Here is a 144,179-nt window from a genome sequence, read left to right on the forward strand (position 1 = left end):
TGTCCCCTGGACGCAGCCGGTGGCGGATGGGTGCCCAGGTCGCCTCCTCCCTCCCGGTCCACCGAGCCCTGGAGAGCATTTGGGGGATGCAGAGTGCCGGAGGGGGGGGGAGCTCGGCCAGGAACCCCGCGCTGCAAAACGGGGGGGGGGGGGGACGCCGCCGGCAGAGGAGAGCAGAGGGCCGGGAGGCATAAGATGGAGAAGAGGGTGGCGAACGAGGCGGGGAGCGGGGCCGGAGCCCGCCGGAGCCCGCCGGAGCAGCGGGCGGGGCGGTCGCGATCGCGATCGCGTGGCGGTAGCACGTTTCCCCGACACGGGGGTGAGCAAGACTCAGGAAACGTGCTCGGGAAGGAAGGTGGGGAAAAGCGGCACAAAAGATATTCCCGGGCAGCAATAAAACAGAGCCGCAGGCAGACGGAGTCACGGCGCTGCCCGGGAGCCGGGACCCCTGGTTTAATTCCGGGGGGGGTGCGCTGCTACCCCCGGTTCGGGGTGCGGGGCGGAGGAGAGGCCAGCCGGATTTGAACATACCCAGGCTGCCGGGTTTGGATCGCATCTGCTCCCGCCGCGTGCGAGCGGATTAAATTACCGCAAATTCAAACTGAATGAGCCCTTTCCCCCTCCCTCCGCCCGGCCCTCCCTCCCCCGGTCCCCTCCTCCCCGCTCGGCGCGGCAGCCTCACGCCTGCAGCCGCTGCCGGCGCGGGGCAGAGCAGCGGCGGGCGGGAGGCGGGGAGGCGCCGGATCCAATGAGGGGCGGCAGCCCGGGGCACCGCGCCGCCGGCTCGCCCCAGCCCCGGCCCCCCGCCGGCCCCGCTCCGCCCCCCCGCCCCTCCGCCCCAGCCTGGCCGGCGGCGCGCTCCCCCGAGCAACTTTCCTGCCCGCCCGGTGACCGCCCCGCGGGCCGGGGGCAGGCGGCGCGGCAGGGGCAGCGGCGGCGGCGGCGGCGGCAGGGCCGGGCATGCCGGCGGCGGCGGGCGACGGGCTCCTGAGCGAGCCGCCGGCGGTGGCGGGCGGCGGCGGCGGCGGCGGGGAGGCGCGGAAGGCGGCGGCGGGCGCGGAGGGCAGTTTCCTGGCCGCCTGGCTGAGCGCGGCGGCGGCGGCGCCGCGGGAGCGTCTCCGCGACTTCCAGCACACCAAGCGGGTCGGCAACTACCTGATCGGCAGGAAGCTGGGAGAGGGGTCCTTCGCCAAGGTCCGGGAGGGGCTGCATGTGCTCACCGGAGAGAAGGTACCGCGCCCCGACCGGGGCCGCCAGCACCCCTCGGGTGGCTGCCGGCACCCCGGGGAGTGTGTGTGCGTGTGGGTGGGGGGGTGGCGGTGTGAGATGGGTGCGCTGGGTCTCGGCCGGCCGGGAGGATGAGCCCCCGAAGGAGAGACCGAGCCGGGGGGCGCCGAGCCGGGGGCGGCGCGGGGCTCCCCCGGGCACCCGTCTCCCAACTTCCCCGCCGTGCTGCCGCACGCTGCGGGCGTGGAAACGGCGCTTCCCTCCCTTCGCATACTGAGATTTCCGTGGCTGTAGTTTTGCTTTCCTCTTGAAATACTTTAGTCGCCTTGACCTGTTTTGTTTTGGTTTTTTTTTTTTTTGGTCCCCTGTTTGCTTGCTTGGTTTTTTGGTCAGAAGTGTGTTTTTAATGGTGAGACCTGTATTGCTGAGGAGCAGTCGCTGTGTGCAGTCTAGTCGCGACATTTAGCGTCTAGGTAGGTACACGCAGGTACTTCTTGCTCATCAAAGCGATGGGAGATGCTGCGTGTGTCTGCAGGAGGGGGTACAGCTCGGCGGTTAGAAGTTGTTGGTATCGCTGCACGGCAAAAGATGCGACATGCACCCTGCAGGTTTTTTTTCCCCAGGGTGCTGGTAACAAAAGTCCGTGGAGGGTCTCTGCTTTTTGTTATTATCCAGAACCCTTCAGTGGAGGCTTCTACCCATCAATCGGGATATGTCACAACATTCTAAAGAGTAGCAGGGGCTTGGCTGGGCGGTAAACAGCAAGGACGAGCCCGCCTAGGGCCCCCCCGATGAAGAGTTGTTGGAGCTATCTGACTTCTGCCTCTGTTTTAGCAGATCCTTGACGGAGGGCTGCCCAAAGCGGGACGCCTTATTGTTACTGAAAGCTCCTTGGACCAGTTGGGGCTAAGTACAGTGTAATTTCCTCCAGCTCTAGCAGCGCTGTGAATGTGCTGCTGGTACGATTGCATCTCGGTAGCTTGCATTCCTGCACTCTTGGATTTTTTTCCTTTTCTTTTTTCATTCCAGTAAATTTGTCGCGGAGTGAGATTTAATGTAGGGCTCCGAATTTAATCATGAGAAAAATGATAAGGTTAGTGATGATTATCATATAGGAATGCAAAAGAAAAAAATTTTTGCTCTCTTCTGTTACCAAGCGTGTGCTTCTCCTTGGTAACAGATACATCCAATGATCCTCCAGTTGATAAAAGGCACATGCACACACACGTCCTTCCCACCTCCACGTTTTTGGATTGCTACATTTATCTCAGTCTGTTAAGAGGGGAAAAAAATAAAAAGACCCACCACGCGCCGCTCTGTCTCAGCTCCCAGGCCTGCTGCTTTTTTTTTTTTTTTTGGTCCCCTCAGTGTCTTGAATAACACACACTGTGACAAAGTGACAAGCAGAAACTCTAGGAGAATCACGCTTCCTTCCTGCTGAGCCACCGCGTCCGTATTTGTGGACAGGCGTGATGATCCCTGAGCTCCATCTGACCTGGTCTTGTACCATGGGATCAAAGGAAGCTCTTGCTGTCGACTTCAGTGGGTGAAAGATCAGTCGCATAGTTTCAAATTGACTAATCAAAAGGTCCATCTTCCCAGAAAATCCACCTATTTAATTCCAGGTATTTATGGATAAGCAATTTGAGTTAATGGGTAGGAGATAAGAGTAATTAATGATTTGATTCAAGTGAGGTCCTATCTCAGTGAGGTTCCTCCCTCTAACTGGAGGGGTGAATGCTTTCCGTCCCACGCATGACCCCAAGTGAGAATTTCACCCCGCGTAGAGAGCTGATGGACACTCAGCTCTTCTGGGCATATTCCTCTGCCAAGCTTTTGTGTGGCCTCCAGCCAAAGGCAGCTGAAACGTGCCCAAACTGGCTCTGCCTCACAGCTGCCGGCAGCTCTGCCTACATGGAGCCCACCACGGGCGACTGAGCTCTGCCTGTGATATGAGGAAGAGAAGAAAAACATCTGCTTACCCGGACTCCTTTCTTTCGGAGTGCAAGGCTGTGTCAGAGAGGAGGCTGAGGCTGGCAAGGGTGGAAGGGGATGGGGAGCGAAAGTGCAAGGCAGCGTGAGAGTGGGGACCGGTGGCAGCAGGTCATGGGAGGAGGTTCTGTGGGAAGAGGATATTTTACATAAAAAATGTTTTATCTCCATGGCAAAGTGCTTCCACAAGAGCATCTTGATACATGAAGGGCCAGATCCATTGATTAAGCTATATTTGTGCCTTCCGAGAAATCTCGGTGAACAGCGGACCAGGCGCTGGGGGCTTAGGTATGACAGTGCCAGCATCTGAGCCCAGGTGCCACCGACGCTCAGCACAGACCTCCTCCGCCAGACATCAGGTGGCCAAAGTCAGGCTGGAGTTAACGGAGCTGTCTGAGACATGGCATCAGTAGCTGCATGTGACGGTTACCTTCTGTCATCTCTTCCTACCCACCTCCATCCACTCTTGGGAGAATCCCCCAAGAGTGACACCATGCTTCTCCAGAGGCTGGAAGAGAAGATTGCTCCATAAGGGCCTGATGCTGTCCCTCCTTCCATGGGGTGAGCCAGAAATTGGCCGTGTATAGTCTTCCAGTCCGCTCACTTGCAGAGGAAAAGTTAATCTGCAGGAGTGTATACTTAATACGCTCGCAAGTGGAGTTCAGCGAAGCAAAATGTGGAAACAAAGCCGTCTCCCGTGGACAGCTCGCTGGATCAGTGTAATTGCTGCATTTTTCTAAGCTGATGTTTTATGAGCCTATTATTCCAGGATTAGTGCCTGCATGTATTTTGAAAGCAAAACAAAAAAAACCCGACATCTGATTTTTGTCTTGTAAAGCCATTGTTGAGCAAGGGCATTGCCTAAATTTCAATAAAAATGCCATAATAGTGTAAGGTAGAGGTCTTACTACTTATGTCTGGTAGCTGTTTTGGCAGAGCCCGGGCCCTTATGGTCACTGAAACAGCTAACTTCAGTCAGGGGGGCCCAAACAGGTTTTGATTTGCAGCAGACTTTAGCAACTCCGGAGGAGTTAATGCGCATTATTGTTTCAGAAAATTGTGTGTTTAGAAATGAAATCTGTGGATTAATGAGTCCCCAGCTAGGCTCGGATCCATCGCACTGACACAATGCATTGTACAGAATCAAGGCAATGCGGAGTGGATGCCAAAAATCTGCCATTACCTCACCCTGAAATTGCTAGAAGCTAAAGAGGTCTTCAAGAGAGCATGAGATGTTATATACTGTGGGCCGAAAGCTAGTTACTTTACCAGCTGCTTCGAGGGCAGTTTGATGGAGGTGGGTTTTGAGTGACCTGTGTGGGACGGGAACCAGCAGCACGAGAGGGCGAGCTAAGGTGAGATTTTTAAACCTTCTCTATGAACGTCTTCAGCATTGGACGTGAAGTCAAATCTTTGACAGTACTTCTTGCGGTTTGTGTTGCCATAATGTCAGGCATGTTATTATTTTCTGGGCTTGAAAAATGTTTGGTAGTGCCTGATGCAATTAAGTGTATTTTAGCTGAGTGCAGGAGAATGTTGAACAGATTATTCTTTCCATTGCTTTTGAATAAAAATATCGCAGCCTATAATCTGACATTTTTGGGTAAAAGGCTGATTTGTCAGATCAGCTCAGGCAGTCTTTATTGCTAATCCTAAGGAAACATAGTTCCTCTATGAAGAGCAAGCCAATTTAGCTTCAAATTGTGGTTCTGAAACCCCGCTGAGTTAGCTGTATTGTTATTCAGCTAACTTTGGGAGCCTGTGCACAATATACTCTCAGATTGCTTCAAGCCTTCTGCTTGGGGCTCAGAAGGGTCAATCACCGGGCGATGGGAATTGGGCAAAGGCAGATATCACAAGGCAATATTTTTTGCATTTTTAGACAGCCGAGATTATGTTGCCATCACTGCGGTGGGGGTGGTATGAGGCTCTATTAGTAGACTGAATAGATTGTCTTATCTGCTGTGGACACTGATGATATGTCCGAATAACTCCATATAGCATTGCGGAGTGACAATGTATTGACAATATATTGAGCCAAAGTTCTTATAAACAAACTTGAACCGAGATTACATTTAATTACTTTTAGGTGTAATCTTTAGCACTACAAAAAAAGAGTCATTGAGGCAAATTGAATAATTCGATTTCTCATCCACCAAAAAATTTGTTTATCGTTTTCTTTAGCGTTATTGTTAGGCTTGAAAAAGGTACATTTTTAGTTACAGTTAGTCAAGTGGCTTTCTGCAACAGTGGGAAGCAGCAGCTAAAAATACAGTTTACCAGTTTCTTCTATGAAGGCAAAGCAATTAATATTAAAAGTGGCCTTGTCACAGAAGAGTTTGTGTTCAGAATGCATTTCTGTATTAAAGAGGTAAAAAAACCTAAGAAGAAGAGGTGTGTTTGGGCACCCTGGAGGTGCTGGGTGGGTAGGTGGGCAGAGCAGCCTCCCTGCAGAGAGCTGGAAACGCCTTTTGCCCCGGCGGGCCCTCCTGGAAGGAGGGAAGTGTTTCCAAAGGGCTCCTGCGTGGCTGTCGACCGCTCGCGGCACGCTGCGCTGCGTGCATTGTGCAAAATTATACACTGGCGTAGCAGGCGCGTTTCTGTGCGAACTTCGTGCCCTGCTTTCGCCTTCCGAAGCGCTTTTCGATGAGCACAGGGGGAGCGGTGTGGCTCCCCGCCTTTTCGGTAGGTGTGGAGCGACTGGGGCTGGAGCCACGGCCAGGGAGTCCATGTGAGGTGGAGCGGCAGTCAGGCAGGTTACGTGACTGCTCTACATCAGCCAAGCCTCCTAAAATGCTTCCCGTGACTAGGCACAGGCTGTCAGTTTAAGCAGAATTTACCTAAGTGAGAGTATAGAGAAGTCCGTACGCTGCAGTATCGGTCCCTGGCCCTGCACCCCACCTTTCCCATTGCAAGCCCCCTCCCACTGCAGACCCTTCTGTCCCCTTCTCGGGTAGGATGGAGGAGGCAGCTCCCATCTCAGTCCTGGTAACAGGACCTGTTACCCAAAGCAAAGGCTGGGCCGACTCGTTTTGCACAATTTCTATCTTCAAGCAACTGTTTAAGAGAATATAGGCAAGTGTACACAGCGAAATATGGACAAAAGTGGTGCCAGTAGACAACAGCAGATGTTACGATGCCATATACGCTTTCACATGTCACGGTGTTAATTTTGTCTTGAGTAAATTCACTGTTTTCCTGTGTCTTCCACCATCGACTTCAGGGAATGGAGACTTGACTTGGTGGCCAAAGGCCTTTGGGTGTGTTGGCAAGTGAGGTCTTGCCCCATTAATGCCCTTGGTAACCGTGCCTCCCCCTGCGGCATCGCTGCTCTGCATCTGGGGAACCAACACTGCTGGGGGCTTCCCATTGAGGGCTTCTGCGCTGGGACTTGCCGTTGTCAACCTTCTCCATATCTCAAGATCCAGGGTTACCCAAGTAGTAATGCTGGCTTAAAACCTGGGAAATTTAGTGTATACTCATATATAGTTCTAGGATCTGTACCTTTGTCTCATTTCTGAGTTTTGGGGGCCGTGAGTGTGTGTGTGGGGTCACTTTCAAACCATCTTGCCAACCAAATAGGCCAGGAAGTTACTTCACTGCAAACAAAAGTTGAGTTTCTAAGGTGGTCACTGGTCCTTTCCGTTCAACCCTTTCCTTTTTTTGTCCCCCAAATATCGTGAGGTTTTAGGTAAAACTGTAAAACTTGGAATGCCTTCATTGCTTTCAGTGGCTCAGAGGGTAAAGCCACAGGATCTTAATTTGAAATTTGATTTGTTATTTCATGTTCTTCCTCCAATGATACTTGCATATCAGTTTCCTAGATGCGTTTGTCCTCTCACTGTAAGTATTTCATTAGTAGTTCTCTTCTTACCTGTTTCTCTACAGATTTTTAAATTTTATCTGTATCAAAAAAGAGCTTGTTTTGAAAAGTGCTTACTGCAAATCTGCATGGTGGCTTTCTCCCAGGCTGCTGTTCACTTTTATTAACAGCTGCCAACTGTTGCACCTGGATGATACGCCACTCTTAATTATATGCACTGAGGGAATAAAATGAGGGTGTTTCTGCAGCCTGAATTTTGACATTTCCTTGCTTCTAAGTGTTTGCTTTCACAGCTTTGACACTATTCTTCTCACAGAGGTGTGTGTGTGTGTGTGCAGCTGCATAATTTGTATTGAAGCTACTAAACATATGCTTTTGTTAACATACGATACTTCAGAAAATGATTTGAAGGACACTGTCATGGTTGCAGTGGCATCAGTGAGGCCTTGGCTGGAAGCAGGACCAGAAGGTTGGTTGCTGTGTCAGCACAGGGTTCCCTGATACGTCTTAATGGAGTGTGCAAGAATTCGAGCGTAAGCAGAATAAATGCCAAACTGCTGATGTGCACCTACCTGCTCAGTTTGCTATATGATCACCTGCTAACTGTTCATCTGGAGAATAACCAGTTGCATCAGGCACTTGATATAAAGCCACGCTCTTCCCTCCAACCCTTTTCTATGTTGCATACTTGGCGTAAGTGGGAATAGGCTTTAATAGGCAAGAGAGCCTGTTCATTAGTGCAGTCTGTCTTCCAGGAAGATTGCTTTAATATTTTTCAGCTGTAGCTTGCAACTTGTTCTGCAGTGAGCTGAATTGATGCACATGTGGCAGTTGCTTATCCTCTTGAGATAATCTGCTTTCAAGTTTACATTCAGCAGTTTTAAGGATGTTACTAACAGTGCATGTCAGCAATGTGCTGCTTTTCGTATAGACTGTTATAATTTTAGTGGCATATGCAGGATTGAGGGAAGCAGAGTGTTTAGGTTGAATTAACACCAGGTGTAGTTCTTATGTGACGCTCACATCTGGATCCTTGTATTTGTTCTTGCAAGTTTTGTATTTTTAACATATTTAATGATATGTAAAGCTGTATGCCTGTTTTTGTAGGCACACGTTACCTATAAATGTCTTGGTAATTAAAGTATGTCTTGCTTTCTACGTCCTGCAGTTTGCCATATCTCCTTTTACACCAATGAGGTGGAGAATGCTACCGTAGCTTCACGCTTTTCAGCGGACATAACACATTAGGCATCTTTGCTTCTCTGCCCTCGTGAGTTACTTGTTAGCCTGTACTTGGGAAAATGGAGGTTACTAATGAGCAGCACTTACTCTTCACAAGGATATAACCCCAGAAGGAAAGCAGTCGTGAGATGGTGTGACAAACCTTCTGGCAACTGAATTGTAATAGTATGTCTAAAACCTGAGCTGTTGCGTTGTATGAACGACAACATAAAAATGAGCTGAGAGTTTACGTGCTGACTACGGTACTCTTCAAGGTTATGGAGAAGCATCTAAAACTGTCCAAAGCCAATGATTAGGTAGATACCAGCCAGAAGAGGAATTCGGTGGATTGCGGTGTTGGTGCTCACATAGCAGCATAGGATACAACCAAACCAAAGCAAACCAGCGCTGGCTAGATTCAGACCATCTCGAGTACTCTGCTGCTTGCCACGTAGCCACACTTTGCATTACTTCAACTCCAGATTGGCTTAGCTGTTATTTTCAGACAAGCTGAAGAGCAAAAACCCCGAACTTCTTGATTCTGTGGCTCTGTAAGACTTCTGCTGTGCTTCCCCGATGGGTTATCTGTTGGCTGATCTCCTCGAGGGTACCAACTTAGTGGTGCCAGTGTTTTAGGTGGGCTGATGGAGGTTGTGCTGGTGAAGAGAACCGGGTAGGTTTTTCCAGTAAGCTTTACTGGACTAAGAGAGAAGCCACCATCACAAGCATGGCTCTGGGGCCCATGCTAGGATGGAGGTACCCGTTTCTAAGCTGATGAGGTGAATGGCTGCAAAACCTGTGTGTTGATCTGCATTTAGGATCCGTGCTTGCAGGGAGCAGGACCAAACCTCGTCCTCACAGAAAGTCTGGGAGGAGTTACCATGGCCCCCCAAGGAGACCACCTGCAAAAAATGAACAGAAAGCTGGTGCTGCCCTGACCAAAGTTTCCTTTTCTGTCAATGCTTTGCTCCGCTATTGCACTGCTGAGCTCTAGGTGCAACACCTTTAACACTAGGCCCAGCAGGGCTCTTCTCATGTGCAGTGCGAGATCAGTGCTACCAGTGCTATGAGAAAAATCATTGCAACAAAGAGAACTAAAAAAAGTAAGTTATATATAATAAAGTTCCTTTGCTCTCTGCCTGTTGTGGAAGATTGTCATGGAAACATTTTTTTCGGAGAATAAATTTATTTTCTGTGAATAATGTCCACAGAGCTAAGGGAGAGAACATTATTTATATATATAAACTTTACTGGAGGCACCCTTCTTTTGGCTCCCAACAATTGTAAATATTTTATTGACTGTGTTTTAAATCACTACAAAGGAGGGTATTACCTGGGCCTCAAAAGCAGTGGCTCTTGGGTTTTTTTGGTTGGTTTTTTTTTTTTTTTCCTCCTTAAAGCCATAAAGCTATATTGGTATTAAAGCGCTTTAAATCAGGGACACTTAGTCTTCCATAAGGCCAGTTATGCATTTGATGACTAAAATGTGAAACAGGGACTATTTAATATGAAACACATTATAAGTCCGCGATGAGGAAAATGGGAAGCGGCATGAGCCGCCAGATTTCTCCTGTAGGGATCGGTGTTGGAGGAATGTCATTTGGTATTGCTCCTCTGCTTTTGCTTCCCCACACGTAACCTGAGATCTTCATCCATCTCACGGTGACAGAAGAAGTTTTCAGCATTAGGAAGGCAAGTTATGGTTTATCAGAAACAGCTGGATGGGATACGGTTCGCTTGCAGCTGAGGCATCAGCTCAGCTCTGGCAGCTGCTTCTTGTCCCGACAGCCTATGAGGGCCACGTCTGGGTGGAGAGGACCTCTGCTTTCCAGCCGTTGCCACGCTGGCCTCCTCCGTGAGGGGTTGTGAGTAGCCATCGACTTCCATCGATGTGAAATAAGGACCTTGCTGGTCTGAACGGGTTTTCCATCTGCCGCAGTGACTGCGCGTCAGGCTCCCCGTGTGCTCGTGTGACAGGCCCTGGAAGATGTCTTTCTCGTTAGCTGGTCATGCCCTGAGCTCAGAGTTTTCACATTAAGTGCTGGGCGGTGTTTCGGCGTGTCACTCTTACCTTATGAACGGCGGTCAAAAAGCCCTTTTCCGAAAAACAGCTAGTATTTGGAAAGTGATACTTGATGAATATTTTACATGTCAATGGCAAGGCAAACCCAGCTGTCCCAGGCATTGAGAGGCACGCTTTCTCCTTGCAGGGGACGTCTCCGGCCCGGAGACTGGCTTTGACAAGCTCATAAGGATTTATTTTGGAACCTCTTTAGTGCGTCCTCATGTATCTCTGCGTCTGGCTTTCTGCCGCCACTACTTCCATCAGTCTCTGCGTAATCTCTCTTGACTTGTGTAGATATCTTTAGAGGCCAGCGAGGTAAAAATGTACTCCTCTCCCTCGGGGGATGCAGTTATGGCTACCCCATTAATTAGTTGACCAGGAGAGATCAGTGGAAGGTCACTGGAATTTGTTTCTTTCTGCCAGAGGCGAGAGACATCCCCTCCATGACCCGCTCAAGGCAAGCCGTGCATTCCTTCCCGTGGATGGGGCTGTGCTGTGGCCATGCAGGTTCCTGCTTCCCAGGCTCCCGGGCTGTGCTGCGACCCTGTGGCATCCATGCGCTGTACAAATTCTGCTGTTTTGGACATACAGCACCAAGGAAAAATTGGAATTCGTCGGGGTTTCTGTTCAGAGCGGCTGGGTAGGGGCAGAATTGTGGCATCCTCCTTGCCTCAGAACCATCTCCTGCTGGTCCCAGTGCTCTGAAGGTCTGGCCATTTCAGGTGGCAGACATGCTAGCAGATAAGAATATGTCTGTCTGTCAGTTGTTTGAAAAGGGAGTGAAGCAGAAGATGAGAGGGAAGGGGGCAGCTGGCTTTACGGAAACAGCGGTGCAGAAGCATGTCCAGGAGAGGGTAACAATAGTTGCCCGTGAAGTACGGCATGAAGTTACTCATAAATATGACATGAAGTAAAAAGCATGTTGAAGAGAAATATGGCATAGCATGGCTCTCCTTCAGTGAAGCTCAGCTGCTCTGTGGAAACAGACCACATCAGACAAGGCATTAGTCATGTGTGAAATCAGCAGTCACCTCCACTGTTTCCTTCCTTCCTGGCTGAAGTAGGAGGAAAAGGGAGGAAGAGCTGCAGAAATACGGGGGATGCCGTACCGTGTGGAAGGGCACTAAGGCAGGGCGTGAGGAAGCCCTGAGGAGTCTGTGCACACAGCCTTGCAATATTGACAGTCTTAAAACCTTCACGTAGTCTGCCCTTGCTCTTAGCATAGCGGGAGCAACCCTGTAGTATGTCCTTACAAACACCAGTGCCTCGACACATCAAAACTCTGTCTCCCCGTGGAAACACTAATTTGACTGTGCCAATACCGTCAGCAGCAGAGCCGTGGGTGAGTTGGGCTGTCTGCAGCAGCAGCAATATTTGCATGGCTCCTCATGACACTTCATGTCTTCTGTGCTGGGGAGCTCCAGCAAAGATGTCAGAGAGCAGAATTTACATCCCTTGATGTGACGACTGACGGCTCCCAGAGCATCTTGCCTAGGTCAACCCCCATCCTTCTGTGTCGTGCCTTCTCCCCCGCCGCTCTCTGCAGGGACCAGAGAGTCTTCGCATACGTACAGGTGCTGAAGCCCAAAGGGATCACAGCAATCATATAGCCTGACGTCCTATAGAAGACGAGCCCCAATATTCTCTTCAGGAGTATCTGAATCAAAGTTTTGTTGAGCTATTGCATACTTTTAAGAAGGGACGGGGAATTCAAGATCTACATTCATCTCTGTAAGATAAGATGTTTCTATCATTACTTCACTGCCCCTAAAAAAATATGGATTGTGTTTATAGCCTGAGTTTGCCCAATTTACCTTTTGGAAAGTTAATTTTTATTTTATTAGATTAAAGAGCTTTCTGTTATCAGAAATCTTTTCCTCGTGTAGGCACTTGCAGAAAATCATCAAGTCAGTGCTTAACGTTCTCCTAATTAAATATTTTGAGCTTCAGTCAGTTACTACGACAAACAGTTCTTGGACCTCAGACTGTTCCTGAAGCTCTTTTCAGAACTCTTTCCAAATTTTTAACATCATTTTTTAATTACTGGCACCAGAACTGGATACAGTAATCTAGTAATAGTCCCCAGTGCCTTGGACAGGTGTGATTAATACCTTTTCTTACTTTAACAAATACATCCTGCTTATGCTTTTAGGGATTATGTTTAAGTTGGCTGTGGCATCAAGAGGGCTTACATTCATTTGCTTATCTAAAATACTCCTGAATCCTTTTCTGCATTGCTGGATACCGTCGTCTTTGGGTTGTAGGTAATGGTAAGATTTTCTTTTTATCCCCTGGCGATTTGATTCTTTCCGTTCAAGCTACCCTGAATCTGAAGTATACGAGTGAGCATACTTGGAACTACTTTCTTGTTTAGAAGAGTTTATATTTCTTCGGGGGCTGATTTCAAGCTTTCCCGACTGTGTCTAGTCTGCCAACAGAGAGAGTGGCCTCCTGCCTACTGAGACATTTATCCTGTACTCGTCTCTACAGCAGCTGGTTTTATGTATTGCTAAGCTCAAAACTCTTGGCTTATGCTGTCAGAGACGCAGAAGAAAAGAGAATACTTTAACAGAAGTGACTCCTCTCTACCTTTTTTGATGCTGATTTTACTAATGTCAGAGCAAATACAAAAGAAAAAGTATACATTCAGCTGGCCTACAAAGAGCAGATACAAAAACTATCAAAGACCGAACATCGCCACTCAAGTGTGAAGCAAAGAGATGATACTGCTTGTTTACCGTAAAACCTCAATGCATCCCTAATTGTATAGCTACAGAGCAGCCTTTTCACAGTGCATATACGTGCACATGCATGCACATGTTTAACTCAACCTCTGTCCCCCCTATTCCGTTCGTAGCAAGCATACAAGGCAAATATAAAAGGTATCAGGTGGCTGTCACTGGATGGTTGTCCTTTTCTATCCTTAATAAATAGGACAGGCCTTATTCTTGTGGAAGAGTCTGCCTTCACACATTGCTGTGGGTTTGGACGATTGCTGACTTCCTTGAAGTGAATGGCTAAGCTGTAAGCAGAATGGTTAGCAAGTGGTTACCTTCTTGTGATACTTTCAGAAATGCTCTGCAGCTTTCTTTGAAAGCGGTTCTTGAAAGGTGAATAGGATGCTAACATTTGTTAGGGAACTGGGAAGCCAAGCAGGATAGCCGAAGGGAGTCCCACCAAAAATGCCACCCCGGGAGCCTCTTCAGACAGTTTCTCTGAATTGGGTGGTATGGGCTGCAAGGTAATTTGGCAAATGCCTAACGTCAAGCATGTTACCTTTCTTACAGTTTTGTTGTGTTTAGTCCCATGGTGAAAGTTAAGTTTTTGTTTCTGCGATGGTGTCTAGACTCATGCGTCTGACAGTCCTAACAGAAGAGCTGTGATTCCTCTCTATCCCGAGTGGGACATGTGTGGTCCTTTCTGAAGGTGTACAGTTTATTGATTTCTGGGATGCATTTGCTTGGATGGTCGTTTTCTTCAGTGCTTTATTTCTTGAGATATTGGAACTTGCTATGTAGAAAAATTGTTCCTTTGCTGTACTGTAAAATTTGCTAAGCTGTAACAGCTAAAGGAAACAATAAACACTACCCAATGGATGAAGTTGGCACTTTCTAATCCTTGGATTCAGTTGTGAAAAGCTAGTTGGTTGCCCAAACTGAGATACCCTTGAAGGGATTGCTTTCAGGATTGTGCTGACAACTGTGCAGGCTTCAAAGTTAGGTCTGTTTAATATGATTTGAATTGGCCACCCAAAATCACCAGCCGGTTTTGAAGACTAAGCTCAGATTTTTGTGGTGAGAACAGTGGTAAATACAAAGCAAGCTACAAGTGATGCCAGACAGCTATCACTGAAAGGAAGGAAGAAAAGAAAATTAATTCATTGCATAAGCCTTCTTGGGCACTTCAAAAAAGAGCTGGAGAGGGGCTTGCACTAACGATGGCTGTAAAATATCTACGTGGCTTAGCTCTTTGTCTAAGCTTAAACCAGACAGTAAAGGTCTGTGGGTTTAGGTGCAGAAGTCCAAGTCTCAGGCCTTCCCGTTGACTGTCCCCCAGCTGCACCCTGTAGCCTGCGGCTCTGAACTTCATCTGAATGGTCAGGGTGCACCAGGCCTCCCATGGCCTGTGGCCCTGGATGGTCCTGAGAGTCAGCACTGGTGCCTGGCTTGGCATCATCTCCAGCAGGTCTGCCAGAAGTAGACTCTGGCAAAAAAAAGCGGGCGCGGGGGGAGGAAGAAAAAGAAAAAGGCAGGGGGGTTGTTCCTCCAATAGTTGAATAGTCCCTCCGATAGTTGAAGTTGCTTCTCTTGTGCCGTGTTGGTCTCCTGGCCAAATCCCACAGTGCTTGCTGGATTCTTATTCAAACCAATTTCCTCTCAATTCAGCTGGAGCTCCCTTTGGCAGAGGTCTGCAGGAACTGCCTTCCTCTTATTTAAAGGTAGGAGAGAATTTGCAGAAGGAAACAATTCAAGTGGTTGGGTAAGTAGGGAAAACTCTTAAAAGGTCCTCAAAATGTCATACCCTGATTTTGCAAGGTCACGTGCATTCTTCTGTTCTCTGTAAAGCTAAACATGTTATAACTTTATTTGCCAGGCTGGGGCCATTACTATGAAACTGTTCTAGATGTTATTGCAAGTGTCTGACGTGAGTATTGTTCAAGACCCCTTGACTTTGACTCAGCAAACAGGCCATTGAGAAAACCCGTTTTCTGGCAAACAGGAAGGCTTGCTGCCATTGAGAGGCATCCTTCTGCCAAGAGCGAGCCTGTGCAAAGACATCCGATCTGGCAAGCTTGAAACCCGAGGCTGAACTCAGACCTGGATTTCCCGAGTGCTAACGTATCGTGTGACTGAAGTCACTGCTGGTCATATGGTTGTTACTTGGTTTTTATTCAGGTGGAATCATGATGTGCCTTAACTGGTTGAAGCTTGAGATTCACCAGGGAAAGCTAGGTAGCGGGACAGATGTTTTTACTGTAAAACCATGGCTTGAATAAAGCTCTTTGCAGCTTGGGGAGGTGGGGAACAATCAACCAAAAACCAGAAGCCTGATTGCCTTCCATCAATTTTGTATGTAGTCGAAAACAGGTTCTACAGCAGGCTTGGATCTGCCCTCTCTCCCAATATTCCTAGTTTTTTGTGTTCAGCTTCATCCTGGTATCCAACATTTGGTTTCCCATCAGCAGTACACCACAGGCATACCATGCCTTGAATTTCTTATTGAAGTACAACAGAAGTTGAAAAATACAAGTTTTCAAAGCAGGTTTTCAGCACCAAGAAGTATTTATGGAGGGTTGGTCCAAAGGAAAAAAAAAAGTCTCAGTAAGACTGAGCCGCACTCTGACAAAACGACACTGCTACAGAGCAGTCTGGCAGTGATCTGAATAGACCTTTCCACGTCCGCTGGGTAAGCAAAGATCTTTCTCTCACTAACAAAAGTACTGCTTCTTGACCTGTGATTTTTCCAAGTGTTACTGTTGGGGTCACAAATAGCTGGCAGAAGGGGAGGGGGAGAAGTTGCCTTTGACTTCTGCCCACTGAGCACCTGGAGGTTCCTCTTGCCTGGCACAGCAGACCCGTCACCAGCTCCTTGGGCTCGGCGTGCTGTCGGGACGCAGGTCTGGGGAGCTGCCCGACGTGAAATGTGCCTCTTGCAGGGACGTATGGACGCTACGCTGGGGCATGCTTAGGATGTGTGTGAGCCACTTTCCATGCTTTGTTGCGATTTCATGTCAAGGCATGACTGTTTACAAAGAGGATGCAAAATGTGTTTTCTCTGGATGCAGCAGTGATCTAGCAACTGAAGCCGTGGCTCCCAGATTTCTCCAGGCAACGTTTGGTCCTTTACATTTTCTCTTTTTGCTTCTTCTCAGGGCCTTGCTGTGACTGTTTTTGTGCAGTTTGGTGCCAGTCAGCTCCATCCCCCCCGCCTCCCTCTTGCAGAATCTCAAACCCACCTAAAACACTAGCTGGCAAAAATCCTCCGCCCGTGTGTGTCAAACGTGTGCCTTTGTTTGGGTGATGACACGTGCCTGTATTTGCTGATGGTATTTTAGCTGCTTGGTTCTGTAAGCAATGTCACCATCTCCTCCAACGATCTGTGGAGAAGAGTGGTGCTTGCACTTCCCCCTCACCTCCGCTCCAGTACGCTTTAGCCCAACCTGAACTATTTTAGTGCGACGATCGAGAGAAGCAGCAATTGCTCATATGATGTGTCACACCATAAACTTCAGGAAAGTAATTCATTCCAACAGTGTAATTCTAGGACTCAGGAACCAAAAATATGGCCTATTACTCATCTTTGTACCTCATAACACAGAATAACCGAAACCGTTTGTTTATTTACACAGCAAAGGTTTAGCCAAATCAGTGTTGAATGTCAAGAGCCACTGTTACTACATATTCAGAGTAATTACTTGCTTCATCATTGATTTTTTTATTTCTGTGCCAATATTGGCCAAGAATTTGAGTCAGGAGATAGGCATGATGCAGATGATGCAGAGACAAAGAGCCCCTCCTTGAAACTTGGGAGAGCAAAAGTGAATAATTGACATGTCTTGAGTAGGTTATGAAAGCTCAGATGTGTTTATTTTATGGTTATCTAACATCTACAGTATTTTCTCTACTGAATGCTTTTTCCTTCTGCATGAATGAAATTTTCAGGTGTATGCACGCACGTATACACCATACAGGAGGCTGTGTGTGTTAAATGCATTGGGGCACATTCGGTCTTCACCTGCCTTGGTCTAGCTTTGAACTCAGAATCGGGAATATTTACCTAAGTCAGCTCTGGAGTAACTGAGTGCAGAGTTTGATCCCTAGATTTCCTCGATATACTTCAGAATAAATCGTAAATCAGGGGAAAATCCAAGAAACCCGAACAAGCGAAAAAATCCCACCAGAGCTCTGCCTGACAGTGCTGGACCCTTTGCACAACCCTTGTACCATGGGGTGCATTTCACTTAGGAAAGCAAAGTGATCCTACAAGAAAGCAAAAGCAAAAAGAGCAGTGCAAGGGAAAGGGCATTGACTAGGAGGACAGAAGAATAAGTGAAAGGAGTAGTAAGGAAGGAGACCTGGGAGGAGCAGAGAGGAACAGGAACAAAAGCTCAAAGCTGTTATGGAGAGTATCTGTATGAAAGTTGGTGGGCTGCTTGTGTGTTTGGGTCAGCTACAGTTTTTTTCTTTAGATATATAGAGGTTTCTTTAAAGACTCTGGCTTTTGAATAGAGATGGAGAAGGGGGCATCTGTCTGTGATGTTTCCAGGGTGCCCTGCGCTGCAGCACGGACCTATGCGAGGAGGGAAGGTCCATGCACGTCTGTCCCAGGAGCAAGCAGCATTGCACTGAAGCTAGTTTCCTGCCTGGTGTGCGAGATGCAAGTCTCCCATAGTCTTAACTGGTGTTTTACTCTTCTTTTTCCCCTATGCAAAGCTGTTGCCGAAACAAAACTGTTGTTTCCGCCTTTGTCAGCTCTGCTGCCGGATCTCTTGGACCCGATGCAAGGGGCGTAGAAGGGGGAAAGGTAGCTCAGAGTCAAGGGTGAGTCTGACAGCGGCTTTGCTTGTCGGCTGGGATAGGTAGGGTGCCTGACCAAGTATCTGTCAAAACCGAGGAGAAAATTTGTCCTAAGGCACAGAAAGCTAATTCTTTGTGATAGTGAAAAAGTCATCAAGTAGTCACATAGTTGGCTCTGTCTCCTGGGTTCAGGTGGTTGCCCCTGCTCCCCACAGCCGTGCTCAGCCTGGGCAGCAGACGTGCCTGCATTTAGTGGTGTGCTTTTTTTGGTCAATGAATTGGAGATGACTTACCAATATGGATAACAGATTACTGTTCCATACCGTTAATACTCCATGTTTTGTATCCTGCAGCTGTGGAAGAGATCAGCTTTTTTTTTTTTTTTTTTTTTAACTTCTGCATGTGTTGCATTGGCAGCAAACAAACTGGCATCTCATGTTTCTGCAACCCCTGAATTTGTTTGTCCTCACCAGAATAACTTCTGTGGTTTGCTGTCTAAATAATCCATGCAAGCCTCTGTGTTCTCAGTCCTATCTCATTAGATGGAAGAACATACTAATTTAAGACTGTTTCCTTGGTGAATCACCTGAGGCTTTCAAAAATTGTGAAGTTAAGCTGCGATTTGCCTGTTGTTTTATCTTACAACTAGATGATCTTTCTTTAATGTGCCTAGTCAGGAATGTAGTTTCCAGGAGTTTATGGTCCTGATGGTGCTCTGGGCTTCACCCAGGCAGCTGTCTCGTGCGTGGTGTTCAGCCTTCTCTCTTTATCAAGGGTATTTCATCAGAAGGATCTTTTAGCAGCAGAAATGTATCCAGCTAATAACGTGCTCAGCGATCCTGACTGCTGGCTCTTAAGACAGGCCATGAAGCCACAACTTCTGTAGTTCTATTCTTCAATTCCTCTGCTGATAAAACTTGACTTTGATTCAACGCGTTTGTGTCAAAGGGTCTGGATCTATTTTTGTTGTCTTATTTCCAGACCATATTTTTTGTGGCTTTTGTTCTCTAAAGGAAAACAAAAATGTTCACTAATTTAACTTTTCCTTTGCTCACAGAAAAAAATAAAGGTAAGGCTAGTCAGACTGGGAGCTGTCATGTGCTTGATGTGTGCTCGGCACTTTCTCAAGCTAGGAAGGTGGCCAGGTATGCTTTGAGTAAGTTTGTCTCCCTGTTGCCGAAGCCCACCAGCCCGCAGCGCTGTGGGTTGTAACGATGTCATTGGCCGTAGTTGAAAGTGAGTTTTCTGCGAGTAGTTAGTTTGTTGGCCATGAGGAAGGATGTTGTACGAGCTGAAGATGGAGGGAAGCCTCCTGGGCTTGTGCTGTTGTCTGGGTGTTAAGGCTAGGGTAAATAAAACTCTGAGGTTTTCCCCGCGTTTGTTATTCCTTCTTGTTGTAGCGGTAAGGTAACGCGGGAGATCCTCCAAGGCCAAATCAAGGCAGACAGCAAAGATGCGGGTGCAGCATCTTTGTGCCTCCATCTTGGGGGCAGAGGAATCGCGGCATTCTCTGTGCGTTTTGTTGGACCTGTACCCATGCAAACCAGACTTTTTCACATCACGTAAAATTCAGCAGGGATACCAAGCACCATGTTGCCCCCCCCTCATCCTGACAAACGCTTGGGTAATGATGGGCGAGCTGCGGGGTCCGGGTGCGTGCGGTGAAGGACTTCCTTTGTGGCAGAGCTCTGAGGAAAGGAGGAGCCGGGAGGAGGATTTCGTGGTGCCTTTTGTTGCTCAGCTGGCACAAGCTGTTAAATCTTTGCCTGGCACAGATGACCTGGAAGTCTGCAGCACCCAGTCTAAATAAGAAACCTCAATAAATAAATAAGTGTCCATAAATTTGAAGCAGAAAAAAGGCAGATACTTTTATTGCAACTAGGTAGTGAATCCATTAAAACAATAAAAGGAACCAGATTCTTTAAGCATAGAAAAGAGCGATATCCTAGCCGCTCCCATCCTTTTGTTCTCATGTGGCATTCTGCCCCAGCAGTGAGAAGGAAAGCACTGGGATAGGCGCTGGCACGTGCCGTGCCGTAGACTGTGGTACAGAGGCTCCTTAGTTTTATTATGTACTTTCATGATGGGCTCCAGTTGACTTGGACAGCTCTGAGCAGGTGTGCCACTGAGAAGTTGCATTTAAAAAAGAAAAGTTTTGCCTTCTTGGATTTTGCACAGTTGCTCGGTTCTAGAAGTAACAAGGGGATCGTCTTTCATGTACGTTTTAGAAGAGGGGAAAGAATGTGCCAGGAGAGTGACACCAAAACCATTTTGGTTTTCTTATTTATTTTTTCTTTTTAATAATGCAAAACTAACATTTGGCTATAGTTTGAGAAAATTATCCTATCAACTCAAGTCGTATGTCGAAAGCCAGGAACAGCCAAAAATGACACTTACAACTTGTAAATGCCAGTCTGAAGACTTTCAGAGAAAATAAATAATTGTCCACCATTAAGTGTGCTAAGTATTTGGGTATGGTTAATGAGATTGTCTCCTCCCCTTTGTTATCTGTTTCCTTGCAATAACTTTTATCTGTCATCGTACAAGGGGATAAAGAAAGAAATTGTCAGCGGAGGGGGTGGAGTTGGAAAAGCAGCTGTTTCTCTGACCTGGGCAGTTGTGCCTGAAACCATGGTGTATCAGTTGAGACTGACATCCTTTGATTTTATTTTTTTTTTTTTTTTTAAATTTTGAGGTTGTTTATACAAGGTTAAAGCAATAAATCATCGGTGTGACTGCTAACAACCCCCCCTCCTCTGTTTTTTCATTAGGTGGCGGTGAAAGTAATTGACAAGAAAAGAGCCAAAAAGGACACCTATGTCACCAAGAATCTGCGACGAGAAGGGCAGATCCAGCAAATGATCCGCCACCCGAACATTGCTCAGCTGCTGGATATACTGGAAACTGAAAACAGCTACTACCTTGTCATGGAGCTGTGCCCTGGTGGCAACTTGATGCACAAGATCTATGAGAAAAAAAGACTTGAGGAGCATGAAGCACGCAAGTATATCCGGCAGCTTATCCTGGCAGTTGAACATCTTCACCGGGCAGGAGTAGTTCACAGGTAATCTTAAAAACCCTCAAATTTATCTCAGAGCCTCTAAGTGGTATTTTGGCATTTATTTGTATAGTAAGGAGTGTTCCTTATAAAAATATATTCCTGACAGCTTTTTTGGCTAATCTTCATGATATTGTTTAGATGTTCCTGCTGTAGAGGAAGTATTAGGAAGTATCTGCAGAAAGCAGTTAAGTAAGTGTGTAACTTCAGGTGAGCACACGGGAGCTGTGCTGACTGCATGTCCTTAAAGATAAGCCTGTGCTTTGCAAAAATAGGGCTCTTTTCCTGCAAGGAGCACTATTTTGCCTCTTCAAAGCGCAGTACCAACATTAACTAATGAATCATTTCACTGTTTCTTTGAGGAGGTGGTTGTGTCTGTTGTTTTACTGGTGGAAATACAGCAGTATGGGGAGATGAACTGATTTGCCCAAAGCCTCACAGTGACACAGCTGGGATGAAGCCTGAACGGGACCACAGAAGTCCCTTGCTTCTGCTTTGCTGCTCTTTCCGCTGGTTATATTGCCCCAACAGGACCTCACAAGTTTGAACACTGTGAAGTACAATGCAGAGTATGCAACTCTTCAGTTCATCTCACAGTGTCTTCTCGGGAGAGATCCAGAGCTGTTGTGATACATCACTTTCTTTCTTTAGGACCTGCGTTCAATCGGTGTATAAGCAGGACGTGGATCTCCTTGCAGGAGGAGGATGCTGTGGAGTTAGAAGTTTAGCTGGGCTCAAGGGGAGACAAGACAAGTTCATCGGAGAGAAGTCTGCAGAGGGTTGCTGAATAAGGAGTAGCTACCTCTGCCTGAAGTCCCTGAGCAGCAAGTGGTAGAGGCTAGGAGAGGTGGAGGTATCACATGGGATTGCTTGTCCCTGTTCCTTTCTCCTCTTATGTGTTCTTGGCTGCTATGGAGACAGGAGGACGGTGGGCTGGGTGGACCTTTGGTCTGAGCCAGTATGTCTCCTTTTCTTTTCTTAGGTATATTTATAGGGTATTATCTAAGAAGGAGGCTCCGCTTTCTAAATTTGAGCCAAGGGGTGTTAAGTCTGGACTCCCACATACTTCCCATGTGATGCTGAGCAAGTTGTGTAGGCCCCATCCTCTTAGGTTATGGAGGCACATAGTAGGAGCTAGACACCTGAATGCTTTTGAGGGTCTGGGTCTTAATTTCCTTGGCTGCACGGACTCTGTATGACTCTCTGATGGAGAGCTGTTGTACACACCCGACCACAGGACTGCTGTGCGGGCAGCTGGCAAACTGCCTGAAGGCAGCCCACAGCCAGCTCCTCCAGCTGTGCCCAGCTGTGTGCTGAGCTGCCTACCGCTGTGCAACGCTGTTGGGTGCATCTGGCTTGGTGGAACTCCATGCGCTCTGAAAACTGCTTTTTTTTGGTCTTGAATCCCTCTGCACGTTCCCTGTGATCCATTAGGGATAGGCGCTACACGCGCTTACAGCCTCGGGTGTACTGAGGTCTTATCTTGAGCTAAATTTCTGGTACCGCTGTAATATAAATATTTGAGCAGCCACCAGGTCTATTCTGCAGGTTCTCTATCAGCAGTTAAATTGCTGATCTCTTTAAATTATTAACCCCACAGTTTGGGGCATAGAAAAGGAAGAAGTCTACTTATTGCTTTGAGAGATCAATTGATACCCAGTATGTACAGAGAGAGACGAAGGAAAAAGGTCAAAGTTGCTGAGATGGGCAGAGAAAAACCTGGCAGGAACAAGATGAATGCATTTAGCTTTTAACAGCAGTATGGAGTTCAGCAGCAGTTCCTCTCCCTGAAAAATTTACCCTATGCATAGTGGCTGAAGGGCTTATGAGGGGTTGGTAGGTTTGGCTTTGATTCCCTTCTTTTTCAGGGAGGATTCAAACCCACATTTTGTACCAAAATAGCTCATTCACTAGGTACAAGCTACAATCGACAGGTTACTGTGGTGGAAAGAAGGCAAGTCTTTGGGGTCCAGAGAGAACATGAGCACAAGTTCCCATACAGATGCTGCATGCTCGCAGCAGTTTTGGCCCTCACCCCCTCTTTCTCTCTGCTGTCTCTGTGAACATAAGCGCAGCTCACAGAGACTGAAGCATGAGGGACCTTTGTGAGCAGAGGGAGGAAGCGGCCCTGGAAATACTGTTATGCTCTGCTGCATCTGCCCTGTGGTGTTGGATTAATCCTTACCCCAATGGCAGCGTACTCCATCCACTCCATTTCTCAAATCACAGCGCAGCACAGAGCTCATCCTTGGGAGTCTTCCATCCAGATAATGAGCAGGTCCAATTTTTAAATCTAGCTGATAAAATTAAACTGATAAAATTTGACAGAATCACAGGCAGTATATCTGTAACTATTTTCTCTAGCTGAACCATTCTATGTCTTGACTTACTCTGCAAACAAAGTATGTAGAGCAGCATAGAGATGCAGCAAAAACACTGATGGCGTGATCCAGATTTATTCTTCTGGCTCTCTGTGAGCAAGAGAGGGAGAAAGAATAGTAGTTACCCCAGGAGTTGTCCTTCAGTGTCTCAGGCTTTTGACCATGGCAACTCTAAAAGCAGACTACTCAACTGGCAACTGAAGAGGGGGAAGAATAGTGCAGAAGTCTGATTCAGTCTTACCCTGGATGAAATGGCAATGTTCTGTTGTTGTTATTGTTGTTATTTTTAAAACAGGTAAAAATAACAGCGCTTTAATCTACGTGGTGATCTGTGGGTGTTCACATTCACTGCGTGTGAAACAAAACACGGCATCCTAGGCCAGAAAGTGGTCTGCTGTTTGTCTCTCTCCAGATGCTTTCATCATTCACATTGAATGGGACAAGACATTGAAAAGCGTTCACTGACGATTTTATTACAAAAGTCACCAGCGTTTTTGTCTGCATTATTCGGGGAATGATATAGATGAGTTGCCCTGTTCTGTAATTCAGGATGAAAAAAAGCCAGATGAAATAAGTTGCATGAAATTTGATTACATTATTTGATGAATATTAATCAGTAAGCTTCATGACTTGCAATCAAGACTTGGCATGGCAGAAGAGCACTCTGGACAAGAGCTGAGACCCAGAACTGAACGTAAATGCCTCTTTTAAGAAGCACCGATGTGCAAACAGCCTAAAATTAAAAAACTTCAAGAAAGCTGATTTTCTTTAGAGAAGTTAAAAAAGCCCTTATGTTTGACTGTAGAGAGGTATTTCAAATTATAAACATTTCATCTGCTATGATGGATGAACACTGCAAGTTCCTTAGCGCAGGAGCTACATCTTTGGTGAGGGGTGTCCAGGGTTCAGAACTGCTTGGCCGCTCGCTGAAAAAAGAAATGCCGCTATTCTAAATATAATTTAATGTAATCATTTGCGTTTCATTCCTTCTATCAGAAGAGCTGGTTGGTTGCTAAAAATATACTTGCAACAAGCTCAGCTGTGAATCAGGTAGGAATATTTATCTTTCCCTCTGACAGAGGAAAACAAATCCAAATGGCAGTATCTGGTGAAGCTTTCTCTTTTCAGAGGGTGTTTACATAGGCCTTCATGCTGTCAAAAAGCAGGATGAACAATAAGCCCCTTGGGACTGTAAGGACAACAGAGAAGATGAAGTGAAAGCCTTGGTGCTTGCCACTGCATCCCACAGGAAATTCTCAACAACCCTTTTAAAGTAATTTTAACAAAATTCAATCCCATTCAGTGCAATTACTGTCAGGATGTCAGAGAAAAGAATTTAATAATGTATTGGTAGCAAAGATAGCTTTCTGTATTCCCCCTTTTTCTGTCTTCGTGGCAGCATATTCGTACCTTCCGCTGCCATTTTGTAATTAAAAGCAGATCAGGAGTTTGAAAGACACAAAAAACCCCTGAGGTTTTGAGCAGAGTTTATATATTTTTCCATGATCTCTTTCCCTAGCAGAGTAAGGTGGTGCCATGTGATCCAGTTGCTCAGGGTGCTACGGGATTCCTGCCTTGGTACCCGCTACTTTGACATGTTGGCTTTGATAACTTCCATCCTGTTAATTTTAAGTGCCAGTAGTCTGGCTGCTGATGCAATATTTATGACAGATCCTGCACTACAGAACAAAGTCTCCTTTTGAAGTGCAAAGCTGGTTTGTCTTTCTATTTTATGTCAGATTTCAAAATTACCTTTGGGCATTCTCTCTTGGAGTACTCTGCTGTAAACAAACTAAACGTTGTTTTAGTGAAAACAATGGGCTAAATTCCTCTTTTACAGAGGCAACTGCATTGAATTCAGTGACATTGTGACTGGTAAAAGAATCAGGCTCAGTAAATAATATTTTGATAACAAAGCCTTTGAAATGTATACTGACGTGATGATGAACCCAAATCTCTGCAACCTTTCCAGCTCACCGCTGGCTCTCGCATGGGGTTGGAAAGTGGGCTTGCAGGTTGGTAGTTAAGGAGTGATTTTTCATGATGCTGTTATGATTAAAAATAAGATGCAGGAGACAGCAGCCAACCACTGCTGCTTTGCAGCTGCTTGCTGGTAAAACCTTCCTTCTCATCCCTCCTCCCCCAGACAAGAAATAAATGTGAAATGCAAAAACTTCAGTTTTGCTGTCTGATGCCTGCAATGGCACTGAATAAGCTTCTTTCAAAAGCACGCTGAGCTAACAGCTGAAGCCTGGGGTAGCTCGCTCAGTGAAGCAGGCTCATGTTGCTTGGTGGAGTCACTGGCTGGAGTTGGGGTCTCCAAAGTGGTCTGTGAAGCTCCAAGCAAAGCCAGAGAAAAATCAGCCCCATCAACAGAAGAACAAACTCCCAAACAAACCATCCCATGAAGCACGCATGTTTTCAAATGCAGGAACGATGGCTGTATGCTGCTAGCATCATGCGCTGACAAGGCATAAATATATGCTGATTCTCCACATTGTGATAACGCAGCTTGATCTTTCTTGAGTGTCTTCATTAGTCATAGATTTGACTAACATGTACCATAGTTAGACGCTCTCAACGTCACGGAGCTAAGCCCTCAGAAAAAGGTAAAAGTTTCTGTCCTCTGGTATTTAATCACTGAGGGTGCACTCTGGTATTTTGAAGTTTTTCAGCAATGAATGCCAAAAATTTGCTTAAGGGGAAAAAAAATCGTAATCCTTTAGTCCCATTTTTTGAAGCGCCAAGACAGTAAGGAACAAGATCAGATTTACCTCAAGGAGGGAAACTGAAGGTCTCCAGCATCTACGTTTCTTCCCCCACCTCAACCCCACGCAGCATGGCACATGCTGCTGGCTGCATGAGGGAGCGCTTGCCCAGCCTTTCCAGTTGCAAAGCAGCTGTGTCCAGCTCCAGCACCCTACTGTCGTGGTTTAACCCCAGCCGGCAACTGAGCCCCACCCAGCCACTCGCTCACTCCCCCCCGGTGGGATGGGGGAGAGAATCGGAAGGGTAAAAGTGAGAAAACTCGTGGGTTGAGATAAAGACAGTTTAATAGGGAAAGCAAAAGCTGCGCACACAAGCAAAGCAAAACAAGGGATTCAGTCACTGCTTCCCATGGGCAGGCAGGTGTTCAGCCATCTCCAGGAAAGCAGGGCTCCATCACGTGTAATGGCCCCTTGGGAAGACAAACACCATCACTCTGAATGTCCCCCCTTCCTTCTTCTTCCCCAGCTTTATATGCTGAGCATGACATTGTATGATATGGAATAGCCCTTTGGCCAGTTTGGATCAACTATCTTGGCTGTGTCCCCCCCCAACTTCTTGTGTGCCTGGCAGAGCATGGGAAGCTGAAGAGTCCTTGGCTAGTGTAAACATTACTTAGCAACAACTAAAACATCCCTGTGTTATCAACACTGTTTTCAGCACAAATCCAAAACATAGCCCCATACTAGCTACTATAAAGAAAATTAACTCTACCCCAGCCAAGACCAGCACACCTACCAAGAAGTGCAAGCCACATGCATAATTGTGAGGACCCTTGAGTCTGCAGGGACCGGCATGTGTACATGATGTTCAGTGCTTTAGGTCTTCCCATTGACTTCAACAAGGGTTTCAAGTGCTGTGTGTAGCTGGACTATTAGCTTGTAATTCACATCCTCTCTTGCAGTTTGCAGCTATTAAAAACATGCAAAAATTTCCACTAACTAGGATAAATAAGGTGGTATGTTTGCTTGTATTGTTAAACCATTTATAATATAGTGCATGAAATTCAGGGCTCCCTAACACTTTTGGGTGCGATAGTGCTACTTTTTCTATTACAATGAATTAATGTAAACATTCAAACAAAGCAGCTCAGATGAGCCTTTCTTTGTAAAGAATAATTTAAGTTTGAATCGGGCAGAACTGACATAATAAAGCAGTTAGGAGCTTTGGGGAAATCGGTCCTGTCTCTGTGTAGGATGAGCAGATACATAACTGGATTGTACCACTGCACTTTTTGTTAAAAAGAGGGTAATTTGGTGCATTGTTAAAGGCTCTTAAAGTATTCGCTGAATAACCCTTCTGTCCTGACATATGTGGATCTTGTCCAGACACGCAGGCTCTCTTTGCACTTCTGCTGTCCTTGCTGCCCGTACCTGCCAGCTCCGTGCCCCGCTGCCAGCCTGCTGCAGGGCATCGAGCTGCCTGGGGGTCCTGCCCGGTGCTTGCCCACGGGTCCACATCTGCACAGCAGCGGTTCTCCAGCTATGGCTTAGTCTGGGGATTTTTGGTTTGGTTTTGTACGGCTTTTGCTTTGCATTTCTAAGGCTGGTTCACGTGGAATCTTCTCGTTAGGTTGTATCCGGGAGTAAAAACCTATTGTCCTAGCTCCTGGTGTCACACGAAAAAAAAATACTTTCATTGACATGGGTTGACAAAAATGTGGTGCATATGGACTATTAGATCAGTTACCACTGACTGGCAAATCTGCTGAGAATAGACATATGGGTAAACATCTTTAATTAACCAGGTCTGATTGCACTCTACTGAGGCTATATTTAATATTTTTTTTCCTCTGATAGCTTTAAAATGCCCTGTAATATTTATCCTTAGTTTTATTTTTTTAACCTTGAATCCTTTTAAATATCTTTTCTTGTGTTTATTTTTAGCCCTCCTGTCACTCATTTATTATTCTAATTGCCTGCATGTCTCTTCTCCTCAACTTACAGCTTTCATCTTTCCGTTCCCTTGCCTTTATTTTTAAAGTCTTACCTCTTCTTAGCTAATGTTTAATATACTCAGAGCTTCCAAATGGTCTTTCTCCTTGCTTTGAGATGTCGTACTGAGCATTGCAGTGTCTGACCCAAAGCTCCATGTGCTTCTGTTGATTTCAGTTTAGTTTTGTTTTTTTGGGTTTTTTGTTGGGTTTTTTTTCCTCTTTCCCATACTGTTTTTTTGGCAGTCTCTCCTGTTAAATTCCCGGCCCCGATCTCTTTCTAGAGGCTAATCACACTGCCTGTGAAAACCTCCACCTGCAAGCAATAAAGATGCAAGACGTGAGGAAATAAGCCCTTTTTTGGCAGTAGAGGGAAGCAGAAGAGGGTTGATCCGGATCCATCTGGCAGGGCACGTCCTCCTTGCATCACGCCATTTCTCAGCGGCAGCGGTTGCCCCACGAAGGAGGCTCCTTTTGGAGGACGCAGGGCAGTGGGTCTGCAGCACTGTTGCCGCACGTGGAGTCTCCCACGGATGAGGAGAGGGATGCAGTGGATGCCAGCCGGGCTCATGGGGTGCACGGCCTGGAGCTGGCGCTTGCCCTCGCACTGGGAGCAGGGCTGGAGAGTGGGCTCTTTGTAGGCTGGGTCTTGGGCAAAACACCACCAAATGTGGTTACATCTCTGCCGTGGTATTTGAAACTTGCTGTCACTTTTAACATGGCTGATTTCCTCAAGTTAACACACTGGGTTATTGCCAGAAGAGGGAACATAATCCCCTCCTCCTGTCCCTCAGGCTGGTGCTTTATTGACTGAGTTACATTGCTTCTCTGAGAAGAGGACTGGTGCAGAAGGCAGTCCCCTCTTCAGGAAGCGTTCGGCTGGATGCTCTAGGAAAGCCTGGACATTGCCCCTGAGTACCTGACATTTGCAAAATACTCTCCTTCGGTGCACTTACATAGTATTTCCCCTATTTCTTTTCACATGCGAGGCAAGGAAAATCTGCAAGAAATGCTCACTGGGGTGTAGAAACCTCTGTTTGGAGAAGGTCCTTGTGGTCGTACTGCTGAAATGAGTGGCATGCTACCTGCAAGTACTCTTCTGCCTCAGGTGTATTTGAAACACAGCATGGGCATAAAATGAAGTGGAGAGGAATGTTTGAAAAAAGGCTTGGAGTCGGTCACAGCTGTTTTTCTTTCTTTCTCAGATCCTTTCTTGTGGAAGTACTTTGTTTGGTTTGGTTGGTTTACTTGTCTTTTTTTATTAAGCTTTATATCTTCATCTGTAATAGAGGCATCCTCCATTACTCCCTTTGCCTTACAAAGGCAAAATAGCATGGGTGTCACTGACTTCCCATAATTATAGCTGATGGCTCTGTTATCCAGATTTTTCCGAAGCATGCTGGGAGGAGCATCACTGCCCATCTGAGCTATTGATATCCCAGCATGCTGATTGTTAGAAATAGTTTATGTCTGGATGGGGGAAGAAATATTGTGATAAAGACACAGCCAACTGCTAGAAGTCATGGATAAGTTGTGTAGCAACCTAAATGATTTTTTCATATTATACTTAATGCTTAGTCTGTACAGTTTGGAGTTTTGGGGTGGTTTGGTGGGGGGGATGACCTCTGGGATATTTTTCTTAGGTAGAACGTGGGTTAGGAAGGCACAACCATGCTCTTAAGTGATGGAAGGGCACATATAAAGTGAACAATGTGCTGATGAAGAAGGGTCGGTCATCTTGTAGAAGGAGACCGCTTTCATTTTATCCTCTCTATCCCGAAACTGGTCCAGGCCCTGATCTGTGCAGTGGCTCTGTGGGGTCAGGCAGGGTGGCATGGTGGAGAAAGCACTAACGTCGCACTCGGAAAACCTGTGTGGCTTCTTCTCTCGACTTTGTTACTGGCCTTCTAGATGGCATTGGGCAAGTCATTTCAATCCCTCAGCCTCAGTTTTCACCTCTAGCGTAGGGGAGTACCAATGCTGACCACCTATATAAGGAGTTTGGATGCTTCGTCCCCAGGGAAGGCTGATTCTGATCTCCCTTGTAGACAATAGCAGAGGACAGACGTTTGAGTCCTCAGATCTCTGCAGAAGAAGGTTTATTCTTCAGCTGCGGCCAGTGAAGAGCCTTTGGTTGTGAAAAGTAATGGAAAAGTGACCTCCAATTCCAAAAACATGTATTTGAAATGTTCCCAGTGTATAAGATTTCTGCAAACTTTTAAGTACGTGAGAAATTTGAAGAACCTGATTAATTACAGGATGTATTGACAAATGTTTATAAAGTCATTTTGTGCCTGAAGAATAGGTGTGAAACTGTGTGTGAAAGCACTGGTAATTTTGGAGAGGAGACAATGCATGGGGCTTTCTGCTTTGAATGTAGAACTATGCGTGCTGCTTTCATTATAAGTGTTATTATATATGAATGTTGTAAATACACTGATGAGAGCGATGGGAAGCTGCTTCATTATTTTGGAGGCTCACTCAAAATATTTTATTTCTTTCAGAGACTTGAAGATAGAAAATCTGTTGCTAGATGAAGACAACAATATCAAGCTTATTGGTATGAAACCAGTTTGGCAATTCCAGTGATTAAAATGGGTAGTTTTATAAAGAGAATTTTTGAGACTTCATAATCCTCCATGTGACAACTGCTAATGTTGCTGCAGAGAGGAGCTGAGAGAGTATAGATAGCAATCAAGCTGTTCCTGACAGCATCTTGTGAAAAAAATGTTCCAAATAATTCAGCTTTAACTGGGTATAGGAATAATCCTACATCTTTCAACCAACAGCTTTCATATTCAAATGAGGAACTTTGTAAAGAATTAAAGAATTGACACCACAGAAGTAATTTATTTTATCTTGATAATTTCATATTTACTAAGGGTTGGATTCTGCCCCCATATGCATATGCTTCTGCTGAAGTCAGTGGGAGTTGCACACATTTTTAGCAGCTGGCAAAATTTGGTCCTATATTTATATTTGTTAAATTTGCTTCCAGCACCCAGTACGAAATTGGTTTAGAGGGCTGTTAAAAAATAAGAAAGATCAACGGTAGAGTCTTGATTGTATTCGGGTATCAGTTGTACGCAGCGCTCAATTCATTCAAGTTGTGCAGACATTTTAGATTAGTCATCGGTGGGTATAGTCTCTCACTGCCTTTGCGTAACTCCCATTAATGTTAATGTGGGCATTGAAAAGAAAATATTCCCTTCATAAAATAAACCCCAAACATCTGTTTATATTTATCTCCATGCCTACCCTTTTGCCAACAGCAGTGTCTGTGGTTGCAGACTTAAAAACTCAACTGACTTTCTTTCTTCAAAAGGTTTCATGATCTGAAAAGTGATGAAAAACACTTATTCAGGTCAAATAGACACTGACTGTAACATATAAAGCACATGCATCTCCAAACAAACAAGAGGAGGATGGTTAATGTGAAATATTCAAAATTTACTTAGGGAATTCAGTCTTTGGAAATATTACCATGACTTTTAGTCATTATTCTGTAGCAAATCAACCGACTCTGGGAAAATAATAGCAAAAGAGAACTCTGCATTACCTCAGCTACGGGTCAAGAGGATACCGATATGTTACCATGAATCATTCATCAGTAATGATGGATACCACCCATTATCTTGATTTAGCAGATAAGTGAGACCAGATGGTTTGTAACAGTGCTCTATGAACATCTGATAGATTTAAAGAATTGCTATAACTTTCTTGTTATTGGGTGTTTGATTACACAACAGTATGTGAACTTGACATCCAAACCCAGACCTAATCAGATGATATGTGTACAATTAAGACTCACATGCCAAAAAATGACTTCAGAACTGTTCCTGCAGTTTCATTTGCTTCGGTTGCATAGAAAGGTCTCCTCGCAGTGGGTGGTGTGGGAAGAATAGAGAAAAGAGACAGTTCGATCTTCTGCAGCCTCTCTAGCTTTGAAATAAACTGTCCTCAGGTCTGCAGCCTGATGTTTTAAGCAAAGCAGATTGTACACAGTATGTATTTTAAAACAAAGCAATTAAATCCCACCGTCCGACTGAGTATGTTATAGAAAAATAAAGGTTGCTTTATTAGTAATAATTTTGCTGTAAGTAAAAACAGATTTAACATCACAGTCAGCTCATGCCATATCTCACTAGCGATGCTGGTGATCTCTGCTTGTTCACCCTGAAGAAGCAGTGCCTCCGTTCTTCATGCTCTGTCTGCTGCACTTGCGGGGAAAGCTGGAGCGGGGGCTGCAGAAACTGGCCTTAGGTCCCTGGGCAACCTCTCCTCACCAACACCTCTTTTCCAGGCAGTAGCAGAAGTAGTGCTTGAGCTGCCACGCAGGTTTCCGTTGCCACCAGGGTTTCCTAGGACAAGGAAAATTTGCCAGCACCTGTCTGTGGCTGGTGGAATAGACCAGATAATTTATAGACCAGATAATTTACTCTTCTTCCTCCTCCCTGCCTGTTCCCTCGCTCAGCTCATTCAGCGCTTAGTACAATATTTTATGTAGTCTGTCTTTCCAGAAATGTGATGGATCAGTTGTGTCATCACATAGGCCTGCCCAGGAAGGTTCTTCAGGAGCGAAGAACATGTTTTGAGGAGTTACGTGCTGCTTTTCGTGCTTGGGAAAAGAAACTTTAAGCTACAAAACCAGCTCATGTTAACTGCTTTGGGGTGGGAGCTTGGTCTCCACGTCTTGTGCAGCAGCACACTAGTACCTAATAAAAATGTTGCTTTTGTAATAACTGTGAAATGAAGAAAACCCGTCAAAAAGGAAAAAGAAAAGGTGAAATGAAGATGAAAAATGTGCCAGGAAGTGACATTGAAGGTCCCTGCTTGTTCATGCATTTCAGTGAGAACTGAATTCCTTGAGTCCCTTTCTTCACCCAGCTGCTTAGTGGCACTTTGCTTTTGTTACTCTTTTTAGCTACGTGACAAGGTGGTTTATAATATGTTCTTAGATAGTATTATTAGCAAAATTCCCGTTGCTGTGTTAAGCGGACTTATTCTTAGCTGTCTGTTAAGTCTCAAATCTGAGAACATCAGGACTGGAAATGCTGGAAATAGTTCACTTCTCTTCATCTACCAGCCCATGGTGGTAGGTGGCTGATAACGATGCTGGGATGTAGTTCTGCTGAGCTCTGGAGCTCCGCTGGTCAAACTTGTCTACGAGCTTGGTGCTAAGGCTTCTGTTATTTAGTAACTCTTTCCCTATTCCAACTGTCACAGAGATAGCCATATATCCATAGCTTAATGTTGATTTCCTGGAGGCGTTAGAGAGTAGTAGTGTAATGCGATACTTCGATAGTACAAACAGTGGGGGTGGCGGAGTTTCCATGTCATAATATTTACTTTGGAAAACCAAGTGTGGCCTTTGATCTGAATTCTGTAATTAGCTCGGTTTATTGAAAGGAAGCCGAAGACAGAGGCAGGAATGGCAGTGAAATTATCGATGCTGGTGGTAATACTGTTCTTATGAAGATCAGCAGTGCATCCTTGATAAAAATCACACTGCGATCACGATGTGCTGCCACAGTGTTAATAACAATATTCCCATTTCTTCTGTGATAAAATCCCTGTCCCTGGTATGCATGTGTTTGCACACATTCTGCATTTTAACAGGCGCTAGGAAAAAAAGAGTATACTAGCCTAGATTAAATGAATGAGCTGAAAAAAGTGAATAAGATATTTATAGTTTAAGCAAATAAGAAAATTAAAACCTCCACTGGAGTATACCTCCATTGATAATGATAAAAGGATGCTGATTTACACCATCACAGAATATAGCCCTTATATACTTTGATCGTAAAGCATTATATTACAGTCAAGTAATTTTGAGGTGGTATGACACAGCAGGGTAAAGACCTGTGTGGAGATATTATTTCTGGGAGTTTTAAAAAGTATTTTACAACTGACATAACTCATCTCGGGCCATAGCTAATAAATACATTAATTAAGTAAATGGATCCCCAGAAGTATTTGTATAAGCCCCAGGGATAATACATATCTAGCAGAGATGATTAAGCCGTGTCCAGAGACTATTGTTTTCCATCAGAGGCAAGGAAATTGTCTTGATTCTCCCTTCAGTTTTGACAATGTTCTCCAGCAAAACCCCTTTGAGCCTCTTTGGCTGTTAAATATGGTGATTCTTGTCTCTCTTGTGCTTGTCTCGCCCTCAGAGATGCAGCCAGTCGAGTGGAAAGCACTGTGCAGTCATTTGGGCATTCCGGCTCACATAGTCATCTTTATAATTGCATTTTTTTCTAAGCATTATTCTTTTTTTTCCTGGTTTTGTAAGGGAACAAGGCTTATGTGACCGCCCTGTCAGGGCGCTTCTAATACCCTGAGGAACTCCTGTCTGATTTCAGCCAAATCTAACATGGGGTAGAAGCTAAAGGACAGGCCATTACTTCAAGTCTTATGCAAATAAGTAGGGAGATAAGGGAGAGAGACCCAAATTAATGAGTCTGTGGAGAGAGTATTGCATGGGCTCAACAGTTGCCTGCTATATTTGGCCTGCAAGATGGGATGCTTTTAGCCCACCCAGGCAGGTGGGTAGCACACCCAGAAATATGCTGTTTTACGAGACACATGGATGCAAGACACAAGTCTATAGGAAGAGAATTCAGCGGTCTGCTTCTCCTGACTGCCTCATTTATGTATAAGGCAGTTTTCATTTTAAACACACATACATTCTGGGAGTTTTTAAGAAGACCGGATCAGAAAAAGAAAGGAACAAAACAGATGTCGGTGTTCTTAATAGCAGTATTTTTGTGGCAGCTGTCATCAGTAACAAGTTATTAATAACACGAACATCTTTGATGGTGACCTCCCTAGATCCGCTGCTCCTGGATACGTTGCCCTGCAGCAAAGGCCGTTCTCCAGCCTGTCAGCTTTGCCCATGTCATCCTCCTCCTTGCAAGCTTGTCTTGCTTCTTCCCCTTACCACATCAAGTTGTTTGACTTCACTTTCAAGACCCTCTGCAACCTCTCCTCACCTTCCCATGTCATTTCTCAGGCTGTGGTTTCATAATTGCTTTCTCCCAAGCCAAGCGTAGGCTACCACTAGACAGGGTGGGCTTGCATGTTGCCCCCAGCCGCTTCTGCCACTGGTGCCACTCTGTCAGCCTTTCTTTCCTTGCTCAGTGATTTAACTTTTAAGATCTTTTCTTAAACCCAGCTCACCCTGCAGCCGTACCAGCCCTGGAGCAGACGAGGGAGATTGCAGGAACACCCTTCTCGGTGCCAGCCTGGGCTTGGGTTGGCTGAGAGCGCTTGGGAAACTGCAGCCTCCTTCAGTGCAGAGAGGCTGCCTCTTGTCTCCGGTCAGCTCATGGTGCCAGCCTTTGCCAGTCCCTTGTTATTATTGCCAGCGAAAGAGTGTCAGATCCACCCAGGGGCCAGAAATACAATAATTTAAGGCAGAAGTCGGGGAGGGGGGAGCCAAATCAACACATTCCCCTTCTTGCTCCAAGATCTCCCTGTGTTCTTTCAGAGCTGAAATGCTGACTCGGCAACCCTGTGCATTTGTGCATCGCCACAGTAGTCCCAAAAAGCAGCCCCCCCCCCCGCCTTAGATCTGATGGCTCATTTACACGATTTAGAGGAAAATGTTGAAGAAATCACACTTAAACTTGGCCTGTACGTAACATACTGCAGCAGTATGGAATCCATGGCAGACCAAGGTGGCTTTCTGCCCCATGCACATCACACAGTGCCTGGGACAAGCTCAACTCTGGTTGTTGCCACCCAGTTCCCAGTGAAATGTAGTTGCTTTGTGTATGAAATGGATAATTGTGCATGTTCTAAGACTTCTTTATTGTTTGTGGAAATCTCTGGTTATTTAGCACCTCAGAGAAACAAATTACATAAAATTTTTGCATGTGGATGATTTTTTTCTTAGGCAGTTCATTGCTTAGCTTTTGGAAAAAAATGTGCTTTTTTTTCCTTGTGTTCTAGCGGGGTTTTACTGTATCTGTCTCTTTCATAACTCTATCTCTGTGCCTTTCACAGACTTTGGATTGAGCAACTGTGCAGGCATCTTGGGTTATTCTGATCCATTCAGCACCCAGTGTGGGAGCCCAGCATATGCAGCCCCTGAACTTCTGGCAAGGAAAAAATACGGGCCCAAAATAGACGTTTGGTCCATGTGAGTTACTTCTCGAGTTTATAATTGTTATTACTGTCATCGTTACCCATTGCTCAAATGAGAAACGTTATTCATGTATTTGGCTACTCTGAGCAAGAAAATCTGTTTAATTAGCATGACTCTGAACTAAATTGCACAGATATTTTGTTCTGAAATTGATCTTTCGCGTACCCGTATATAGATCGCTAGAACATATAGCATAGAGAGATTGCAGCACAGCACAGCTGTTGATCAGTGATGTTCAGACATAGTAGAAGACATGGGTCTGGCACAAGAGGGCCAACAGCTTCTTTTTTTTTTCCCCAAAGGATCCACAAGCATTCACATGGGCTCTGTGCACTATCCACGGTCAAGTCTGACAGGAAATGTGATACCGAATCAGGTCATCACTTGGAAAGCGTGGTCATTAAAGGGGAAATACAAATGGCCGGAAAACTTGTGAGCCTTTGTGAGCTTACTAGTGTTCAGGCAAAGAACAGACAGAAGTGCCCAGTGCCAGAGGTAGAGGAAGCTACAAAGATGTTTTGGAGTCAATGAATTTGTCTGCAGTACTGTTTTAGACTGTACAACTCCCACTACCCTCCTGTTGGCCATGGACGTGGTGTCGGTTATCCTTGTCAATCCTGGAGAGGAATTAGCTGAAATCAGTTGAGTTTTAGCTTTTGGTTTAATATCGATAGATTTTCCCTCACCAAGTGGGGATAATAACATTTGTATAAATTGCAGTGAAATAACAGAATTATGGTAATTCACAAGTTGAAGTATTTGGAATGCTTGGAAAATGTAATGTACTGTATAAGTACTACTACTGCTAGGAAAGATTGGCCATAGTTTATATATGAGACTAGGACCTGGCTCAAATTCATCTCGCAGTATGAGCCGGTGGGTCCCCTGTTGCACCTCAAGGCTCTTTAGGACTTCCTCTGCTGAAGCCTAATTTGCAGTCTGTCCTCCAAGGAGATCCACAGCTTAATCATTGCATTACTACTGAATTTCTCACTCCAGCAGTGGGCCATCTGTCCACATCAAGGGTGAGAGTACCAACCCTGAGGAACGCAGGCAAACAGAGCACAGTCATTCTTGTAAATCATTTAAACTTCTCCAGTAATAGTGTCTTGCTCTTTTTTTTAATTAAAAAAAAAGAAAATATGGTTAACTCCTACCCTTCCTCATAGCTGAACAAGTCTGTGGTTCATGATAGCACACCAGTTTAGTTTCTTTCTGTTCACATATGTGTATTCAGCAGGCTGGGGAAACAAATTCCCAAAAGGGGGGAATTCCACTCAAATTGAATTTAAAGCCCTTTTAAAGAGGAAAAAGAACAAGAGTGCCCAACCCACTTTTCATTGCTGACTTCGCTGGGCGTAAATAAGCAGTAAGTTTTCTGCTCTGAGAAATGTAATTGTTCACGCCTGATCTTTGGGCTGCACCAGAGGCTGTGGAGGTCAGTGGAAACCTTTGGGTACTGACCCAAGAGCTATGATGTCCCCGTTGGTGCGAGCAGTCGTTCCACACCCAGGGCAGCACTGAGACAAGGCCCCTGAAAGCAGCGTGTTTATGCAGCCTGAAGAGAGACTTAATTGTCGCGTGGCATTTAGCCGAGGAGTTGCCTAAGAGCTGGGCTCGGTTCTGTGGCTCCCGGTTTATGTCCTACACATTGTGTGACCCTCCATGAGCAAACCTCTGGGAATTCTTGCCCAGATCATTGTGTACAATAGAAGAGAGAGCTTTCTTTTGGTCTTTTTTAATAGTTGTCAGACATTAAAGATGAAGTACAGTCACTAAAACCTAAGCCTATGTTTTTCCTTGTTGCTGATGATTTTGGCTTCTTTTTCTCTATGTTTTCTTTTAGTGGGGTGAACATGTACGCAATGTTGACTGGAACATTACCTTTTACCGTGGAGCCGTTCAGTTTGAGAGCTTTATACCAGAAAATGGTGGACAAAGAAATGAACCCTTTCCCCACCCAGCTCTCTACAGGTAATCAAGGGGGTGTGCTGCGACCTGTTCAGATCCAGTCAGTCAGAACCATTGCGTTGAATTCTGGATTGTGAGTCATGCTGCCGACATGGCATGCTAATTGTGAAAAATACTCTTTTTTTCATTTTAGCCCCCAAACGATCTGCGGGAGTTGCTGTAGTATAACTCCTTTTGCTCTGACTTCTGTATGTAAGCTGGAGAAGCACCAAGTTGTGCAGAATACGAGAGGAATAAATCTGTGAAATTGCTGTTTAGAGTAGTTGGTCAGTTTTGCATGTTCAGAAGATTTTAGCGTAGGGTATGGATGCATGAACACATTATTTTGGAATAACAAATCCCTGGGCATTATCATGACTAGGGTTGAGTGATAAGCTACCTTGAATGACCTCACATTTATTATGGAATAATGACGTGCACACAGAAAGTTATTTTGGGACAGTGGCCTGTGATAACCTTTGTGTGTTCACAGAATGCAAAATTGTTGATGTATTAGTATTAGAAATATTAATTCCTGCTTCAAAGCCATGTCACTAGGCAACAGAATTATTTTTCAGCTGATAGCAAGACCGTTGTCAGCATTTGGAACAAACTCTGTTTTGTAGTTGGGTTTTAATTTTGTATGCTAAATTTATTGTTCGTGGAGAGCTTCTGTTCTCCTTATCTGGCAGCGTGTTTACAAGGGACATTCAATAAAATTAAAAGATTGCAAATAGAAAATGGATAACAGAGCATACATTTTCACTCAGTACACTAAGGATGGCAACCATTGTTATGGGGGATAAGAGAAAGCCCTTGGAAGTTGTGTCACAAGATGAATTCCCCAAGTGCAGATTTACCTGCATACGGAAGAAGTAGGTAGTTAAGGGTTTTCTCACACAGGTTATCTGTGGATAAAGCAGAGTATGTTGTTCCTTGTTCACTCAGCATCTGTATGAAGTAAACTTTTCCTGCCAGCAGTTCACGTTGCTGGCATGTTGTAAAGTGGTAGGTTTACAAGTGAGCTGGGATGCTGCAAGTCTTGCCGTCTATTTGATGCAATTAGAGTGTTTGGTATTTCCATTCTGGAGACTTCCCATGAGGATTCAGTTGCACCAAATGGCTATTTTAATGTTCTAGCACGCACTCTAAAGCCCCACTGAGTAAATTAAAAGAAAGATTATACCGACTGCTTCGTGCTGTACTGATCTAGATGCCAAATCCTGCATCAATTGCAAAGTTACTCTTGAATTCAAGGACTTGCATGTCATAGTAGACATTTTCCAAGTTTGGCAAAAAATTTACCAAACTTACCTCCCAGAGTGAGGCTTTTACCAATAAAAAGCAGTTATATGATGGCTGTGTAGTGTCTTTGAACCAATGGACTGTTTCCCCAATCATTGTTTTCTTTCAATCGTCTTTAAGTGAGAGATTTCACTGACTTCACTGGGACAACTCATGTGTTGAAGGCTGAATCACCCACAAAAGGCCTGTAGCAGACCAGACCTTGGGTGACAAAAAAGATGACATTACTTTTGACAGGTTTCATTTTGCTGTTTCATTCATCCTACCATTTTATAATGGAGATCAAATTTTCTCGCAAATGAGTCTCTGTAGCATTTGTAGGTCACTGGCACTACGGTCTCCAGTGAAAACGGTATTTTGTTTATCCTGTGAGAATTGCAGCAGCTTGAACTTTCAGAGATGATGGCAAATTAATGGAATAGATTTAAACGTGTTAACCTTTACTCGCTGTGAACAAAGGTACGCATCAGTTCTTGATCTAAGTCAGCGGCCTTGCACGCTCACTGACATGGCAAACTGTGATTTAAGATGAAATTTGTTCTTGCTACGGTTAGGCTTTGGGTCAGTAGGTAGAAACTCTGCTCCTCTGCGAATTGTTGTGTTTGTTAACTTCTTAGGTTTATGGATCTTCTTTAATCGGATTTTCTTTTTCTGTAAATTCATATATATGAGTAGAGATTTTTTGCAGGGGTCTGTTTTGCTTGTTCAATATGTTGTCTTTCGATATTTAATTTCACAGTTACTGAACACACAGTCCCGTCATAAAAGCAGCCATTCTTATCACTAAGCAAGAGTATATTTTATTTGTATTAGTTAAAATGTTGGGTGACTGTGAACACCTAAAGCAACTGTGTAACAACAGGGAAAATTTGGAGTTAGTGTTTGATTTTCCCATTTAGGAAACTGCTTTTCATTCAGCTTCTTAAACAACGCAGCTATCTGATGACTGATTTTGGGTGAGCAGAGTTCAGTTGTTCAGGAGGTTGGTATTCACCTTGCACACATTCCTCTTTTATCCTCAATTTACCACTTCTGTGTGTTCATGGTCTTCCTTCTGGAGCAGAGAAGTGAAGTGGAGACGAGAAGAAAAGCCATTGTCTACCAGTGCTTGTAGTTTGGAGGAAGGATTTTCTTAGGTGGAGCTCGCTCGTGGCTTGTGAAATGACCTCATCGCATTTTCTCAGGCCGGTTTTGTAAGCAACGCCTGTACACCTCATTTTAACCAGGCACACCCTCACAGTGTGAGCAAGACACTAAGTTGGTTTCGCTCATGACAACGAACGTGAAGACAGCTGAGGACTTGTAATCCCCACTGAAGCACTCTCCATTTCTGGTCATCACTGAGCTCAGTACGCTCAAGGAAGTTGAGAGAAAAATGCAGTTTCTCATGATGCTGGTCTTTCATTTGTCAAAAGAGCAAAGTTTGCCCCAAAATTACACCATGGGAACAAAATTCCACTGAGTGCAGGTCACCGGCTAATCAGATTAGTGCTGGCCTCGAGCTCGTCGTAGACGAGGCCTCACATAATGAGGCTCTGGCAGGGTGGTTCACAGCGCCCGTTGTTTGCCAGCCTATGTGGTGCAGCAGGAAAAATGGCTTCAGGCGCGGTGGGTCCAAAAATCGATTGGGCAGCTTCATGTTTGCTTCCTGGGGGATTAATTTTGCTGTCCCACAAACTGGAAAAGGCTTCTCTCCTCCCCGTACCATCTGACAGCTCAAATCGGCCAAGGTGCTGTCACTCATCTCCGCTGTGTCACTCGGGTCCAGCCGGCCAGGGAGCCGTGCGGGGGGGATCTTCTCTCCAGAACTGTTCTCTCCCGGTCTGGATCTGTTGATCTCTGTGGTGCTTCACAAGCTTCATTTAATTAGCCTGCCTTTTGCCAAGGGGGAAAAAAAAGTAAGATTTTTAAGGAGACATTACCTGATTTGGGGACCAAGGGTGGTGGTGATGGAGGGGGAGGGTATTGGTTTCGGGAGGGGTTATTTGTTTTGCTCTGAACCTGTGGGATGCGTGCGGTTTCTAACGCAGAGATGGGGGAAGTACTGGAGAGAGAGGAGGTGAAATGGAAGAACAAGGGGTTTATTGTTTGCCATAATGGGGGGTTCCACGCCTGAGAGGCATGATGGGGAGGCACTCGGGGCACGCAGAGAGCAGCCATAGCATCCACTTCCAGCAGGTTTATGAACTTGGATGTAGCCTTTTCCTGCTGCTTCTGCAATATTGCTGTTGTAGCAAAATAACAAAAATGTTGGGAAAGTTTAAGTAAAGTATCTCACATAAATCGGCGATTTGTGAAGAGAAAGCTTAGAAAAAACCCAGCCGATGCCCAGCTGAACTGGTAAATACATAACCATAACTCTCTCTCTTCCACATATGAGCTTCTTGACGGTCGGCCTGCGCTGGCACGGATAGCCTCTCAGGGCCCTCTCCAGCCGATACTTGATTTCTGCAGGATGTTGAATGCCGAGGTTACCCAAGCTGTTAGGAGTCGGCACCCATCGGGTCTAACCCTGATTTATTTGAGGAGGAACCCTCCCTTCCTCATCCACCGCCCTGCCCTGCCATGCCAGCCCAGCCACCCTGTCCCGTACTGCGGGAGGGGGGTCATGCAGGTGGGCATCACCCCCCTCAGGAGGTGAGAGGAGGGCAGCAGTCTCATCGAGTAGAACCTGTGAAGGGCAGCGGTGCTGTCCCTTCGGGTTAACCTAACCCTTTTCAGATGAGGACATCGTAGCCTCACCAGCAGGCTTATTATCCTCCTTAAATTGCACGTGGGAACAAGGATTCACAAGGGTTTCGCTGTGTTGCTGGTGGAGAAGACATGTCGCGGCTGCTCTGCTTCGGATAGGGGATGGCATGGTGCCAAGTGAGCATGCTGTGGCGGTGAGACCAAACACCTGTAAAGACAAATGGGAGGACTGGCTTATAATTTCACAGTTTTCTAGCATTGAGGCATTAGCACATCCAGTTTGATCTGCTTTATAACACAAGCCTTTAAGGGGTTTGGTTTGCCGGCGCTGAGGTGAAGCAGCTGTGTTGGCAAGGCTGTACTGCGGCTTACAGACACATCCCAGAGGACACCATCCTGTGCCACAGGGGTCCTGTGCTGCCACTGCCCAGGGCACCTGCACTAGTAAGGAGACAAGTAGACACGACACGCTCAGGAGAGCGTAGGAGGGGAACCAGCTCTGCTGTGGGAGAAGGTGGAAAAAAGCCCGCAAGGTCCTGTCCATCTGGCCTGGAGAAAGCTATGCCACAGCCATCACTTCTGCCTCTTGCTTGCCATTGACTTCATTTGGGACTCATTTGGCATCATCTTACTTGACTCCTCTACAAAATCATTCCAGTCTTGTTTTTCCCAGAATTAGGTTTCTTTATCTTTCGTGCAGGAAACTGTAGAGGACATAGTTAACTCTTTACTATCTTGTAGCCGATAAACTGAATCTAGCCTTGATAATTTGAGGAATAAAGACCAGACCTAGTTAAAACAGTTTATTTTCAGGTCAGATATGCACTTCTTGTGAGTCTTTATGCAAATCACTTGATTTCATTGCTCCTAACCATATAAGAAGCACATGACTTAAAAATATCAGAAAAGTACTTTTGAGGGGTTTTGCAAGAAACTCCCAAGGGATGGTTGAATGGCACTGTAAGTTGAAGATTAGTATCTGAAAACAGAAAGAAGCCCATTAATTTTACTGTACTCTTTTAATTTGGCTAAAACCTCCTGCAACTGATTGTAGCTTGGAGGGAAGCCAGGAAAGAATTTGTCCTTATAATGTCAAAGGGAGCCCAATTCTCCATGTCTTCCCTCCCAGCTCTGCATCCCTCCCCTCCACTCACCCCCAGTCCATCTCCTTCTACTTTAAACACAGATTGAGTGATTTGCCTCTGACCTGACTCCAGCTTCTTGTTCTCATACAAAAATTAAGTTTTGGCTAACCTGCTCGGAAACTTCAAACAAGCTCTGAAACAAAAGGCGCTTTTTCTTTTCTCCTTTATGACTCTGTAAATCATTGTGACTATAAATAATTGTTTATTTTACTTACTAATCCCTTATCAGGTTTTCCTTTTTCTCAAGGACATTAGAGCATACCGTAAGGAAAATGTTCCTTTTTAGTATACTCTTGGTCAGGCTACACACCTGTAGTAACTCAACTACCGCGTTAAGTCATAAAGCGTATGACGTAGCTGTTGTTTTTCTTGATTTCTTCACAGCGGCCGTAAACTTTCTACGATCTCTACTAGAGCCAGATCCTGCAAAGAGGCCAAACATCCAGCAGGCGCTTGCAAATCGGTGGCTTAATGAGAATTACCCTGGGAGAGCACCACCTAATGTCACATATCCAAACAGGTACTGTGCGAAAGCGTGGAGAAAGCCTGCCAGGGTGTATATACATTAAAACATAAGCGACTCTGGCATTGCAGTTTCATTCCTTGTGTGACAGCATCCCACTGCATTTTCTGGGATTGCTTTTGTGACTCCATCCTAAAAGTTGTTAGGATTGGCCATTGAATATGTGTTGCTTAAAATGGTCAGAAAAAATACCTTAAATTAGAAGCTGGCATAAGATGCATTATTTGCAGGGTGGTCTGGGGTGCAGATCACATGATTAATTGGCTCCAGACCTTGGAATGGATATGAGTGACAGGTAGTTCATCAGTTCTGATCTTCCCCTTGTTTGTTGGTAAAAGCCAAGCTCCTTTCCAGTAGAGGCTATGCCTGTTTGTGATACATATGTGAGGTTCTGTGGATTAGGTAAATATGCACACCGTGGTGAGAAGGGTCAGAGTTAAATGATCTTATGCTGAACGCATGACTAAGTGCAAACAGAGAACATGGCCATGTTCAGTCTCAAGGCCAGCCAAACATCCCTCTAGGGAAGAAGAAAAAGAAAGAAAGATACTTGTGGTCCACCTTGGTTAGAAATAATCTTGCTTGACTTTAAACACTTGCAGTGTAGAGTCAACATGTGAGCCAGCCAGCCTGGGCTCTCGTTACAGTAAATGGAGAGAAATAAGGCAACTTTCTACAGAATGATTCATCTGACTTCTTTTTGATTCTGCAATAGGATGACTTTGTGCCCAAGAGATCCGAGTTCCTCTCCAGTGACTGTAAATGGAGCCTCAGGCAACTCACTTAGAAATATATGTCTATATTTGATCAGATAAAATCTCCTTCCTATATCAAAGCCCTCCAGCTGTGTCTCATACACAATCTAGTACCTGCAGAGGATTCCCTAGGAGTTGCTAGCTTGCAGGCCAAGATCCTAAGTAACACTGAGGCAAAGACAGCAACTTAAAGCCTAATTTTGGTGCTTAAAATTTGATAGTGCCCCAAAATTTCTGTCCTAACTTGCTAAGAGGAGAGTCCCTAAGTGAAGATCCTAACTTCCCCCCTACAGTTTACTCAGTTGCCAGATACCAGATGTAGCATATGCCTAAGGGCGTGATGACTTACTTTTGTCTGAACGTCTGAACCACTGTCCTCCACCCAAAAATGATTTGGTGTTCAGCAGTCAGGCCATCTCTTTGTGTTGGTGCCCTGAAGGACTCGGTCCCATAGGCATGCTCAAGCCATGCATACAGCCAGCCTTCAGCATTCAGCCCAGGTCACAGCTTTGCTGGTAAGAATGCCTCCCACCCGTTTTCCCCTCTGCTCCACCGCTAGCCAGATGAACAGGGTATGTTTCAGAGTCGTGGGTCCAACCCCCGTGGGGCTGAGAGGCACCTGCAGCACCCCTCTTACTGCTGATGCAGGTGACGAGTGCTGCTACCGCTTGATCATGCTGAGACCCGGGCACAGGAAATCAGTTTGAGCCCTGAATCTCGGGACAACCTTTAGGAATTTTTGTAGACCTTTCCCTTTGATGTTGCTGTTGGCTGGCTTATGGGTCGCAGCCCATATGGTCCTGGCTCCTACCTGAGTCACCTCCCTTTTCCCTCTGCATTGACAGGCAACGGAGGTGCCCTAATTTAGCAGCAGGCATTTCCCTTCCAGAGGTAGTGTCTTAACTTTCAGGTACTGCATTGTGGAGAATCACTGTGAATATGCCTTTCTTTGACCTGAGGAGAATAACAGGTTTCCTGCTCTCAAGATATGGTTGGATAGAAGTTGAGCAGCTTGGATGCCTGGAGACATCACTAGAGCCATCCACTGAAATGGGGAGGGCAAATGTGAGGCCAGCTGCCTGCAATCCCCAGACCTACGTGGACAGAATATAAAGGTGGCCCCTACGAACAATTGTTTTGCAAGGAATAAGAATGAGAATGGGCAGACCCATTATCTTGACATTACTGCCCCAAACTTAAGGGCAGTTGAGTTAATTTGCGTAGTATGCTGTCCAACAAAAGGAAGTTTGAGTTTCCATGGTGCATTGGACTGTACTGAAGTATGGCACATGAGAACATTGTATGGTAAAGAAAGGGAAAACAAGTGTAAACTGAATGAGTCATTAAGCTAATGAAATCACTGTTATAATGAGTCTAATCAATCCACTAAACGTGACATCTGTTAAGTGAATGTAAGTGTAACTGAGAGCTGTATGGGTAATTTAATTCTTTTGCTGCATGCGACTTATCTGCAGAAAAGGGGAAAAAAGAAGGAAATGTGGCTTGAATGTGCTTTCACAATTCTTTTGCATTTGTAGGTACATTTTCATGCCTCTATTTTTGTCTTCTTGGCTTGCAGTTGTCAGGCTTTAGTCAGGTTGTGGTGGAAGCGTCCCTTCTAGAGTCGGCTCATTGGTGCAGTTAGGTACGTGACTTACAAAAGAAGCCGACCTCTATTAGATAGAATAGCTGTGCAATGCTCTTTATTTATGGAGTGCCCATTAATCATTCCCTCCTAAGGGCAAGCGAATCAAATGGAAGAACAGAAGAAAATGCAGTGCCAAACTATAGAGAGGGCATATGTTTGCTCATGCATATATGTGTATATGATGATGATAATAATAATCCTTTCCTATTGTAAGCACATTTAAAGGGAACACCAACGTGCAATGCTATGCTTTGCTATTGAAAAAAATCAGTTACTTTTTTTTCTCTCTTTCTCATTGCACTGCTTTTCTCATCATTTGGTCTGAAAACAAGAGAAAAGTAGATACTCCTTCGATCCAAACCCAGGTTTTATGTGAAGCTGTAAAGGATAAAAGCCATACAGATTTGTTCTTTCACTTCATTTTTTGGATAGTATTTCTTTAGTTTAATTAGTTTATGCGCCAAGCTTGACCTACCTGGAATTTGTCATACTGGAGCCTTACAGGGAAAATACTCTATAAAGTTTGTAATATTTAAAGACATGGCTAGACTCCTTTTGAGCTTGCCTCAGAAAGTACCACTAGAGTCAGCTTTGACAGAGTTTCTCCAAGTTTTTGTTAGTGTGCAGATGTGCGTAAGATGTGTTGAAATAGTTCTGAAAAATCCACTACTGAATTTACAAGGAATCACTTCCTCTCTTAATCATACCTTTTATAACACAAGCAAGAAGCTGTGTTATGTTGTTGCAGTGCTCTTCTACCATTTTGGGGGTAACACTCGCTGTTCCCAAGACAGGAACATGGTAGGAAAGGGGAGAGCATGGAGATAAGGTGGAAGAACAGCAGAAACTGCATTTTCAGGAGAATATTCTCCCAGGCTTTTTATAAGCTTGCTTTTATTAAAGAAATTCCCCGAAGGCAAGCAAAAATTTCCCAAAATTACTTGAATTTCTTTTGCTGTCCAGATGCTTTTACGTGCAATGGCCAAGATAAGTTTTGCTTTTGAACTTTAAAAAAAAAACAACCCCAAGCATTCCTTAGCTGCAGAACAAATGTTAATAAGCATGCCGAATAAAGGAAAAGAGTTATTTGAGATTTTCCAGACTGTGTTTTACATCTTGTCTAAGTCCTCTACATCAGACCCAGACTGCTGTCCGGGCATTCCTCGCATCACAGGTGCACAGGACAGGGGGACAGCAGGGCAGGAGTGGAAAGGTGGAGAATGGTCCTTTTGAAGGGGGAAGGCAGGTTGTAAAAAAAGCCCGCAACCTAAGCTCCCCTGAGTTGCCTTAGCTAGGTATTAGGCTTGATATTAGGAGCAAGGAATATCCTTTAGAAACCAAATGAAAGCCAGCATCTCTTTGGAGATGGATGGGAGTTGACGGGCACATCTGGGAAGCCGGCCAGCATATTTAGAGGTCTAAATAGGAGCAGAGTTCTTTGGAAAATCTGTTTTTAACTTAGACTGAGAAGATGCTTTGCCATTTCCACAAGGCTGCTGTACTCCATTTCTCGCGTTGGCTGAGTCTGTCACAGGCTTTACAAGAGAGCACATACATGAACATGTGTTGTACTTGTGCTTTCAACTGACATCAGTATACCAGTAGTTTTACCAGTTTGAGAGCTGCTGTAGTAACCCTCCCTGTACATCCTCTTTCTCCGGGGTGAAATTCTCTAGCTACTTAGTGCATGAACATCCTGCAACAGGTAAGGGGTGAAGCTGAACACTGTGGTGTTTGATTACAAGAAAAGGGTCATTTCAGAAAGCAAAATGTAGCTACCTGATCTGGATTTTACCTCTTTTCCTTCAAAACCAGCTGGATTATCTTGACAGTCTTCACCGATCAGATGTAGGGTAACAAACGGCGGCGTCCTGAGCATCACGGTGCCATTTCAGGTCAGGGAAGGACATGAGGTCCCTCTGACTTGGTGGGAAGAGTGCTGTTCATTCAGCTGTCACGGCTTCCTGCAGCACCCACGATTCCCGAATAGTCTGTCCTTCTCGTACCTGCTCACGAGAGAAGAGGGCGAATCACACCCGCGTTACTGAGCCTTTCAGGCCTCTTCTTTACGCTCTGCCACATCCCCTGTGGCTGGCAGGGCTCTGTCACTGGGAGGACAATAAGAACGGCATGCTCTGCTTCTCTCTGTGCAGGATTCACCTTGAGGACCTCAGCCAAAGCGTGCTGCTCCATATGACTGAGAAGCTCGGCTACAAGAACAGCGACGTCATCAACACTGTGCTCTCAAACAGGGCAAGTCACACGCTTGCCATCTACTTTCTACTTAATAAGAAGCTGGAGCGCTACTTGGCAAGCCTTAGGGTAAGTACTGCTTGATGCCGATTCTTTGGATGAGTGGGTGACGAGGGTAAAAAAGTGCTTGCTGGCATTTGATCTCAAGGCTTTAGCCGAGGTTTTGTTTTTCTAATTTTGTAGCAGTAACCACGAAGGGGAAGTATTCCTCGCAAACTAATAACGTTATTTCAGGTAAGAATTCCCCAGGTTGAAGAGAGAATTGCTGATAAGCTTTACGTCTCACAAGTCCATGTTTCCATAGGAGATCCGCTCCGGCTAGGCAGTTACCCTATAGAAAGCAAACTGTTGCCATGCAGAGCCTTATTTGTGACTTGTGGCGTACTGTGTATGTTGAGATAATTCTGCTGCTTGAAATATCAATAACACAATGTAATTTGATTCAGGAAATCAAGAGGAAGCTGAAAGAGCCATTAAGATTTTATTTAGTTTTTAAGTGAAAACTTAGCTGAAAGTTTTACATCAGAAAGACCATGAATATAAAGTCTCCTAATCTCCTGCTGACCTTCCTCGTCCCTGAGTATGGCTCGGGGGTCAGAAGCCCCACTGAGGGGTTTGCACAGCATCTTTCTCTAGGGCAGGAGTCTGCTGCCACATGTCACCCTTCCTTGTACATCCGGGGAAGCTTCACTTCGCTAGCCACGTTTTGCGTGGTGCTTGCTGGAGTGCTAGGATGGGCACAGCGCACAAAGACAAGCTGCACGCTCCCTTCCCTTGGCCTCTCCACGTAGTTGCCTGTGGGTCTGGTGAGGAGTCTTAACTAGTTGAGGGTCTGTAGGCTCCTACGTGATGCCATCAATGATATTTAAAACGTAATGGACCAAATTCACCATCTCTGTAAGTTGATGCACCTCCACTGAATGCCAAATGTAGATATAGTCCATTAAGCAGTAATTGAATGTTAGTTTTCTCTAATTATCTTATATACTGTACTTTTCTGTGCTTCTCTCTCCACAGAAGTCTGAAGGCCAGGACAATATTTGCCACAAGAACCAACTATACCAGATAGAAAAATACAAGGCAAATAAAGACTCCTATGAGGTAAAGCTCATTAAAGCTGGTTAAGGTACTTTGAAAGCAGACTGAATTTGAGGATCCCTGGCAATTGTGATTAAGGCGATGGGTTTCTGGACCTATGGAGAAAAAAAAGACCTGAGGTCTTGCCTGTGCAGGAAAAATAGCTCCTTCAATTTCTTTTCGAAGGAACAAATAGCAACCCCCTAGGGTGGAAGTGTAAAAGTGACTTTCAGCTTTATGAAGAAAATAAAAGTTTTAAATGCTCTGTTTAGCAAAATAATATCAGCTTCTTTACGGGGTAGTTTCCTTCTGGGGTGCAAGTTGCTGGTGTTCTAAGAAGACCATAACTGTGTTGCCTTGAATCTCAAGACCTTGGTGGCGTAGGGCAGAGAGCTGAGTGGCAGCCAGGGTGACCCTGCCTGGTCATCTGGTGTTCCTGGTGTCCTGGGCCAACCCTGGCTTGCCTACCAGAAACAGTGAAACTCATTAGCACAAAACTCTGCCCAAGTTAGTATTTTTTGCTTCGTAGGAGAGGTGATGCAGAACTCGCCTGCTACATCATGAGGGACTGCCCTTGGCCAGAGAAAAGATTTAACCAGGTTACCTTTTGGTCTGTCAGTCTCCAGTCTTTTTGCCTGCAAATAGAGAAGGTATTAAAAGAATACATATCAGATAATAGGAGTCTTCTCATGGCTGGATTTTGCTTCCCTGGCTGATTCTTTGCCAATCACTAAAATTACAAGAGTAATATGAGCTGTGCAAGTCTTACCTACCAACACAAAAAGCAGTATTTCTGAAGAGCATGCCTATTTCAAAAGCTACTCTTCAGCACCGGATCGGTGATCTAATTGCAGGGGCAGGTTTGTATCATGGCTGGTTTTGTTTATTTTAAAGACTGCTTGCAAGACAAGCTGAACTGCAAGCCAGATGGAAATATCAGGGCAAAGTACTTCTCATTCTTTTCTTACATAAATCAAAAACCACCTTACTTAAAATGTATCAGCAGCGGGTAGACTCAAGGAATATAATATTTCAAAAGGCTCTTTGACAGCTTACTTCAAGCTCTTCAGGGCAACCTTCCCTTGGAAACACAGGCAGGTACCTGGAGGTGAACGCTACAGGTGTCACGTGGTGCATCCTGATGCTCTCCGGGCCAGCTTCTTCCAGCTGCTGGTGTCACTGCTCTGTGCAGTGACGGAGAGCCACGGGTGTGCTCTGCCTGCCATCCAGGCATTAGTTTACAGCTTCTGTGTACCTACCCCATGCAGGGGAATCTGCAGCAAGGCCTACCTGTGCACCCGCGTGTAGCTGAGAGAGAAATGCGTGGTCTGGTTTGGTGGTGGTCCTGAAATCCCCACGCCCCTAGAAGGGAACTGGTGTTTGACTTCCATAAGGATAATTGAAAACTAACGGTAGTGCCACTGTATGACCCCAGTTTGGTTTGTAGGCATGCTTAGGGATAAAGGCTCCCTCCAAAGCCTCCTCTGCACTCGGAGTTAGTCCCAGTGTAGCTATTTAGAGGATGAGGGGGTGTCGTTTCTTTCTTGAAATAGTTACCTTGATGCAATCACAGTGCAGACACTGTGATAATAATACCGTATATTCTGTTTCTGCATGGGCATAGCTGAGTATAAAGCATGTTTTATATTGCTTTAGCTGTATTTACACAAGGGGATTGTGTTATCCTTACTGTACCAGGACAGTTCAGCAGCACAGGTAGGTGAATACAGACCCTGGGATGCTCCTGCCGTTTGTAACTACAGCAGACATCTCTCCTAAAATGCCTTCATGTGTATGGGAACACAGCCCTGGTAGTGTCTAGCCTGTGCCACTGGGATCAGTGGGTGCCACCAGGACTCAGGGGTAGAGATTTTGTAAGCTCAGGCAGGTTCATAAGCTGCAGATAGAGTCCCTTTATCACCCCCCATTTCCAGAGGGGAACTGGGAGGCACTGGTCCCTAGGCAGACCCTGCACGGAGAGCGAAGCTGTGCGTTGCCATGGGAATAGCAGGGAGAGAGCTGGTCAGCTCCAGTTTCTGCAGCTGACCGAATTTCTTCCACCTCGCTCGAGCGACATGAAATAAGGACTTTGCCTCGGGCGGGGGGCTGCCTGCCAGCAGCACCGCCTGTTGCCAGGGCAGGCAGGAGGGCACACAGGCAGTGGTCGTGCCCAGCCCCTCTTCTCCATCAGGTTCCCTAACCTGGGTGGTGGGATCAGCGCGCCAGGGCTGAGGGTGCTGAGAGCTGCTGTCGGTGCTAAGTAACCAGGCTGTTTGGCAGGCTGATTTCATTTGAGTGCTCGGGGCAGATGGGCAGCACAGGGAGGAGGGAGGGAGGCAGCAGTCTGTCTCTCTCTCTCCACGTCTCTCTTTTTGTTGGAGAGGCCTCAGGTGATGAGCGGTCGTCCCTGCAGCACATCCAGGGGGCCAGCGCTGGGGATACTTGCCTCCCGCAGGGTAGCCAGTGGGCTCAGACTCCAGGAATTTGCAATTTTTAAGAACTTGTGTCATTGTCCTATTGCTATTTTAGACATGGCCAAGGCAAATAGTTTTTATCTTCCTTTCAAATCCGTTGCTGGGACTAAGAGTAGGTTTCCGGGTCGAGGTCAGGACAGGAAATAGCAGAGGATGATGTAATGCCAAACCTATTCAAGTATAACATACCGGTACAACTCCTGCATTGTGCGACAGCATGCCATTACATGGCTGTGCACGGTACAGTGAAGAACGAACTTTTTTAACTCCCCTGAAGGAAAACTTCCTTTCCTTTTAAAATGTAATAGTATGTGGCACCTTGGGAGTTTAGGATTTTGGTCATTTCCCCTTCAACAACCATCATCTAAGAGAAACAATCTTAGTCAGTTTTAAAAATGCTTAAAAGACTAGTTGCAATGTTCATCCAGGGTAAAGTAATTCATTGCTAATGCTGGATATGTGAATTTTCTTTTTTTGCGGGGATTTAATTGTACTGTATGACTGCGTTACTGCTGCTTAGAAGACGTTACAGCAGTGTGAGGCAAAGTCAGGAGCACTTGGCAGGTGAGGAGCTGCGGCTTGGCTCTTGCACCGTAAGGCTGAAAATATTGCAGCATTGAAACGTCCTGCATTCGGACAGATGCTGCAGCAACCAACATGCAAATTCTTCCCTCACCTATCCAAAATAGCAGAAAGTCGCTCACAAGCTTGATCAGCTCCTTTAGGCTTAATATAGTTACCACTTGGTCTCATCCTCACAAGTACCTTTAAAAAAAGATACTCGGTAGAGCCCAGTCTCTGCTGAACTTGGCAGCAGAGTTTCAGAGCCTTGAGAGGAAAAATAGTGTGGCGGGCTCAGAATTAACTGTACAGCTCCCACTGACTCTTGTTGCCGGGTGTTATTCACACAGCGTTGCTATTATTATTATTGCTATTGTTGTTACTACTGTTGTTATTACTTCATCGTCATCAGTAGTGATTGTGCTCGCCAAGATAGTGCTTGGGACTGATCAGATGTTGCGTTGTTCCAAGCACAGCACGGGCAGGGAGGAATAAATGCTTGGTGCCGGAGGTTTTTACAGCCTCTAAAGGCAAGGGGAAAGACATCAGATGGTTGATCAGGTATCATGTAAGACATCAGGTATCATGTAAGCAAAGTGATGATGGCTCCGTAATGCATTGGTTTGTTTCTGTGGAAGAGTTAGCCAGCTTTAGCTAGCTAAAGGGAAGGAAATTGGAGGGGATAAGGGACAGATGGAGAGAAGGCTGGGCACAAAAAACGCATGCCTGAAGGGAGACTGAGGTGAAGATGGTGAGGAGCTCAGAGAGGGTCTCTGGTTCTCGCTCTCCCAAGTCACTTAAGTACTTGTGTCATAAAACTAAAAACCCTAGTTCATGATTCACTGAAGCTTTTCCTTCCGACTCCGTAACTTCTGAAAATTCAACGGTTAATGAGCCCAGCGGTGCCCAGACACTGTCTGTGCGGCCAGCTGCATTCTGTCTGAGCTGGGAATCATCAAAACGGGGTGCTGTCCCGTTATTTTCCTCTTAGGTGTCTTACTATGTTTCCAGAGCTGTTTAGTGGCCCAAGAGAACCTGAGTTGTCTTCTGTGTCTTTCTTTCCTTCTCTCACATGTCTGCACGTTACTTTGCATTTGAGGGTTTCAATGGACTTCATGTCAATGAACTTTCAAAAGAAAATCTTCAAGAGAGCCAGCCCTTTGGCAGTGCGTAATTATCAGACAAAATACAGGTCTCGGCACATAATTGGGTGAAGGAACATTTTTTTAAAAAGCATTTTTTAAATGCATTTTTTAAAAAAGCATTTTTTAAAAAGACTTGGTAGTTACAGTGGCTTTTCAATAAGACACAGTGAAACATGTTGCTTAAATGAGAATTACAACCACACAAAGACTGTCACATAGGTGCCCTTCTAAAGAAACAACCCCAAAGCAACCAAAAGCCCCATTTCTTTGAGACTGACATCTAAAACCAGACCACACAGCTTTGTTCCAGAAGGGTGAGAGATTCTTGAAGTCTTTGAGGGATAGCAAAATATGGGCCACAAATTTGATGCCCCATTTTTAGAAGTGAAATAAGACTTTTGGTTCCCCCTGAAATCAGTGGCAGGTAAAGAGCGTTACGCAGCTTGCAGAATCTAGTGATTCATGTTGAAAAAAGGTACAATGAATTTTCACTGTAAATCAGTGCTTTGAAAATTGGATTCCTCTTCAGAGTCCCACTCCCGGGTTCTGCTTTTCCTCTGTCATCACTGGAGATCAAGCCTATCTTTTAGGATGTATGCATTTGCAGTCCCACCTTCAGCTGTCTTCCCCACCCCGAAAAGGAGTTAGGGCTCAGTGAAAGGTTGGGTCAGTAGTTTTCTCCCCTCCATGTCTTGTGCAGTTGCAGAGATGCTATAAAACACTACTAGGTCTGGGTGGTTGGGTTTAATACTCAGCTCGCGCTCCTTCACAGGTGCAGCCCCAGCATTGCAGCCTAATGCGCGCATAGCATTGGAGCCCGCGGTTGCAGAGCGAGGGCTGTATTCCTCCGGATCTTGTTTGGACAGAAGATAAATGACTCAAAGAGTTGAAACTTCTTTAAAGCTTTGCAGCTCACCTTTTCAAATGTCAGAAGAAGTGCAATAAAGAGAAATCAAAGACCTTTTTCCAGTGTTTAAATGGGGAGGCAAATTTCGGGTATGAAGGAGCACAAACCTGCATCTACTTGCTCCAGCGAGGTCTCCTAGGACAAATGGCCTCTGAAGAGAAGGCTTTCCTTTTCCTTTAATTTTCCAAAACCAACTTTCACACTCCATGAGTGTCAGAGCAGATGGGAGGCATGAAATCATGTCAAACAGGTCACAGGAAAATGAGACATGGAAGATTTAGTTATTTCGAGTAGCCAGGATAAGTTCCTTGTAAATGTACAGTTTTTAATTTGGTTTCAGCAAGTGGTGTGCTTATAAGTCTGAGGGTCATTTAAACTTCCCATAAGTAAACCAAATTGTTCTTGTTTGTTTTACAACTTAAAGGACAAAAAACTCAAAGAACAAGAAAAGAAAGGGGAGATTCTTCACCGTCAGCTCCCAAAGAAAACTGAGAAAAGTCCAGTATCATATAGACAGCCTTCTTCCTGTCTTATCTCGCAGATACAGAACACCAAGGCTCTGCTGAAGGACCGGAAAGTCACCAAGGCTGGAGGTCCAGAGAAAGGTCAGTGGGAGAAATACCAGTGGTGTGTCCCTGTGCGCATGTGCATGCGTGGGCACAGACAGTATTAGTGAGAGCATCTTGTGTGTTGTGTGTTTGTTAGTAAATAGTCGTGGGTTTGCATTCGCTGTCTGCTCTGGAGGTGGTATGTGAAAGAGGACTGGATAACGTAGTCAAACATTGAACGAAACATCCTGAGGAAACCATGACGATGTTCAACAGTCATGAATCCTCACTTTTACTTCTCTTTTTATTTGACAGAATTCCCACCGTGTTTTAAAAAAACCTGTCTTTCCCTATTTATACGTACTTATACAAAATCATCCGCACTTCACACTGGCACTTTGAAAGCATCAACACCCACCCCATATCCCTGACAAACCAAAGCCAGTAGAGACGCTTCTTCCTACCAGGGAACGTGTTTTGCTAAGAGGGGGATAAGGGACAGCACGGGAAGAAATCACTCACCCTGAGGAGAGTGCCGGTAACGGTGGCATCCCTGGGAGAAGCACTCTGCAGCAGCTGATGGTGGAGGAAGGGGAAATAGGCAGCTGAGAGGAAATGCGGGTAGGACTGCCAACCCCAGCAAATTTCAGGCAGCAAAAGGAGGGGAGAAAGCGTTAACGGGGAAAATAAAAGACGAGACAGCCAGAGGAGAGCAGCGCATTAATCATGCAGGGGAGGAGGCAGCCTGGGAGGGATGGGTGAGAGCTGCTCGCAAAAGGAGGTGGAATAAAGGAGTGGAGGAAAAGGGGAGTCAGCGGGGAAAATGGGGTGTCGGTAGTGCGCACGTGGATGGGAGACATTGAGGAGCAGGAAAGTGATGTAGCCGGCTGTTAAATGAGGGAACTAAATGAGGGGAGGTCACTACAGAGCAGCAGGGGGAAATACGGCAATGTAAAACATTTACTGTGGTGTCAGGGTATAGAGTGGTGGCTTATGGTGGTTTCATGCTCTTTGTTGTGACTTGATGAGTTATCATTTGATGCTTTCTACCTGAAAAAAATGTCAAAATGGTGTTCATCTGGCAGCCCAGGCACCTCTGCTGCAAGGTAGCAGTAGTCCAGAGAGCTGGTCAGAAATGGGACATACTTTTTGTGAAAAATTTAGAAAACATTTTAAAATGCTCATTTTGTTCAGATTTGTTGCTCCTTTTGGGAGGGAGGTACTAGAAACCCAGTTCATTTTTTTTCCTCTTTAGGTTTCTCCGTGCTTTTTTGAACTGAAACCTGAAAATCATTCAGATCTCAGCTGAAGTATTTCTCTGCTTATGGAAACCGTGTTTTGACACTTCTTAAATGAAGTGGTCAAATAATTTTGACCAGTTGTAGAAAGAAGCTAGTCAGATTAAACCTGGTCTGCTTTTCCCAGACAACTCTCAATGCAAGTGATTTCATCCCGTACGTCCATTCAGGTCTCAACCCCTGCCAAGACCATCCCTTTCAAAAGAAATACTTGTGAGATTTGTGGCTGTGACCTGAGGGCTGGGAGACCTAAATTATTTTATATCCCTTTTAGATGGTTTGAGACCAAGGGAACTCGTGATTAACTGCCGGTCCACTATTCTTTCAATGAGGGGGAACCTAGCAAAGCAGGCTCCTTGGACAGCTTTCCATAAAAGCAGCAAAACGTGTTTTCTTGCGACTAGCTTGGCATAAGCGAGTGCCAGCATCCTGTAGAAACCGAGCAGATCTTCTCCACGAGCTGTTTTGTTTTATTGGGCCAAATCCTGCAAAGATTGTTCCATTTCTATTTGGTCCTTGCTGGGAGAAGATTATCACTGAAGTCGATGCAGCAAATCTGTTCCAACTGTAACAGCCTGAATCTGGCCGGTGCAGCTACTCCATATTTACATGTGTGAAACCAAGAACAGATTTTGTTCCAAAATGCAAGGAAAGACATTAGGGATTAACTCACTGTTGTCCCCTGTGTCTCTAGGTATGTCAGTGAATACAGTACGCAGACCCAGTTAAAATCATGCAAAGTTGTGCTAAGAAAGGAGAAATGTGAGATTTCTCAGACGTGGCCTTGGAGGATATAATTAATATAAACAGCTGAAGACAGCTGTGGTTTTCCATTCCATGTCCGTGTCTTACTCAGGTTAAGCACTCTTCCTGCCTTTGAGGAAAGGAGCAGATAAATTACCCATGAAACAACAATGTAACTATCAAATGAGAGTCAGGGAATTAGGTTCTGAGTATGTCCCTAAGACCATTTGTTTTAGCTAGTCATTTGTCATGCTCTTCTAAAATTTGTTAAAGGTGATGTCGGACGCTGTCTGCCGTAAGGCAGAGAAGGCAGTGCTATTAAATGCAGTTTGCTCTTCTGGTTCCTTTTCTGATTGCTTTGCAGACTCCAGCGGTGGGGTAAGCCCTTTCCACGAACCCCTGGCAACCAAGACAGGCTGCGTCACTTCCAGCTCCCTGGAGTACCTCGAAGTCCAGCAGCCGCCCCCCAGAACCCCTCGGCTCCTCAAGAGGCAGGAGTCTCCGCAGCAGGAGCCGGCCCGGACCGGGGGCCGGGCAAAGGACTCTCCTCTCATCCTGAATATTGTGCACTCCTTCGAGTCGGTGGACAGAGAGGACCAAATAGACCAGGTTTCCCCTTCTCATCAGTACAGGATTTTAGGCTCGCCAATGAATTTCCCTTACAAAAGCTCAAGTGAAAGGACACTCTCCCCGCTTTTTCAGCCAGGGAGTACATCCCCTGTCCACCCCACCCAAGTCTCTTTCACGTACGAAGAAAAAGCGTATCCGGCAAAGGAAGAAGCAGTGTCCCCTACTCAGCTGGTTTCCAACAACCCCTTGGGCAGCCCTAACTGTGTTAAAAGCAGAGGCAGATTCCCCATGATGGGAATCGGACAGATGCTGCGGAAGAGGAACCAGACGATGCAGTCGGCGAGCGACAAGCCGCTGGAAGCGAGGATGCCTCAGCTGCAGCAGATGAGCCCCACGCAGATTTCCTTCAATGCAGCAGATGCTGTCAGCGGCCAGTGTTAGTCTGACATCCCAGGATTTGCACTGCTGTTCTCTGGGACCTAACCTTTTTTTACTTTTAACAAGAAGGGAAAGCCACAGGCTTGTTACTGTCACTACGTAATAATACACTACAGTGGTCCAACGTAGAAAATCAAAGGTCTGCTTGTAAGAAAGGCGTTGTCCAATATATTAAAGTTGAAAGAAAAGGGCTCTGCTTGTGCTGTTAAGAAATGCTAGCATTTGGCATCTGACTGTAAACTAAAACATGTCTTGAAAGAGCTACGTGAATATGTATTTTCACTGCTCTCATCTAGTATTGCAGTAAGGTTGATTGGAAGAGCAGCGAGCATTAACGGTTTGATTTGTCAAGGTAATCTGCGTGGTGCCATGAATGCCAGTCCCATCCAGGATCTGTGGTGAGACTGCCTGTGCTCCATCTGCCCGTGCCACACACTACATGGTACTGCTACAGGCATTGTTCACGTGGCTAGACAAATGGAAAAACTCCAGATACTATGTCCAAAGTCAACTTGCTAACTTCAAGCACTGCCAAGATGAAGTTGGTAGAAGCTTGAATAAAGACACGAGTGATCTAAACATTCAGAAGAAGTGGGAGTATTGGAAGTCAAAGCAGATTTTACGGTTAATTACATAAAGTAGCTAATAATGGAATCATTTCTTTCCTAAAGAAAATGATGATTTAATGGTGTCACTCAGAAGAAACATGATTATTTAAAAACAAGTTTCATCACATGGAAATTCACCGCACTAGAGGCCTGTTCTTTTCATATGATGGGTCTGCAAGTGGATGCTTCAAACAGTAATCCAGATTGCAACACGCTGTGTTTAAACAATCCAGTCACCTCCGATTTTTGCAGCCATAGTAGTTCCATGGCGCGCCTACATGCAGGACTGCGTTAGCCCATTACAGCAAGGCAGCATTAGACACACCTGAAGGCTTTTCTGAGAGACTTAAAGTGAATTAAAAAGACTGAGATTAAAGAGTGAATTAAAAAGACTAATAAAGAACACATGACCCTGTACCAATGCCATTTTATACTGCAAGATTGGTAATGCAGTGGTTACCAAAAATTCGGTATTGTTATGAGCGGTGAAGATTAACTTTCTTAAAAGGCACCATGCTCTGCATACCAGTCTTGTTTTTCTAAGTAAATGATACATCTGAGAGGTTGGAAACATTTTTTTGGTTCTGTTTTTGTCTTCAAACCATTTCCTATAAATTAGAAGGTTTAGCCAAAGACTACTCTTTTCTTTCGTCTGTACTGCGCTTGCGTATGTGTTTGTGTGTATGGGATGTCTCAACAAAGCTTGTTCCAGCCTGGTTCCCAAGCGGGCAGCCCTGGCCCACGTGTGCCCCACTGCTGCCCACCCAATTAATGTCATTTCAAAACCCGGGCAGCAGAGGCGTGGTCTTCTTCTTAGGGTTGTTGTTGGAAGATGGGGATTTTGCCTCGAGACCATCAGTAGGAATCCAAGCCCTATTTTCATCAATATTTTTGCAAGCAGTTTTGTGGCCCCATTGGTTTGGTGTCTGTGCAAATGCTGCGAGTTACCCCTGTTTGAGAAGCTTTCCTTCCAGTTTCGTGAGAGCTGCACAGGGACTGGGGGAGGAGGGCCAGCAGAGGCAGGGGAGAAGGTCCCCAGCAGAGCCCATAGCTGAGCGCATATTCCCGATTCTCAGCATAGCACAGGCCTTACACCAAAATCTGCAAGAAAAAAATTGGACATTAATCCAAATACTGACAGAACAGATAAGTGGACTGTTCAGTATTTTGAATGCTTGCTGGCAAAACCAGCAGAGCGTGAATGCCCAGAGCACCCTTCTCATCCCTGCAGATGGGACCTTCACCTCGGCACTGAAGCTGCCGGGGAGCTGCAGCTTGGTACAGGGGAGTCTGTATGCATCTTGTACTCTTCAGTGTAGTGAGGACACCCGCCTCTGGGGTAGTTAAGCTACCTGTAAAATAATACACATAAAAATCCCAATATGATAAGAAAGACAGCCCTGAAATAATTTTACTCATTTTCAGATTGAAAAGTGTCATCTTCTGTTTGTACAGAGCACCTGTGCATGCCAGGGGTCCATTTTAGCTCTTCCTTTCATTTAAAAACATCAAAACATTTTCTTTTTCTTCATGCTAAGAACATGTTTGCGCTGCAAAGCTAGCAAGCGGGGACCACTGAAATCCCGTCTTTTGCGTGCATTGGACTTGCATACCTGAATAGATGGCAGATACTGACTTGAATTACAAACTCAGGTTTATTTGGAACCCAATAAACGGTTGGGGGAGGCAGGAAAGAGACATGTATTTTTTGTGAAAACCCAGTAAATACGTGTAAGAATCAGAATGAAAACAGAAATGTTAAATCTTTTATTATATTTATAGAGAATATATGAGTACGACACTGCTAAAACATAACCATGTATCCAGCTTAGACAGTAGCTATGTACAGTCAAACTGCAGTGACCATAGAAGGGACTTACTGAAATACAGTAGTGGAAATTCGAGGGGAAAAAAAATGTATTTGTTATCATTATTAAATATATGTACTTTTTGAACAAGATTGCCATGGACTGCTGACTTTGTTTGCCAGGTCACTATGTAGCAAGGATTATCTAAGTACAAAAAACAACCAGCAAGACGGTGAGGTGACAAGAGGATTGCCAGCACCTTTACCTTCACCCTTTGAATCTGGCTGCTGACTTGCCTATAAACCCTGAGTGAGCTAAAAGGCACGAGGTAGGACTTCCCTTGCTTAATGTTAGCCCTCTGCAAGTTGTGCATCTAGTCTCTGGTCATTATCCAAGCTCTCTTTGTCACCAGTGGAGGCTGATAGGTATCTCCAGTTCTTCCCACCTTAAAACAGAGGTCCAAAATGATGGGAATTAATTGCTCCTCAGCAATGCGTAGCTGCATGCAGACACGAGGGAGGGAACAGGGTTGGCCAGTTCAGATGAGAACCCGGCTTTCAGACAGCCATAGGAAGTCACCCTGATTGATAGAAACAAAAGCATTTGCTGATCAGCTTTCTGCACCTCTGGAGTTAATGTCTTCAAGTTGTAGGGACTAGTCCTACCTTAGCTAAGCTTAGCACAGCCATGCAAACTGGCGATCAGCCTTGCAGCTTCAGTCGGCACATTTCTGTTGTTGTTGATCCCACAATTCTTGTAAGTGCTGTTACTTCCTCCTCCTCCCTTTGTACAAATCTGTTTCCTGGATCAATTGATCCAAAGACCTCCAAAATCAGCAGAGGTCTTTTTCTGGTGTTTGCAATAGGCTTGGCACCGAGCCTGTAATGAACCTGTTTGATAAATCTGAAAATACGCCTTAACACTTCAGGTTGTGCACTGAGGAAGAGAGCACTGCTGAGCTTTGGATGCAAGGTGGAAGCACGGTGGCTTTATGGGGCCTTTCTGAGGTGCTGTTTACGTGCAGAACCCAGTGGAGTCGATGGAGCAGCTGTGAAGCACTTAAACAGGGTTTTGCAAACTAACCGATCACTGGACAGCAGTTCAGGATCCGTAGTGATAAAGTGATTTTGTTCAGGCTCTTCTGCCTGGAAAAATAGGTGCCAAATTTATTCAGCAAGACAACACAAATCAGCATCTGCTGCTAAAGGTGTTGGTCTTTGTACTTGTCCTGTAAATGAGCTGATAAATATTAAAATTCCTGAGTATCCAGGTTCACAAATCCTAAAAGTAAATAACAGTTACCTTCATACGTTTGCACTTGACATCACTTGATCTTTGCAACAAAATCCCGTAGTGTGTAGCTGCAAAATGGCTGGGTCGGGTTTGCAGGAGACTTCTAGGTTTCCAGTGCACCAGTCAGATGGTTTGTCAGCCACTGCCCGGAGACGGCCCAGAACAAACCTGCCCAGGCCAGCAACGTGGCTGTGGTTGATGTATGGAAGAAGGGGAAGGAGAGGGGAGAAAGACTCCCTGGTCAGTATGGCTTTGCTGTACTTCTGCTGGGCAGACTGTCTGTCAATGGCAGAGCGTGAGGCTGGTGGGTAAACTCTCGGCGTGTTGCTGGGTCTAGGGCTGCTGCTTGTGGTAAGGGAGTTTTAGGGTGGCACGGATACACCCCCTCCACAGCTGGTCTGACAAAAACCTCCAGCCCAAGAGGAAGCTGCCCCTTCATTTGTTCATCTGTAATTAAGCTTTAAACTTTACTGTTTGAAGCACCCCAAGCTCATAAGGGCCTTGCTTATCAAGAAGTAAGCAGAAATTTCAGGGACGCTATTGCTGTGTGCGGTAGTTAGGAGTTTGCCTGCCTCTTCCCTGCTTATTTAATACTCGGTGGTCAGTTTTCCCTTTTGTCTCCCCCTCCACGTAGCTTCCCTGGAGTGTAACAAAACTGCTGGGTACAGCCCCTGGGCCTGTTTTTCCTGTTAAAAAATTATCATAGCTCTGTGGACTGAGAGCTACAAGTCACTCCCATGCAGAAATGCAGCCGTGTGGCAAATTCACGAATAGGTGTGACTCCTGTGGTCTTTCCGCCAGCTCCTTGCCTCCTGGTTATGCGACTTGTTTGCATCGGAGGCAGTCTCAAGCAGGAATAGCGTGGGGGAATACCGGGAGAGGGTTCAACTTCATGTCATCGCTTCTCATTCATTGAGAGAAACATGCTCCCTCAGAAGTGAGTGAGTGTCTTATTTGCAGCAGGTTTTCCCTCCAGGGAGCTGCTTGAGCCTTGGTTCCTAGGCCATGTACACTGGCATGTGTTTCCCAGGACATGTTTGCATTGCCTGTAATTGTCTTTCACAAAGATGGCTTGCAGAGGTATGTAGGGGGAGACAGCTGAAATAATTTTGAGTCTTTTCGGTGTTTAATATCAAAAGAAGCCTGTAATATGATGCTTTCTGTTATTGAGGTACAGGCAGTTAGCTGTTGTTAGAAACAAAGGGCATCAGGATAGAGCCTAGAGTAGGGTTTGGAGTTCTCCTGAGCCTCTCTGCTGTCTGCCTGCTGCTGCCAGGGCAATGAAATGCCCCAGAGAGAAGAAATAAGAGGAGGTTTGTTGATGAAGGCTGAGGTACTAAACTTGTTTTAAAATTTTGGTTAATATCTAAAAACAGGACTACTGCATTTTTGAGATATAGATCATAAAGAAATATATTTATTAATGGTTGTATGAATAGCACTCTTCTACCTATAAATGTAAAAATGCCCCAATGCGTTGTATCTCCTGCAACCAGAAAAGATAGACTCGATCTGAAACAAAGAAAAGAAAAGCCACCAGAGGCTTTATTTCAAAATAGCTTCCCTCTTTCTGTTTCACAGAAGGAAACAGAAATGTTGTCTTGTGCTTATAGCATAGGGATGGCTGTTAGATAAAATATTTTGTTTTCCTGCCATCTCTACCTGCCCCGAGACAATTTGTTTCCGACTTGCCCGTGTGTGGACTTGGACCCGTGTTTCCTGTGCACCCCACTGAGCTGATCTGAGTTTCCTCTACCTGGTCACCAGTCCTCATAAAATCTGTGAAAACTTCAGATTTCAGAGACCTCCTTTGGTTGAAAGCAGCCAGGAGGGCTCTGACATTGTTCAGGAGACTGACGGATGGATGGACAGTCTGATCTGGGATCCACGACAGAAATATCTTTTTCACCCCATGTCGACCTGAGTGTTACTGCGGGACGTATCTGACAGGTACTGATATCCAAAGTGTGAGGCATCTACCTGATAGCAGAAATTACGTGGGCGCTCATGCAGCAAAGCTCACGTCGACGTGCCAGGCGATCGGGCAGGCCTGACACTGACATTTCTCAGCCTACCGCACCAACGCATTAGCCACTGGAAACTACATGGGGTTTTGGTGCCTCTTGCCAGGCTCCGCTTTTAAAACACTGTTTTAATTCAGCTAAAATGTTTCTGTCACTTCTGAGGACAGGGGGTCGGGGAGGGAGGGACTGCAGATTTGCAATTGCCAGGTTCACAAGTTCTTGCAGCTTCTGTCTTTGAGCAGCTCTCTGAGTGCAAACCCTTCCCCAGAAAGCCTTCAAAGTGCCTGCGGGTGGCCTTTGTGCCGGCAAGTGGTCTGTCCGTCCCCGTGAGAGCCACCCACATCCGACCAGACCATAAGTCTTTGAAAAACAGCAGTGGGCAGATTTTTGAGAGGAGGCTGGGTTGTTTTAGCAGCTCGATTCCCGGGAGCCCCTGCCCTGGAACTGCAGGAGCAAGGGATTTTGGGGGGCAGGTGGCATAGCCACCCCCCCACTAAGTGAAAGCTGGGGGTGGGATATGGAGCTGCTGAAGGTTTTGAAGGACGAGACAAGCTTCTGACGGGATCTCGCTGCATGTGATCAGCACCCAGCGGCATCGGTGGGAAGGCCTCCAAGCAGCGCCCGCAGGCCTTGGAGCTCATCCTGCAGAAGGCCACCATCGCAGCTGGGGAGTGGGGAAACGGGAAGCCACCCTTGAAGGTAATGCGGAGCAGAAGCCCCCCCAAGACGACGTCCGTAAAACTGGGAGGATCTTCTGCCCTAACATTTTAATCGGGGCACTTGCCGTAACTCCTCCCCCAGCAAAAGTTCCCCTCTCAGATTTATTGATTGTCACTTTCCAAGGAGCAATTAAGTAAAACGTTAGTGCAAAACAGTTTTAGAGGGGTGAAAAAGTGCAGTTTCACAGCATGCCTTCTGAATGGAGGAGTTAGCTATTCCAACAGAAAATGTCTTAAATCGGTGCTTAACTCTCCAGTCCCTGCAGAGGCCACCAATTTGTAACAGTTTATGGATTAATTAGATTTTACTTTGAACCCCAGGGCTATTGATAAAAACTTCAGGCTTTTTACTGATGGGTTTAAGGCTTACCTTCTTAACCACCACGCACAACGAAAACCTTATTTAGTTACTTAAGCACGCGGTAAAATTGCACATTACAAAAACAGCCTTTATTTATGAAAATGATGGCATAGGGGGGGTTGCAGCCAACATTTTAACGTGCACAGCTGTTTTGCCAAGCACCTTTGAAGAAGAGAGGAGGGAAAGAGAACAAGGCTCCGTCCTGCCGCTCAGCAAGCGGTCACTGCAGGAGAAGGTGGCCTTTGGGCTGCGTCCTTCAGGTGCCAGCTCTGGGAACCGGCTGCGGGCAAGGGGAAAGGTGGAGGGGACCCAGCCGGGGGGAGCGGGCTGACAGCAGGAGCCCAGGGGGACAGCTCTCCGATGGGACTCTCCTGCTCTTTGCCACAGCTAAAATAGTCCTCGGAGCAAGCAGGTTTCCTGCATGCTTTTCAGCAGCTTCCATAGGGCAGAATTTACCATTTCCTCCCCAGCCCTGGGCTTGCAGCTCAGCCTTGGGAGAGGACACCAGACCGCATCGTTCCTGTGGAGCAGTTAATGAGAGCTCCATGGGGCTTTCCCTTCCCTCCATGCACCTCATGCCTTACCCCTAGAGGGTTTCCTTCTCCCAGTTACTGGCCTGAGCCCACAAGCGAGGTGACACATGCGATACACTTCAGCGAGTGCGATTTGGGAATAAAACACAGCAGCAACTTAGGCCACCGAGGTCAGTGTGACTTGGGATGCCCAAAGGAGGGTATCTCCTCGGTGGGAAGGCGCGGCTGCTGCCAGGTGATGTCGAGAGCGGCAGGTGATGCGTGGCGGCTGGCACGGGGCGTGCGCGGGGCGTGCGAGCAGCTCAGCCGGGCTTAACCGGGATGTGGAGCCCAGCAGTGCTGCCTTGGGGGAACCAGAGGCAAACGGAGCCCGGGAAATGCCAAAGGAAAAGTTAACAAGTGACACCTCCCTCGGAGACGAGTGTCCTGAAGGGGAAGGAGGAAAGATTTCATTTACAGCTGAGCACAAATCACCTAGGGATAAAATCTGCGGGATGCCTGCTTTATTAGCACGGAGCCGGGTAGAACTCCTTCATTCGGGCTTATTTTGTGTTTTAGGAAGGAAAATCCAACTTTAGCCTGCACTCTGCTACGTACTGGTGTTCATGGGTAAGTCCCATGCTCGTGATTGCGTGCAGCAACAGCATGGCAGAAACCATCTCAGCAAAGACGGACACGTTTTGTTTTCTCCGAGAGTCACCGCACTAATTATTAACTCAGCCAGACGAAACCAGAGGGCAGGCAGAGGGAAGACAAAGGAGTAGATAAGGGGCAGCTCTCCTGCAGCTGGAACCTCTCAAAACCAAGGCTGCGGCTGGACCATCCACCCCTTTCTTCTCCTGCCCACCACCCTCCTCTGGCTCTGCTGACCCGTTTCTGCCCTCTCCCACCCTGGGGCTGGTTTTCCAATGCTCGACAAAGAGTGACCTCAGGAGGTGACCCAGCTGAAAAATAATTAACTTATTTGCTGGGCTGGTTTTCAGCTCCCCCGAGCCCACATTCTTTCTCACATCGGAGAGGGGATGGGAGCGCATGGATGGGGTGGGGGTGGCTGTCACCCGACCGGCCAGGGCAGCCCCTGCGACCAGTCTAAGGTCCTGCAGATCTGCACCCTCAGGTGCTCTGCTCCGGGTGAGACCTTTCCTGATGGCTCATAAATAGAAATCAAAGGCCTGTTTCTTCGTTTAAACATGAAGGCAAATTTCAGATGTGCAAGCGCACCGATCTGCCCGTGCTTGCTTCAGCAATGGGTCTGCCTCAGCCTTCATAATAAAACCTTAGTAACATGCTTTAACTTGGTCAGCCCTGAAGTGGTCAGGCAGTTGGACTAGATGATCGTTGGAGGTCCCTTCCAACTGAAATAGTCTATTCTATTCTGTTTAAAACCTGCTCAACTTTTCACGTCCATGGCCCCAGAGGCAGGAGAATCTCTGTTTCTTGCGCGTGGGAGAACAAGGACACGGTGAGCTTGGGCAAAGTTGTCATCGCAGTTGCCAGGAATGGGGCCACGCTCCGTCAGCATGCGGTGATAACTGTGACAGGTCACCAACGCTTCTGGCCCGACTCTCTCACAAGTGAATCTGAACAGTTTTAATCTGCTGTTATAATTTCTGCAGCCTCAAGACTCTGCCAGAGGCGATGCTGCAGCTAGGCTAGATGGCTGGGTGCAAAGCCCCAGGTGAAAAGACGTTGATGCTTGGGCGGTGAAAGTGTTTAAGAATATAAAGCTGCCAAAATAATGTGTCCTGGATGATGCTCTGTAGCTCAGAGAATTTCATGTGCAGAAATAGGGCTAAATAATTATAGTTTAATTATTTTTCCCTCATAATGAAGCAGTGCAACCTCAGAAAATAAACATTTTTAAAATGAGTGGAAACTGCACAGAAATAGGGGAAACCACGGGGGGGTTGCTGATTGCAGCATTAAAGACAAGTCCTGCCGCACCAGTGGCTCTTGCTGTCTCAGGCCTCTGTTAGGCCAGTTTTGATGACTGCCTAACTTCTTTATTTTGAAAGGATATAAGGCAGAGCAAAACCCCATGGTCTTCTGGGGCTACCACAGCACCGGTGACATATGGGCCAAGTCCGAGAATATGGATTTAGATAAAATGAGGATTTATCTGGTGCTTTTCCCAAAATTGAAAGCAGTTCTAACCTTTCCACTTCCTGAGCTTGGAAAATAGCTGGAACTGATGCTTTTAAAAGCATGCCTTATCCTTTCCAGCAGCTGTGTTTTGGGTTTCTCTGCTGAACCAGCAAACCTTTCAGTACTTGCTCCACAACGCTCAGTTCAGCTGGAGTATCTCCACTGCAGTTTCGGGGGCTGGTGCAACATCTGAAGGGTGGACAGGGAGCTGAAACGGAGGGTCCCCGCCAGGCAGGGCTGCCTAGAGACTGTTTCAGGTCTAGCCCAGGCACAGCAGCTGTAGAGCTGCTTTAAATCACGTGTAGACATGCGTGTCCCTAAGGGCTTAGGTGCCTCTGGGTGCAGGCAGGAGAGGATGGGCTCCGCAGCATCTCCTTTGGGAGGTATTCAGTACACCTCAAAGCCAAAACTGCACTGTGGCACTGTCTGTCCTATCAAGAAACCACTGGGAAAGGGAAGGGGGACAATTATTCAGGGTCTACGTCGGCTCTCTTTACTGTACATCTATAGTAATGGAACTGGGGCGAAGCAGAGCCCCAGAGCAGGGCTGGTTGTCTTATGCCTTACAAGGACAATATATTACCACACCCCAAGGGCCCCTTTCACAGCATTTAATTTAAATATTTCATCCATGGATGCATCTGGATGTGACCCCTCTGTCCTTTCCCGGTGGCTGGATTAGGATGTGAGCCTTCGACTGCGCTGGGAGTTTCACATGGAGCTGTGCTGATGGCTTAGCATCAGCAGCACCTGGTTAAAAAATGCTTGCCTTGCTATCCCGGGATGCCTCTGGATGCAGTTATTCATCACTGCTCTTTCACAGAGTGCCTGTCAGGTTGTAGATTCAGCTCCTCCAAGGCTGCTGAAATGTGCAGAGCATTTGATGCATAAATCCGTGCAGTTGTTAGCCATGGTTGTCATTCCCCTTCTCCTCCGGGTCCGATGTCATGCTGACTTGCTGAGGGGGCAGGGATGGGGCAGAGCCATCTGTGCAAATTCAGCAAGGAGCTGCCAGTGCTTTAGTGCGGTATGTCTCTAATCTGGCAAATCCCACGGATGCTCCGAATTTTCTTTTTTTCGCAGAGCTGTGCTCTCTTTTCCAAATGGAAAAGATGACATATTTAGGTCTGCTCTCCAGAAGGACACTTTAAACTACCTAGAGCTGAGTGTGGTCCCCCAGTTTGCCTGTGTTGAGGCACCAGGAAAGGACTCACGTGTCTAAGGTATGTGCTAGGCTCAGCTCCAAGACGTGTTTGTGCAGGACTGACCGCCGCACCGCTCGTGCCTGCAGCGATAGGTAGAGCGATGAGAGATGCTGGTGCTCCAGCTTCTGAGTGAGGAGCCAGGCTGGCAGATGGCCTGGGGCTGCGCTTAGAGCGTGTAACATACTTATGGTGTCTGCAAGTGACGGCAGAATGCTCCCTTCCCTGCCCCCAGCCCAGGTTTTTCCTGGGTTGTGGTCTTGCATTTCAGATTGCGTGCTGGGACCAGGGAGGACGTGCTGCTCCCCAGGGGCTGCACACCCAGACGTGCTGCAGCCGCTGCAAGGCACAGTGTTTCACTCAGCAGGTTTTGTGTTCCTGGGCTGTTACGGCTGTCTGGCCTCTGGTCCAGGCACGACTGGGAGCCCTGACATGGAAACTTGAGGTCTGCCTGCACCCATCCCCATGGACCTACCTTGGGACCCTGCATACCTGCAGCTCCCACTGATTTCTCTGCCGTTTGAGATGACTCCCTGAACGATCCATTGCAAGGCTTTACCTCCAGCACAAAGTTTTCCGTAGGGTTAAAACCCTCTGTAGCATGAAGAATGGGAGACCTTCCAAATGAAACCAAATCCAACTGTTCCTCTGATGAACGAGCCCTGACTCCCACCACCTCCACCAGGGACCTGATCCATGTCATACGGACTCTTCTGCTTCGGGAAATCCCACCTAAGCACCTGGCCTGCACCCTTACTGTTAGCTGGGAGGGAAAAAACCTCTCTTTGCCTTCAGGCACTGCACACCAGCAGGAAAAAAGCAGCTCTTTCCAAAAAGCTTCCCAGTACCTGTTGCTTAGTGCTCAGCTGAAGCACTAAGCCCAAACTGGTAACTTTGCAACAGTCTCCATAGAGATTAATTGTACCTTTGCAGACAGGGCATTGTGACTTGGCAGGGGAAATCGGATGCAGAAGCAGAAGGCCTCCTTGCTTGTAAAAAAATGGGGAGAGACACATTTGATACAGCAGACCCGCTCTGTGTTACCGCTGCTGCTCCTCAGCCTCTCCAGGTCTGCGGAAGGAGCTGAGGCGGAGATGGAGAATTCCCCCTGTAACCCAAACGAATGGTTTCATGGAAGATGACACTTCCTTGCCTACCGCACCTGATCCAAATGCATAAGTGATGAGAAGGCGCAGGCTGACAGCACCGGAGGATGAAAATCCTCGCGGAGTTCACTGGCGCGTGTGCCGAATGATCCCTCCAGGAAACGGGGATGTGGCATCCACCTGAGCTCACTCACCGCCTGTTTTGTGGGATACTTGGGCAAACTTCTTACAAGAATGATTTAAGGATGGTCAAACATTACGGGGAAGAAAGGATGTCGTAAAACAAATATCCCCCACTTTTTCTGTCTTTGCAGATGCATTCTGGGACAGCCTAGCATCTGTGTACTCAGGCAACCGCTCCTCTTTCCAGCTCATCCTTTTCTCTGGATATTTTCTGCTTCTCAAATGGAGGTTGCCAAGGGAGCAGCTTGCATGGACAGTGTCATCTTCAGAGAGTCCTGTCTCATCTTTATTCAGTTACCTGCAATCCTCTTTGAACGAAGACACCAAATCCCTAGCTCGCAGCCAGATTAGAAAACCGATTAGTTACCTGTGCTTCCCATGTTAGAAGGATAGGATTATATGGCAATTACAGAGGATCAGACCCAGCCTATTTAAAGGGATGCTGACACCTTGGAAACAATTTTTACAAGCATTTTACACTGAGCATCCTTACCTCAAATCCTTTCAGGCATGTTAAATGAAATCTCAAAAGTTGGTTTCTTACAACCATTGTGGTTTGTATGTTGTGCTCAGGTGATTAGGGACAAGAAAGGCAAACTGCTGGCAATTACCCTTGTCATTCTCCGTCTCAAGTCCCAGGCAGCACCACGGTGACGGCACTGCTCAGGCCCAGGTACTGACCTGGAAACATGGTACAGCTGTGTGCCGTTTTTTCATCTTTGAAAAGAAAAAGTAATTGATGCATTGGAGCGGCTGGCGTGCCCTCAGGGTTTTAAAGAACTACTGACTATACAATACTTTTTAATAATTAGTAATATAAGCTGAGGGTTACAGTTATGTATCCGTGCATTTTTATGATACATGAACATGAACAGATTACTCACAGGTGAGTGTCTGTTACCTGATTCACACACAAGGTAAGTGGGAGCAGGCAGGCTTGCAACACTGTTAGTTGTTTTCTGTCCCTCGGTGTGTATGTCTGTCTTCCCTGGTCATTTCTGCACTGTTGGCCAAGCTCAGCTGCAGTTCACAGGGACGCAGCAGTTGCAGAAATCATATCGTTCCTAGAAGTTTCATGAAAATACACAGGGAGATAGAGAAGGTAGAGCTTGTACCCCCCCAGAGGATGGGCTGCAGGCTGCGCTCAGCTTGCAACAGAAACCAGAGTGCCTGCTCAGGACGTAGTTGCTGTGACCACCACAGCCATGGGAAAGCTTCAATCAAAGCCTGTGTCCTCCATGGGCTCCACAGACCCCAGCCATGGGACTGATCTGTGGGAGGCTTGTCTTAATTACTCCCTCTGCTCATGCAACTACTCTTTTTTTCATGCAGTAATGCCCCACTGCCTCCCCCTTTAAAATGCAACCAGCTACTCCACCTGGCTAAGTTTGTCATCTCAATCCTTCTCAAATCCCTGGCAAGCACCAAGGGCTTTTCTTTTTCTTTTTTTTTTTTAAATTCAGGTTCTAAAAATCCTTGTGCACAACTTCTCCATATTCGTTCCTAGTCTACGTTTATTGTATAAGCTATTCCTCAGGGAGCAAGTAGCTGTGGGGCTGGAAAATGCATCCGAGGGAGGTGTTTTTTCCACTGCGGGAGAGCCACGCTTCTGACAGCCATGGAAAGGGAGATAAGATCAAATCTGACTAATGCCTTCTCTGTTGCTCATCAGGCCGGTAACTCAGATGCGCGCGCTGATGTTGACCAGCACAGGCTGCAGGAGACATTCCTAACTCCTGCACTGAGGCACTCCTGCGCTGCGTTGAGCTCGTTAAATTAGGCAGCGAAGCTTCCTTCCCAGGCCATGGGGAGAGGCAGGCTCCTGCTCTGAGTCAGCCGATGGAGGAGCACGGCTGAATGATCTGCGTTTGCCCTGGGAAGGAGCCAACCTGTCTCTGCTGGCTGAGGGAGGCGGATGAGTACCTCCGTGTATATCTTAGGAGAAGTTGCAGCTTCTAGTAAAATCTGCTTCTTTAGCAATGTTGAGTCAAGTGCACTCAGGCTCCCATTCAACGGGCCTGGTCTCCTGCGGCTTTATTCCTCCTTTATTCCTCCGTGTGCTGCAGTACAAAAATAGCCTGTCTTCCGGCAAGGAGCCTTTCCAAAGCTGCCGCGCTTGAACAGAGGGCAACGGGAAGGGGCGGAGGGAAGAAGTTTTTGTTTATTCCATGTTGCTTGTCTTCCAGTGGTTTTTTTCCTCGCTTCTTTGGAAACAGCGAAAGGAGAGAAGGTTGCCAGGACTCAGAAGGGCTGCTATGAGCAGTGACCTGCAGAGGCTGGGGGAAGCCAAGGTTGGGGACAGGGATCCTCACAGCCAACTGAGCCACCAAACCCACCATTTCTTTTCACACACGAGCCCAGAGTACCTTTAAGAAAGAAACACGCCAAAAAAATACACTCAAAAGCACAAACACTACAGAAAAAGCAATGGTCCTGGCAACGTTTTCTCTAAAAGGAAACCTAATGATGATGGATGCATCAGCTCCATGAGCGAACATCTGTGCTCCTCCTGATAGGCATCTTCTGAGGCAGAAAGAGTGGGTTTCTCCCACAGCACTGGCGCCCAGAAACATCTGAAAGCCAGACTCCCTCCTGTCCCTCCCTTTCCATAGGAAGGAGCTGCATATGCATTGAATGCCAGCGATCACTCTGCCTTACAGCAACAACGGCAGGGAACAGCATGGGTTCACCGGGCAATAAACAACCCGCTGGCACATCATCCTCCTGTGAAGTGTCAGACAGATGACCCAAGGACAGTGCTGTTTTACAGCAGCCATTCTCAAGGAGAAAAGCCAAATCTACCAGATCTCTCACCCTCAAAGGGTAGCAGGATACCAGTCCTTGAAGTATCTTGCAGTACAAGCAGAACTGGTGCGTCTTCATGTTTTAGGCTACAGGATCATCCTCCCTCAAATCAGAGAGGTGGGAACTTTAAAAAAAGAGAAACTAGCAAAATAAATGAAAGTCTTTTTAGCTCAAATCCCCACCTGCAGGAAATGGGTGATGCTTCACTGAACTCAGGGGAGGTAAGGTAACTTATGGCTCGCCACAGTAATGAACCAACAGATCTCATCTTGGATTCAGGGCCTGACCCAAACACCGGAGATTTTGTTTGGGTTTTTTTAACTGTTTTCCCATAAGTGATGATACAAAAACTAGCTTAAACAAACAATAAGAATGGCGCTTCTTGGTTTTAATGGTTTAAGTTGGTCTGTCCACTTGAGGATGGAAGGACTGCTCTTATCACACATCTAAGGCATCACAGGACTTGGCAGGACTCCAGGTCTTCAGCGGTTGGCATTATTTATGTGCATATTTGTCCTTAAAACTGATGCCTGGAATATCTGTGAAAATGGTTGCTTATGCAAGATTTTAGAAAGTTTCCTGATTACCATTTTTCCCCTGTAATTTGTGCTAATCTGAGAAATAACTATATTTTAAAGTTTACACTTACATTTTAAAGTTCAAGACTTCTACTGGGGTGCCTTAGCTAAGAGAAGCAAATGTTGTTTGCTGTGTTAGCTGATGGTGATACTCTCTCACCACTTGCATGTACGGCAGGGCCCGGGAAGAGGTAAAAGGGGGGATGAAAGGAGGTGGGGGGGACTTGGGACAGAGCAGCTGTGCTTGTCTGTAGCAGGCAATGTTAAGGGAAGAACAGTCACAGGCTGTAAAGTCTCTCCAAATGAAAAGCAGACTGCTAGAGAGCCAAAATTGAAGAAAAATACGTGGACAACCAGAGCAGGGAGAGTTGCTGCTCTGTTGCTAGGTGATAGATCTGTTATCATGCTAATGACAATAAAAGATGATACTGGCACCAATAAAGCATCTCTCATCTGAGAATTACCAAGGGTTCTCCAGACAGCGAGGCTGTATTATTCCCATTTACCAGAGGCACAGACAGAGATGAATTGATTTGCCAAAGGTCACCCAAAGCAGCACTGACGGATTTCAGAATAAGAAATTGTCCTATTTTAGTTCTATTAGGCCAATGACTGCCATAAAACCTTTCTTTGCAATCAGTCCCTGCCCCCTCATAAATCACCCCCATGTCCCTCTCTCCTGAGGGGACATCCTCCTGTCTTGTTTGTATTTCTTGTCCCATTTAGATTACAAGCTCTTCTGGCCCCAGAGCGTAGCTTACCAAGGATTGTGAAGGGCAGAGCAAACACGTGGGCCAGGCTGTGCTGTTTTGGGGCTGTGTGAACACGAAGAAAGTACGGGGCCCAGCTGGACGTAGCAGGTGTGCAATATAGGATGGGACTGCATTATGAGCCCCACGGTGGCCCGGGGTGCACTGTGATCTTGGGCTGTGGCTTCTTCATCAGCAGCCTGGGACACAGGCTCCCCGAGCCCCAACTCTGCTACGATCTCTCCTTGCAATGTGTGAGTTGGCATCTGCTGGTGGCAGGTCCAGTATCTGCCAAGCTCTTGAGCTGCCCCAAGACAGTGTTGCTTTTGCTCGGGACGTAGGGCAAGGAGTCCTACAGACTTGGCGCTTTCCTGTCCTCTGGCGCTTGGGAGCAGAAACATTGTGGTAGGCCTGGAAGCTTCACGTAAGATGGTACTAGCTTGCTGGTCCTTGCTTGCTGACTTACAACAACAAATTGTGCTAAGCACCCGTTTCTCCTGGATACTCCCACCAGGAAAAATCCCAGGGGCTCCTCACTGACAGCAGCTGTGTGACTTCAGGGCGAAGGGCTTCGAGGTTGCCCCCCACAACTTTGTGTTAGACGCTTACCCGCACCACAGCCCGTGAAATGCCAAGAAGCTGTGTGAAGAGAAATTCAAATGTTCCTCAGCCCACTGCATAACAGCTCTCCCTGACTATCTGCGCAGCTCTTCCCAATACTGGGGCTCCTCAGGCATGAATCAGTAGAGGCATGAGTCAGGCATAATTTTTCCTGTCGTTGTTTCCCATTAGAGATCATGAGGGAAACACAAGCGAGCCTAAATTCTAGCACTTGCAGGAAAATAGCATTTCTGATTTCCGTTTGAAGAACAGAGTTTCCGTGAGGATGAGGAGCAGCCTGCAATTTCTTGACGAGCTGATGTAGTCTAACGAGGACTGCAGAGTGGGAACACAGGGGGGATGCCTACATGAGCAGGATTACTCCGAGCCATCATTCCCTCGGGGGCTGGGCTGGACGTATATCCCACCAGGTGTTTCCTATGGTGCTTCCAAAGGCACCAACCCAGCAGCTCCCACTACCTCTAAGAGGAGTACTGGGCCCTTCGTAGGCATGAAAACCAGGCTTTTACAATGAATATTTCCTTTTCTTTATGTGTAGAAAGGGGACGCATCTCATTTATCTCTGAATGATTGTCACTGTGAAAATTTAGCTAGTCTTTCTATAATACAACAGAGACGCAAATTGCATTCACGGAAGGTGCTAAGCGTTTTAATGACTCTTCTCTCCTGTTCTGCCTGCCTCTCAGAGTCTTGGCAAGTTTCCTCAGTCTCATGTATTTCAGTGCAGGAGGACACAGCCCCAAAGCAACTGAAGTGCAGGAGCCATACAGCAGCTTTGTGGGTTTTGTTCAAATTATGTAAAAGACCAAGACAATTTAGAACCTCAGGGCATGTCTGTAAAATAGATCCTACTGGACTGCTACATCCTCCTAATTGATGTAAGGCTGTCACTGACTAGCTAAGGAAAAGTCTACGTTAGCCTCAGCAAAACATGTGTTATAGACATGAATTTAAGGGTAGCATGTGCTTTACTGCATTGGGACTCTTTTCCCCCCACCAAAAACCCAAAACTGTGAACTGGCACTTTTTTAGGTGAATGCACACCTTGGGCAAGCAAGCACATTAGGAGCAGTGGAGCGGGGTAAAGCCAGCTAAGCAAAACACTGTTGGCAGCCTCACGGCACTTACAGTGTAAGTGCTGCTCTTAGACTTCATGTTATGCTTGAGCCTGGCTTGAGGGGAGCCTGGAAACTCCGCATGTGGTTAACTCCTTCCAAAAGGTGGAGATGCCAGATGGATGGGCAAAGCTACCTCTGCTCAGGGAACTGTGAAACGTCCCCTGTGCTGCTCCTCTGCAGGTGATAACAGAGAGCAGAGAGCAGCTGCAAACAGATGTGATGTCCTTGGTGAGCCGCATCCTCTCTTTCTCCCCTAGGCTTCGGTGACTTGTCCCCATGGAGAGGATGCTGGCAGCAAGGCTTAAGTAGGTAGTATTTTAATCAATGAATTTGGTGAGATACAGCAGTCGCTTCTCCCAGCAGCTCTCCTGACTCTCCAGCTTCCAGTTTTGTTGCACACAAGTGCACCCCACACGCCGTACGGCCCGGGGAGTGTGATGGGGAAGAGGCCATCTCTCAAGCTGCAGCTGGGAAAAATACCTTCTTGTGAGGTTCCCCAAGCACTGTCTCCAGAAAGGCTTGTTCCCAGCAGCAGTACTATGCTGGGACCCCATGGCCATGTCCCATGGGCCAGGCCCAGCCCCTGAGCTCTCCTGTGAGCTGTCAGAGAGGACAGAAGCAGCCAAATAGCCCTGCAAAGGGGCTGGATGCAAGGATGGGGCGTAGCAGGAGGGAGGTGGAACAAGCTGATCTTAGACAGAATTGTTTATAACTTGGCAGTTGGGCCAATCTGTGATAATAAAATTCCCACACTTTCACTCCCAAATCATGACTGAGAGAAACAATGCTTATTTTCAAATCAGCCCTGCAATTAAGATAAGGGCACTGTGCAACAAACGGGAACAAGTTTATATTTCGGACACTAGGAGGAGGTTAAACAGAAAAACTAGCCTCAGGTTTACACTACCGTTTTCTGTTATTCTCCACATAAGGACAAAAAAAAGTAACCCAAACTGGTTCAGAATTGCTCCAGGTTTGCACGAGTTGCTCAGTGTGGGGTCTGGACTATGCTGCAGACAAGTAAGGAGCACCTGAATGGGAGGACCTGAACTATTTGCCTTTGACTTGCAGCCAAGACTTTCCTCAGGTGGCCCCTTCCCAAAAGCAGCACTAGGCTTTCTCTCTCAGCTACAGCCCTGGTGGAAGGCAGACTGCTAGACAAGGTCCCACAGATACATTCCATATAAATCTGTTTCACAGCCAAGCTCTCTCCACAGCCCACCCTGCCCTTTGGCAGCCCCCTTCAAGCCCCTCTCCAACAGCAACCTGGGGCTCACTCTGAACCCTAAGCCTAATCCTAACCTCGCCTAAAAAGTAATGGATGGCTGACCTTTGGAGAGGGTAACCAGACAAAGTATATCTCACTGCCAAGCTCCCTCAGCAACCCACACTTCCCTTTCCATCCTGATGTCAAATGCAGCTCCATGATTTCTCCCTCTCTCAGCCCTAACCCTAACACTAACTGACAATTGACTCATGGGCAAGGAGCCCCAGGCATTGCCCAAATCAAAAAACACCTTGCATCCAAGCTCTCTTAGCAGCCCATACTTCCCTTTCACAGATGCCTTCCCCACCCCAAGACAATAGCAACTCCAGCCATCTCCCTTTCTTAACCCAAACCCAAACCTCAAACCTAACACTAACTGATGATCAACGTTTGGACAAGGTGCCCTAGACATTGCCCAAATTGAAAAATAACTCACAGCCAAGTTCTCTTGGCACCACACTTCCTCTGAGCAGTCCCTTTCCATCCCCAAGTCAACTGGCAACTCCAGGCTGCCTTCCTTCCTCAACCCTAGCCCTACCCCTAACCTTACTTGAGGGACAGACTTTGGACGTGGCCCTCCAGATACATCTCATACAAAAAATATCTCATAGCCAAGCTCTCTTGCAGACACCTTTCCTGTTGCACACAATGATTGTACTTCCATGCTACCTCCATCCCTCAACCTTAACCCTAACTATAACCCTCCATGAAGGCTGACCTTTGGACAGGTCATCCAGATAGCCCAAACAAAAAATCTTGCAATCAAGCTCTCTTGGCAGCCATCAGTTCCCTTGGGCAGCTCTTTTCCATCCATATGAAAGCTCAACATCCAGGCCCTCTCTCTCTTTCGACCATAATGTTAATGGCCAACCTAACGGTAACATGAAGATTTACCTTCAGACAAGGTCATCTAGATACTGCCCTAAGGAAAAATATCTCACAGCCAAGCTCTCCTGTCAACCCACACTTCCCTTCCCATCCGTGCTCTAATTGCACCTCCAGGCTTTTTCTGTCAGCCTCTCTAAACCCAAAACCTTCCCCTAACTCTAACGATAATTGATGGACAGGCTTTGTGCAAGGCCATCCAGACACAGCCTAGATGCCGCACAGCCAAGCCCTCTTTGCAGCCCACAATTCCCTTCCTTTCTCACCAGCTGCACCTCCAGGCTTTCTTTGTCTCTCCAGCTTTACTAAGGGCTTGGTTTTCTCCCTGACTCCTCTTGTTTTCTCCCCGTGGCACACTGCTTTGGGATTTTTTACTCCTGATGTTCATTTTTTTTCATCGATGCTGAGCACAGTCCCACATGAAGGTTGAACTCTCTGCCAGCCTTTCTGAACTCTCCGGTAGGGTTTCGTTGTCCGTACCACTCAGGGTCTGGGCACCTTGGCCCAGCCTGTCCCTTCCCATCCTGCATTTCTAGTATTTTGCCTGAAATGTGTATCAGTCACCAGCTGGCTAAGAAGTTTTATGCTGCTAATTTTTCAAGGCAAAGCTATAAATTCTATTTTAAGGTGAAACCACTGAAATGAAATGATAGGACTAGTTTTTCCTCTATGCAGCTCCATGTGTGTAAAGCAACCCTGAAGCTGGCGTAGCCCACAAGTGTTGACTGCCTTCCAAGCTCGTTGCTTGAGTCTGCTGTGAAAACAGACAGGGCATAAATATCTGCTGGGAAAACAGAGGCAGGGGTAGGATTTTATAGAGCTCTTGAGACACAGATGAAGTGTGTGTGTGTCCTCCACATGCACATATCTGTTAACCAGGATCAGCAGGATTTGGGAACCCTGGCACTTTTCTTTGGGAAGATCCCACAAGGTGTGGGAAAGAGTTAAAGAGCCTGAAATTAAAATACTGTTTGTTTAAATGTTTGGAAGGAAACAAAGAGAACAGGATTTTAGAGGAACAAACAATGCGTGCCTGTCCCAGCTAAAGCCCTGTGAGAGAGCTACTTGTTGCTTTAATATATTGTGTGGGTTGCTGGAATGCCTGGAAGACTTCACCAAGGACCAGCGAGGGATTTTTGCTAAGTGCTGTGCAAATACCCACGTTGAAGATGGTTCTTCTCCCAGGAATACTGCAGCCTACAGCAAACACATGGAGAAGGACGGGGTAACAAGGAGTTAATTTTGGTTAGTGTGATAAACTGCCTTCTCCGCATCCACAGGTTGTGTCTATTTTTGCAGGCCCTGCAAAAAGGAGCATTTATGTGGGGGCTAGGAGGAAAAGTCTAAATTAGTTTTACAGATGCTTAGAGGGAATTACCCCTCAGGTACCATGGGGAAATCAGGCAGGGTCTGTTTGTTAATGCAATGCATATAGCTCTCCTCACGGACCCCTCAGAGGTGGGAGATGACCCACCAGCACTGAAGCGAGGCGGGAGGCTGGGTAGGGGCCGCCAGGCACCTTGCGTGTGACATGGTGAAGACGGGCAGCCAGAGGGTGGGCTAGATCGTATGTTCCTCTCCCTCAGATCCCACCGGGACCGTGTAATATATCAGCCTGCTTTGCATCAAACAGCTGTCTGACAACAGCCTTCCTGAAAGCAAGGAAAAAAAAAGCAGAGAGCCCTTAAAATTCAGGCACCGGCTCTTGCTTTTGTCAATTGCTCTTGTCAAAGCCCATTTGTCAGAGGCTTTGCAGGCTGTCACGTCACATGGCTCAGCACCCGTGGCTCCTCCGCTGTCCCACAATAACCTTCACAGCAGATGAAAGACTGAGCCATCCTTCCTCCCCATCTCCTTGGTTTTTTCCTTTATCGACCAACATTCATTTATTAAACTGGCATTCATACAGTAAAAATTCCTACGATCAGATGAATGTGCTGTCTTCGTAAATGATGATGCAGTAGGTCCAGATCTGCCCTAGTATGAAAGAGTCCATATAGCAATAATACAGCAACAAAGGATACGCTAGAAAAATCATTTCAGTGATTGCATGGATTATAAAATGCTGCCACTTGTTTCATTAACTTGCGTTAGCCTTGCACGGCCACATGCACGCCAGGCTGCCTTGAAAGAGAACTGAAAGGCGTTATAGTCTCAGCTTTCCCAGCAAGGGATGGCCCCCAGCAAATGTTTCTGAATCCAAATGTCTTCTGTCACCAAAGCCTGAAAAATCCCTCCATGGTGCATCAAGTCTGTATGTGCCTCTGGCGGATTTCTCCTACCTGTTTATTATTTCTGTTTCAGATCCTCATGTTTTCCTGAGTTTGATAGGTATAATACAGGCATAATGATATCTTCTGTTAATTCTGCACTTGACAGGAGCATGCAATATTGCTCTGTGTTGGTTGGTTTTTTTGTTATTTGTGATGGTAAAGTTTTCCTTGGAGGAGGAAGAATGGCTATCCCAGTGGCTTGTTATAATTCGTTGTGGGTTTTTTAAATCATAAATGAAGGCAGGGGGTTCTGATACTGCATCGTCCTACTTTTAGAGGCCAAGTTCCTATTAATTCACGGTTTTGTCTGTAGACAAAACTTAATGCCAATGGGATGATTAAACTGGATGGAGCCTTCCTGATCTGGCAACAGTGGATAATGTGAAATCTCAATGGAGAAACCTGCAACGTGCCACGTGCCGTGATCTGGTTAAAATCACTGGGAGGCTTGTGTAAAGACTGAGGGCCAGACCCAAGACTGATATAAACCACCTCAGCAGAGTCAGCATGGTTGGCATTGAGTAGGAGCATGGCCAAGTGCCAGGTGGTCCTAGGATGACCCTCAGTCTTCAAGGTGCTTACCTGTTGAGCCTACAGGGGCTCTGCTCTTCCCATTTGGCCCACGAGAGCAGGTTTCCCTGTACAAGCATAAGGAAAGAATTGCTGCGAGGGGGTCTACTCACAGAAACGTGTCTGGCTGAGCTCCTGTGAGCCAAGCTGAGTTAATTTACTGCCCCTGCTTGCAGCCCTGTTTGCCTGCCAAACCCCTCAGAGCAGGGGCGATGGGCTGGGTGGTCTGCCACCCCTCGGCCACCAATGATGTGAGTTGCCGTCAGACCCAAAGGCACACCACCTCCTCGGTTACCCCTGCAACAGGGATGACAACTTCCAACGACAGCCAGACCAAGAGCAATACACTTTTAGATGGCCCCAGCACAGATGACCAGGGCCTGGCCAGAGGCAGCCCTGTTTATCAATAGTTAACGCTGGTAAAGGTTTCTTTCCCGAAGCCTCCATGCAGAAGGGCCTCTGTGTTGTGCAAGGTGTCACCTTCATGGCAAGGAGATGTTAAACAACGGCTGCACGCAGAGGGAGAGTGTTATTTTGGACAGCACATCATGGCAGCAAAACGGAGAGAAACCTCTTTAGCAGCTGATTTTATGGTGTTCCCCCTCTAAGCATCAGGTGCGGAAAAACCGTTCACTTCATGCTCAGGGAGGGATTTTTATATAAAATGGATGCTCCACCATATATAGCTATGTCATGATGATTGTAGGACATGTTGGCATTACACATCCCACTTGTCATGCCCTATGAACGTGGGCTGAGTAATTTCAGGTTGTATTTAAATAAAAGTGACTATATTTTTCTTGCAAGCACAAGTCAGTTAAAAATATCCTGTGGTTACTGCTTTGAAAATGCCTTAAAACCAACTTAATCTGGTCATGAAGACAGGGCGATGGTGACAGTCACATTAAAATACTCAGCTGCAGAACGTGCCCACACAGAGGTCAGTCCCCGCACGTCAATGGGAGCAGACCTTGCCGTAAGGAAAGGTGGGCTGCCTTTCTCCAGCCACCACAGCCACCCCGCTGGCCTCGCGAGCTGCCCCTGCCGCTTCCCGGGTTGCTGGCGAAGAGGCAGCTGCTGAAGCCTTCATGGAGGCATGCCCAATGCCACCAGGGACTAAGCACAGGACAGAAAAATCTCTGCCTTTGGACCCCTGTAGCACCTGGTTGAGCTATGAGATGTGCTGTCCACCTCCATCCCCAGGTCCAGTCCCAGCGCCTCAGCCTCGGCGGGGATGCAGACCTCCCTTTGGAGGCTTTGGAGGTTGCAAACATGCAACCTGTCTTCCCCGGTCTCCTCACCTTTGACTTTCCTTGCTACAAAAGCCAACTCAGCTGTCATTGGGGCCCCGGGTGATGGCCCCGAGCAGCCTCGCTCGGGACCCCCATGCACAGCCCTGCCCACGGGAGCCCCATTGCAGCTCCCAAGGCCTGTCTCATGGGGCCTCACGGGTCACCTGTGCCCACTCCTGCCCCCCAAGTCCTGGCTCACTCACTGGACTCTCTGGAGGGACCAAAAGAGAACGATTTCACATTTTAGCATGGTTGGTTTGATCTTGAAAATCTTGTTGGGAGAGCTGGGTTTCAGGTTTTTAGTTTTCCTTCCTTTCTGTTCATTCACTTACAAACGTGCTTCCACTTTTCCAACTTTGTCCCTAAAGAGGAGGGAAAAGTCACCCCCAGGTGAGGGTGTTGAACCCAGTGAATAAGCAAAACTGTTGATGATCACCGCGCTGTCACTGGCACAGCCACTGTGTCGCAGGGTGGGTAATACAGAGGAAGCTTTCACTGCATCTAAAATCCAGTTGTCTCTCTGATGAATGGTACGGCAACTGACAAAGTTGCCACCGACCATTTCCCCATCGCACTTACCTTCTTCTGGCGGGACGTGACTCTTGCTCCGAAAACATCCCAAGCACTGCAGATACGAGCGCAATTCCACAAAGTCCCGGTTCCCTCACCTGGGAGCCCAGCTCCCCCACAAATGTTACAGAAACCAGAGACAAACACACTCTGATTAGTTTTATAAGCACAGCAAAAATCTCCTTCCTTATTAAACAGCTGAAGCAGCATTCCCGTGCTGTTCCCGTCTGCCATAATCCCCCGTGACTAAAGGCTACCGAAATTGCACGAGTCTTTCTAGAAACCATCAGGCAGGATTAACCTCTCCCCACCCCAGCCCCTCTCAGGGCTGCTCCTCCGCCGGGGCTGGAGGTTGAGGCTGAGCTTCCTCCAGCGAGGACGGCCTTGCAGGCGCTCCTGCGTGCGCTGAACGGCTCCTCTGGTTCTGATAAATGCTGGGGCTTCGGGCCAGGGCGTTTGTACTCTTGCTATGGGGGATTCCTCCTGCCAAATACTCCGCACACCGACATAATTTATGTGCTGCAGTGCTAGCTGGAAGTCAGTCAAGTCCTTTGCTCTTCTTCCAAAAAATGAGAAGCAACATACTGTCCACCTGGCTGCGTCGTCGCTAACCTCGCGCTGCGGTAATTTGCAGAGAAGAGAGCTTGTGAGGTGGCTGGACCCTTTCCAGTGCCTTTTGGCAGCACGAGATACAGCCAAGATGCGGCGTACGGGCTTGGAGCCGCACTGCACGTTGTGCAAGGCCGGCCGGCGTGGCCGGGCAGCTCTCACGTGCCAGGCAGGGTGGCGAGGGTGAGCGCTGGTGAGGCGCTCCCACGGCTTTCCTGCAGCCAGCTGGTAGCTCAGACTTGCCCGCGGCTATTGCATGACTTCAAAGAAACCATGTTGGCTTTGTCCTCAGAGAGCCCTGGAAGTACCTAGAGCAAACCTGGTGAATTTGCCACGTGGCTTTATGCTCCCTTGTTTACCAAAAACACTTCAACATCTTATACCAAGGTCCTGTTTGTAGCTCTGTGACATTTTGTTGAGAAGTCCAGGTGAATTCCCAAGTGCCTTGCTCTACCGAAGGCCGGAGGAAACCTCCTGCTGACTCCAGCGGCCAACTCACTGCCCTCCAGTTGCTCCGTGCCCACCGCAGGGAAGGACATTAAACAGGCCTGGTGGGAAACCACCAAGAGCAGCAGGAAGCTGAACACGGTCCTGATTAATACTATTTTCCTTATTATGCTCATAGCCGGTCTTGGTTAAAGCTTTCATTCACCTGCTAACTTTTAATGGCCGACATTAGGGTGATGCATAAAACCGAGAACTTGGTGATTAAATCCGAGAAGAGTTTCCCCACGCTGATGACACTGAGTGTCTCCCTTGTCTAATTACTAAACTCTACTGTGCAGAGAGTGTTTATTGCCATCTGAAGAAGTAGCTACTCACTCTAGAAAGGAAAACTCGTGATTCTGTTGATTTAAATTATTAAAATTATTTATGAAGTCTTACCCTCATAGACAACAAACGTACAGCCCATAAATTGTATTTTTTCTCATGCAACTGCTGCATGACGCACAGAGCCATGAACTTGACTGCTCAGGGAAAGTGGAGCATGTTCCTGTTATCGTCACGATCATCTGTCCTGGTTTCAGCTGAGATTGAGTTAATTTTCTTTAGAGTGGCTGGTATGGGGCTATGTTTTGGATTTGTGCTGAAAACAGTGTTGATAATACAGAGATGTTTTAGTTGTTGCTGCACTAGCCAAGGACTTTTCAGCTTCCCATGCTCTGCCAGGTGCAGAAGAAGCTGGGAGGGGGCACAGCCAGGATAGTTGATCCAAACTGCCCAAAGGGCTATTCCATACCACATGACGTCATGCTCAGTATATAAAGCTGGGGAAGAAGAAGGAAGGGGGGGACATTTGGAGTGATGGCGTTTGTCTTCCCAAGTAACCATTACGCATGATGGAGCCCTGCTTTCCTGGAGATGGCTGAACACCTGCCTGCCCATGGGAAGTAGTGAAGGAATTCCTTGCTTTGCTTTGCTTGCGTGCGCGGCTTTTGCTTTCCCTATTAAACTGTCTTTATCTCAACCCTCGAGTTTTCTTACTTTTGCTCTTCCGATTCTCTCCCCCATCCCACCAGGGGGGAGTGAGCGAGCGGCTGCGTGGTGCTTAGTTGCTGGCTGGGGCTAAACCACGACATCATCTTAGTCGCAGAATAGGATTTAGTTACTCCTAAGCGTGTTATAAATATAGCCAGCTGCAAGATCCAGGCCCAGACCCAGAGCTGCTCCGTGGGGCGTGTGGTTTTCCCTTCAGCTCACAGTAGGAAAGAGGGGCCAGCAGCAAGTCTTGAACCCTGAATTTCCCTGGAGTCTGAATGCATTTATATCCACAGATGCAATCGTGCTCTCGCCTTCGCTGTACATAAACAAGAGCTAGCCATACATTTCGAATCTGCCCTCGAGCTCTCCTCAGACACTCTCATGCCCAGGCTGAGGGTGTGAGCCCAACTCCACAAAAAAGAGACTTCAAGCTCCAAAAAGCAAGTGTCAGGGGGCTGTGAGCTTCTTCCTGAGGGGAGGCGCTGCATGAAGTACCACGGCAGAAGAGCAAGGGATGATGCAGCGCCGAGCAATCCCTGGCGTTTGGCTGCATCGTCGAGTGGGCTGGTGTCCCTCGCAGAGATCAAGGCGTGGGATATAGGCCCTCTCCATGCGGAGGGATGCAAGGGCAGAGGAGGGACGGAGGCATTCGTGTGCCCTGAGGGTTGGTGCTGCACAGAGACGATATACAGTCAGGTGGGCTGGGGCGAATTACCCCTTATGCAGCAGCTTTCAGGGCTGGAGGGAAGCGTAGCCCTCCAATGGACCTGGACCCTGCTTTGCCTTGAGGAGAGAAAAGAGAAGAAACAGCAAAGCAGCAGCTACATCCAAACCATATCCGAGCTCACGGCTCTTCCCTCCATCAGAGAGCTAAGGTGAGGCGGGGGCCTCAGCTGGACATAACTCTCTTTTAACTGATTCCATTAGGAAACACAGATCATTAATTTTGTCCCTCTGTACCAGGGGGAAGAACTGTGGGGCTGCTTCGAGCCACAGCTCAGGGCATGTCCCGTCATTGCTGTGCCGAAGATTGGATTAAGACCCTGCCAGGCTCTGAAACCTAGTCATGACTCTGTACAAAAAGGCATTTTACAGTGAAATTCATTTTGACACATATATATTTATTTGATACAGATATATATATACACACATACGTGTACGTATATATACACAGATATATTAAGGGGAAATGAAAATATGCCATGTCAGCTTCTTGCAAAAAGACATGTTAATCCACATATGAAAGCCTCCTGGCTGTTTAAGCAAAGCCAGGACTCTAACTGAACAACCCACCCCAAACAAAGAACCTCTAGCAGCTCCTAAAAAATCACAGAAGCAGTCAAAGACCCTCATGTCTTACTATTTCCACACACACGTTCATAATTTCACTGGACCAATTGCTTTTGACTGATTGATTTCACTTCTTTGAGACACCACGCATCTGGAATTATTCAGGACATTACTGTATATAATACTATGCTAGAATAATTGTTCCATTTATCTTTATCCCCTATGCTTACAAAATCTTAGAGGACCTTAAAATACTCTTAACATTTGTATGTGCGTGTTGGTATGTTTGGTTTGTGCGTCCGAATGACAGCATAAAAATGCCATGAATGTAATGCTAAACCAAAGATTGACTCTACACACAGAAGTCAGGAGAATTCAGATTTAATACTCTTACAGCATTGTTAATATTCTTGAGGTATAGGTCTCCTTAGGATCCACACTTTGATATCTTCATTTGCTCAGCCCAAGACTTCATGCCAGGATTCAGGTCACTGAAGTCAACAAAACTTTGCTTATAGAATCAGGGACTTACTGTAGACAACACTACCACAGACTCACCCCATGATCACACGCTACATCCCGTCCAGTTTGTCCATCAAAGAGATTCAGGAAAAGAGTGTTGGTTTAATAGACAATGATGCAAAACTCAGCTTATTTATAGAAGACCAGGAAGAGGACAATATACACAGACCATCTCTCCTATGGCGAGTTAGGGTTAGCTTCTGCATAGTTAAGGCTGAACTGAAAGGAAGGAAAAGGGTGTTTGCACTTGCTATAGATTTGTGTGGTGAATGAGGATGATGTCAGGGTATTTGTTTGGTATGTGTATTGAGGGAAGACAGATTGCTCATACCTTGCTATTGGAATTGTTTGGATTCCCCAACTTGTTTGCTCTTTCTGAGTGGCTCTTTGGAGGACAGGGAAACCTGCCTGAGCTCCAGCCTTCACTATGGAGAGAGGAAAACCGTAACTAGACAGACACTTCAAAAAAATAGTGTCCTGAATTTGTCAGAAAAGCCAGCAGACAAGATGAGAGAAAAGGCTGTCCATAGAAAATTCACTGGCATTTTCACCATGACATTCGTTGTCACTATTGCATTTGACTCCAAAAGGCCTGCCAGCTATCCCACCTCTAAAACCAGTTTAAGTCAAAACGTTGTGTTATTTATAGTTGCACAGTAAAGAAGGAATGTCTATGAAGTCTCTTAGGAGATGTAAATTGTTATAGTTCCTTCAGCATTGACGAGCAGCCATGCCAAGTGAGGATGTGCCAAAATGTTAAAGATTTAACTGTCCATTGCCAGTTGCGTTTTGGATTCGTTGCTCTTCCAAAATTTGCCCAGTCATTCTGAATGTTAACACATGTCTATGGTAGAAAGGATTATCTAAAAGGCCAAGGCCCAAGTGATAGCTCTAGCATACTTCTGACTGGTGTATTTTTGCTAACATTGCTGTTTTGTAAAGCCATGTAATGCCGAAATCGCTTCTACCATGTCCTTGAGAATCTGTGTAAAGTTGAGGCTGTTTTAAGATGCACCAGGTTACCACTGGTGTGTTGTCTGTGATGAAAATTGTGGCTGCCTTTGCTTTCTGCATTTGGAAATTTTCAAGGGCATGACGCGTGCCAGAAATTTCTGCTATGTTGCCATCTGACCCAAATGCAGTTGGGAGAGACTTCCTTAAAATTCTTCTCATCCTGTGTTTTCACAGAGTGATCTTTGCTGCTTTTCGCAAGGTTCCTCTGTGGTAGTAAAGCCCTCTCAGTTTAGCTACGGCCTGAGATGGCTGGACACTGGCATGGTCTCCTTAGTATGACTGAAGTTATATTGATAAAAATGCATTTTACGGCTGCTGAATAATCATCATTAAGGACTGACATATTGGTGGTAAAAGATACCTTTATGCCAGTTCAGTTACATCTGTGTAGGGGACCATAGTAATACAATTATTTTGGCAAAAAGCACACTCCTCATCAAAACCTTATTACCAGAAGGCAAGCACCCATCAGCCTCTTTACAGCTGATGGGCTCTCCCACTGCAAACTGATGAAGTACAGGAAAAGGAATTATCCCTTTTTTCTTGCTTCTGTTTCGAAAGGATTTGATTAACATTTAAATAAAAAGTTTAGTAGTTGCCCTGTGTTGTATATCATGCACATCTGCAGCCACCTCCTATTTAAGTTCGTTGACTGTTCAACCTTTTGCCTTTCTTTTTATAGTTCTCTTGGTAGCTTCCTTACCTCATTAGGCTTTTGAATTCTGAAATAAAAACTTGATGTTTGACTTCTCTGTCCTGTGTTTGTTTTTAAAGCCCCTTTTGAGGACATTAAATCAAGATCAGAGCCAATAACATTCTGCTTTAGGAGCACAGAGTGACTATTTAAGGTGTTTGGGACCTCCATATGATCATTTATCATAACATTCCAGTTCATTCCAGTTCAAATGCTTATTTATAGCATATTTTCAAATCCCTTTCCAGAAGCTCTATAAATACCTCAGCAACATCTAAAGACCAATTTAGCTGCCAGCAGCTAAAACTATCTTTTCACACAGACTGGCCTTTGCTTTCTCTTCTGCTAAAGGAGATTCTGTTTACGTCTGTGTTTTGTATCTAGGAGCCCATAAATGTTGGGTCCTTTCTTTGGTTGGCGTTTGCTGGGTGCCACCAGGGGCTGAATATCTTGCTTTGCAGACGTAGCCATGGCTCCGTCTTGCTCTTCCAAGGTGGCAGACAAAGGTCCTCCAAGGTGGCAGACAAAGGTCCTCCAAGACAGGTGAAGGTGGAGATTGAAGATTTCCCCCACCCAACCCATGTTTCTGCACATGTGCTTGGCTCTGTTCTTCTCACTAGGGGCAGGGCTTGGCTTCAGTCCCTCATCGCTTCCACCTGATGTGCAGTGCCGCAGACAGAACGAGGGCATAGCATGCCAGAGGAAGAAACACCTACCTGGCAGCGTTGCTCTTGGTCACAGAAGAACAAGAGACCATTGGACAAGGATCCCACAGCTTTAAAGCTAGCAAAAGGAAGTACTTTCCCATTAACACACACACAGTGGCACAAGTATGACTGAGGTGAAAGTTTCACTATGAAAACAGCCAGACCTGGAAAAAAGCCCCTGTTACGCGGGAAAAGATTTTTTAAAAGATTGTAAAACATTTAGGATTCACCACCTCGGTCAACTGCTGGCCAGCGCAGCCAAGAGGAACGATCCTCTCTGGGTAGGTTATCCCCTGCTGTTGTTGCAGATGTGTTTGGTTTTGTCCCAGTGCCTGTGGTCCTGCCCAGCCCCAGCCCCACACGGCTGGATGCACCAGCTTGGGGCTCAGGCTTGGGCAGCAACTGCTCCAGCCCGTCAGCAGTGATTTCAAGATGTTTTTGTCTGAAAATCAGTGCCACAGGGAGACATTTTGATGTTCAAAGCAGAGTGACTACCAAACGCCTTCCCTCTTGCTCTCCATCCTATACAAGTGTAATGAAAACATGCAAAGAAAGAAAACGGGAAAGGTTTTTTTCCCTTTCCCAGAGCACTGCAGAGAGGAAGCCTGCATGCTTCGTGGCCTCAGGGCACATGATCTCCCTTTGGTCCCTTTCAGATGAGCTCCTGAGATGGCCAGGTCTCTACCTGTACCTGGCCGCTCCAGTCCCACTGAAAGCCTTCAGTGGTTACAGAAAGAAATTTTAAAGCCAACTTCACAGACACCAGTTTAGTTGGAGTTACTTGCTTTCACTGTTTAGAGCACGGGAAAGCAACTTAAAAATAGACATTTAACACATTGGATGAGTGATATTTATAAGGCTCTGCGCTAGACTGGGGCAGAGCCATGTATATATATCAGCAAATATATATATATATCAGCAAATATGTATATATATCAGCAAATTCATTGAAAAATGTGGCCTTGGTCTTCTGGAATCATCAGTGGCTTTAGAACTGTCTGGGCTGGAAATACATTTATTTGGGGAAGAGATTCATAAAACTGCCTGGAGGTTGGGAGATGGGAGTCTCCTCAAGCAGAGGAAGGGAAAGAACTAAATTTACCTACATCCCAGTGAGTCCTTTCAGCCCTGAAATGGTGAGAAAAGGGGGACATTTCTTCTTGCAGCTTTTAATATCCTACCTTTTCTTTTTGTTTGCTTTTCTTCCACAAGTCCAGAAATCAGCATTTTGTTCAGGTTGAAGGGGTTATTTTGTGCAGAAAATAATGCCTTCTTTTGGTTTTGATTTTTTTTTCCTCCCAGAAGAAATGGATTTGAAATCTTTCGTAACTTAGTTCACTCCAGAGGGATTTTGAGCTGATTTGCTTTGTTTGGCTGATGTACTGAAAAATCACTTTTATTTTCTTAGCCCTAAGCAGAATCCAGTAAGCTCTTCTGAAATGCTCTGTATCTAGTCTTGTCATTTAATGGTGAATTTGAAGAACTAAAAAGAAAAAAAGAACATTTTTCTCTTTCAATTGTATTTACACTTTAATTGCAAATCCTCTGTCTTTGACAGCTCTGCCTATTTGTAGCTGGTGTAGCTGCACCCCTCTGAAAAACATAAAGATAACTTTTAACATACTGTGCAATTTCCTGCAAAGGATAATATGGAATCCAAATCACCGCTACAATTAACCTATGTGTCTACCATGAAATTTTTGTCACATGGCAGTGGTAAAGGAACAAGAAACCGAAGTGGCATCAATTATGGGAACAAATCAAAATTTCCATCACGCTCTAACATAAATGAAACACTGAGGCTTTCAAGGTGACACGTGTTAAGAATGAAACCATTTATGGAATAAATGCGAGGTTAGAGCCAAATGCTTGCCCCTTTGGTTAGTTAATCGTAGTCCCAGAGATGGGAAACTCTGATTTCCAAGTGAAGCCAGGCAAGGCAGAGCAAGTGACCATGCTTATGAGGACCACAATGTTGCCTAGCTTGGCTCCATAATTTAAAATCTTGAAAACGTGTTTGTAACCCAGGGCAAAATTCAGTAGTGGGAGGCATACCTGGGACTCTATGGCCTGGGAAGGGCCCTGCAGTCCCAACACAGTGACGCAGGGCACATCTCAGCTCAGCTGGAATCAGATTTTGGCAGTGGTTCAAAAGTGCTACAAAACTTATATGCACTTACCCAGCCCCTACTGAAAACAAGAAGAATAAATAAAAATTTAAAATTAAAAAAATCCCTCCTACTAGGAAAACGTCACACTGCTCTGCTTAAAACTTTGGTGGCAGCTCAGGGGAGGATACCGAAACCTCACACCCACTTTACGACAGTCCCGCAAACATTTTAAGGTGGGTTTCAAAGCTCAGTGTGTGGGCAGGTCCTACGGACGTCAAGCTGCTTTATTTTGTAATTTTCAAGATTCTTTTACACACCTTTCTGAGAGTCTAATGCCAAGTTTTTTCCTAGTTGGACGACTTAGCAGGTGTGACGCTTTCTCTTGGGCCTGCTCTTGGTCTATTCTTTCTAGTAATTTGCTGTGATTTTTCTGGTCAACCAGGTTGCACCTGGTGGGCGGAACACCTCATCCCACAGATTTTAGAAAATGAGAGAGATGTTTGTGCTGAACTGCAGAATAAAGAGAAGAAATAACCCTTGCTAGAAAGCCAAAATATGAATGTGTTGGAGTCAAGGATGCACCATCTCCTGGCCCTATTTCGACTGGCTCTTTTCCAAGACCACCCACTTTCAATTCTTGGTCTACATGACTGGCCAGCACCCAGCAGACTTGCTTTAAATCTCTTGCCCCTTTTGGCTCCCCAAACCTCCGCCTGACAAATAGCTTTAAAATTCCCATCAATAACTCTGCAGTTAACCATAACAGTGAAGGCAGGTTCCCTTTTTCACATGCATTAACAGACCTGGAAAGAGCACAGGTAATAATTCAAGCATCGTCCGCTTCGGTGGCCCATGCCAACCTTGAAGGGAGGCCCCCAGTTTCGCTGGCTTCCAGAAATGCCACCTGATAAGCAGCGATTTTCTTGAAGACTCTACCTTGGTATGCACATTGCAAAACCGCTCTGTTTGGTGGGTAAAATCCTAGAAGAGACACTACAGCAAAGCCCATGAGAGGAGCTGTAGGGCGTCCTCCATCGCTGTAGCAGAGCTTTCATGCAGCTGGGAGCCCCTGCACACACCACCTACAGCAGAGAGCCAGATGAAAGCTTCAGAGGGGCCACGGTTCCCAGGGCCCAGTGGCTACATGGTGGGGCAGGGTGAGACCGGGCAAGAGGCTGGATTTCAAATTTCTGCTGCCTTCAGTGAGGTTCAGAATTTCATCTTTTGTGTTTTACCTCCCACTCAAAATCTGTCTTTCTCTCCATCTTGGTGCCACTGCATCAGCGTATGCTGGGGGACATTAGCATACTCCTTAGCATATTGCGGTGACTTTGGTTTGTACAGTCACCTGATTGCAATTAAAAGTAATTTCTATTTCTGCTTAAGCACATTCAATATATGACCAGATACATACAATCCAGGTTCCAAATCCTATGGTGACTTTCAAATAACTTTAAGTTATTTGACTGCCTGAGAGTTCCCAGGACTGAGACCTGTATAGGTATGGAAACACTGAAAATACAAACACAGACGTGAAATACTGTCTAGAAGTTTTATTGCTGTTTTTGTATTACTTTAATGGAACTCTGTATTCAGAGCACACATGACTTTGTAGGATGTAAACCTCCTGAAGCTGCTGACTGAAGAGGGGCTTTCTCATCCTCATCCTGTTGGCTATTTGTTGAAGGTTTTAAGTTGTAGATGGAAGAGATCTGGACCAAAGTTATTTAAAAATAACTTTGGAAAAAAAATCAACTTTTCTACTGGGTATTCACTTATTGAAATAAGCATATACAATTTCCGTGTACAGTTACTGCAGAAAACTTTCCCTGTCAGTCCAACCTCTCCTTCTTCAGCCTTCTTTCTTTTCTGTACTAGTAGTGACTAGGAGGAATTTAGTAAAGCCGCATATCTTTCTCCAGCTGTCAGTTTAAGTCTGAAGGACAGGACATGTTGTCGTCTCTTTAAATCAGGTGCATGTAAGGCCTATCTACGAGCTGCGACTTTATTTTTTGTTCAGCCTTGATAACAATTAATAGCACACTGTTAAGGAAGCCTTTCTCATTAGTAGTGTGAGGAAATCATAAAGACACAGCTGGGTTCCAAATCACAGTTTTTATTGCGTAGGTATATAAACAAACACAGCTTAGCTCCATACGCTACACCCAGCTCTGGTGCCTTCCACGGTGGAAAACTGGGAAATGCGTCAGGGGGGCTCGCAGGCTGCTCAGAGGGACTCGTGCAGACCCCGTATGGACCCCATATGCCAGACGCTGCGACGCGGGGCTGTGCACAGGAGCCGCTGGGGCTCGGCTGCCCCCAAGCATATCCAGACTGGCTGTACCAGCACTGTCTCGGTCCTGAAATTTCTGAAGGCTTTGGGTTGAATGGAGCCAGGTAGCCAACGCTGTAGAGTTCAAGTTCAAACAAAGCAATGTTTAAGGCCCCTTGCAGGCTTAAATTGAGAGAGGGTTGGTTTTAAAGGAGCTATCGGTCAAATTAAGAAGAAGAGCATTTTGCGTATGTATCAGGTACAAATGTCCCAGGTTTGAACGAAGAAGGAGAGGAGTAACAGTATAGCAAAATATTTTTTAAAAAGAGAACAAGAAAAAAGCAGAGAAGTTGTGATGGTGTTCTCGCAGTGCAAGGACAATAAAGCCTTCATCTCCTTAAAGGTGTTTCCAAGTGGACCACCAACAGAAACATCAGGGTGTTTTCTTCTGAGACAGCTGCCATGGGGCCGGCACAGAGGCCCTTGGCGGTGGGCAGAAGACGTGGGCAGGGTGGTCCCATCAACAGATACAAAGGCAGAAGCGCCAGTGAAATGTTTGCTTGCTGGGACACGGCGAGACACCAAGATCCTCCCACTCACCCCGGGTTTGGGGGCAGCCGCCGGTGCCTGGCGCCTTCCCCAGACAAGGGTGGTGGCTGTGGGGCGAGGCCCTCCCCTGCTTTTGGTGTCTGATTTTCATAACCAGCCAGATGCTCTCCATAACCTTCCAGATGCTCTCTGCAAGACACTCTGCTCCCCCCGAGACTGCAAGACCCCGCTGCGGCAGAGACTGGCCGTGTCCGCAGGGCTCTCCCACGCCACTTTGCTGGGTCTCCAGGTGCCATTGGCCACCCTGGCCGGAGGAAAGCGGTGCCCCCAACAGCCGCTTTCTGCTTCAGCTTTGCAACATTTTAACCAAAACTGACCACTTTCTTGTGAGGGTCCTTGCCGGTGGACAGAACTGGACATGAAAACGGACTTGAGGAAAAGGAGCAAAATTATGTCAATATTAACTCTGCAGTCATCTTTTGGCATTAAGAGTTTTTTAAATTTAAAAAAAAAAAGCAAACAGGTTAGGAGGTGCCTTTTGGAAAAACAGTATCCTTCTACGTGCTTGCCTAGAATTAGAGCAGAAAAAATTTCCTGATGCTTCTGTTTTACCCGAGGTCGAGTTTCTACATAGAGGAGCAGAACAATGAGAATGATATATATAGATAAACAGCCGGCGTTCCCGATGTATGGACCTTTGAGTGCGGGAAATTAATGCCAACTCAGAATCCTGTTCCTCTCCAATTTCCTCCACTAATGCACACGAACCGGTTAAAGCGCACAATTAGGAGGAGGCCGCCTGTTTTCAATTAGGTCAGAGGAGAGGGACCTGCCTCTTTTCTAAATGAATTGCAGATAAATCTTGCCAGGAGTGGGCCTCCTTCTGTCTGGGCTGGCGTAAATCAGGGAAGGCAGCAGCAGCCTGCAGCCTTACACCAGGGAAAGCAGGGTCCAGCCTGCCCAAGGGTCCCATCCCACCCTGGAAGAGCAAGCGTGGGTTGGTCAGGCCAGCTTTGTCCTCCTCTTTTCCCACCATTTTCCACCATTCCTTGGTTTATAATAGTTAGCACATCTGTGTTTCATTCCTTGCCTTCAGTCTGAAAGGGGCGGGAGGAAGGTGGTCTCTCTTTCAAAATCCTTGTCAAGAAGATGGAGGTGCTGGAGGAATCTGAAGGGGAAGGGCGAGTTATTTTTGTTGACAGGATTTCAACGAGTAACAGTTCTGGCTAATTACACTGTAATTGAATTGGCATGTTAATACAGACTTGGAGGGACTCTCTTTACTTTTTTATCCATTACAAAGGGATTTTGAAAAACTGGCTGTTTTGCTTTAAAAACAGAAATATAGCAAATAAAATAGAGCAATTGAATTAATTTGCTAAACTCCCTCAGCCCCAGGCAATAACAGTTACCACTGAAAAACCAGATACTCCCATATGAGGAGCACTCAGGGAAGCTTTAGGAAAGCCGATGACCAGGGTAACTAGGCACTGATCACTCACCATTAGCTGCAGTCCAGTTTCCCCAGTCACAATAGAGATTTTCCTATCCTTTTAATGACCTAAAACCTTCAGTTTGCAGTGATTTTTTTCACGATCATTTTTAATAGGAGAGAAAATAACTCTGCATTCATATGGGAACTAAAAATCTCCATTTCAGATCGACATTAAGGGGAATTTATGAAAGTGCAGCCTCTCCCCTCTTCTTCCTGCGCATGCTTCGGAAGTTGGGCCAACTGGTGCTTCAAGCTAATACTGGGAAAAAGCTTTCCTCTTGTCCAGCATGTTCTAAAATTGCCCAGTCCTTGTTCTGCAGCATCTGGCATCGGTCACTTCTTGGAGTCAGGCTGTAAAGAATGAGTCTGAACCTAAAGGAATGGGAAAAAAAGCTCTGCTTGTATGAGGACATATTAACATTGTTTCTATAAAACGCAATCTCTACAGTGCAGTAAAAGTTTCATCTGAGTGCCTGTAGGTGTTCAGCTTTAACTATGCACAAGAACACTATGAATGTACTTTGGCTTTTCCGATCACACAACAGCTAAGTCATCTCAAGTATGGGAGACCAAGATTATGCTTTTCTCTAATATTAAATGTATTCTGTGAGACTTAAAAATATGACATCAAAAAGCTGCACTGAATTCCAACATCCCTCACGAGGTACTGTGATTTTAATGTGGCATCATTTAAAATATAACACAATATGCTGATTTAGCCTTTATTGCCTCCAACGGCATCATCTTCGAAATGCTCTTTTGCGCAGTAGGTGCTTCACTTGCTGTGTTAAATGCCGCCCAGCATAATCGCAAAGGAAACGGTGCACGTATGCAAACCAGTGCCATGCAAAAATATGGTATTTCTTTTGTCATGAAGTACAGTGAAATGTTTTCTCTGCAGAAGGGCAACTGCTAAAGCCGTGGCATGGCCGCACTTAGGATACAGACATGCTGGGGACGTGTCCCCGTGCTTACCCTGAAGTGCAGAAGTGCCTGCGGCCCTGAGTCCTTTGGAGTCCATTGCTCAGCTTTACTTTACTACTGCAGGGTCATGACTGACCTGACCTAACACCGTGGTAAAAGGATGTATCACACTCCAGATATTGCTCCACCTTTCAATACTGAACAGTCAATATTAAATCTCACATGAACAGAGTCTCTGAAAATGATGGATGGAAGGGAAAGAAAAGAAGTTTGGGCCTTTTGTGTGAATTCATGCATAATGACAAGACACGGCTCCTGTGCTGAGTAGCAGTGCAAAGACTCTCTGAAAAACGCATTCAAAATGTATTTTAAGGACCTCAAAGGTGCACAAGCCCTTTGTGGATCCTCTGCATGGGGTTAGTTTCATGATCTCTGATTTTTCCCTAGAAAAACAGTGACTAGACATGTCCCTCAAAACACTGCGGCGTTGTTATTACAGTGGGATGTGTGGTGCAGTTTGATGTATATATCCACTGATAGCAACGGAAAAACGTCCATTCAATTAAATGGGCTTGAAGCCAGGCCCACAATGAAGGCTTGTCTGTAGCTGTTACTGTGATGGTGGATTCTATAACAACTGTATCATAAAACACTTTACAAAAGAGTCATGAACTCTGGAAAAGAGTAAGGCTTATATATTCTATTTAAACAGAGGAAGTTGCTCAGTGACTTGGCAGCAAAGCATGACCCCCAGTTATGGGTAACTGAAGCCAACATCAGAGAAACTATATAAGCAGATAGTTAATATCAAGGCTCACATCTTTCCAGTCTGTTACTGATTCTTACGAGTATTTCTGAGCTGGACCTAGAGATGGATAAGAGGAAAATGAAAGTGATGCGTGATGAGGGTGACAGCCCCCTGCATGCAGAGACCCTGAGCATAGCTTTTTGCAGTCTGTCGGGTCACTGTTTGAAATTGCATTTTCAGTGAAATCAATAGCTAAATTCCTTTTGCTGTCAGTGGGGCCGGAGTTTCCTATTTTGGACTAATAAAATGTCAGAGGGTGAAGTGAAGTAGCTATCACAGAAAGAAAGAATGCAAATATAAATAGAATGGGGACAAATTAATAGCTAACAAATACTCTCTCCTAGTCGTATGGAAGGCCTGGAAGAAAAAAACACACTGTAAGGAATAAGTTAATCCCCAGGTTTCTGGTTTTGGATGATAAATAAATGTCTGAATAAAAGGAGAGAGAGGAAATGAGAGGCAGGAACACATAACTTTTCACTCAGAAGGGTCTGAATCTTGGCTAGGAGAAGGCTATAGTGTAAAATAACTTTCTTTTACTCTCTTGCCAAGGTTTGATGGAATGGAGGCTTTAGTGACAATACTGCCTTAAATAGGTGCCTTTCCTGGCCTCTTATTTCCAATCCTGAGCAGCAGCTCACTATGCCCTTACTGCATTGACACAACTATTTGTGGAGCCATGCTGTAAACAGGCTCAAATATCTGATCAAGTTTAAAAATAAAAGCTCTGCAGGAGTGCTTGGAGGTTGTTGAGAAGATGGTGATGCTGTCAGACTTGGCATGGACATGGACCTGGTGACACCAGGATGCTTGATCCGTCTTTGGATGTTCCCTGGATTTGCCAGGGAAACCAGCCCTCCTTCTCCCCGTCCTCCTGACCACGGAGGCAGGTTGGGCTTGAGTGGTATGATTAGGGCAACAGGTTTGGTATGCTGCCCTGCATGAGCTGTAATCAAGCTCAGGACTGCCTGGCATGCAATCCTGATCGCATGATTCGCATATCTTATTCTCCCTTTTCCCATGTATTAATCCTCCTTTTCGCTGTGCTTTGTTCCTCCTTTTCTCCACCCCACACCTCTTCCAAATAAACAACCCACCCCTAATTACTTTTTCCTCATTTTGCGCAGTTTTACTACATCTGTACCAAATTTGATATTTCTAATACTGGTACCTCTTGTTCTTATACGGTGCTGCTGGATATGGTAACCTATGTGCTGTTGGCCTTGCAAGGTCCTACTCCCCAAAACATTCCTCAGTGCTTCCCTCCAGTTATCTGTGAATTCTGGCCATTGCTCACTTAACACCTCCTTAACCACCTGCAAAATCCAGCCACCCCTTACAGCGCTATCTGTAACTTCTGTCAGCTTCTCACATGGTTATCGCTCAGGCCTGGCAATTTCTCATGTCCTGTCCAGCAGTTTCCCACGTTCCGTTCAGTTAGCTTAACTTCAGGCCAGGGCTCAGCCAGTGGCCTTGTCATCTGCCCACAGCTCTAAAAAGGAGGAAGGAAGGGGAAGATAATGAGATAATATTTCTCAGTCATTCACTATCAACCTGGGAGACTGTACTGAGCTGGGTTCCCCAGGGATCTCTCCTGGAGCCAGTGCTACTCACTAATTACATCAATGGCTGATGAGATAGATAAGACGCCTAACAATTACGCAGATACTATGAAGCTGTGCAGGACTGTAAGCCATCTTGAGGTCTGGCACAGAATTCAGATTAATCTTGTCCAGCTGGGGACCCAGTCTGGAAAAACATTAATTGCAATCCAGTAGGGACAAGCACGCTGCTCTGTGTGTCCATAGGGACTATCCGCACAAATACAGGACAGAACAGCCGACTGCGGAATGGTTTTGCAGCAAAAGGTTGGGTGGTTTAGTGATTACAGGATGAACTTGGATCAGTAATGACAAACTGCTGAGAAGAAAGCACCCAAAGCTGAGAGGTACGGACTGGAATGCCATGCGTAAGACGAGCAAAAATAATCCTTTCACTCTGTTGGGTCTGGTTGCGAAGACGTTGGTTGGTCTGCTCTGTTTAATTTTAGGGACAGTTCTCCAAGAAGGGTGTGAGCTGGAGAATGTTTCAGAGGAGAGCAATGAGAACCAGGTCTAAGAAACAAGACCTGCGAGGAAACGTTGAAGGAAATGAAAATGTTTAGGCTAAAGAAAAGAAAAATGAAGGGAAAGTTGCCAGCAATCCTCAAATACATAAAAGGTAGCTGCCCAGAGGAAAGAATAAACTCCTCTTTCATGTGCTCAGGGCACAGAGGAAGAATTAATGGCCACAAGGGAAGATTTAGGTTAGTTGTGAGGAAAGCTTTCTAATGAGCTTTGGACAAAGCTCTGGACCAGCTTGCCTTGGGAAACTGGGGAAGCTCCAGCAGGGAAAGTTTTTGAAAGCAAGCTGAAGTACATCTGTCAGGAGGCGTTAAGTACAACCGATCCTGCATTTAAGCCATGAGATTGACCTCTTGGGGTCCCTTCCAGCCCTGTCCTCGGTGAGCCCATGACAGTTCCCACAGAGAGACCAGAATTTGCTCAGTATATCGTTAGCCCTTCTGGCCCAAGCCATCAGCCGCAATCAGGGCCCCTTTAACTGTTTCTATTAGGAGGAGAAACTGATGGTGGAATTGGGGATCTGTGGCAGAAACCCGCTTGTTTACAAAAGCTGGACAAAACCTTGTTGCACTGAACCCAGTAGAAATCCTACAGCAGAAGCCAACTTCTTTGCTTACAGTTTTCGAGCTCCTTTCAGCCAACTCTCAGATCAAAAATATCCCCAGGGGAGTTTCTAGCTAGTGTATCCCCAGTGCTAAGTCAAGCTGCATCTGGTGTTTTTTTACTGCTTTCTCTTTGAATTCTTTCCATCTTTCTGCTATTCCCCTTTTAGAGACACCAAAATCTTCACCTTCCTTTTTTCCTCCTTGCATCCCATCATCCCTTTGTATATATGTTTTCATTTTGGGAGGGGGTGCCTGGTAACGTATAAATATTTCTTTCAATCTGTTCTTTCAATAATTGGAAGTGAAGGAGGTTACTTAAACATGCACATTCAGAAAGATTTAATTCAAATCAAACCAATATTATGAATGACTAAAAACTCCCCGCAAACTGTAAAATGGCAACATATGCAGGCGACAAAAATGACTTAGTGTTAGTCATGATTGTGAATGATGATTTAGGTGGCAAAATTGTGAAGAGGAGCTTAACAGAGCTAGGTGAGTGAAAAATAAGATATTTAGTCTAATACTGGCAGATGCTGGAGTGTGCACAGAGTCTTGAAATTATGCAGGTGAACTCTGCTTAGACTGGAAAAAAAACCCCCAAAAGTCAGCTGCAAAACAGGTAGTGTTAGTGGCAGATGCTCTATTCCTGTTTAACAAGTACTTTCAGGCTTTTTTGCCTGAAGAGCAGTGTCTCTTTTCTCACGTTAATGGAGATGGTTCTTTTAAAACCACCAAGGTAAGCATCAAAGAATAAAACATATTTACTCTAAATGGAAAGGCAATTACGTCAGTGATGGTCCCCTGGGCATAAAAATCTACATGCACTACCCAGTGAGGCTACAGTAACCCGCTTTTGCAAGTCGTTTAGCAGGTGGAATTGAGTTGGGTTTAATTGCTTGTTGAATTACCTGGGGTTTAGCTCTCAGCCCTTTCAGTTGTAAATTGGTTACAAGCTGAAGTGGGAAATACAGAGAAGCTGTGGGTTTCAAAAAAAAAACCTGAAAAGTACTTTCCTCTTCATATAAGGAATTTCCAACCTGAATAGGAACTGTTCTCCCATCGGAGAAAAGAATGGGGATGCACCACTCAGACGTCTAAACAGATTTCTCGTTTGGGTTCTCCCAGAGGGAGGGAGAACAGCTTTTGGGTAGTTTTGGCTTAGTTTCTACCTATCAAAGACAATAGAATGTCTCAATGTTGTCTCCAGCTAATACGAAGGAACAGGTTCACACTCATAATACCTAGTTTTGTTTGAAAAGATAAGATTAACTGGGATTTTTCAATGGATGGGTTTTCTCGAGTTAACTAAGGATCTTGTTTTGGATGTTAAGAAATCCGTTCTGACCCCTGCTGTTAGTTTTGGGGAAAATAACATTTTCAGCAGCAACAGCAATGCAATCCTGGAAGCTGAGCTGGAGAAGAAATGGTATCCCCACAAAACGTCGGTGAGTTGAAAGCCAACTACTTGGGGCTGAACCAGACTTTACAGGTTTCTACAGTTCAGCAGCTGAAACTCCCACCAAAGTCCAGGGCAAACAACCATGTATTAGCTTCAGCAGGGCCTGGCCAAAGCCCTGCAAGGGAAATCTCCTTTGCTGCACCTGCCACGTTGTCTCTCGCCTGGGGGCCTCAAAGTCCCCTCCTCTGCTCTGGATCTGAGCATGCTTCTGTAGAAGCAAGGCAGACCAGCTCCTCTCACTCCTCTATGACCAGAAATAAGAGTAACTGGGTTTTTTGCCTCAGTCTCTTGCTCTTCCCATGCTCTTTTTTATGCAACAGTGGCTGAATCTCCAAGAGTTCAAACATCTCAACCTTCTACGCCCCTGAAAATATCTTCATGTGTCCTTTAAGCACTCTCCCTGTCCACAGCACTGTCCCTGTGCGTTTGCACTGACACTGTGTTGGATAGCAATGACGCTTTTGTGTCATCTCCACAGGCATGTAATGACAGGCTTTTGTGTAGTCCTGATGTGGAAATTCACCCTCTGCTCAGCCAGATGTATAGCCACACAACGATGAAGAAGAAAAAAGGAATGCATCGTGAACTGGAGGAAAAGAACTGCTTGCAGACTGGAAGATTTTTAACATTTCAAACACCAGGGAAGCTGGGTCCTCAAAAGCAACACACACCCATGCTTCAGAGCCCTATAAAACAAGCTGTGATGGCAAGTAAAAGTAAAGCCAAGTCCCACACTGAAGATATCACTTAATGCTTTGCAAATGTGCATGTTTTGTTCTGTCATATTTGTTTGCTAAATTCCAGCCTGACACAGTTCAAAGCAGCTGGGACCTTTAAGTCCTGTGGTGACCCTGGCCTTCCTAAAATCAGAGCTTTCAGCACCACGCTGTTCCTGGTCACCACAGGACTCCGTCTCCTTTTCGTCTGGCAAGGAGGGCTGTGTTGCTGCCACCAGAGCCTTCAACACCTCCGGGTCTCCCCAGTTGCCACAGTCCTGTACCTTGGAGGGAAGCTGGCTGGCTGACTCCCCGCTCTGCCCTTTTTTACCATGGGAGAGACAAGGATATACCCTCATGCAAGTGCTAAAGCTCCATGCTGTCTTATCCATGCTCCATTATCTTTCAGCCTCGGTGGTTGTTTAGAGTGGATTTCTCCGAGTGCTTTGTATCCAGTGTGGGTGACTAAATCCCATCCTGGGGAAGGTGATATCAGCTGTTCCCACATGCCACAGCTAAGAGCACACTGTGTATCCTGCTTCGTGTTGCTTCATCCCAAAGTTGCTAGGATTCTGCCGCCTAGCAGGACATCGCCCATTTAAACCGGCCAAGAAATCTGGGATTCCACCTCGTTTGCTGCTCACAAGCAATGAGGCTTGGAAAGTGAGTCAGAGGAGAATAAGCACGGGCTCTCTGCTGGAGGAGCACAGATGCTACATAGAGAGCCTACACATCGAGGTCCAAAATAGGCTGGGACAGGGAGCATCGTGAAACGATAACACACCAAAGGCAGAACAACCATAATCAAGTGTTGAGCTGAATACAGTGGAGGGGCAGCCAAGAAAATCATAGTCTCCATGTGCTACTGCTTTTGCCGAGCTAGCTCCTATAGCACGTGCAGCACACCGACTCTCCAGGCCCTGCTCGGCTCTGTGTTGCACTGAGCTGCCGACTCCTGTGATGAAAACTCAAGGAGGAATAAGTCCAGTCAGCACATACATTACATCACACTTTTATTTTCATTCTCCCCTGCAAATTTAAACTGGCTTTTTTTTTTTTCCCAGTGTGATTCAAATACCAGTCTGAGGAGGTCATTCAGAGGAATGATTTGTTCTTTGCTTAGCTGGCTGGAAACCAGCGTTAAGCTTCAGACATGGCTGTGCTTTAAGACCCAGCCAACACACGAAATGCACTGTTTAGATGTCCTGCACGAAGCTGTGGCCTCCTCTTTCACAGTTCTGCAGTGAGTTACCCATTTGAGTAAGGCAACAAGGTATGTTTTTCTGCGCTGACGTAGCCACTGCCGGCAGAGACAACGGCACTGCAGCACCCTCAGGTCACGAGTTCTGCCTTTCACCCTGTGGCTGATTAAAAGCTCGTAGACGTTGCTGGAAAGTCTCCCACTGACTCTGATGGTCTCTGGGGCAAACCTGCACACAGCATAAATACCTCATGGTAGGCTGCAGCTGCACGTCAGACAATGTTCGGAGCAGGGATGAAATGCAGGCTCCTATCTCTGGCTCAGCAGATCATTGCTACATTGCTCACAGGAGAGAAGGGGTGTGTACGAAGTCAAGCACGGGGAGATTTACTGAATAGGAGGGCCTGACTGTCCTGTCCCATTTGCCACGTCTGCTACCGCACGTATGCTCTCAGCTGTGTGATGTGCTAGCGGACACATAGCTCCCGAGTGCCTCCTGCTCTCCATCCTCACAACAGCTGCATCCAGCCCTATACGCTTGTAGAAATGCCCCCGTGGAAGTCGTTTCAAGCCTGTTACAGCTGTGACCTTGCAAAGTCCAGCTCAGCAAGCTGGCAGAGCCAGCAGCACTCTGAAGCTGCTTTTAATGCAGAAGGGGTCATTGTAAAATTCTTCTCTTCTTTCTAGTTATGTCTTCCTTAGAGGAAGTTTTTGACATGTCTTTGGTCCAGCTGGCTTTCTGAGGAGAGTCTTTCCACGCATAAACCTGCTCTGAACTTCATGATATTTTTTTTTTAAATTGACAAAGTTAAACACATCAGTTATCAGTTGGTTTAGTGAAAGAAGAGAGAGGAAAGAGATAGTTTTAGGCATGTGAGACCTCTTGTTCTTAAAAATAAAATGGAAACTTAAAACCAGTCAGTGCTGCATATGGGCCCAAATGATGTCTGCAGGCAACGGGAATGCAAATAAAGAGGGTTATTTTAAGAACTCAATAAATAATCAAGTTCCCATTTAGGCTGGGCTGATCACGAGTAAATGAATAGTTGCTTCAATTTCAGAGCACACAGCCTTGGGAAGTCACAGTCCTGCAGTGGCTAGCCTTTAAAGTAGTTGCAGCCCCTCTGTGAGAGTTAATTCGAGGACAAAGGGAATAAAATAGGAAGCACACCACTTTGTTGATGTGTGATGTGTCTCTTATCTGTTACAGAAAGCTTTCTCCCACAGGGAGGAAAAAGGACTGATCTTCACAGGCCTTTCTGCTGACAGTCTTACAAAGGGTCTGAAGTAGATAAAAACGTTCTCCAGAATCTGTCCCGATCATCCCTGCCTGGTAATGTTTTCAGACACTTTTATGCAGAATAAGGACTATAAAGATCTTTTTGAAAGGAGCTGATAGTGCCGCTGTCTCCCAGAAAAATTAATCCTGAGGCCACTTGTGGTCTTAGAAATACTCTTTTGTCTAGCACAAGAGGTACAGATGGACTAGCAACAAAATGAATACGACTGTGACTGCAGTGGACCTATCTGGATTGGCAGCAAGGCATTTTTAGTGACAGAACAAGGGATTTAGTGGAATGTGGACATCTGAAACAGGAAAGGCCAGATTCAGCTCTGGTGTAAGCCACACAGGTCTAAGCCAGCCAAGACTCCGTCTGTTTTAAGCACTCCCCAAAATGAAGCCATGCCTTCCTCTGGTGTGCGGCTATGCATCCCCAATGCAATACGAGCACATGAGTCTCTGCTGGGTCTTACCAGGCCCCAGGAGCACCGCCGCAAGGTCCCACGTTGAGCTGGGTGGCTCTACGCTAGCTCTCTAGTGACGGGGGAAGAAGTTGCGTTTCCCTCGGGCCCATCAGGGAAACCGGGCCCATAAAAGGGAACTGGAGACCAGACAGCACTTTGTGAGCTTGCCTCTACCACCATGGCGAAGCCAGTGGATTCCTGAGCTCGACAGAATTTAGATCTGACCTTGTTTTAGCCTCTCATCTGAGATAAGCCAGCTAATTCAATCTGCAAGCCTGACTAACTTGAGTCAGAGACTTTTGTACCCAGACAGACAGCGTAATTACGTAACAATTCCATTGAATTTCTGTTGAAGATGTATTCCTAGAGTAAATACAATTATTTAGACATGTAACAGGAATTCAGGATGAGCATAACATAGAAATTAGTTATGTTGAGCGATCTTCCTGGATGTTTTGTAGCTATACACAGATGACAAAGACATCTAATCTAGTGATTGAGGACTTATCTCAGCATCTTCCCAAGGTGAGGACTGACATAAAGAATTTTCAGGTCTGGTAATCTGCATGGAAAACAGGGAAAAATGGACAAAAATACACAATGAGCAGACTGAAAGGAATTTGTGGGAAAGCTAAATTACCATAACTTTTATTTTAGTTTTGTTCTGCTGCTCTAAAAGTCAGATGAACGAGTTGATGGGTACTGGAAAGCTTTTGTGTGTGTGTGTCTGTGTGTACATATAGGTATCTCTCTGCACGTACTAATGTACAAAATTTGCCCAGAACCTGCTTCTTCTCAGAATCAGCAACCCATTAGGCTCAGGGCTAAGTGCAATTTCTCTTGAATAAAAGGATAATTACAGTTCATTAGTAGACTAGGCACTCTGTTCTCTTTCATTTTAGAGCATTGCCTTTTCTTTCTATTGAAGCAATGCAATATTATGTTTAAAAAAAAAGCCAAACCCAAAAAGTGCAGTATAACTGTAAATGCCAGGGAGGAGAAGAAAAACACTTTTAAGCCTAGAGAAATCCTCCTGTTCTTAAAACTTCGTGGGTAAACCCTTGGACTTTACAGAAGCCAAAGGCAAGACTCCCACTCATTTTAGCAGGGCCAAGATTTCAAGATGCATTGTGTATTCTCAGTGTGTATAACTTGATCCCTTCCAAAGAGATTTACAGCAGGCAGGAGAAACTACAACACTGTAAAATATTGGTGTGTACATACAAAGTGAATTAGTAGACACAAAAGATTTTGGCACTTAAAGTCGAGTTTGAAAATGTAGCTCTTCATCCGCTTGAGCAAATGCATGTAGTAAAACCTGATAATTCCCATAGAACTGCTTGTGCATTTTTGAGAATGTGGTTTCTGTGTATTATACCCTTTGCTTGCCTAGAGCCAGAGTCTGCAATCAGCGGCAGTTCTGTCTGAGTAAGGACTTAAGACCACATCCCTGTACTGCATTACAGAATATTCTGTTCCCGACATATTATCTCGACAGACAGTAAGTATAGATGTTAAAGCTGGAAACTTTCTGTAGAGAATTCAATTGGTTTTCCATACACAAAAATACTACCTATACATTGAAACGCATGAGCTCTCATTTGCAGAGATTGACACACCTGGGTATGATGCAGAGTTTTAAAATATTATGCCATGAATTTTACATGAAGAAGAAGCATGATCGAAGAATTCTAAAAAAGTCGAACTGTGACTTTTTAAACAAACAGCCCAGCATTAAATGAACGCATCTGAGATGCCTCCTGGTAATAAAAGATAGAAATCATGTTGACTGTCCTACACAGATGGACTCAAAATTAATCTTGAAAAAGATCTTTAAGTAACCTAAATTCCCTGGCAGTTATGAAACTCAGAGTTGACTATTGATCTGGAATAAAAACTCATTTTTAAATTTCAGGGTTTCCTGTGAAATGGAAAGGCCAGTTGACTGGCAGGTTAGTGTAAAATTGGCTCTGGATTCGCTTTCGTAGCAGGTCAGACACAGGCCGCCTTTGGCTGTGGCACAGCCACAGTAGTGATCTGCTCCCAGCCTTTCGTCCATGAGTTCAGTGCCTGGAAAACAGCGATAGCTTCAGCGGAGGCATTTCTGAGAATTGTCACATTCTGCTTGAAATCCCAGCCCTTTTCTGCCCGCCCAGCGATGCCAGCCATGCATGGCATGGTGGCGCAGCAGCCAGCCTGCCGCTGTGTCCCTGTGGGTGGCCGGGAAGGGGCTTCCCCGGGGAGCAGGAGCCCGACATGGGGGATTGTTCTGGCCCAGGCTCCAAAGCCCTGGCAGGGGAGATGCAAATGCTTCATTAAACAAAAAAAATAAATCGATTATGAATCCAGCTAGCATAAGCCCACATTTTCATTTCAAACAGCCCCAAGGAAGCTACATAATTGCCGGTTGCTGTTATTAGGTCTTTCAGGGACATGATGCCATGTGTAACGATGCCTCCAGCTCACTGGACATGCACCTTTGAAGTGACTGTGCGAGCTGTGTGCCCCTGCCTGGGTAGAAATGAGCTCGTCACCACGCTGTGGGGGCCAGGCAGCTGCACGGCCCCGGGTGCCATGGAGCTGCTTCTCCAGCCGCTCCGGCTGGCTGTACCTTGACTCCAGCTCAGGGGGGTAGAAAATCTGCACGCAGGCAGCACACAACCAACCCACCCAGCAACGCACCATCTTTTGATGGCCTTGCCCCTGCGCTGCCTCTCCCTCCGCCTGCCCCCAAGACTGTGGGGCTGAGTGCCTGGCCGTGGGGAAAGAAAGGGGCAGGCCCGTGAACCTGGTCCTCCTCCCTGAATGTAGCTGGCGGCTGACCTCCGCTGTGACGGGCGATGGCAGACTGGACCCAGTGGCCCCACATCTTTTGCCCCACAGGGTGCTCAGGAGAAGGCTGGCCAGGCGCCCATGCCATCCCCAGCCCCGGTGCCAGGGGGTTGTCCCGGCAGTGAGGAGGGCAGAGGGGGAGGGAGTGCCCGGGGGGGCTTTCACCAGTCCTCCCCACACAGCGGGCACTGCTTACCCACCGTGGGCTCGGAGCCGGCTGGGGTGGCAGTGGGGCCGTGGGCGTCCAACATGGGGCCAATAAGCTGGCTTGGCTCTGGGGCTGCGCAGGGCGGACAGCCCCTGTGGAAGCTCGCCTGCCCCAGAGGCAAGGCTGGGTTTTCCTGCAGATGAGGACAAAGCAAGTCAGTTGGTTTCAAGGCAGCGCATTTGGCTCAGATGGAGCCAGCAGGGGTGGGAGGCTGGTGGGGAGGGAGCCGGGCTCAGGCACCACAGCGCAGCGGTGGAGGCCTCTTCGAGCCATGCCGGTCGCCATGACAGGGCAGGTCTGCGGCGGCAGCCGTGGCAGGGGTGGCAGCGCAAAGGACCAAACCTGATGCCCTCTCCAAGAAGGCACCCCAGTGGAGAAACCACTGACTATAGATGATTTCTGATCGCCCACAAAACAGCGAGCGGGGCAAGCGACTGTGCAGACACCCAGACTTCCCACGGCAGCCTGGTGTGCCGCCAGCCCCAGCACCCAGGGCCTCCCCTGGGGAGCACCTTCCCTGCAACAAACCCCAGGGCATGGCCCAAATGCAATAGCTTGATGGCACTTGAAGCTTACCACCCTCCCACCCCAAATTCTACTAAAACTGGGTTTTATGAGTCGCTGTGCTGCGGCACTTTGTAAAGCGCGAATCAGAAGGGCAGAGGGCGGTGACTTTGTAGGCAAACAGAGCAGCCATTATGTGCTGAGAAGTCTTCAGGGCCCTGAACGTTAGGGTCCGTTTTATGGAGGGAATAAATAGAGGTCAGAGGGGTGAGGTTATCCCGTCCTCACTGAAAAAAGCTCCACAACTTCTTTAAATACTGTCTAGTCAGTGACCAGAGAGACCTCACCGAAAGAGGCTCTTCCAGCCAGATTACTTTTCAAAGGTAAAATATTCGGGCTGATAATAAAGGTATTAATCTGAAGTGCTGCCTATGCATTTACCTAAACGCCCATAAACTGTCAAGCTGTAAAAGCAAAATGTTTTATTTAATTCCAAGATAGACTTGCATAACCTTAACTCTCCAGCTTGGCGAAAGGAAAACATCATGCGTATAAAATACGCTGTCCGAGATCCAAAGGCAGTACAGTTTCAGCCTCGGGCTTTTCCACAACTGTTGTGCTTGGGGCTACAATTAAACTTTTCAACTTTGAAAATAAATATTTTTAAAATGAGAATAATCCTCCGAATTATTCTGACACAAGCTAGTATGTTTACTTTGCATAAATCAATAAGGAACATTTCTCTACCCACTGAAGAACTTTAAACAGGATTCAAGGTGCTGCGAGAAATTTACCACCTACGATATTCAGGCCAAGGCAGCGCCGGGAGCGTTTCAGTGACAGGCAGAGGTACACGATGGAATTAGTCAGGGGAAAGATTTATTTCCTTCTGCTTGTAGGAAATGGGTTTCTTAAGATCTTAGAGCTATTGAAACACAGTTCCTAACACTTTAGCAGTCTAGGTCATACATTATGTACGTGATACTCCCTTGCATATTTTACAAAGGATTAAAATGATTAGTAGATATTATAAGAAGTTGCTGACATGAACAGTGTGTGCTACAGATGGTTATAAATGCATCAGTAGGAGCTTGATTCTAAAGATCTCATTGATCAATGGTGTCCGTCTCCTTTTTTTTCTAAACACAGTAAAATACTTTGAGAGTTGAGGAAGGTTTTTGGTCTAATCAACACTTAGGCATGAATAATCGATCATTAAATGAACAAGAGAAAAGCTATCAGGGCAAGTGTGTAGACTTTTAATATATGAAAGTAGTGTGATCAGAAGAACTATCCCGACACCCACTACACTCATGTTTCTGGGATGGGGCAGAAGGGCAGCTGTACATCCATGCGTACAGGGTCTCCGCTAGCTCACCTTGCCAGGAGTGGCTGTTCACAGGTGTTTAGGGAAGGCGTGCACAGGACAGGCTTGGTAAAATATGCTCCTTCCCCAGCAAACCATCTATACTTCCAGGGACCAGAGGGTTAGAGACAAGAAGAGGCATTTTAAATCACAAATTTAAAGAAGTCAAGGGTCTTTCTTTAAAGTTTGCTCTAACTACTTGCTTCCCAGATAAATCTTTCCGTACTTTAATTGCCAGGATACTTTACTAATTTTCATTTGTTGAACTATTTCAGTTCAATCTGAGTTTAGAGCAACAATTTCTCTTTTGCACTCAACTCCCCACTTCTTGCCCTGCCCCACGATCAGAAGCCAACTGTGATATTGAGTGCACAGGGTGCTTTTTGGCTCGTTTTTATTTCTTGTTCACACAACAATGAATGACAAACCCGTGCTCTGAGGGGCCTGTCCCAGCCTGGGTTATGTGTGCTCCTTCGCCTCAGTGCAAGCATAACTGTCCGCACAAGCGGGACATTTGCCCCCACGTAACTGATCAATTCATATACCAGGAAAGGCTGATTGCGAAAACAGTTTAAACCATTCGGCCTTTTCAAAGCGGTACTTCTTTCTGCTCTTGCCAGGCAAGAGGAGAATTATGTTCCCCTTTATATGCCAGTTTTAAAAGAAGTTGGTTCAAAGCAAAGAGTAAAATGAGCTTAGAGGAATTCCTGACTCTATCACAGAATGATGTATGTAGCCTTCTGAAATATTTGCAGTTTGTTTGAATCAACAAATTGCCTAAAGAATCAAACCATCCACCAGACAAATAATTTCTGGTTGACACGATATTATGGTTTCCTTGGGCTCCATCTGCCCTTCACTGGTTTGTCTTATACTCATCTTGCAAATTCTCTGGAGCGAGGAGCATCTTCTTGCCCCCTGTTTGCAGTGGCCCCAGCACAAATAGGTCCCAGCTAAGGCTGGTGGGTGTTTTCCTCACAGAAATAATTGCAAATATCAGATTTACAGTGGAGCCTCCACAGCCCTTCTCGAGGTTACGCAGCTCTGTTTCCCTTAACTTTGCAGCCTGATTTGCAAACCACACTGATTCTGGGGAGTTTCTGACAGAAACTTGGCTTTTAGCGAGGACGTAAGCCCATGAATTGTTGTTATTACACTGCATTGAAATGCCCTCTTGAACAGGGGCGGACTGAAGTCCACACATACATATTTTGCTGTAGGCGTCTTGTAAAGCCCACTTCCCTGGAAGATGTGTTGCCTGCCTTACTCCTCTCCAGGCCTTCATTTCATGCGCTTTTGAGCCAGATTGTTTCTCTGAGGTGACACAGCTCCTCTCCCAGAGTCTGCAGTGGGCTGCGGCGGGGAAGTGTGACCCCAGGCAGAATGAACCAGGCTTCCTACCCTGGGCCTTGAATGACTGGAACTGCAAACACTGTACTTTGCATTATTCATGAAAAACAGGCCTTTCCTCAAGATCCCTTCTGCCAGCATTAGTGGCCAATCTGAAGCATCAACTGCATATGCGACTGTTCTTGCTGGGATTATTACTAATATGCATTATAATAAGAAAGCTGCTCCCTATTCCTAATGAACAGAGAGGATTTAAACTTCTAGAGAAAACAGGTGATTCATCTCTCTTACTGGGAGGGAAGACTGACATACGCTGAGCATATTGTATCCTCTCTTGTGAAGTTATAAAGCTTCCTCTGTAGGCAAGGATCACTAAGAAGAAAATGCCTTCCTTTGCTCTCCCTTCCCCCCAAATGGAAACCATTTGATCCTTCCCTGCGCTATAAACAAAGCTGCCTGTGTGCAATTGAGAAGAGCTGTTCAAAGATGTGAGATGTGCAACTGAAGTCAACCACAGAAAGACTGGCTGAGGCTTGGCTAAATTTAATTAAAGTAATTCCCTTACTTAGGCTGGGAACCCAGACAATCTCAAGATGCTTTGGCTCTTTTTTCTGACTCTGATTTTAAGCATGTGCTCTGTGTTTATTTCTTTTCGGTGACAGAAAACATTACCTAAGAAGTTGTTGGTTTTATTTTAACATGGGCTTTTCACAAATCCTTTTGTGAAAGCTGGGGAATAGATTTTACAACAGCTGGGGAATAGCACATGTCCTATGCATTGGTAAGGCATGTTATAATCTATAGCCATTTGTCTGTTGAAAAAAATGCAGGTGCCTGGTTTATGGTGGGATTTTTTTAGACTGCAGGCTAGATAAATAGCTGAAGCAAAATTCTTACCCTTATTTTTTCAGGCTTGTCACACAATTCTAATGCCATCAGCTCAGCTTCTGCAAAACGGTCCCCAAAGTGCTCACACCCAAATTTTGTCTTTGAGCAGCAGGACTGGATTAATAAAAAGAATGCTGCTTTATACCATGCTGACGTCTGTGTATGTATGTATGTGCAACACTGCCATCCCTGAGACATGCTCTGATCTGATCTTTCTGGCTAATTTTGAAATAAGTCAAGAGGAATTCGCCAGCTTCCTCTGGATGACTTTGTTTTGAGGCCTGGATCATAAAAATATATCAAAGAGCAAGGAGTCCAAAGGATGCAAGCTGAAAAGTTTTCAGTAAATTGGTTGATTGTCATTATTAGACACACAGAAGCAGAAAGCAACTTTTTTTATAACAGTTTTTACGTTGTTGATTACTCCTTTCAGTTTTATTAACCACTGAGAAAGAAAGAAATTACCTGCCAGTCACACTGGCATATAAAAAAAATATAATTGAAAAATGTATTTTTTTCCAAACATGGTCATGAAAATGCTGTCTTCTTAACCAAAACTTCAAATGTCAACCAAAACTGTGAGTCAGTTTCAAGTTTTTTTAAGCTTCATAGCTGATTGGAAACAAGATTATATTTTCAAACTTTTCAGCTGAAATTGTTGGTTGAAATGAAATTTTGAGACCTAAACAGCAGATTTTGCATATTATATGAACAATAGCTCATTTTTTTGTGCATATAAAAGTAAGCATCTCACGGTATGGCTGTAATACCTACATCACAATCCAAGATGTTATAAAAGAAGAATGCAATCAACATAAATTTTTTAAAAAAATTAACTAGTGAATGGACAACGGTATGACAAGAATAGGGGATAGCACGACTCATTCTTTTCTCTTATAGTCTTAAATTGAGACGCTCATTCTCACTCTTGCAAAGCATTGATGTTCAGGGGATTTTTCCCAGAGCACTTAACATACTGCCACATCATTTTCATAAAGTGCCTTCAGTGTTTCCTCCTATGGGAGGAACCCATAGGAACCCCACTCCTATGGGTGCTCTGCCCCTGCCTTTTGGGAGTGAGCTCCCCACAAAGTCCTGGGAAAGCAGCTTTCTCTCTCCAGCTACTGCGATCACCCCGGACACCCAGTGCTCCTCTCTTCTGACCTTTCAGGTCCATTTCCCAAGCCCAGACACTACTGCACTAATAAAGGAGCTGCTCTAAAACAGTCCCCTCCAGAGTTAGCTCTGCAGTCCTGGCATCTGCGTCCCGCTTCCCTTCTCCTGCCTTCTTTTCCCTGGCTGTTTTCTCAGCTTCTTCCAGGGCCACCAGCAGCTGGGGAAGAAATTGCTGCTCTGACAAATGCGTTTATCTCCATTTGGATAGTCTGCAAAGCTACACATGTATGGGAGAGCCCTACTGAATATATATATATGCACCCAGGTACCTGTGGTACACCCGCACAGAGAGCTGCTGCATCACTAGTGTGCTTCAAAGCTTGAAGAGACAGCGACTACCTGCAAAGTGCTGTCACGTCCTTCACAGGGATCTCCCTATCCACAGAGTGGGGAGGCACAGCGGCTGGGGTCTGATTTTCTGGGCTGCCCAGGAGGGTACCAGCAGGATGACCCTGGAGGCTCTGGGTGAAAGCTGCTCCCTATGGGTACAACGGCAGGGAACGCCGGGACGGCAGGCTGCTCTCCAAGTCACAGCTCCTTAGCCACACCGGCAGCCCCAGCCTTGCAGGGACTGCGAGATACAGCCCCGCGCTTGCCTCCCGCAGCACCTCCCACAAGTCGGAGGTTTCACCACATCTCCTTGCCCCACAGAGCAGCTGGGAGGTCACAGCCCTTCCAGAACAAGAGCTGCACCAATACTGCTGTACAGCTATTACACGTCCACCTGAGCTACCTGCAGCCAAGCTCCTCTGGGTACTGGAGAAACCCATCTGTGGCAGCAAGGGGCCAGGAAGGAGCTAAAAAGCCGATGAGCCTCAGCTGGGTGAAGCTTCACATCTGGGGGTCTGCCGGAGGAGGGATGTGCTGGGGGTGTTAGTTAGAGTGCCAGCTCTGCCTCCTGTGGCCCCGCAGCCTTCCCTGCCCGCAGGCCATACCCACATGTCCCAGGGTCTCGGCGGGGGAAGAGGGGGTCACTCGCCCCTCTCCCATTGCCACTCGTGGGTATTGTGCTTGGAAAGCTCCTTCTCCCGCCAGCGTGGGCCTCCCACACACTCAGCTCATAAAACTCCCTCTCTGCCCCTCCACCCTCCCATCACCTTCAACTGCTGCGGTCACGTGCTTCGGGGAGGCATCACAGCTTTCCCGGGTGATGCAAGCGATGGTGAAATAAATGCAGTAAAAACTTGCTTAAAAAGCGCTACCTTCTGTCAAAGCAGGCCCTGAGCTCTGAATGGAGACCAGACTGCAGAGGGGTTTAAAGGGAAAAAGAAAAACACTAGATTTTACTTTTTCTGCTACAAAAACATATGAATAACCACACTTATACTGAGCATATAAGCACACATGTGGAAAGACTTGCAGTAAAGTGTGATTAAGACCCTCAGCATTGCCAAAGCAGAGCAATGGCAAGCAGATGTTTCGCAGGGCCATTTGGTACTCCAGTGTCATGGCAGGAGGGAGTTGCACGGTCACTGAGACTCTTAAAAGCCCCTTTGTGGCTCGATCCTATATCCCTGGGAGTTTTCTCCCATTCACAGTGCCCTTGAATATATAGGAGATCATGAAATGCAGAGAGATAATGTGACTTGCCCGATCCTGCAGGTTAGGTCAATGTTATAGTCCAGAAACAGCCCCAGGCATAGCTGCTGGGATGGGCAGTCTCTGCATGAACTGAAATAAATTACTTAAAGTGACAGCTTGACAAAAGGGTCAGGGAAAATATGTTAACTTAGTTTCCATAGTACCGGCTGCTCAAGTACTGAAAGCTGAGAAATCTGAAGCAAACACACCAAAACCAGCTGCTGTCAAAAAAAAAATGATAACAGAGTGCAGGTAAGAGGAGTAGGTATGTTGCCTGGGGTCTCTTTTCTTGGCATTTGAGCTGAACTTTGAGTGGCTGCATGCCAGACGAGGCACAGACATTTACCCCAGTCTGTCAAGTCATATCATTTGCTCCCAACCCATGTTTTCTTTCAAGGTCCCTGCCCAGTGCTATTGGGGAGCTCCACCTTCCAGACTGCATGGGCTACCCCAAGCGATGAGCCATAGACCAGCTGACGTGTCGGGAACACCACACAGCAGCACGCCGGGCCCCCGCAAGCTTCCCTGCAAAGCCCCCGCCGTCCTTGCAGCCTGGAAGGTGGTGGAAGAGCAAAACCCTCTGACGCCTGGGAGACGGAGCACCCAAGTGTACGCACCCTCTATCTTTCTTTCCCGCATATTTTTTTAGACTTTCCTGTAGGGAGAAAAAGGAAACACTACATTCTTAAAACAATAAGATTTTGCACCTCCAGGGGCAAAACCTGTCTTTCCAACAGACGTGTAATCTCTTCCCAGCCAGATGTTATGAGTCGAAAATATTTCCCTTTTGGGTGTTCTTTTTTACTCCCTCTCTGTGGCACAGTAAAAAAAATGACCGCAATAACTTTCTGCCTCTGCTTTTGCTGGTCCCTGGTAAAGGGTGTGCAGCTGGCTGAGATTCTGACTAGTTAATCACAGCAAGCGAGGCTTTAACCTTTAGATATCTGAGAAGGGGCCACCCGTAACAGATACAAGGCTTGAATTTATGGTCACGTTACAATAGAGAGCTTATGGCACTTTTTCCCACCATTTTTGTGTGTTACTGCTGTGTTGAAATCATGCTACATAAAAACTGTTGAAAGACTTGCAGAAAATGGACAGGAAAAGGAAAAACAATTGAATTTTTAAAGTATAAATAATCTAAGAAAACAAATCAAAAGATTCCAATAATAGCTGAAACCTTGGGTCAAAGGAACTTTAAAACATTGAGATTAATGTCAAGTACTCTCCCCCAAAAGTTAGACCACTTAGAGCAGGCGACTATTTTTTTCCAAGCAATAAAATCACAGAAAAATGTAGTTCTAGGTTAACCAAAGCTATTCACAACTTCAGGTCAAACTATCATACATTGTTTCAGTTAAAAAAAAGAGGGGGAAAAAAGCATTCAGAGAACTTAAAATGTTTCAGCTTCTATTTTCACAATGGCATTTTCAGCTTCTCATTTCACAATGACATTTTCATTTCAAATTGACCTTAAAAAAGGTTTTCAAAAAAGGGATAAAACATTTAGATCATCCTCAGGCAATTCCCTCCTTTGTCCTCCCTTTCTTTACTGCTAAGGATCCAAATCAAACCCCTAAACCATTACTCCTTTAGCTGCATGGTTTCTAAAGGAGAAAGAAATCTTCCCAGAATTGGAAATCTTTTGCATACCAGCCACCTCATCTTTTTTTCCTGAGTTACAGAAGTGACCAGTATAGTAACAGATCCCTTCAGACTGTGGACAGATCTAGTAAGTGCCAAACTCATTCACTCCAGAATACTTGCAGCAAATGCCAAGGATGCCCTCATTAATATCCCACAAAGGTTTTAGGATCAACAGTAGCATGCATAATAGTATTTAATGACAGCAGGGCTTATTATCAGAATGGTTTGGCCTCATCTGGCCTCTTTTGGCAAAATAATGTGCATAATAAGGTATGTTAATGTTAGGCTCTTTAGCAGGTCTTAGAAGATGAGACAGTACAGCTGGCAGGACGAAATGGGAGCAGCTGGAAGAGGAAGACTTGGTTTCTACATATTAAAACATTTGACATTTGGTATCTGAAGGGAACACTGTTTGTTTAGAGCTAATAAATAACTCGCCAATGATGACAACCTGTAATGACAGCTTTTATTATGGTCTGGTTAATCCTCAAATTCAGCTTTGTCCTATTAGACCATCTGCCGTCAATTTTTTCTTTTTTTTTTTTTTTCTTTGTTAAGTGTCACGCATTTGAAAAGTTGTAGCCATGCAAATACGGAACGTATGCCTTGGAGTCGTTGCTTGTATGAGGAGGGGAACTAGCAGCAAGGCTCAGAGGAAAAGACCCAGAAATGAGCGCACAGAGCATCCGAGTGGGGAAGCAGGGATTTCGCCACAGACCATCTTGTGTTCTCCCCCAAGATGACAGTCGATGGATGCTGGCTTCTGTGCAGGTCCGGTTGAATGCACTTTTCTTCAAGCATTCGCATTTCTAGGCATAGGAATATACCACTTTTTTTCCTACTGAATGAACATGGCCTGTTTCCGCCAGAGAAATTATAAGCCTCTCTCTCTCTACAAACATCAAACACATCAGCGCCAACGATTTCTTCAAAGCCTGAGGTGACAACTAGGCAAGGCTGTACATATTCCTTGCAGACACATCTGGTCACCATGCATGTGGTGTTACTGTGTCTCTCACAGTCCTCACGACGCCTGATGTCACTCATTTTTGGTACATTGTCAGATCTAATAACTCTGGCTGAAAGACAATCATTTTCACAGATAACCTGCCAAGATGCCAAATGTCTGGGAAATCCAGACAAAGCGCCATAGTTCATGTTCGAATTGACTACAACGCGTGCACAGTGTATCGCATGCATCTTGGAAGTGATAGACTGGTTGCAAACGTGCCATAGAGCTGATTTCCAGGAACGCAAGCAGCACCAACCAACAGGAATGACTGCAACTCTCAGCACAGAACATGTACTAAAGAAAAGAAGGAGCAGTAAGAAAATTACGAAAAGAGGAAAGTGGTCTGGAAGGGATGACACCTATAGCATTTCAGGAGGTGTTTGTCGACTTGTTAGTAGTTAAGAAAAAGGCTCGCTTGGCAGTATGATGAGTTAGATGCACTCTTGTCTCAGAAACTGAACTTGCCAGGTTAGGAAGGAGGAACAGTAGTGGAGGGGAGTTTGGAAAGGGAGCTGGTTGTGCACAAGTCTGGAAGTTGCCCATTTCATAAAGCAGCCCATTTCATAGAACAGGTGTAAACACTGAAGAAGTTAAAAAAGGAAAAACAACAAAAAAAGACTTTAGGTCCCACCTAAAAACAACAGTTTGCAGAAAAGATTGCTTTGCCCAGAGCTATGCAGACGATGATCTCTGCATTCAAAACCTTGGCTCCAGTACGGTGCCAGGACTTTCCTGTTTCCTTTATTCTCTGGGCCCATATTTTCTCATCTCACTGAAAAGGGCCACACCATGGGTGCCCTCTCGGAGCCCCACGAGGGAGCTACTGAGATGCAGCCATCCTAGAAACTGCAGCTGCAGCACTGGTTGTGCTGGAAGTGGACACTGTCTATATCCTTAGGGCACTGTGGTGTGCTTAAACTTGGCAATTTGCTGGTTTTCAGGGACCTTGAGATAGGCCAGAGGCAGCCAAAGTCTTGAAGAGTATGTCCCACAGCACATCTTCATGATCCTGTGGTCCCTCGGACACCTTAGCAGATTTGTCAGTGTTTTCCTGGCTCATGCTTCTGAACTATGTAGTTTGCAGTTTAAACTTCCACTGGATCTTCGCTTTGGGAACCGGTGCTCTGCTCCAGCTTTGCTGGATCTCTGCTTTGGGAACCGGTGCTCTGTTCCTGCCTGCACTATAGATTTCCAGCACGACCTTGACTGAAGTCTTCAACTTCTTTGTCCAACAGGGTTCCTACCTGTAAAATGGGAGTAACAACCTTCCCCATCCCAGACAAGTTCTGTGAGGTTAACTTCCCTCCCATTAGTAAGCGCTTATCTGCAGAGCATTTAGCATACAGGATGTACTACAGAAACAAATGTTTTAGGCCAAAAAAGAGGGATTTATAACACCATAGATAGTATATACTTTAAAAATATTCTTGAATTTCCCTTAGGGAAGAAATTAAAAACTTCCAAATGAATGGTTCAGCCTTCATCTGTGTGGGTTTCCTTTTGTTGTTTAATGAGTAAGATCCCAAGGAAGAACTGAGTGCCCTTTTCAGATAGTGTTTCATGTACCAGCATGTTTTTTTCACCTGTTAATTGATTTCCATCACATTACTCACATTGTGAGGTACGCATCACAGCAGCCTTCTCTGAATATTAAGTGCAATGTATAAAAACAGGTCTGTCTACTGATCGTGCACTTAATCATATCTAATAATGCTTAAATATAACCATGGAGAGTAATTAGAATCAAGAGTGAACTTCTTATTACTGATTTCACAGCATTTTTTTCTGTGAAGTTTCCTTTGAGATACTGAATGAAATGAATCAAGCAGAATATTTTAACACAGTGATGGTTTATGAGTAGCCTAGAATGACCAGCAATTCTAAACCTCTTCAGAAACAGGCTCTAATTAGGCCACTTACATTAGCCAGGCAAAAGCAATGTTTACGTAAAAAAGCCTTCAAGTGAACTCAGTAGAGTGAAAAATATTATCTTTTTTCCACTGGGACAGATTAGATGGGGATGCCTGCCAGGTTATCTACTATATGCATTTCCATCAGGGCTGAGAAGTTGCAGAGCCAGCCCAGCTTGGTGGCATCTAACCCACCTCAGCGCTGTTCAGCCCAAGAGGAGACAGGCTGCGAAGAAACAGATCCTGCACAGGAAGGCACTTAAATCACCTAGTGCATGGTTTCCCGATAGCACGCAGTAGTCATCGCACTAGGAGGATGGCAAACAAATGGCTCCTGTGCTATACCACTCCATCCTGAGCAGGCTGATGACTCTCCTGGGGAGCCTGACTCAGAGGCAGTCTGGATCTGCTTCAATATACAAGGAAAAGGCACACTGAAACAGTGCGGTTGTTCACCTTTTGGTGTGTCCTGTCTCCAGTGTCAGTCCCACAGGGCTTCCCCAGCCACATGAAACCAGGAGAGCTCCCAGACTCCGAGTACTGGGTGGGGGAGAAGGTGCCACGAGTCTGGAGATAACCTCCCCATCACATATTTTCAAGCAAGGGTGATAGGGAACTTGTCCTAATATGCAGAAAGGACCCCAAGCATGGCCTCCAGCACCGTGTGCTGGGGAGGTCTGATCTCTGGGAAACACCATGATTCCAGCCTCTAAGAGCAGCTCGGTAATTCCTTTAAACCCAGGAAAATCTCCCTTTTCATGTGCAAGAGGAGTCCACTGTCTGCCACGTCTGCTCTGACGTGGCAAGCTCACGGGGGCAAGAGGCTGGCACTGTGGTGAAGGCATTAGCCTGTGTCCAGTGCACTCAGGGACGTCCTCTGGGATGTCAGGCAACTGCCTGGATCTCTTTTGCTTTGGTTGCCTCTTTGTAAACCAGGTATGAGACCTTGTTTGGTATGACATCTTGTTTCCAAAGATGAGTTTAAATTCAATAAAACTTGTGAGGTCCTCAGCCAGCAGAATTATAGTTGCTGAGAGACACACTTAAAAATGTGTCAACCCAGAGGTCAAACAAATTTCTGCAGTTATGTCCATGTTTTTCTAGTCTGCTTTAAACCAACTATCCCTGCTTCCACTAGAGTATAGAAACAGCATCACTGTAAATCCTGCCTCCAGCACCGGGCAATTGCCCAGCTGTCCAAGCCACGCCGCCCTCCATGGTGTCACAGCCACACTCTTACCAGCACCCACGCTTGCTACTTTAAAGCTCATTTGGATCTGTCTTTACAGGCAGTTGTTGCACCTCTGCCTGGAGGGTGGCCTTACCCTTCCAGGTGGCATTGCCCTGGGACACTGGGTTTCTAGCCCAGCACTGGTCTTCAGCAACACACAGCTTGCCGGTGCTGCCTGAGGTAGCTTTCTCTGCTCTAAAATACCTCTTTATAAAGTGCTGATAAATTATGTGACAAACGCTAAGAGAAATTCAGGACACTGAAGGTTTTTTCACACTACTCATAGCATGATCATTACAGAAACATACATAGAAAAAAGCCTCATACCAGATAGTCTTGGCTTTTTTACACTAGATGAACCACAGATGTTCTTTACAGAGTGGGTTATAAAATACATGTAAACAGTCGTCACTGTGTGGGGTTCTTTTTAATGTCTCAGTCCTGTCTTTCAGTGGGACTTTGATTTGACTTCTTAGGAAAAGCAATGAAAAACCTTAATTAAAATTTTGCTGCTCCCTGGACATCTGTTCTTGAGTGTTATATAAAATATTACACATCGTTATAAATATACGTTCATATTTTATTTTAAACACATTAGTAATTGGGGTTTTATAGGGCCATAGTGATTTATTAGGCATAGGATTGCTGCAATAGAGGCGTATATGCACACACTCATGCACACACTCCTATATAGATGTCGACATATATGTACGCATGTATAAAATTTTGTGATGTCAACAAAATTCTGGGAGAGGTTTTTGGCAAAGAAGGAGTCAACTTTCACATTTACAGTGTGTGCTTTGCTTCTGATATTCATGCTAGACTCACCATTGCTCTTGCCACTGCAAAAATGACTCAAATGTCCTATAAATGAAGGGTATTCAGGGACAGTAATAACTAACAGCATTTTTCATCCTTTTTGATGCTCTATAAATGGATATCTGCTACAAGGCATGCTATTTAATGAAAAGCAACTCCTAAGGATGCATTTGTAACCCCTAGCCAGTCAAGACCATCAATGGAGAACTTTACAATCGATGCTCTAATACTTGAAATGTTGCGAAGAAGGCTGTGAAGGCTCATCATTCATTTATTCATCTGCTCTGGATGGTCCAATAGATGGGATTATTTCTTTTCCAGAAACTTTTGAAAGAACTTGCAATGAGTTTAAAAATAAAAATATGCCTTCAGTTATGAACCTAGTTACCACTACAGCCCTGATCCATTTCTGGAGTAAGTCTAAGGAGTCTCAGACTTTCTGAAGCTTCTCTCTGATCACTGCACATGATATGAAAAATGTGTTGCTAATTAATAGCAACTCCTTATTGGAAACTGCTCCCAGTGTGGTTCACCCCCATTTAATCATCAGCTAGAAAGTCTGGAAGCAGTCGCCCTTGAGCATGCTACCTCAGAAGTGCTACTGCATTTCCAAGGCTGCATGGAGTCCTTTTGGCAGCAAAGGAGAGAACATGTGGACAGTTTTGACAAACCTGAGCACTCCGGGACAAAAGCTGAAGATGATGAATAGACCAGAACAGTGCTAGCAGAAGAAAAATCTCAGTATTTCTTCCAACATCACACCAGACTACATGGGACAAGCGCAGCAAGTCAACTGCTACATGGATTCTGTCTGATTAGTTGCTTGTTCAACTTAGGATTTTCCCTGAACTGCCATCCCTCTTTATTTTCATTCTTTTTCCCTTCCACACCCTTCAGCTCTTCAGAGCTGTCTGTCACATTGGCCTCTCCCAACCTGTGCAGATGCACTGAGCTTTCCAGCTCAACAGCACGAGCTCGAAATGGAAACAGTCTGATGTTGCCAACTGTTGTGGTTTCACCCCAGCCAGCAACTGAGCCCCACCCAGCCGCTCGCTCGCTCCCCGCTGGTGGGATGGGGGAGAGAATCAGAAGAGTAAAAGTGAGAAAACTTGTGGGATGAGATAAAGACAGTTTAATAGGGAAAGCAAAAGCCGCACACACAAGCAAAGCAAAACAAGGAATTCATTCACTGCTTCCCATGGGCAGGCAGGTGTTCAGCCATCTCCAGGAAAGCAGGGCTCCATCACACGTAACGGTGACTTGGGAAGACACACACCATAACTCTGAACATTCCCCACTTCCTTCTTCTTCCCCAGCTTTACATGCTGAGCATGACGCCATATGGTATGGAATAGCCCTTTGGGCAGTTGGGGTCAGCTGTCCCGGCTGTGTCCCATCCCAGCTTCTTGTGCACCCCCAGCCTACTCGCTGGTGGGGTGGGGTGAGAGGCAGAAAGGGCCTTGACTGTGTGTAAGCACTGCTCAGCAGTACCTAAAACATCCCTGTGTTATCAACACTGTTTTCAGCACAAATCCAAAACATAGCCCCATACTAGCTACTGTGAAGAAAATTTACTCTAGCCCAGCCAAAACCAGCACACCAACTCACTGAATAAGGAACATTTTGTCCAAAACAAGCAGCTTCAGTGAGCTTATTATCCAGCCCAGTGCACAGGACATAGGGAAGAACCTGGGTTAGATTCACGGCACATTGCCCTGGAGCTGGCGTCCTCATGGGCTTGCAGCCTGGAAATCCACGACAACTACCAGGAAAATCATAACATCTTCAGTACCACCTGGACCACAGCTGCAGGCATTCCCACCTCGGTGGGTCTGGCTGAGATGGATTCTCCTGAGCTCTCTGAAAAACCTTGGTGCCTGAAGTTTTTAATTTCATCTCATAGGACTGTGAGCTGTTGGGCAGACTTTGTTTGGGACTGTTGTTTTCAAATTAAACTTTCTTGGAATTCCACAGATTGTGGAAAATTGCTAATATTTCGGAATTTGATCTGGTTTTAGGTCAAAGCCAACATTAAAAAAAAAATCCATAGCTCAGACATCCTGCTTTCTAGCCGGATGCATTTAAGCATTTGTGATGACCAAAAATAGTAGTTACACTTGCTGCTTAGGACTAGAAAAGACTTCCTCTTTACAATTAATAGAACCTACTAACAAAAAAAACCAACAAAGGGCCAAGTTTAGGATTTCAATTTGAGTGTTAGCTTGGGAGCATGCAATACAAGCCCTAGATCATTGGATTGTGTCCACTGCACTGCCCGTGACTGCACACATAATATATGAAGCTCATGGACGTTGCACTTGACTGTTGCACAGTTAATGCAGCTTATGTCCAGTTCTGAACTTCCTAAAGCTGCAGTTTCCAGAGCAGGGATTGACAGCCTACAAAGCCATGTCAAGCTGCCCATAGTCTTGGGAAGTGCATGAGCCCTGGGGCAGTCTTAAGTAGGAGTTTGACATGAATGCATGAAAGTTCATAAGATATGTTGGCAGATGGTCTGTGGGACACACAGGGCTATTGCACATGTGTCTAATGCTGGATTTATGTACACCAGAACAAAGCATCACAAATGTTTGCTCTTCCCCTTTGGTGGTCAACGGTTGGGAAATCACACGTGCCTGTTGAGTTACTGCCTCTAGCTAACGTGCCTCTGCACTGGCAGTATCAAGAGACCCTTTATTTAGTGTTATATTATATATTGTTTCACAATTGCATATGAAATTTTTTCCTGTCCTCATTTCTCAAATACTTTTGTAAGTCAGAAACAAGAAAAGGGTCAGGAGAGGAAAGATCCGCCCGCCCCGCCAAAGGTACCTTAAGGAATTTCAGGGTGGTTCGTAAAGTTCCCCAGCCATGCGAGAGAGATTTCCAATGATTCCTTATAGATAAATGTCTTACCTGGCTTTTGCAGCTCCTCAACATTATATCTGTACTTGATGGAATTTTGAAGCCTCCAACTTCTTGATGTAGCTTTTAGGAAGAGGCAGGGCTGAGGCCTCAGAGCTGACATCAGTTTCGGGGCATCCATGCTTATCATGTCACTCTGGTTTAATTTGTGTTACACAACCAGTGAGGAAACTCTATCCTTATAACACCCTATCTTGGGAAACAGTTGTCTCTGGACATGATGTCATTCACAAGGGAGTTATTACAGTTCGCATCAGATATAGGAGATGCCTCGCTCCATGAAAAGGGATTAAAACGTGAGTGAACCTCCCTTTTTCAGACCTCGGAAATGACTCCTGGAAACAGTGAAACTGCCTGAGCTGGTTTGCTGCATGCAGCTTAGCAATCTGAACAGCACTTTCTCCAAGGGGTGTGCGGTCACTCTTGACAGAGCAACCGAAACCTCAGACCACGTATTAGTTCTGGTGAATTAACACAGGATCTCCTGACTGCCTGGCATAACCATGGATTTCCCTGTGCCCTCCAAAGCTTGACAGAAGCCCAAGCTGCCTGTCGCGGTGACGAAAGGCAAATCTCACACCCAATACGTAATACCTTTGGGTATTGTAGCCTCCTTCTTTCTTGGCTGCTTCCCCAGCCTCTGAGCTTGCTCCCATCGAGTCCGTCCAAAACACAGATGCCTCCCTGGTGTGCTAGGGCTTGCCCACCCTTGGCCCTTTCTTCTCCAGCTCCCAGTCTCTCCGTGCTAACAGCAGCGAGGCTGGGGAGGAGCTCTCACCCCCACGATGACTCGCCCTGCTCCCAGGAACCACTTTAGACCATATGGTTTTATAACTTTAGCCTGTGCTCAAGCCTTTGGGAGGATTGCTTCACCATGGCCCTTTCCCTTTCCCACCATGGACACGGTGCTTCTGCCCAGCACCAGACTGGGAGCACTGGAGTCACTGCCACTGTGTCACCTGGACCCACCTCCAATATGCAATGCCACCAGCCTTGAGTTTGGAGACAGTTGGCCACCCTCATGGGCCTGATGCAGCCAAAACACAGCCAGTGCACCACGGGGAGGTAACTTTCCACTCGTTTTCTCACCTGAGGCATCAAAGAGCCGTCCCTCAGCCCTAACACAGAGCAAAGCAGGAAGAGCCACAGGAGGCTGGCCGTACCCTGGCAGTGGGAGAGGCAGTGAGGACGTGCGCACCCACCCCCTGGGGAAGAACACAGCTTGTTTCATGCAGAAGTGGACTTGGCAAGCCTGACCTACATTTTGGACGGCTCTGATGCAGCAGACTGGAAACTCAGTGGCAGCTCCAGCTAAATTAAAAATGGGGCAGGCTTTTGTTGGATTATGGAAATGATTAGCATGAAACATGATTCTGTGTCTTACTTAATTGCATTAATTGAATGTTCCCACATCATGTTTTGTATTCAACATGCTGCTGGATATTGTATGGAGAATAGCCACACAGAGGGGAGCTGAATGTTCAGCCTAGCAGGGAGAGAAAGATTGAGATTTTTTGACTGTGAAAGCATAAGAATATATCTGGAATGAGTCTGTACATTGGATGTTTCTACTAAAATGAGAAGCAGGTAAATAGTGAAAAGTGCCAATATTTGCATTTTCATTGTTACGTTCCAGAGTTAACTGCCACATATATTGAAATGCAAGATTTAGGCCAAGGACTCAGACTCAATGTGGGGCTGTTTGCAGATTCAGACAAGCCTTCTTGACAGATTTTCTAGAGGGTTTCTCTGAGCCCCATGTCAAGATTTACTTTACAACTGTGTTAGCTAAAGATTAGAGGTGGTTAAAAACTGGTATTTTGCACATTCACACATAAATGCTCTAGATCTTCTTACTCCCCTTTGGACTTAGAGGGTAATTTTATTGAGAAGGATATTTGTGATGCTAGGCTTACTATAGTCATTTCAACTGGAAACAAGCCAGTAGCTGTTTGGGGCTAGTTTGGGTATTTTATGTGCACCATTTTCCTTATGAATACACTCATCAAGCTTGCAAGTAGGCAGTTGTTTTAAATCTTCCATCGAGCTCTACACAGACAAATACGTACACACTTGTAAGGGAGAAATGATTTTTCCTGACGAGCACAATAAGTAGCTACTTCAACACAAGCTCTTTGTTGTCTGACTGAAAGGTCAAGTCAACAAGTGCAAGCCAGTATGACTGCTCCAGTCAATCCACGGTGCTCCACCGAGTGATTTCCTAAATGAACCCATAATTATTTTGCATTGATGGATCTGAAAGGCAGTTCTATTCTAGTATCTTTAACTTTAGCAATTGCAAGGCTGATACTTGGATGTCAATTTTTCGGGCTGCTACCACAGGAAAATGCTGAACCATGAGCATCACGCTCTGTTTCTATGAACTAAAGAGGGTTGCTGAGCACACAGAAAATGTGCCTGCAGCACAGGGTTTGTTAGCCGGGCGTCTGAAGTTACGAGGACAGAAAAACTGAAACCAAGTTTCTGGAACAGACTTGGTGCCTGAGTTTTGGCTGTGGCTACATATGGCAAGTTGGGCAGGTGGCTACCTGTGAAGGTGGCTACGCAGTGAAGTCAGAGGGGTGCAGGCGTGGGCCCGTCTATGCCTGCTCCAGCGTGGGGGTCCTGGGTGGGTCACAGCACCCCTTGCCCCGGGGAGGCGGAGCTGGAACACAGCTGCCGGGGACACTGCAAAGCACATTGCTGCAAAACCAGCAAATGCCTTTTAACTTCAGCCTCTCTTCGACTAGGGAAAGCAGGCTCTGGAGCAGATTGTGCTAAACTCCAGTGCTAGCCCGCAGAGAGGAATCAAAGCTCCCCTTCCCCATTGCTGCTCTCCCTGCAGACTCTCCTTTTTACTGCCTTTTTAAGCAGTTATGGTGACTTTTTTCCAAAGGGCTCCCCGTTCCCCCTCCTTCGGCCCATCTCCTGGCTTACAAGCTGCTGTTCTCATCACACAATGTAAAAAGTTCCAACCTGGCAAGATGGTTTAAGTGTCAGTACCATGTAACTAAGGTCAAAAGCCAGATGCTGTGTAGCAATGGGGTGATATTGCTAGAGTGTTTGCTGTTGTGTCAGGATACCACCCCCCAAAACCAGGTGTGTTGATCCTACTAGAGGCATTAGGACAGATCTCAGCAGTTCAACCAAACGAAATGCCGAAGTAAGGCGGATATTGGCCAGATTAGAGAGTTTACAACTGGTGCAAAGCTAGGAGGGAGCGCTGGCTGGCATGCCAGTTGCCTCCGGTACAAGGAATATGCTGAGAAAACCAGGTGTTTCTGGGCAGCAAGTGATGCTAAGCCTATATGTGTGGTTACTACATTGCACAGCTATACCTTCTAACCTACCTTGGGACCAATGCTGACAAGTCACCCAACAAGGGGTGATAGTTGCCCTTAGCTGGGAAATTGCCATTCCCTCTTGGCAAGCTCTGAGGTGCTCCAGTGGGAAGAGGAAATGCGTTCTGCAGGGGCAACGGCAGCCTGTTAGATGTCTTCAAGCCCATGCTTTGATTAGCTTTCTCCTTGCCTGTTCAAGATGGCAGTCTACAATTCTGTATCTGAAAACAGAAAGAATATAACCATTACTGTCGCTGTCTACGTGTACACAGAACTGCGTTGCTGTTTCCTCCTGAAATTGTTTGAATTGAAACGTTCTTACTTTTAGAGACATTTCAAGGAAGATAATCTTTTATAATAGTTCCTCATCTTGGAAATTACAATCCATTTCCACGTAATTTATGAGGAAGGCAATAGATCATCTGCAAAAATGTATCCTTGACTTGTGTGTTTCCCTTCCTGGATTGCTTGTTCATTTTCTTCAAAAAGAGCAGAACAGAGTCATGCCCTGCTCATATTACCTGCCAGATGCCACTGAGCACTCCCTGCTACGCTGGCTCATCTTCCTCAGACGTTGTGTTTGATTACAAAACAGTCTCCTCCAGAGGAGGGAACTGGTGATGGTCAGCCAGAGCCTCCCCTGCTGGACATGCTGTCACCACTTTACCCACTTTACCACAAGAAGTTGTGTGAAATGATTAAGCCTCTCCCAGCAGCTGTGTTGCCACTGAAAATCCTTCTTACATCACATAAGATTTGGCATGTTTTACATATGAAGAAGCCAATGTTATGAAACTTAGGTGTACAACATGATTTTTATAAGCCAGTGTTTGTGCCTTTAAATAACAACTGCATGATTTTCAGAGGGGTCTATCCTTTTCAGTTTTCCTTGCTCCCCTGTTGTTCCCCCCCCAGGAGCCAAAAGGGTTTCTCTTACTCCATAAGGATCAAGGCTAAAGGACAGAGCCTGTGTAGGAAGGATTTCAGAGACTGAAGCACACAGGTTTGCCAGAGACACCTCCTAAGCTACATAGGGCAGAATTTGACCAAAGGGGTGAGACCATTCATTAAGTTGGTCTGCTGAGAGAGAAGTGCCCAGCAACAAGATGGAGACCTTCTCTCCAACTCAGAAAAGCCTTCCCCAAAACAGGGTCAAGGCACCTGCAGGCAGTACTGTTCACAAGAAATTCATCAAGAATTCAACAAGAGCAAATTGCTCCTTCTTTGGACACAGCTAGCTCGGTCCTGTGTCCTTGCTGCCACCCCAGATTCCCAGCCAGAAGGACGTCATCTGTCAGTGCTGACCTTGTTTGCAACGCCTCGGGCTTTAGATAAAGGGGAAGGGATGGACACAGACCTCAAGGAGCATCTTCGAAGGGAAAGAGCAGAAGAGCTTCAAGTGCTGGGTAGCCTGAAGTCTGTGATCTGAAGCGGCACCCCCTGTTGTGGGGGAAGTTGTCTCTCTTTAAAAATCAGTGATGTTTTCTACTTCTTCCTCCCCCCTAGTTCTTCCCAGAGAAAAGCCCCCTGTGCAGTGCTGAGCGGAGGTGGAGACCAGCCGCTCCAACACAAAGATTTCAGAAGGATGGGATGCTGACAGCCTGAAAGGAAAAACAAAACCCATGGGACGTTTCCTCCTCACCCCGTGAAAAGGTATTTGGGACTCACAGAGTTTCTTTTCTCTCCTTTTTGTCTGCAGCTGAAGAGGGGCTGGGGCTCAGCCCATGAGCTCCTTTGCTGGGGAAGGCAGCCGTAATTGCTTTTCCAGCTGGATTGCTCGGCAGCATCCCCTGCTCCCCCCCCGGCACCCTGTGAATGAGGAGCCTTTATGGGGTCTTCAGGGCTCTTTTGTTTACATGCCTTGGCCACAGAGGTACTTAGAGAAGGGCCAGGGCATTGACACAGTCCTCCTAGGTCTCTAGCAGAAACATGTGAAAAATTTCTGGTGCCCTTGCGAAGCCGGTATCATTCCCATTTAGGTACTACTACAGATGGGTAAGCTCTTGGCTTAAATTCCTGGACAGGGCTCACACACCACTGCGGTCCTTAGGGTCAGGTCATGGATTTCAGGAGAAAGTACAGCATTCGCTTTGAGGAAGAGCTTTAATATTCAAATTAATTATGACATAGTGCGACAGGAAGGAGAGGTGTGCGGTAGGGGAGAAGGGGAGGAAGGCTTTTACCAGCAGACAGCGGTTTCCTCTGCTGCTGTGCCCGGTACAGAGGACGCACAGAGAGATTTCCCCCAGAAAGCTATAAATGAAGTACTGCTGTGGGGACCTGCTGAGGATTGTCTCCAAAGAGAAATGGCATATTTTCCTTATAGTGAACCACAAGAGAATGTTACTACATCCTGCTCCTTGCATGGCATATAAATAGAAGGAGGAAAGGAATGACTAGTTAACTGTTTGACCTCCGTTTGGGGAAAAAAACTCCCAAGAAACCTCAAGAACTCACCCCATTAAGCATACAGGAAAATGTCACAGATCTGGCACCTTAATTATATGCTAATGACATCCTACCAGGAAGAAATGCTTCAGATGTCTGAAAGAAAAAATATATGACTGAAAAGGGTTGTGTCTGCTCACAGAGCATTTTATGACAACTATTCCCCTTTCTTTTTGTTTTTTTTTTTAGCATTTGAAAAACAAAACAAAACAGAAAAGCAGACTGAAAAACTAGGTGAACCTTTGACATTTGTGTTTGATTTTCAGCCCCTGGGCATGAACTGAAAACAAAACAAATCCTGCTGCAGAGATTTGTCAAATGCGCAGACTTTCAATGACCCTTCTGTTCATAATATTTTTCTGATTCACTTTTAGCTAAGATTGAAAATGGTCTTTACCCATCACCTTCTGGTGAACTTGTCTGGAAAATACTTATTATTTTCCAATAAATTTATTCGCTCCAGATGGAAAAAAAAAAAAATCTCAGCTAGTATAAACATGTAGCGAAGTTAATGAAGGTATACCCAGATATGCAATCCAAGTATCTGATATGATTTTTGTTGACTTACTAGTTTGTTGGAAATATTATTTCCTAAGGACTTTGCATTACACCTGAATGCTTAGAGAACCCTCTACTGATAGCAGAAGCTAATGATGACATTTATTTGGGCAGTTTTTCTGACTCATATTTACATCCATTCACATGTGGCGCATTTATTGGCACTGAAATTGTACTATATTTGATTGTTGAATATTCTTCCGCAAAGCTTTTGGCTGAGGATCTTGGTTCACACACCATTTCAACCCTCCGTTTGTCTGGTACTGAAAACCAGGCCTGAGCCTGCCGACAAGGAAGCCCATAACTCGTCTGCTGGACCCCAAAGAGGTGGGAGGCAGCCTGACGTGCCCAAGTCTTTCCTTCAAGAAACCTTTGCAAGCGGGAGATGCTCCACAGGGCTCTAGGGGTGAGCAAGGGCAGGGTCCTCACCTCGTGGAGCTCACTGTGGGAACAGAGGGGCCTCAGCTCTTGTTTCAAGGTCTGCAAAAACGGTACTGCGCAGACATCAAATATGAGTGGATTCAAAGCTGTTTGCATATGTAGTAATTGCACAAATGAAAGGAAAGGAGTATCTCCAATCAATGTCTGGAAATAATTAGGGGGAAAAAAAAAGAAGAGCTCAGGAAGGACTACTGAACATTCATGGACAAAAAAAAATGAACAAAAGCCCCCATCATTATGAAAGCAATGCCAAAAATAATGGTCGAAAACTTGCCTTTGTCTGCACCAGGTGGAAAAAATGCTTGAGCTCAGAATGGCAGCTCCAATCCTAGCTAGCACGCAGCAGAGGCTGGGCCTGGCTGCGCGGGGAAACTAACAAAAATGGCAATGGCAGAACAGATCCTGTTGTAAAAGATTTAGTTCGTTTCCAGAGAGAAGTCACTATTCTGGAATAAAATCATTTCTCTTCAGTAAGAGTCCCCACCTGAAGCAGTTATTCCAGGATAGCCTATGTGGGAAACCTAATGTGACACTTGCTATTCCAGTTATTTTCTCTAAATGGACAAGTCTTTACTTACAAGACTATTCCTGCTGACTTCCCAGGGCCGTCTCATAAATGGAAATGCTGGAGACTTGAGATCACTACCTTGCTTGTTACAAAGACATGAAACTATTTGGCTTTCGCTCCCATTTTGTTCCCCCTTTCTCCTCTGGGATGGCTATTTTTGCCTTTCATTAATATGGGGTCTATAATTCTCAGCAAAGGCTATGTGATAATCCCTTTAGGTTTTATTTAACATTTGGGAAATAGCCCTGATACTTGTACAATAAATAGGGGTTCGTTTTCTCCTGGAGGACGTAAGTTGGGTTTACTAGATTTAATTTATTAATTGAATGAAAAAAAAAGTTCTGTTTAAATTATACTAAAAATATTAACCTTGTGTGTGTCACAAGGAGTAGCAGTCATGGGACAAAACAGCATGGTTTTCAAGAGACATAGAAAGGAGACAGCTGAAGCTAACAAGAGGTTTTCTTCATTGCTAAAAGATGTGCCATTTACTTTGATATAACCAGGCCATATGGGCTAGCGAAAAGCGAAACCCCATCAAAGCTATTTGAGGTGCGTTAGCTTTGCTTTGAGATAGTCTCGCCAAGATTAGCCTCATCCTCCTGCCGTTGGGATAACTTTAGCGGGTTTGTTTAAGGATAAAACAGAAGGACCGGGTTCCTCTTTGGTAAGTCTCAGGGCTGTTAGCTTTTGTCTGGCGAAGATTCCCCTTCTGTATCTTCCCAGTTTTTAGTAATGAAACCATCCCGGTCTGGGAGCACATTATGGCAATACCCGAGCAGAGCTGCACAGCTCGGCGTGAGCAACCTCAGCAGTTCTCCTCCACCTAAGGGAGTAGGTCCCAGCCCTCCTCTGCCATCTCCCTCCTCCCTCCCTGCCCCAGGCCGTTCGCTCTGGTTGCTGCACTTCAGGTAGCCCTGGCACTCAGCTGAGCTGAGCTGGTCAGGCGGTCATCAGATTCAAACTCACCAGGACAGCAGAAGACAGCAAAGAAGCAAGCTTTTTTTTCCCCCAAGTTCATGACCCAGTTAAGCAACTCACTCGCCGGCCAGAGTGAGTGCACAGGAGAGGAAGGATGGCATGGCGGGGAGCAGGAAGCCAAGACAAGGAAAGGAAACTCTTTGGCTGGCTGAGTTGGGCTGACCCTGTAGCCTCTCGTACTTGGAGTCCTTGCAACGCTCAGGAGTGGTGAATCCCACTGCCTGCTTAGCCATGCCATCCTCCGCTTTAGACCTGCCATCTTTCTCACTACCCCTGCTCCACCTCTGTTCCTTGTGTTGGGGGTGGGTACACATGCCTTTTGCAGTGCTATGCAGAGCCAGGCACTTTAGTATCTAGAGTGCATTCCTCTCCTCATTTGTAGCCAAGTAGGTCAAGGACAGGTAAAATAGATAGATAGGGGTTTTTGTGGGGAGGACACACGGTGCCCTGTTGGTCAGCCAAGCATACCAAAGATTAAGCTGTCAATTAGACATTTGCTCTGTGAAATCCATGATCATTCATGCATTATTAGCCTTTTTACAAGAAAAATTTCCATGTATTATTAACACCTGACAGGCCTCATAGCAAGTTTCTCTGCCTGGGCAAGCTTTTGAGGACAGGTTCTTCCTGCAACTTCCATCCCAGATGAGGGGATGTGGCCCTCACTCCTTATTGACATTATTTGATGTTCTCTCTGCCAGTTAATAGGGAAGATGCTGTACATATAGAGCCATCCCACCCATAGCATGGCTGTCTCCAGCTGAGGCTAACCTGACTGCTTCCAGCTGGAGCTAAGAGCAATCACTGAGCATACGTGCATAGGGTCTGCGTTAATACTGAGAGAGAAAACATGCCTGCATGTGTCCATGAGTGCACGGAGAAGTGGGTGTATGCTTGTGGGCACGTATGGCTGTGCATGCAAGTGTGTCTGCACACAAGTGTTCACAGGCTTGTACGTGCAAAACAGTGAGACAAGCAGATTGTATCCTTGAAGCCACTGAGTCCACATGAGTGAAAATGAACTATAGGAGCTCCTATTCAATCAAGACGGACAAATGGGGTCAGGGAAGTTCTCCCAAAGTCTCCGCTGAACACTTCAGCTCACACAGCAGCACTAAACGCACCGCTCTTCACTCGCCTTTGCTTGATGGGGCTGCTAACTCTTTCCAGATGAATATTGTTTATTTAGCTTATTGATTAAACCAGCTGCTGCAGCTAACAGGAACCTCACATTTTCCAGAAAGACAGATATGAAACTTTAAAACTCGTGACCGTTCTCTGCCCCCCTTTCAGGAGGGTATAACTGCTCTTTGTGAAGAGGGCTGGCTTGCATTACACAAGGCTGCGCAGCTACAGAACCACAAGTCTGAAGAGGAAATGAAAGCAAGTTCTGCTTGAAGGAAATTTCTAGAGCTTGGGTGGCTGTTTCTTTTTTTTTTTTAACACAAAATTACTGATTTCCTTTAGTATGAAAATGAAGATGGCATCAGAAAATACAGTCACTAAATCAGCTTGATTTATAAAAATCTTTAGACTACCTTGCCACACCAATAAGTGACACGATGCGCTAGACAAACGGCTTTGGGCTTGAATGGAGGAGAACAGGGAATTTCTTTTTGGCTGCTGCAGCTCCGCCTGTGCCGGGAACACCACTCTTGATGACCATAAGAAGTTACCTGCAGACTGAGTTCCCAGGGGGTTCATCGCTGGAGCACCTGGTGAGCACTCAAGAGCTAAGGTCCTGTCCCTTCACGGCGTAAAGCTGTATTCTTCTATCCCTGCTTCCCAAGCAGGGAACAAAGAGTGATTTGGACAAACCAACACAGCAACCCAGCAGCATACCTGGAAATAGGTATACCTGGAAATAGGTAATAGCTCACCTCCCTGTTTGGTGTCCTAGGCACAAAGCCAGCTTGCCTCACTGCTAGCCATGCCTGTAGCCCTCCCTTTTTCAGTGGGAGGTGATGTGGTTTCTTTCTCTGAGAAAGTTGTTGACACATCTGTGCATCTGGATCCATCAAGCCAGATGCAAAACTGCGTTGCTCCTGTTTTTACTGAAACCAAAGGCCACTCACTGCCTTAGCTGGCACGCAGGGGGAGATGGTGGGGCAGCAAGCATTGCACAGCTGTCTCCTGGCCTGGGCTGCCTTGCAGCTGCACCCATCCAAACCGCAATCTCATTGTCAGTGGGCCAAGTATGGTGTACTGGCTCCAGCAAAGTAAAATGCAACATTTTCCTTGATTTTACCAGCAGAAATCAGAGACTGGGTTCGCTCAGTCTGCCATTCCCTTCTGCTTGGGACACGCTGGTCTTATAGCATCGCTCTGGCACGTGCAAGCAAGATCTTTGGTTCCCAACCTTCAAATGCTTTCACCTGCCTTTGCAACACAGTTGAAAACCTCTGGAGGACAAAGGAGCAAAAGGATGAGTATTATTATCAGAATGCTGAGTCTGAATAACAGCTCTGGATCCATAAAGCTGCGTTAAGTACTTCATGCCCTGGCATCTGAAAGGAGAAGCTGGGCAGAATGTAAACCAAACTGCCAAAGACCATAATTTCTTATTATGCCCCATTCGCAAGACAATGAGGAACACATCCAGCCAAGGTAATCAGTGAGATGTTAGGACACCCATCACAAAACCAAAAATACAGTATGAAAGCTATGGGATTTGTTATGGAGCTATATCCCTGATCCCTACTCCCTTTGCCAACCCTGCAGTAGCTCCATCTGCTCCATGTCCCCATCACACCCGTACCAGATGAGAGCTGTCATGTGCTGCAGTTCCTCTAAGGCTATATGAGTCCAGAATGCATAATGATTTAATTCTGCCCACTTTTCCCATAGTAGGACACTGTATATTGCTTCCTCAGCACGCTGCTGAATTTCACAAAGCTTATAGCCCTCAGTTACCTTGGAGACTCTTACCCCGTTCTGAAACTTGGCTGAAATGCCCATCAAAAGTTACTGCAGAGAGAGACAAATCAACAGGCAGACAGGCAAGCCCATCTCCATAAGTAAAAAAAAAAAAAACAGTCACACACGAGGACTGGCACAGTGCATGTGAAACACGTTCAAATGCCAGCTTGTAGGAGACTCAAAGCCATGTGACGAAGCAGTGCCATCGGCTTCCCTGCACACTGCTCCAGTGCTCGGTGAGGGAGCTCCCCATGAAGCAACCACCCCTTGCTTGTTACACTTCCAGAGGGAGGCACTGGGGTTGCTGCAGACAAATGTCGAGCAGCCTGGAAGGAAATTGCCTTCTTGTTCCCTCCTGATAGGGAGCTAACCTCGGGGAGCATCTGACTGAAAGCTATACATTTTGAACATGCTCTCTTCTGCTACGAAAACATCCAAGGGAGGACATCTTTCCTGCAACTTGGAGAAATTCCAGCAGCCTGATAAAACATGATGGCTGTGATACAAAAAATCCCAGAGGAAAAGATAGCTCGCAGTGATCTCCCTGCTGACTGACACATGGCAGTGAGCGTTGCACATTTCCTCGGGCTCCTACGCTTTAGTATAATTCTTCTCCAAGATTTCTTACCACACAAAGCAGAGAGACAGCAAACAACTATTTTGCTGTGAGATGCCAATTTATCTGTAATACGTCTAATTGAAACTCCGGTTGTCCTCATTTCTTTTTCTCCAGGAAGGAAGGAAGGGAGTTACAGCTGTGCGAGAAACCAGTGTGCGTGAAATGATGGAATTAGTGAGCATTTTCAAAGTTCACTTCAGCAAAAGACTCAGTGTTTGATCTTCCTTCCCCTGCCACCACTGGCAATATTCCCACTAGTTTCAATGGAAGCAGGAGGAGAGCTTCAGAGCCGACACCTCAAACAGCACTGACCTAAGTTACCAGAATGAGAAAATAGAAATGAGCCTGAATGGAAAGCAAGACTTACCCGTCTAGGTTAAACTGAGCAAAAGACACAGGTTAACCTAAACACACTAAAGTAGCAAGAAGTAAATGAATGCACTGCACTATTCAATGCTGTTGAAAATCAGATAAGTTTTATTCAAGTTTCACATAGGATATTTGAAAATTTTGGCACTTAGCAGATTGTCCTTCTTCTGCGGTGTGCTCCTGACTAGGTACACACACGCAGGCAGCCAAGCACACCAACAAATATAGATAAGATTTGTCTTCTCCCCATTTAGTATGTCCACTCGTTGCATCTTTTTCAAGTCCCATAAAAGTCTGAAAGGCACAGAACAGCTTAAAAGCATCCTCTTGGCCGTGCCGACCGGGGGTGCTTCTCCATCACCATTTTCTCTGTCAGACAGCTCTTACCAGAAGAGAGAGCACGAGTGATGAGGGCAATGAACAGGGCTGGGTTTTCCCTTATCTTTTTACATGGAGGCTCCACCAAGCCCTCTTGAAAGAAACAAGCCAAACCAGTAGCACAGGAGTGCAAGAAGAAACCAGGTTTGCATGCAATTCTTGAATGCTCCTGGGAATGCTAACACAAGCTATGCATGGTATTGGATGAAGTCTCCCTCACAAAGCTCTTCTTTTCTTTCTTTCCTTTTTTTGAAAGTCATGAAGGAAGAGATCTGGCAGTAGCACCCAATCTGCCCTCAGTTCCTTCTGCGTGTCCTTTCCACCCATCCAAAAGACTTCTCAAGAGAAAACAGAGTGCAGATAGGTACTACTCCCATCTTGTGCTTTGTGACTGAAGTATGACTTGGAACTTGTTCGTTTCGAAATAGGAGATGGATGAAGAAATGAGGGAATGAAAGACAAGCTCTTCTCCAGCCCCACGGGAAAATGCCCTCTTCTGTCTCTGAAAATCACCTTTCCAATATAGCATCCTGAGGCTTGAAAGCACAACAGGTTTTGCTTACGCTACTCAATTCTTTTCTTGTTAAAATAAGGGGGAAATATTCTTTCTGGCTTCAATGGAGCCGGGCCCTTGGCTGGCTGGTGTGAACCAGCACAGGTTCTATATGGGCAGACTGATTCCCCTAAAACTGCAGCTCCCAAGGACTGGGGCGCATTACAGAGGCAGCAGGTGAGAGGCACACTTATTAAAGGCCATATTGTTAATGCAAATGAAGGCAGATGGCATCTCCACTGCAGGGAACACAAACCTCAGAAGAGCTTCTGAACATCCTGCCAGTTTTAATGACCCATTCAATGCTTTAGTGATTTTGCCCTTCAGTCACAATTCAATAGCTTTAAACATGCAGGAAGCCTACTGTCTATAAGGGAGAGTATTTCTTAGGTCTTTACTAAATAATAATTTAAGTTGGCTTTCTTTCTTTTTTCTGTAGCGAGCATGATTTTTGCAAGACAGAAATCCAGGAGGATTAGATAGTGGACTTCGCCAGAATCCGTATAGGATTTGAAGCACTTAGGTAACTCCTGTGTGAAAGTACTTTTTTTTTCAGGCAGTAACTCTATCCAAGTGTGTATTTTGATCGGTATCAATGTCATCATCTGTGGTAAGGTAGTCTCAAGATGTCCCAGCCAGGCTCAGGGTTTCATTCTTCTGAGCTTTGGTGACAGCCAGCTGGAGAGCTGTAGCAAATGAAAGGGAGGTAATGGAGAGGAAGGATGGCGAGAAGCATGGATGATTGCATAGGAAAGCGTAGGCATGACCTTGTGAAAAGACTTTCTAAACAATACAGTGCTTTAAAACCAACGTGCAAACCCAGTAGCCACCCCATCCCCACAGTGGGTTTTTGTTATTTGTACATTGAATGCCCATACAAACTCCCCTGAGGAAGGGAACATGAGAAGAAACACACACAAAGCTGTGGTATAACCTCCTCAACCAGTACAGGGCACAGCAGGCTGTGTTATCAGTCTCCAGAGATCAGATGCTTCTCAGAAAATTACACCAACTTCAATTCTCCTCCCTCCAGATACAACAGCCAGCTGTGGGGTCCAGGCTCCCAAACTATGTGAAGCCGTTTACTGACAGGCTTACCATGGTATTGTCTCTGTTTTCAAAGATAACATTCACTTCTTCCAAGTAGAGAAGAAAAGAAAAGAAAAGAAAAGAAAAGAAAAGAAAAGAAAAGAAAAGAAAAGAAAAGAAAAGAAAAGAAAAGAAAAGAAAAGAAAAGAAAAGAAAAGAAAAGAAAAGAAAAGAAAAGAAAAGAAAAGAAAGAAAAGAAAAGAAAAGAAAAGAAAAGAAAAGAAAAGAAAAGAAAGAAAAGAAAAGAAAAGAAAAGAAAAGAAAAGAAAAGAAAAGAAAAGAAAAGAAAAGAAAAGAAAAGAAAAGAAAAGAAAAGAAAAGAAAAGAAAAGAAAAGAAAAGAAAAGAAAAGAAAAGAAAAGAAAAGAAAAGAAAAGAAAAGAAAATCTTCAAGGAGAAGAATGTGATCATCCCCCGAAAAACCTGTCATATGTCACCGCGGCAGACAGATAATTCTCTGAAGGGTAAAACAGGCAGCAATTTAAGATTTACTAGGACTCCTACTGCAAATCTTCTGAAGTATACCTGAGAAACAAAAGAGGAAGCAGAAACTAGGAGATGCCTTTTGGATTAGCAGTGAATAAAATCTCACCAGCAGGAAAAGCATCGTGAACAACTGAGCTAGCTCCATGCCAGTTCACGGTGAGATGCTGAAGTTGAGGGGCTGGTCCCGTGGGAGCCAGCCAGCGCTGGGTAGCTCACCGACTCCAGCAGATTCAGTATCTACCTCCTGCCGTGTGTGGTGGCAGCTACTTGCTTAGCTGGATAACCAAGATGTAAAAAAAATTATCGGAAACAATATGTTTTTTCTGGCATTTAAGCTATTTGGATTGGTTTTTTTCTGAGCTATCTGGATTAGATAACAACTCCACCTCGGTCTTGTTAATGGTGCTCTCTGCTGCATTGACAGACTCTGCTCTGTGTCTTGTTGGGGTGCTATCTTTTGGTGTTTCCTGATCAAATTTACAAACACTATGTTGTTTAATAAACTTTTAAAATGGTATTTCCTCCTCTCAGCATGGAACTGGATCTGCCTCATCTGAATGACAGACCCACGTAGCCTTGAATTACTGAGGCCCTGTGGCCCCGTTCCTTGCTGACTCAAAGGCTTTTCCTCTCAGCCTGATGCAACCTCCTGTTAAAAGTTGTTTTTTACCCCTGCAGGTGCCGAATTTGACACCAGTAAGTGCCCAAGGGTTTCTTCAGCTTGGGCCAGTAACTCTCTGCAAAGGCAGCGTAATCCAAAGGATGTCACTGTTGCGTATTGCAAACCTTGCAGCCACTCTGCAACTGTGCCAGACCTCTGACCCCTGGTAGATGTCTACCCTCTGCCAGCCAGGAAGCACCCGGATGGCTCTGCGCACCTTGGCAGACCACCTCCTGCAGGAAGGCATCTCCTGCAGATACCACGGCCACAGCTGGTCCTGGCAGGAGACCAGGTTTCTTTGCGTCAGAGACATGGTTGAGGAAAGACTCACTGGGAACGCCCACCCTCCACCACCACATCCAAGAGCAGGTGTTTCCCAGTGGGTGTGCATGAGGTTTGGACTAGTGCACCATCAAAGCAAATAGTCCATGTCTGGGTAAAAGGCAGCAAAGGACCACTGCGGTGGTGGTGAAGCTAGAGAAGAGTTGGGTCCCCATTAAGCAGCGCGAGGCAGAAGCACGTCCAGCATCCCAAACATAGTGTGGACTTACAACAGGGACAGAGGCAGTCCCCAGACAGGAATGATGCTGGTGACAAGGGCCTGAGGAGGCCACAGCTCTTGGTAGCCAGGATGTCTGTGCTCACCCAGCCACTGAGGGCCGACAAAACACCTGGACAGCAGAGGGGAGACCTGGTCCATCCCTAACACCCCAGCTGTGGGAAGAGGGAGGCACAACAGGAGGCAAGTGCCATAACAGCTCTCTGCCTTTACCCTGACACACCAGGATTATGTTTTGATATCTGGCCAGGCTTGTGACTGGCCAACTGCTGTGGTTGTTTACCCCTGAGGTTAACCTTTTTTAAAAAAAAATTATCTTAAATGCCAAGAAGTCATGTTTGGCCAGAAGCTGGACTATATTTAAAATATCTACTGAAGCTGACTTTTTATGCAGAGTAATGTCTGTACTATATTACCAGACTTCTGTGCTGTGTGGTGTCCAGTGGTGAGGCACCATGCCCATGGTTTCTCCTGTATGTGTCCTAGGATCAGATAAGCTTGACCATTTCAAAAGGACCATACATGACCTGGCCCAGCACCATTTCAGTGAACATTACTGATCTGACCATGTAAACATAAGGCAGTTAAATATCCTAGTTTTCAGTGGAAACCAATAACAGTAGGTAAAAAAGCTATTCAAGAAAAAATCTGACAAGTTTTTGGAAAGGAACACAGGATAGACACATACACTGTGCAAGTCTTTATACCTCAGCCACTGCTGCAGTAGCCAGGGCAGAGGAGAGAACAAGAAATGATAGTTTGGGAAAAATCTATTTCTACAAAATGATGAATTCCAGATTGAATTTTACAGTTTCAGTGATGATTTCCCATGCACATTTGCATTCGGTTGCACCACCCATCTTGGTTTAAGGAAGAGATGATTGCTTGTGCCTAATATTGAGTCAGTAAGTGCCATCAGCAGTTCAGTCATCCTGGTCTGATCTGAATCCGGACTTTCGCAGCTGGAGACCATGGATTCAGCAAAGACCCTGGTAGCAGCAGAGAAGGCTCGGTGAGGTGGGGGAGGACTGTGGGCCATCTGAAGCACACTCATTACTCCAAGCAGCTCCAAGTGCCTGTTATTTTTGCACATGATTTTGGCTCTCCGCTGCTCTGGCTTTTCCCAACTCCTACTTGCTCAGAAGAGCCTTAGCAAAGTCTGTGGTGGGTAAAACACAAGCGTGAGGGGCAGAGTGGTCAGAGGGGCGAGCTGTGAGCTGCAATGTCGCATAGTGAGAACTCTGCTTCTGCAACCGGAGCCACTCAAAAAAGTGAGTGGTGGTCTCGGTCCTTCACAGCTGGGACTGACATCCCAGGGAGGAGGTGCCAGCATGGAGATTAGTGCCATAGCACTATGTGTGATGGACCCCAGTTTGTTACAATCTCTGCCTGGGGCTCAGAGTCAAACTTTGGGCTGTTGAGTGTCCTCACATGGAGCGACGTGACAGGGGCAGCACAGCCAGGGCTGCAACCATATGACACTGCCTAATCTTCTGTTTTGAATTCTGCAGCAACACGTAAGTGAGCGTGTGGGCAGAAAAGGCAGCCAGACTGGGGAAGAACACAACAGCAGCTCCCCAGTGGAGCAGGCACCAAGCAAATGAATTCACCACCACCACTGCAGGAGTCTGGCACCACTGGCGTTCAGAGGAAGAGAAGAGCCTCCATGGACTTTTCTAGTAGCTACAAGTCCTGCTTGCAATTCCCCTGCAGGGGACTTTTGCAACCACACAGACCTCTCTGTGTTGAGGGCTCCTCTAGCTGAAGCTCAGATATTGTGGGCCAGGCAACACGGGGTGCAAGGTGCAGGGCCGTCACAGGAGCATGTGCCATTGAGGGATGGAAACTCCTAGGAGGTGGCTCTTCCCTTGCTTGCCTTGTGGTAGTAGGTGCTGCCCAGCCTCGGGCACATGGGATCTCACAGCAAGAGAGACATGGCAGCACTGTGTCCGTGGGGTATGGGCATGGGGTGAGCAGAGCGTGGGCAGCGGGTGCATCGGCTGCTCAGACCATGAGGGCTGACAGTCTCGTGCCGTACATGCATCCACATGCTTTCCTTCTGGCTGACCCACTAATGTTAATGCAGGAGCTTCAAAGTAGTTAGTGAGGACTCTCCACTGCCAAATAACCACCTAGATTTTTTTGACTCAGGACAGCTAATAAAGACAATCAGCACTTTAAACCTGACTGGCCAATGTTTTGCCAAGGAAAAGTGCCCTGAAGGGAATCTGGTCCCACCATCTTTTGGTGGGTTAGTCAGTATGGCTTATTTCTGCTGAATAAAGCCTTTGGGACTAACTAGCACTGCAATCAAAAAGCCATCCAAGTAAGACAAGTGGTTTGCAAGTTGTGTCCCTGAGCCCCAGCTCCAGCTACCCAGCTTTCACCGTGCCTAAGGGGCTGGGTTAGTACTCCAGCAAGGGGGCTAACGAGACACCCGGCTAGGTAAAATAAGCAGCCTAAATTTTAACGGCAGCATTATGAATGGGAACTTTCACAGCTAAGCCAACCCAGCCCTCTGTATTTGTTGGGGTTGGGGAGGAGATGCTTTAAGAACAGACTTCCGATAGCCGCTACCAGGAAGAGCTTGTGTGTTTGCAAACTGCTTCCAAGCCTTGTGAATTTCTGCTCGAATATGAAGCTTTGTAAGCTTAACCCTCCCTTCTCATCAGCTGCTTTCAGAAAAGCCCTGCTGGCCTGATATAATGCAGAGCTTTGCTTATGCAAGGCTTAAAAAACAGCCATTAAAAACCAGCAGTAGTTTCAGAGAACCATCGGTTTTCAGGGGTTCACCTTAAATCCAGCATTCTTCTCTGGATGCGTGCTACTCACAGCTCGAAAGAGGATGCAGAAATTGGTGATTTGAAAAAAAAAAAAAAAAGGGCAGAAAACGATTGAAGTGTGAACAATGAAGAGCCTATTGTTACTCATACAGGAATCACTGCATGTAGTCACTCTGTCCCAGGATATTTTTAAATACATATTCAGTGGGTAGCTGTTTTGGTTCTTTTAGGAACTGTTTGAGATTTGCCAGCAGTGTTAATTAGCTTGGTGAACGGTGTGCAGTTTGTCATTCAAAACTTAGGCTGTGGGCTCCTTTTCTGGAATATCACAGTGCCACTGAAAACCAGATTACGGTCTATTTATAAAATCCTTAAATAGGCAAGTTTTCATGTTTTCAACCTTAGCTTATCTTTACAAAGCAAAGCAAAGCAAAGTAAGGTAAGTGGGTTTAGTTTCTGTCAAATCATGGAAATTTGCTCCTCAATATGGATTAAATGAATGCTTGCTACATTTTATTGCTTCTATAAAACCTCATATATCAGAAACAAAGGACAGATGTGAGCCCCGATCTATGCTCAAGATTAGAAAAATCTGTCTTGTTCAGGTTTTTTTTCCATAGAAAGCATCACAGTAATAATAGCACATCATCCCCAGGGAAGTAACAGTCGAGAGTCCTACGGACTCCTTTGTGGCTCCGTTTTAACAGTTTTGAGTCTAAACAGTATTTATTCACCGAACTCACACCTCCTACTTCCAAGTAACAAAGCAGA

The 144,179-nt window shown here is 46.0% G+C and overlaps 1 protein-coding gene across 2 annotated transcripts; it reads left to right on the plus strand.

The window, feature by feature from the left end:
- The first annotated feature begins 699 nt into the window (after positions 1–699).
- On the plus strand, positions 700–60,727 carry HUNK (hormonally up-regulated Neu-associated kinase). 2 transcript variants are annotated; one of them, XM_072845254.1, is made up of 10 exons: positions 700–1,230; positions 20,617–20,909; positions 30,488–30,543; positions 35,994–36,129; positions 37,982–38,109; positions 43,611–43,746; positions 48,306–48,474; positions 49,423–49,506; positions 54,994–55,174; positions 57,524–60,727. In XM_072845254.1, the coding sequence occupies exons 1-10, from the start codon at positions 961–963 to the stop codon at positions 58,168–58,170; spliced, it is 2,100 nt and encodes a 699-aa protein (XP_072701355.1). In that variant the 5' UTR covers positions 700–960; the 3' UTR covers positions 58,171–60,727. The 2 variants fall into 2 exon arrangements, with proteins under 2 accessions (XP_072701355.1, XP_072701364.1); XM_072845263.1 differs by having other exon boundaries at positions 55,111–55,174.
- Positions 60,728–144,179: the final 83,452 nt, after the last annotated feature.

The sequence above is a fragment of the Ciconia boyciana genome, chromosome 1 (assembly GCF_034638445.1).
Source record: "Ciconia boyciana chromosome 1, ASM3463844v1, whole genome shotgun sequence".
Classification (NCBI taxonomy): Eukaryota; Metazoa; Chordata; class Aves; order Ciconiiformes; family Ciconiidae; genus Ciconia; species Ciconia boyciana.

Excerpts from the sequence above, each read along its gene's own strand:
- HUNK (XM_072845254.1), top strand. The coding sequence starts at position 961 with ATGCCGGCGGCGGCGGGCGACGGGCTCCTGAGCGAGCCGCCGGCGGTG. Across the intron at positions 48,475-49,422 it reads GCTACTTGGCAAGCCTTAGG|AAGTCTGAAGGCCAGGACAA; the intron begins GTAAGTACTGCT and ends CTCTCTCCACAG. Across the intron at positions 49,507-54,993 it reads CAAATAAAGACTCCTATGAG|GACAAAAAACTCAAAGAACA; the intron begins GTAAAGCTCATT and ends TACAACTTAAAG.